The sequence below is a fragment of the Fringilla coelebs genome, assembly GCF_963513975.1.
Source record: "Fringilla coelebs genome assembly, chromosome: Z".
Classification (NCBI taxonomy): Eukaryota; Metazoa; Chordata; class Aves; order Passeriformes; family Fringillidae; genus Fringilla; species Fringilla coelebs.
The window spans coordinates 59,462,931-59,607,109 of NC_140031.1; the positions used below are offsets into that span (position 1 = coordinate 59,462,931).

At 40.5% G+C, this 144,179-nt stretch overlaps 5 protein-coding genes across 8 annotated transcripts in view; 2 read left to right on the forward strand and 3 right to left on the reverse strand.

Annotated features, from left to right (window-relative positions):
• Positions 1-904, reverse strand: part of CAAP1 (caspase activity and apoptosis inhibitor 1) — a gene marked incomplete at its 5' end in the record, with an annotated part of 15,174 nt that extends 14,270 nt beyond the window's left edge. Inside the window, one exon of the mRNA XM_084224730.1 lies at positions 773-904. Coding sequence (XP_084080856.1) covers positions 773-904 — 132 coding nt within the window. The remainder of the gene's footprint in view (positions 1-772) is intronic.
• A 3,341-nt stretch (positions 905-4,245) lies between these two features.
• Positions 4,246-22,341, reverse strand: PLAA (phospholipase A2 activating protein). The gene is made up of 14 exons (XM_084225526.1): positions 22,149-22,341; positions 19,882-20,075; positions 18,857-18,957; positions 18,654-18,774; positions 18,108-18,275; positions 16,944-17,079; positions 16,271-16,440; positions 14,754-14,911; positions 13,454-13,673; positions 11,417-11,485; positions 9,770-9,841; positions 8,846-8,947; positions 8,097-8,261; positions 4,246-6,667 (listed from the first exon to the last, which is right to left on the reverse strand). The coding sequence occupies exons 1-14, from the start codon at positions 22,295-22,297 to the stop codon at positions 6,102-6,104; spliced, it is 2,391 nt and encodes a 796-aa protein (XP_084081652.1). The 5' UTR covers positions 22,298-22,341; the 3' UTR covers positions 4,246-6,101.
• Positions 22,342-22,479: 138 nt separating this feature from the next.
• Positions 22,480-58,132, forward strand: IFT74 (intraflagellar transport 74). The gene is made up of 20 exons (XM_084225753.1): positions 22,480-22,588; positions 23,091-23,237; positions 23,694-23,829; positions 24,349-24,397; positions 25,191-25,289; positions 25,455-25,515; positions 25,946-26,005; positions 26,899-26,960; positions 37,545-37,683; positions 38,698-38,760; positions 39,394-39,537; positions 40,651-40,691; positions 41,876-41,955; positions 45,048-45,101; positions 47,550-47,647; positions 48,585-48,711; positions 52,535-52,698; positions 53,288-53,413; positions 55,768-55,828; positions 57,428-58,132. Exons 2-20 carry the CDS (start codon positions 23,109-23,111, stop codon positions 57,541-57,543), a joined length of 1,809 nt encoding a protein of 602 aa, XP_084081879.1. The 5' UTR covers positions 22,480-22,588; positions 23,091-23,108; the 3' UTR covers positions 57,544-58,132.
• LRRC19 (leucine rich repeat containing 19) lies at positions 28,236-34,056 on the reverse strand (the record flags this gene model as incomplete). Its single annotated transcript, XM_084225638.1, has 5 exons — positions 28,236-28,561; positions 29,771-29,974; positions 30,173-30,683; positions 31,608-31,700; positions 34,030-34,056. 5 exons carry the CDS (start codon positions 34,054-34,056, stop codon positions 28,236-28,238), a joined length of 1,161 nt encoding a protein of 386 aa, XP_084081764.1.
• An 8,874-nt stretch (positions 58,133-67,006) lies between the features above and the next one.
• On the forward strand, positions 67,007-105,998 carry TEK (TEK receptor tyrosine kinase). 4 transcript variants are annotated; one of them, XM_084225749.1, is made up of 23 exons: positions 67,007-67,162; positions 78,833-79,144; positions 84,338-84,448; positions 87,616-87,768; positions 88,647-88,778; positions 89,925-90,065; positions 90,262-90,390; positions 91,344-91,498; positions 91,755-91,896; positions 92,266-92,427; positions 93,210-93,344; positions 94,136-94,429; positions 95,665-95,964; positions 96,464-96,621; positions 97,859-98,069; positions 99,044-99,154; positions 99,491-99,681; positions 100,111-100,224; positions 101,100-101,170; positions 101,749-101,789; positions 102,904-103,000; positions 103,496-103,595; positions 103,735-105,998. In XM_084225749.1, the coding sequence occupies exons 1-23, from the start codon at positions 67,111-67,113 to the stop codon at positions 103,807-103,809; spliced, it is 3,387 nt and encodes a 1,128-aa protein (XP_084081875.1). In that variant the 5' UTR covers positions 67,007-67,110; the 3' UTR covers positions 103,810-105,998. The 4 variants fall into 4 exon arrangements, with proteins under 4 accessions (XP_084081875.1, XP_084081876.1, XP_084081878.1 ...); XM_084225750.1 differs by lacking the exon at positions 94,136-94,429; XM_084225752.1 differs by lacking the exons at positions 94,136-94,429; positions 95,665-95,964.
• The last annotated feature ends 38,181 nt before the right edge of the window (positions 105,999-144,179 follow it).

The window sequence follows — 144,179 nt, forward strand, 5'->3', positions numbered from 1 at the left end:
AAGCTTCAGGAAGTGAAAAGTACTACTAAATATTAACTGGGAAATATTATCTGCAAATACTTAGCTAGTGCTTACATATGAAAGCATGCTTTAACACAGAAGAAATCCATCTGATTAGCTGGGCAGTTAAATCATAAAGCTCAACATTTACAGCTGCCCTAAGAGAGAAATTGGCAAACAATCCCATGTGGCAGTCTTCACAGAATTAAAATGGGCTACGTATTAGAAAATACATCCTCCATACATCAGCGGAGGACCTCTAGAATAGAAAAAACTAATTAAACAAACAAACAAACCCAAACAAAAACAAACCCCAAACAAACAAAAAACCCAAAACCAAACCACCAGCCAGAAATATATTTTGTCAGCCTCAGAATTCACTTACGCGTGCATGTCACAACCATTTTTCGCACACCAACACAGCCTTGAGAAGACCCACAAGGCCACAAGTATGAGAACCACGACTGCTCGGGTGATGCCCGAGATTTTACGCCACACCCCGGGAAAACACAGGCCGGTGTTCCCGGGATGCGCGCCATGTCTCGGCCGCCCCCGCCGCTGCCTCTGCCTTTGCTGCCCACCTTCGCGCCGCCCTCCCGGCCGCTCCCTGCAGCCGCGCACCGACCAGCGCGACTGAGCCCGGCCCTTCCCGCAGCCGGCCCACGGCAGGGACCGCAGCCAGGCTCTGCCGCCAGGACGCGGGATCGGGACGCGCCCGGGAAGTCAGAGGCGGCACGGCACCGGCCAGACCCCGCGACTCCGCCCGCGCTACCTCCAGGGCACCGTGGCTGGACTCGGTGCTCCGCCGCTTCCTGTCGCTGCCGTCCGGCCCCGGGGCACCCTCCGGGCAGCAGGAACGCGAGCGGCGCCGCTTCTTCTCCTTGGAAGACTTCCTGCCCGGCATGGCCGCGCCGCGCGCACACCGCGCGCCGCCACCCCTGCGCCGCTTCCGGCGGGAGTCGCGGGCAGCGCCCCCTGCCGGCCCCGCGCTGCGGCCTCCGGCGGGGCCGCGCCCGAGGCTGGAGATGGAGGCGCTGAGAATGTGCGGGGGGATGGCTTGGGGATGGCGAGGCCTGAGTAAAACTGCAGGCACACGCGGGCACGCCACCTGTTTGCACAAGTATCGGTGGTCTAGGGCGTAGAAAACACATCTTACGAGGAGCTGAGGTTGTTTGGTCTCCAGAAGAGGAGGCTCAGGGCTGACCCCATTGCTCTCTAAAACTCCCTGAAAGGAGGGTGTAGTGAGGGGGGGTCAGTCTCTCCTGCCGTGCCTGCCGTGAGAGGACAAGAGGAAATGGCCTCAATCTGAGACATGGGAGATTCAGATTAGATATTAGAAAAAAAATTATCACTGTCACGGTGGTAAAGGCATTGAAACAGGTGTCCCTGGTGGTAGAGTCACCATCCCTTGAAGTGTTCAAGACATACCAGGATCTGGTGCTGGTGGTGTGGTTTAATGGTTCAATGATTAGAGTGATAATGCTGGGCGGATGGTGGACTTGATGATTACTTAAAGTTCTCTTCCAGCATTGATGATTCTATGATAATTTCACAGTTCTATCCTCTGAAACTACTGTTTAATTCTGACCTTTTTCCTTTCGACCTGTTTCAGTGCTGCAAGGACCTGCGAACTCCTCCCTTGGCAGCTGTTTGGCATTGCCAATAACTTTGGAACAACAATAATTTTTTCCATGAGACTTAATAAGTACTGGAGAACTTATTTCATGGGATGCAAACAATTAGGAATTGCAGCAGAGAAGCTTGTTTAAGGCAGGTGGCTGCTTTGTGCAATTCACTAAGACACTGATCTGCTTTCTGCCACCAAGATTAGTTACAGAGGGAACTCAGTCTATTATCCTAAAGACGTTAGTCAAAATTAAAGACTATACAAATGTCCATAATTATGCCAAGAGCATTTGTATTAAAAATCTCCTTTACTGTGCAAAGATATGCAATAATTTTCTTCTTTATTTAACACAATGGAATGATTGCTCTTTTTTGTCTGCTTTCTTTCCCATATTCAAACACGTTGCTATCCAGTTTGTCCATATTGGGTTGGATCTTCAAATGGGAGGTACTGGCCCTTTAGGCAGAGGTCTGCTGAATGCAAGTTGTACAAAACTAGTGGTATCAAAACTGCTGTGGGCAGATAATACACATTTGCATGGGCTGACACTGTTTCCAAAAGGGTTAAAATTTACTAAGTACCATCAGCTCTTTTTTCAGCAAGTCTGAGTCCCTGCAGAGGCAGATTGCTATCAGAGTTAATCCTAATTAGTCTATATTGTTATGATTACCTGGACTGTGGCAATAAATGTTCATATTTATCATCGGCGAGTAACAGCCTCAGCATACTCTGAAAGTGGCAGAGGTACTGTAATTAGGAAACACCGAGGAGGGGTTTAAGTTTGGGATGAAAATGGGATCCCTTGAGCAACTATAAGGAAAATAAAAAGTATAGCAGTGTATGCTTAGGCGTGCAAACTGTTTTAAATGAATACAGAATATGGAAGCTAACTGGGCAGCTGATTAGAAGATTTGTAACAATTTTCAAATTTATGTGCTCACAGGCTTCAAATTCTGCTGTCAAAAAGGGGTAGTTCATACTTTAAACAATTTTTTAAATATGTTTTGTATGGACCAACAGGTGTGATGAACATTGCAAATTTATCTTTGCAACTGGAAAGTCTAGAAAAAAAAATTCCCACCAAATTTGAAACCTTAATCTCTACACTGAATAAGCATCAAAAATCCAGTGTAAGAACAGGACATCTGAAAACACCCAGATACTCTTCAGGCTCTCAACAGCTGCACAGGGAATCTTGTTGCCAAACATTTAATTTCAGTCTATTTAGTTCACATTTTGAAAAGATGGGAAACATCTACTGTTCCTAGACTTTGGATTTTTTGATGGTTTAAGGAGAAAAAGACAAAAAGAGGCAAGTGATCACAGTATATAGTAATGGAACACACTCAGCTAAGCTTAGCTAAGTATTTTTAAGCAAAGTACTTTACACAATTGAAACCAGCAGGCTATAACATTTCCTAGAGTATTTGGAGTTGTCTCTGTAGTACTGATCTATGGTAAGACTCCTCATGTAGATTATTATAGCATATTACATTATAAAAAAGTCACTGCATCCAATTATTTATGAATGTACAGCTCAGTGTACAGTGCTTTTAATGAAATAGGTTTGCAGACTGAAGTTAGTCTATTTCTGGCTGTAGCCTGAACATGACTGAGCATTTGACACTGCTTAATTAGGTCCTGATATGAGCAAGGTGCATCATAATAATAAACCTTAAAGAAACCTTGTGATAATTAGACTGATTTGTGTTACTGTAGTCTTCTTCTGTCTTGGAAAGTACAGCAGTTGGTGCTGATAGAAGTCCGTTTTGACTCCTTATTTAGTTCCTTAAGAAGGCATTTTTTACTTGTCCTGAGTTTTGGCCTAAGTAGATCCCAAGTTTTTCCACTTCATAAAACCTGAGCCATGCCTAACAGCAATGCTTTAACGTGAGATGCTACTGTGTTGGCTATTCTTTCTAAAAATCTTCCTATCTCAGAAAAAGATTTGAAAAGAATTGTCTCATCTACTGAGAGATTTTGAACTCTTAGCAGAAGACACAGCTTCTCTTCAAGGGGCTCTTGAAATATCTCAAACATACTTCAACTATTCCCCTGATAAATGAAATCAAGAGGCCTTAGCACACAGATAAACTTATTCAAAATGTACTACTGTAGATAGTAAACCAGCTCCCAGTTATGTGCCAGGCACATACTTATTTTCAATGGCCTCTGGTCTCAAAATTTTTTCTCACAATTTTTTGATTGTACCCTGTGGACCTCATGTCTGACATGTTTCCCACTACACATATGACATTCTTTCACTGCAACAGGAATTTCATCCTGCTGACATTCCTAAGGCATTCTTCCTATTGGTGATCCCAGCAGCAGATTGTGCAGTACCCTTACATGCATTTTTGTGTTTATGCATGTGGATGCTGACACAAACCACAATGGAGTTCTAAACAGTGCCATTTAAAAGCAAAAGCAATTCCCCGCTCCCTGTTTCCTCAGATGATGCTAGATCATGGAAGGTATGGTATCACAGTACCCTGTGACAGCATATATCTTTCTCTCCAAACAATCCTGGCTTGCTTTGTCTAGCTTGCCTAAGACCTAGTGCTGCAGTCCCCAGAAGGATTTTTTGCTGTGCCTCATCAATTGTCTGCAAGTTTAAGTGAATTTTGTAATATCTTTTAATATACCATTTCTTGGGAGTTGCCAGAGTATGTTTATTAATATAAACATTAATTTTTGGTCTGGGAAATTCATAACAATTTTCACATAAAGAGATAATCTGTAACACAGCAATCCCACAATAATAAACTAAAAATATTAAGACAAGTATAATTTCTTAAAATAGCACAGGTACAAACACATTTGAAGAGCACAACATTAGAAAGCTGAAGCTTCAAGAACAATTGTATAGTAGGCAACCAAAATTCAACAGACAGGCACATTATTTCACAGACATGTTTCCTAAAGGTAGATTCTTAGACGCTTTCCCAGGGAGGGGTTCATCTATCGAGCACTGTAAATCACAAATAATTTGTTGGACTGCCTCCTATATGAACCTCCAATAGATCAAATCAGAAAGTGTGTGACTCAGACCATGATCAGGACTATGAGGGTATTTATCTGGAAATTCATCCAAAGTGTAACTGTACAAGTGTGCAACTACAGATCTGAGAGACAAAGTTTGCTGGAAGCAGTGTAGTAACTCAGTTCAGGCAGCTGGAGCAAAACAAAAGTTAAGAGCTCTTGGTCACGAAATTCTTCACATAACATAGGCAGGTATCATGGGGTGTGGAGCTCATGTGCCAGAAGCTTGTCCTTTTTTTCCTGTTTTCCATTCTCTTAGTTTAATGAAAATGCAACTGAAACATTGACCCTCTTTAGTTCCTAATTCTGAAACCAATTGTAACACTTGCAGTAGTAGAAAATAACATTTCCCTTTTCAGCTGAATATCTTAGATCTGCTGGAATAAGCTGCAAAGTATTATTCTCCCTTTCAACAGTTATGAAGTTAAAGCTGCTTCATAAAACTTTACTTTAAATTTGTGCAGTTTACAAGACAGTATTTCAGTTGTAAAGGGACCTGACCATTTCTGGACAAAAGTTAAAGCCTCTTGTCAAGGACATTGTCCAAATGCCTCAAACACTGACAGGCAGGGTACACCAACCACCCTTAGGAAGCTTCTTCAAGCTTCTGCTGCTCATTCTCTTCTCTGGATGTAGACTGCTCTCCCACTCTTCAAGATGACCTATTTTAATCACCTAGATTTTATAACATGGAGTAAGACACCTGCTATTAACTAGTGGGGTATTCCTGTCTTTAAAAATTAAAAAGTCAAGTTAAAGGCTTCTCTAGAAGTTCATGCCATTTTACAAGCTGCAAGATACAAATTTATGAGTGAAGCACAACATCCATATGGCAGGAAGAGGTTCTACCCCTCAAAAAGTCATCTAGCCCTAGGGTTAAAAGACCTAAAAGCCATAGAAGTTAAGTTTCAAAAGGAAGTGGAGAAAGCTGCTGAAAAATTTCCTTACCAGGCTATTTGACAAGGGTTAATATTAACTAAGGTTAACTAATAATCTTGTGAAATGCACTGCTGAACTTAAGGAGATCTCAGGGCCCCTCATCCACTGCAAAAAACCCCACAGTCAAGAAACAGACGAATCATGCTGGAACACACAATGTGTTTGGGGTGGATGCCAGAGTTGACAGTCACTAAATAACAGCCATTTCCTACCTTCCTGTCTGGATGACCTGTAAGTACTGATATGGTTTGACTTCTTGGTGACCTATTATTATTTGAGCAATGTCCGGACTCCTTGCAAAGTTTCTGTGCACTGATCACTTCAGAAAAGCAGTCCAATGACAAACAGTAAAAAAGTTTTATTTGCTCTGTGTCTTGCAACAAGTCAAGTGTAATTAATCCACAGTATATTCCCAAGTATAGTCTGTCATAAAATATGAACAAAAGCATCCTTTTTCTGCATACACTGTCTTCCAAGTGCTAAGAAAAAATTATTATAACAGATTAAGAACAAACCTACAGCATTCTTTTACTTTAGCTGGTTCTGATACAGAGGCATACTTTTTTATTTGAGAATCAACTCCCAGAGACCTAGCTAATTGCACAGCATTTGTATCATCACTGATTAGCGTCCCAAGAGCCACAAGCAGTCTAAAAATGGCTTCAAGATCTTGAACAACTTCCATAACTGTGCTGATTACTGATAAACATTGAGCTTTGCCCTCAACGTTGTTGACTTTATGTAAACATACAGCGTAGTTCAATGTCAGTGTGGCCAGTGCAATGTGGATGTTCTTATTATTGCCTGATTTCGTTTCTATTGCTTGTGTCATTATTTCATCCCTCTGTTCCATCATGAGCTTCTGGCCTGCATGGCTGACAAAACAATTGCAAAGAGCTCTAAGTGCCAACAACTGGTTTGCTTGTTTGCCTTTAGGATTCAGAAATTTAAGAAGAAGGATGATAAACTGTACATGCTCCTTTTCACTGCAGAAGTTTTCGTTCACAGTGGGATGCCTGACAGACAATCTAAGAATGTCTAGAGCTGGAAAGACAATATCTAAGGAACAAAACAAAACAAAATTTTAGTATTAATACTCCATTATGTGTAAATTTATCAGTGAGTTTCTTTCAGATGCAAACTTTCTTAGCCCTGCAGGTTTGGGAACAGACAGTAACAGTTTCATGCATAAGTAAAGCATAAATTGTTTCACATTCATAAAGACAAATATTGACAAATCCATTCTAGTAACACTTCAATTATCATTAAAAAAATCCATAATCCTTAATTTAGGCTTAACATAGGGCGTTTCAGAAAATCTTAAAATCTTTTCTAAAATCTCTAATTGGTAACAAGCATGAGATATGGTAACTAATCCAAAAAAGTCTCTGAAAGCTGAAAGTTCAGTGACTGAACACCCCTACATAGACAGCATCTCCCTTTGTCCTCATTCCATAACTTACAGTATAGTATATCTACAAAACTGCTTACAGGAAAAGAAAATAAAAAAATTTGTTCTTGACTGAAGAGCTAGAAATCATTGTAAGGAAACTGAACTGAAAGCTTGTAATGTCCCTCCTTTTCCAAATTCTGAATACGTCTCCTTGTATCTACTACTGGTATCCAATGCTTACGACCAAATCAAAGCTGAACCTGTCCAACTACTTATGTTATTAGGGGTTTTTCCTGCAGATATGCAGACTCTTCAGAATTAATGCTTTGCACAATACAAAGAGTCTGGAAGATATGACACTGGCCATCACCAGCTCCTTAACATGCAAAACACAGTTTGATTAAGTGATATTAAAAACTGAGCATGAATTTTTAATATTGAAATGTTTTTGCTGTTAGTAAATCTTTAACTGCAATTTTAAAAAAGCAGTTAATTTTAACCATTCTTAGATATCTGTATATGCAATCATTTCTTCCAGAATGTGCTGTAACAACCAAAAGAGCTTTTCCAATCCATCAGTGCTGACAATATTATTAAATGTAATTATATCACCTCCACTTCCATTCTTCCAGCATGTCATTTCACTAATGCAGTTTTGATCATATAGCAGAGCATCAGTAACTTCTTCGCTACCGTATTAAACAGGAGCTACTTTTGATTTTTTCCCCATAATTTATCTCCATAATTTCATCTCTCATTTGGTAACAGCTTAGGATACCAAGTTCGCACTTTCTTTCTCTATTTCCTGACAAGTCTCACACCTTTTTGAGGATTGCCTTGCTAATGCAATAATCATAACTGATTTTTGTATCAAGATTCCTCTTCATGTTTATTGATGTGCCAACAAAACTTGACAACCAATTACCAAATTTGCCCCTGAAGCTGATCACTGCTGTCAGCACCTTTTATTCATCTTCTCTTTTCTACTTGGGCTATCAAGTCTTTGGGACAGACTCAGTGTAACATACTGATGAGACTTTTCATTCATGGTGAAGTACTGATGAGATGATGCAAAAAACAATTGTAAGAGTTTACCTTCTGGCCAGTTAACTGCTCTCCATAAAGTCTGAAGTTGCTGTGCCGTAGGTGTTTCCGTCGAGGTATTGCATGTTGCAGACAGTAACTTTTCTAGGATTATCAAGTCATCTTCAGTAAGCTTATGTTCTTCAGCTGCACTGCCATTAAGTTCCTTTAATTTGCCTGTAATACCAAAAGAAGAGACACAACTTCCCCAAAACAGAACTTCAGAAATCAAGATTTCAACTGAAATGCTACAAAAGCACTTTATAAACAAGTAACAACTATTGCAATTGAGTGATTTTTGGGGGGTCAGATTTTTAAACATGTTTTCCAATTTCTCATTTCAAAATTTTAATTATCACAATGATTGCTACTATTAATTCCACTTTAAAAATGCAACACAAAGATTCAGAATTTGTAGAAAAATTTTAGAAATTGCTGACATAAAGATAAAAATGCAGAAAAAAGTCATAAGAACAATCCTTTCATAACTGAAATACAATTTCTTTTTGCTCTTATTAATTAGTAAAAATAATAAAGGTACTGTATGTTCTTAGTGTGATCACAATTTTTTTTATTTTTATTTCAATCATGTGATCATGTTTTGTTTAAGACGTGCTATATTCAATCTTCAGTGTGATTTAAAACTCCAATATTACATTAATATAATGGATCTAGCATTAAGGAAATGTTTTTTTAAAAAGCCTGGTTAGTCAAGTTACTTCAAAAACATTAAAAAAAATCCCTGCTATTAAAACACTGACCCAGTATCTGTGTAGGATTGGCTTGGTCAAAGGTGACAGCATCCTTCTTTGGAAAATAAATATTTTCAACTTTAGCTGCAGCTGACTGGTAGGCATCCATTCCTACAGAAAGGCAATACAGAGCGTTCAACAGTGTACAAGGTGTCTGATACAGAATGATGTCCTAGCTGTAACTCTCTACTGCTGGACATTACTCAGAAAAATAGCTCTTGAAAAAAATCCTGAATGTCTGTGCAAATAGGTGTCATTCCTTACATTATTTTTATATTCAGGGGTTAAAACTGAAAGCAATACCTTCACAAACTGTTCCCCCCTAATGTAAAAGTTTACAGGTTGAAATTATTAACAGTCACTTCTTGATTATGTGAACTAAATGCACAGTCACTTATAGCAACAGCTATTGCAGTTAACACAAAAATGCCAAGGATCTTTCTAGGAAAAATATCCCTCTTGCCGCTGATATCTTGTATTTTTATTATTTTCATAATCAAAGTGTTTACACAGTAGAAGATTTGCAGACTTGATGAAGTTACGGCACATGGAACAGCAGCCTGAAATGTCTTTTTTGAAGGAGCCATATAAAGCTTTTATCATCACCCATAATGATTTCTTAAACTCACAGGTCATTTAGTGGCTGATATTTTAATGCCTATGTATCAGTTTCTCTGATCAACAACATAACTACTAGGAGATCAATAATTGTCTCAGATTATTATTATTATACATTTTAAAGCTTGTGTACTTGATTCCCGTATGCAAAGGAAGGCTCTGTTATCCCTATTTTATGATTAATTTCAGAGTATAAGCAGCTTTGATATGCTATTTTTAATAAAGTATGAATTTTCATCAATGCAGAACTCATGTTAGAGAAAAAAAACAAACCTAACAATCAGGAATGTTTTTCACGCGCAGACATTGTCTTACCTGTAAATGGATCAACCCCGCCCACTGGAGGTACTGTGTTTGATGCTGAACCAGGAACATAGCGACCAGCACCTAACAGAGATGTCAAGTTTTTAAACACCACCACCAATAAAGAGGTAATGTATACCTGTATTTAGTTACTACTTTTCAAATAAAAGCATTAAAAAGGACTTTTCTGCGCTAAAGGAATTACAAAGTAGTGTTCAAAACTTCTTTAAGGATTAAATCTATGCCTGTGCGATGACAGCATTCACAAGCTAAGTGAGCCCACAGCTAGCAGACACTGTGTCATCACTGTGGGACACGGTGGGATCTCTGGCACTCATAGGTGAAGAGAACTTCAGCAGAGCAGATACCCTATCCATGACAAGTTACAGCAGGAGGGCACACAGCCTTGACTCTCTTTGTGCCTGAGCCATGAGTGGCCTCTCCTGTGGGAGTTGGACTTGTCTTGCACTGAGGCCTCAGTGAGGCCTCCATCTGCAGAGACCACAGCACCACAAAAGCCACAAAGGAGAAACAGCTGGACACAGAAAGACTGTCAAGATTGGGAAGACTGAAGGCTGTGAGTTTTTGTAACAGCACAAAGGCTTCTGCTCTACCTGTGGATATGCAACTTCAGAGCAGTCAGTGAGCACCCTGGCACTGGTGTGGACAAACACCCACCAGTGATGTGTTAAAAGCCAGTTGAGACTGCACCTCATGTTCTGCAAAGACAGGAAAGGCAAGCAGCAGTGATGGGAAGCAAAGTAACCTCCTGCAGGATCAGGAGGTACCTGCCTATGCATATGGCCTGGTAACTTGGGAGGTATTTGCCTACTGGGGCAAGGATTCAGGATGCCACAGAGACACTGCCAAGCCTTGCCTGGCCTTCAGACTGTTACCCTGATACTCTTCCACATGGCAATAAATGGTTTTTCCAAGGAGGTCTTGGAGGATTTCAAGAGGGATTAGAGAGCTCTGAGAACAAGGCAGAAGAGTTTAGGGCATTTCTTTGTTACCCTGAACAAAGCAGAAATGCTTGAATACAAATGGACTCATCAAGTGGGTCCGCAACTAACTGCATGGCTGGTTTCGCAGACAAGATTTTGGCATCAAGTGATTACAGGAACCTCTTTGAGGAGCAAGAGCTCCAATCAGGGATGGGAGAAGTCTGCCAATGCAGGGCTGGAAATGGCAATGTTTTTGCAAACAAGATTACTAAATTAGTGAGGAGGACTTTACAATAGGTATAGCAGCAAGGATCAGAATCTAAAATATGGGATGGATGGTACCAATAACGATCATGTAAAAAAAAAAAACAAGTAAAAATTAAAATAGAAAACTACCTCTATGAATATACCTTATCTTGTGTGGTTCATGCATAAAAGTCTGGCAAAACAAAAGGTTTAGGTCCTTACTCTTCTGCTGTAGTGGACAGAGAGACATGAGGCAGACCCAACAGCAGAGGGCTTACCTCAACTGAACAGATCTCGGTATGCTTTGCAGTGGCAGAGCCCACCTTACCAAGCTATTCCACACTACTGCCCCAAACAGAGAACTGCAAGAAACAGCTGTCTGTTTCTGAGGCTAAACAGGGATTGCAACAGAAAACTACTGAAATGTGTATCTTAAGTGCTAGCCAGACAGATATGAATTTTACATTACCTGTAAATGGGTCTGCTCCAGGTATTGTACTTGATCCAGATGAAGAGCCTGGAACGTAACGTCCAGCACCTAGTCAAATAGTGAGAAAAGCAATGACTATTAAACCCATCTTGATGTTATTAAAATCCAGAGAGGGGTAACAAAGCTAGTGAGAGGTGTGGAGTGCCTATCCTATGAAGAGCGGCTGACAGAGATGGGGTTGTTTAGCCTGGAGAAGGCTCAGCAGAACACCTTACCACACTCCACAATTCCCTGAAAGGAGGCTGTAGACAGCTGGGGATTGGCCTCTTCTCCCAGGCAACCAGTGACAGGAGGAAAGGGCACAGCCTTAAACTGAACTGGTGGAGGTATAGGTCAGACATGAAGAAAAATTTCTTCACAGAAAGCGTGATTAGCTACTGGAATGAGCTGACCAGGGAGGTGGTGAAGGTGTTAAAAGGGAAGACTGAATGTGTGGCACTTAGTACCATGGTCTAGTTGATGTGGGGGTGTTCAGTCATAGGTTAGACTTGATCTCAAAGGTCTTTTCCAACCTAATTACTTCTGTGCCAACTGCAGCTCTCAGAGTTACATATAAACCAAAAAGCCTGTATTCCCATTTTCAGTCCCTTGCAAGAAAAAGATTAAGCTCAATTATTTTAATGCTATTTCCTTCTTAAATTCATCTTTGTGAAATTAATTGAATTAGTTTGTTTTGTAAATGTGATAAGCAGCATGCAATTGATTAACATGGTTTAACTCATGAGTAATCAACTTGCTCCAGTTCCATTTCCTGCCTGAAAAAGGTCATTTATGTATTTCACATTTGTGTGTTTTCATTAATTCTCTGGCTAAATTCTTGCATTTTACCAATCGCCTTAACAGCATCTAGCACTTCTTGTACGAAAACTGGACCTTTCTTTCACTGGAAAAAAAAGAGGAGACTGAAAAATACAACTGGCTTGATTAGAATTTTGCTGATTTTTTTTTTTTCCCCAGAACTATCTGTGCCCTTGCCCTCAATCATTTAAGGATATGAAAGTATCTGTAGAATAAGTTCAACACCTACAACACTGAAGTCTGCCTGGGCAGACAATTCTATGAAGTTCAACAAGGCCAAGTGCTGCGTCCTCCCCCATGCAGAGATACAGGCTGGGGGCAGAGTGGCTGGAAAGCTGCCCAGCAGAAAAGGACCTGGCAGTGCTGATCATCATCTGCCTGACCATGATCCAGGAGTGTGCCTGTGTGGCCAAGAAGGACAATAGTATCTTGGCTTTTATCCCAGCAGGACCAGGGCTGTGACTGTTCCGCTGTACTTGGCCCTGGAGAAGCCACACCTCAAATCCTGTGATCAGTTCTGGGCCCATCATGACAACAAACACACTGAGGTGCTGCAGGCAAGTCCAGAAAAGGGCAATGGAGCTGGTGCAGGGTCTGGAGCACAGGTCTTATGAGAAGCAGCTGAAGGAACTGGGGGTGTTTAAATGGTGCAGGTGGACCTTACTGCTCTCTACAAGTATTTGAAAGGTATCAAGGTGGGGGTCAATCTCTTCTTCCAGTAACAGGATGCAAAGAAGTGGTCTCAAGCTGCACCAGGAGAGGTTCAGATTGGATATTAGGAAAAAGTTCTATACTTGAAGGGTGGTCAGGCATTGGAATAGCATGCCCAGGGAACGGTCTGAATCATCATCCCTGAAGTATCCAAGGAACTATATGAATATGGGGATATGATTTAGGGGTGAACATGGAAGTGGTCAGCTAATGGCTGAACTCAATATTCTTAGAGGTCTTTTCCAATCTTAATGATTCTATGATTCTATGAAAGTGAAATGGATTGAAACCTAATGGAACAACCATGGCCAGAAGATGGTGGCCAGTGCAACAGCTTTACTGGAAGCCAGCCACTGGTGGTGTACCACAGGAGTCAGTACTGCATCCAGTCCCACTCCACATCTTCACTAATAATGGTGTGGAAGATCAGTCAGAGTGCATCCTCAGCAAGTGTGCTGAAGACTCAGAGGAATATCTAATGTTATCACTTAAGTTTAAAATAATTACCTGTAAATGGATCTGAAAATTGATTACTTGTACTCAACAGTGTTTGCCCCTTAGTGTTGTCCATAATAAACTTGGCCACCTGATCCAGAAACATAGGATTTAGATCATTCTTTTGCAGGAAGTTGTATGCAGTCAGCCAAGGATCATCAGTGATGTTATATGGCAGTTTGTAGGAAGGCCCATTTTCGTTTACATCAATGGTGAAAACATAGTCATATTCCTTTAAGTGGAATAAAAATAAAAACACATTAGAAGTCTTCCAGCACTTTTTACATAATGATGTATTAAATGCAGTCTAACAGAGGCCCAGACTTAAGCCTAAAAACTTAAAACACTGCTATTCACAGAACATCTCGGCAATATTCTCCTGAGAGACTGCAAGTAAACATTTGCTGATTTAGGCTAAACATTAAACATTACTTAGCAACAGCCAACATATCAGTGTGTTGTAATACTGTTGCTATACTATATCCAAAACACACAACGTTGTACCAGCTGCTAAGAATACAAACTCCTTTTCAGACAAAACCATGTCAGACTTAAACCTGTGTTCTCCAGAATTCTCTGCTCAAGAAGAGCAGAGTAAAACAACATATCATTATAATGTGTGTACAGATATATTACAAAATGAAGATGCATCAGGTCACTCTCAGAGACAACTCTGGCTCCTTCCAAAGCTATATAGCAATCAGATACCTCAAGAAATTTGAGTCTTAAAAGCAGACTTCTAATGCTAACAAACGATTTCCTAATGTTTCTTTAAAATCTGTGAGAGTGAAAAATCAGTATTTTGGAGGCATTTCTTCTGTGGTGGACCCTGACAAGCTTTCCTCTGTATATTTCAGTAAAGGAAACATTTCTCAGCTTGTATGTCTTTAGGTCAGCTTACCTGTCTTTAGGTTCAACAGTTACTATAAAGAAGCGGTACAGAAAGTCTGGTATCTAACATTTTAGGTAAACTTTGCATTATAAAGTTAATTTCCTTTGGGAAGGATATTAAAACTAACTTCTCAAGGTATTAATGTTACATACAATAGAAATTGACAATTTCTCTATTAATGGTTTGCCTTTCTCAAAAATAATTTCTGTCCATTAGCTTGTTCATTTTACAAAATACGTTTTGTAAGTAATAAAGTAAACTGTACTTACTTACACTTCTACCTCTGAGATCGAAGGTAACAAAAAAGTTCCTGTTTTCCAATGCAGGTATTTTTCAAATACCTGTTTTCTAAATTATATTTTATCTGAATAAAGACAAGTTACTTAGGAAAGAATGAAACAAATTAAAGTTTGCATATACCTTTCCTTCAAATAAAACTTTTCCAGATGTTTGTTGTGTGGCTCCGGAAGAACCAACAACATCACCAATCTTTATCCATCTTCCTTCACTAACACTCCATTGATATGCTTCTACTTTCCCATTATCTTTAATAAGCCGTGTCTGTCCATCTCTTGTTCCTGTAGGCAGGAGTTCAAACAATTTCAAGGATATGATTTACATCAGAAGAGAAAAAATATTCAAATGGTGCTCAGCATTAAAATTAAAAATAGTTCAACAACACTTGAAACAACAGCGCAAGAATTAAGCAGATATATGGTTTAACCCCAGATGGCAACTAAGCACCACAAAGACACAATCCCTGGCTTCATGGTTGGAGAGAAGGTAAGAATGAGTGAATAGAATAGAAGTGAAAAATTTGGTGATTGAGATATAATTTAAAAGGTAAATCAAAAACCACATGCACAAGCAAAGCAAAACAAGGAATTCATACAACACTTCCCATGGGCAGGCAGGTGTTCAGCTGTCTCCAGAGGAGCAAGGCTCCAACAAGCTCAACAATTCCTTGGAAAGACAAACGCCAACACTCCAAACATCCCCCCTCTCGCTTCCTTCTTCTTCCCCCTAGCCTATATGCTGAATGGTATGGGGATATCCCTTGGGTCAGTTGCGGTCAGCTGTCCCTGCTGTGTCCCCTCCCTGTTCTCAAGCACAAATCCAAAACACAGCCTTGTAATAGCTACTATGGAGAAAATCAACTCTATCCCACCAAAAACCAGACAAAATACTTCATCTCAAAACAAGAATATCAGCAATCTTAATGAGCATCTTACTATTATGGTAATGATATCTGCCAGCAGACTAAGTGGCCAAACCCATACTTAGCTCAAGTACTTCAGAAGTTAATCAGCTTTTCAGTGAAATGCCATTTAAGAAAAGTGATCTTCTCCCATAGTCTAACAAGAGGCAAAGTTTCATATGGATCTAAGATCTATGCCACTTCCTGATCATAGCCAAGGGGCTGAACTTGCCAGTTACTTCACCTTGAGAAAAAGTATTTGTCCGTTTAAGAATAATGTTTACTACTGCTTCTACGGCATTCTCAAGTACCTACGAAGTGTGAACCAAGCCCATCAAGACCATCTTTCCAGACAAAAGCTATAGCAGAAGACCTGCATTTCTACTTTTATTAAGAAAAAACCCTGCACATTCAGTAGTCCTTCTACAAATTACCTGTTTCACACACTCTTGGTACAGCTAGCAGAACAGATAGAAAATATCTCAAACATACTGTAAAATCAATTGCATCTTTTTCTAAATTATCTCATAGAAGAATAAGAAAACCCCCAAAACCAGAAAACCTTGAGTCCTGTTTCCAAAAGAATCTGTGAAAGGCTACCAGAGCAAAATTAAACTATTTCCTTCAGTAACCCTATAGAAAGGGATTAAAGCTTTAAGTTTGGAAACCACCAGAAGCTTCACCACCTCCAACCAAGATCTGGAGGCACCTCTAACATGACGGAAGTACAGTAACTTACCAGGATCCTTAAGGTGTTCTCTTCCAGGAAGGTCATCAGCATTGATATCTCCTAAATCACCAGTTTTAGGGTCAATGGATGCTTGAGCAAGCTCATTTTCAAAAGCCTGAATCTCCTCAGCACTGGCTGTACGTTCCAAGGACTCTGTAAACACCCTTATAATTCCATCACTGAAGGGAGAGAAAACATTCAAATAGAAATACTATTTTAAATAACACAATGACTGCATAAATTCTAATGGTAACTTCTATGTCACAATAAACCATCACTATTTCCAACTACCCCTCCCAATTATTGTTATGAAAGGAATTCACTCTCATACGAAAACCATACAGAGCAGGAAACAAGCAAGTAACCCTGTCTTCAGAATAATTTTAAAATCAACATCCAATATGCTTATCAAAAGGTTTTTTTATACCATGTTTACTAAATTTATTCTGAAGTCTATTCATGATTTATCACATTTCCAAAGAACTCACTCTACCTCTATGAATGACATAAAGAAATTACTTCTTGGATGTAGTGTAATGCATGCTTAAATTTAACACACGTACACTGTGAAGGCGTTATTTTTAAATATAAATGAAACTGACATTCAAAGTGATGCTGGCAATTTCTTCAAGGATTGTCAGATTTGGATCTACAAATATACTGAAAGTAAAACTTGGGATACCTTGCACCAACTACGATGTCACCATTGTCTAAGACACAGCAGCACCATACAGACTGAGCTGGGAGTCTGATTGTTTGAGCACATTCCCCTTGTTTCCAGATCCTAAGCGATCTATCCTCTCCAGTTGTTACAAAACCTGAAAATAAAGATATAAAAAACTTTTAAAGTATCTTTTTAGCATACTGTGATAATAGATGCTCTTCTGAAACTGGACATTGAAAAATCACAACAGTAAAAGAATCTTTCTGCAATTTAGTACTTCTCTCAATTAAAGTAGAGAGCAAAAAGAAAACCACTGTTCACTTGCCTTCTCAAAAAATCCAAAGTGCATAAATTGCAGATTAAGCAGCCAGACAGTGAAAAAAACTGCGCCCAAGAGAAAAAAGATCCCATCATCCTTTAAAGGGCTTGAATAATTCTATAATCATCATAGTTTCATCTTGCACTATAGCTGCATAAGTTCACATTTGTTTCAAACTGAGTTTTGGAAGGTAAGCCTGCTTTATCAGGAAACACATATAGAGCATTTTCAAAAGTCTACAAACTTCTCAATGAGGAATTTTAAGGCATAGGAGATCTACAATATATGCACTAACCCATATACATGCACTTGACCTGTTGAACAGATGTGCAAGTGTCCAATACACTCCACAAAGGTCACTGACTTGGAATTTCTTCTACAATTGGCTCAACAGTTAGTTCTGAACCTCTAAATCTATAACTCTGAAAACAAATGTAATTAAGCCTCATAACATGAAATTCTTAACCTAAATTACATATAAGGCACATTGTGGAAGTATCTAAATTTATATTATCTCAAACTGGCATGCCATAAATTACTATTTTACTACTCTGCAACAGAACTGAAATACAGGTGGCAGCTAAGACAATAGTTTTGCCTACCGTTTCATCTAAGTTTTACTTAAGCCTTCACTTAGCCCAAACCCAGGACGTTTTATCCCATATACTGCCAGAGCTATTTTGACAGCAGTGCAACTTGGAGTCAATCTCAATGTATTTTTTTTATCTATTTACACTAGGTGTAAGAAAAAAAATAAATGCTACTGGTGCTCTTCAGTTGTGGCAGTGGCACAGAACATCAAAATACACACCCCGCCATTTCATTTTGAAGAATGTTGTGTAACAGTCAGGAAAGAATCCTACCTTTACATTGAGGGAAGACAGAAATGCTGTATATGTAATTTGTATGTCCATAATACACCTGCAGACATTCGCCAGAGATCTGCCATCTTCGAACACTAGCATCATTAGCACAGGAAAGGAACTCCATTTCACTGAGAATAGCTAAACCTCTCACACAATCTTCATGCCCTTTACAAAAAGAAGAGAAAATTTTAATGCAGTAATTGTCTCCATTAGCAGCAGTATACCACTTTTGCATAGCCCACATCTAAATCCAGGCAATAAATCTTTGTGGGAACAGTTAGAAGAAAAAAAAATTAATTGCTCACAATTCTGTGAAAAATATCTTATTTTTTTAGAAGTCATGTGGCCTCTGGACACACAACTACTTCAAAAAGTAGTTTACTTTAAAAATCCTGCCTAAATATTGTTCAGTTTATCCAGTTTATTGCTGTTCAGTTTATCCAGTTATTTATCAGTTTATTGCTTTTTTAAGATTTTAGTGTTTGTTCTCTTTTAACAAGAGCAGTCCACACCAATGAAATTATCAACTGCAGCAACATTTACCGGTGAACGTTCTTTCACATCTGCCTGCCTTCCACAGTTTTATAGTTTTGTCAGCTGAACCAGTCAACATCAATCCCTGTTCAGGAAGAATCTTCACGGCCCATATTGCAGCTGTGTGACCCTGCAAAAAACATGACACTGTAAGACATGTCAGAATCAAATTCAGAGTACTTACTTCATATTCACGTAGAGGAACTTCATACCTGTAATGTCATCATACATCTGTCATTCAACCAGACTTTTGCGGTTGTATCCCATGATCCACTTAATAATGTGCCAAATTTCCCAGATGAGAGGCTGCAAACTGGAACGAACATTTAAGTCAGAACTGACAAGTACCCTGCACTGCCACAAATCTTAAGCAATTTCAAGAGATTCATTTAAGAGGATTTATTTGGTATTAGTAGCATATTTAGTGTTGAGGCGTCTAGAGAAGAATTAAGTGAACTGTAGTTGCATTGCAACCCAGAAAGAAGCTGCTTAAAATTCTCTTAATTTTAGGTTTAAAAAACTGAAATATTTTTGCCACTCATTTTTAAATTTCTCTCAGTCACAGATCTCTTCTCTTGGACTAGAATATGATGACAAACGGGTGAGATAACTAGTCAAGACACACAATTAATGCAAATGTGTAGTTTTGAAGAGAAAGAAAAGTTTTGTCTATAAATATTAATTTATGTCTTCAAGAAGTTATTTCATATGAAAAATACTTAGCTCACCTTCTTGGAGGGCAAAATACTACCACCAAGAAACTGTGGTGAGATTCAAAGATTTACTAGAAAGGTAATCTGCAAATCCTCCAGTAACACAGTGTAAAGCTCTGTATTTAAAGCACCAATTAATATTAAATACCCATCTAAGAAACAAAATGGGCAGAGGAAGTTTATTTTTTCCACTTGTATCAGCTTTGACAAAAAAATTAATACATGAAGAACTAACTGCTTCTTAAAAGTGAAATTCTTGACAAAAATTCTGTGAATTGTCAGGAATTTACAGAGAGAGTGAAAGTTCAAACATTCATCAGGACAAACTTGGAAGTCCTTGCAATGAATGGTCACTGAATGAATTAAGATTACAAAATCCTATTTGCAGAGGACATAATTAAACAGTTTACTACATAATATACCAAATAAATCAAAATTGAGTTTCATAAATTTTATTTAATTTTCTCTCTAATAAATCATGTTAACTTTTAGGTAAAAAACTCCAAAGTACAATTACTACATACCTGTGTTTTTATGACCCTTAAGGACGTAAAGAGGAGCTGGGTTGTCAACTGTGAAAATGCAAATATTATGATCATTGCCACCAGTTGCAATGAGCCCACGAGGATAGAGGTCACTTGGAGGTATGATGCACACACAAGACACAAAATTTGAGTGGCCACTCATACAGTGCATCTCAGTAAATCCCCTGTTAAGACTTAAAAATAGATGATAATCGATTTAGAATCATGACAGAAACAGTACTTTATTTTAGCAAATTACAGTTCTTTAATTAATAACTATGCTTGCCTTGTGCTGAATAAGTACTATGGATGGCCTAGAAAGGATGAAATTTAAGACAAAAATTCCATCCCAGAATTTCTCCCCATACACAATACTAAAGCTTTCCACTTATTTTTCAATGCACTGGTAGGCCTGGAAGGACTTTTGTTCTTTCTTGCTCATTGGCAAACACTATGCAAAATTTGATCAGAAATAGCTACAGTTTGTCTTTATGGCACCTTTTTTTGTCTGAAAACTCAAATGTATATCCAAGTACATGCTAAAGTAAGAGCACACAAATGTAGTTTACTGCCAGCCAAGTGTATTCACTGGTACTTCATTAGGAGCACTACAGAGGAATAAAAGTTAAACAGATCATAGCTGACTCAACCAGCACCCTCATTTCTTCATCCTCAGCCAACCTCAGTAGTTACAGCACTAACTGAAAGAAGCTACTTATTCCCATAGAATAAACATGCAGCTTGTGGTGTTGTCTGCTTGTTTTGTTTGCCTGTCTTTGTTCCCCCACCCTCAAAAATATGAGCTATCATATGATACCATCCTGCTATCCTCCAAACCCTAAAGCTTGGCAAGATTGAAATACTTAAGGGAATTGCAATACTCTTCTAAATTCTAAAAGACCTCCTCTTAAGGCACATAGAACAAATCAGCTTTTCTCTTCTTACAGAAGCTGAACCAAAACAGCACACAGCCATGTGCTCACCCACTGAACCCTGACTACTCTAGTCTCTGAGCCTTCGAAGCAGAGGATAATCAATATCAACACTGCAAGTTGATACAAGTTGTCTTCTTCCTCACAAAGTTCTCAAAAACTGTGGGTTACAACTAGAATTCCTTTCCTCCTGCAAATTTCTGTGCAATTTAGCAAGTTCTTTCTCTTGTGATGAGAGACTTAGTAAGACCCACTTAATAAGATCAGTTTTTCTTCACCTCAGTTACAGAGCTCCAGAGATCAATACGAAGACACATATAAGCACTCAACAAATTATTTCTATTTCACATGAAGGCAATGGGAAATATCCATGCCTAGTAACTTCAGAATACAGACCAGAGTACAAAACTACAGTCTGGGGAGGAGGTACATCCTGTAGCTTCCAGCAATACCCCACATCTCTCTCCACATTGCTTAGCAGTGTATCTGGTCTGTTTCTGGTCAAGGTAATATGCTGAAAAATTCACTTTGTGAATTCAACAACAAAAATTAGTAGGAGACAACCCTGTGCAACATGAATAGCAGAAAAATTAATCTTGGCATATTTTTTTCTTTTTCTATGTCTTTGTGTATTTAATTTTCTGTACAGTTTTTTGTTCATATTCCATTTTACTTTTAAAGAAGCTTGCTTAGCAAGGGTGAGAAAGGATGGGGGCTTTTTGTGTGCTTTTTTTCAAAACACACTGCCTTACTGTCAAAACAGCAGCACTGCTACTTAGCAAGATTACTTGGGCACTGAATACCATGACGTAGAAACAGCATTATTAATACCACCTAGAAAAAAGATGCCTAGAACTATTGACATTGTTACTATTTCCACAGCACACTACAACATCGATGTACAGCAAACTGCTTAAAAACATACAGTTTTCCCCAAAGGCATGCAGAAGTTAGGCCTGCTCAGCCTGGAATAGAGAAAATTGCATGGAGACCTCACAGCAACCTTCCAGTATCTGAAGGGGCCAACAGGGCCCGGATGGACAGAGTTCTGAGCAAACTGTTCTGGTGAAAGCTGTCCCTGCCCGTGGTTGAGGGACTGGGACTACCTGATCTTGAAGGTCCCTTCTAAACCCCTAATGTGATTCTCTGCAAGTGACAATGCCAACCACGAGCACCTCCTGCGAACAGGCTCCCGCTGCCCGCCACCTCCCCCGGCCCCACCGATTCTGCCGGCAGCCCCTGAGGAGAACTCAGCTGCATAGACGAACTCGGCGGGGCACGGGCGGAGCCCCTGTAGCGCCACCTCCACGCTCTCCGCCGCGGCCCAGCACCCACCCGTCAGGGGCCCAGAGCCGCGCGGTTCTGTCCCGCGAGACGGACACGAAGCTCCCTTCCGGAAAGAGGCCACGGGTGAGGCCCCGCACGTCCTGCCCGTGCCCCAGCAGGGAGCAGCGCAGCCGGAACGTGCTGCCCTCACCCGCCATGGCGGCACCGCCGGCCTGACACAGCACGGGCCGCGCCGCCGCCGGAAGTCGTGCCGGAAATGCCGTCACAGGGCGCGCCGCCGGACCAAGGTGAAGCTTCTTATCCCGGCAAGCACTGCGCTCACGCAGGTGGTTGTGCCGCCGGTCTTCCCTCGCCAGGCCCTCTGGGAGTCGTAGTCTTCGGGAGACATCGGAGGCCGGAGCGAGATTTGTGGCCATCGCGATATCCGCGCGAGTGGTTGCTGCGATACGGCGGCGCTGCCCGTGGGCTGATGGCGGCTGAGGGGCGCGGTGAGGGGACAGGGCCCTCCTGGGCGGTCGCGGCGCTGGCTCTGCGCTGCTGTGCGGCTGGGATGGGCTCCTTCGGGGTGGCGAAAGTTGCCGGGGTTTGTCAGGGATAGCGCAGTCTGGGATTGCTGTAGTGATGGGTGATGGCTTACGGACCCTCTGTGGATAACCGGAATGAGTCATTTCACCAGTTGCTCGCTTCCAGTTTGTTTCATTAAAGATTTGCATTTATATACGGAAACAATAATGCCACAAGAATAAGCTGAGAGCTCACTAAACACTGAAAAGAGACTGCTGCCTCAGCTTACGTTAAGTGATCCTTCCTGAGCCCTGCCGCTCTCTCGTGCCATCCAGTAAGGATGTACTTTGCAGATTGCTAAAATAACCAAACCAACCCCCCCTCCCCGCCCCATAACATTCTAGTAAGAGTTATGTTTTAAAGGGTCGGTTTCTCATAGTTTTAAGGACCTTGTGCAAATCCAAGGATGATTTCTTTTCTTACCAGAGAGAAGTTAAAAAGGAAATGAATATGGCCAGCAGTAACAGGCCTCCCACAGCTCGTTCTGCTTCAAGAGCAGGAATAGGACTGACCTCTTCATCAAGGCCTGCCTCTTCATCAAGGACTCCATCAGCAAGCAGAATAGGAACAGCGGTATGTTAGAAAATATTAAAATATGTCATTAATTTTTATGTATTTAGATTGTTTGTTTGTTTGTTTGTTTGTGCTAACCTTATTTTTTTAGTACCAAGACCAGAGTGAGAAGAAGTTCTTTTTTAAGAAGAATTTAAGATTTCAGTTTTGTATGAAGTTTTGCTAACCTTGTCTGGAGGGGATCGGGGACATCCAGCACCCAGAGTTCACCTGGGAGACCTAAATAGCATTAATGTTGCAGACAGATGGAACAATGGACAGCTGCTCAAAAGTAATCCCTTACCTTCTACAGCAGATATTAATCTGAAGCTTTGCTTCCCTGAAGAGATGTAAATGATAAAAGATTCCTACAGAAAGAGTGTAGAGACTAACTGAACTTTTTAACTGCTTTGGCAATTGCTTAAGAATAATAAAGTAATAATTCAGACTTGGTAGATTTTTCATTCCTTTTTATAGATGCCTCCTAGTACAGCAAGACCTAGTTCTCGTGGTGGTTCTTTGAATCCTGGAGGAGTCTTATCATCTCAGATTAAAGTTGCAGACCGTCCAGTGACTCAACAGGGATTAAGTGGAATAAAAACTGCAATGAAAGGTACTTTATATTGAAAATAGCCCTCAAGGTGTCTGCAAACATTTTGAAAGTATATTTTGGTATTTAAAGGAAAGCTTTTCATCACTGTGTAAATTGCAGAGTGAAGAGCTGTGATTAAAAAGAGAAGCAAAAAGAAAGAAAAAATTAAAGCATCCCTTTTTCTGTCATTAGTTTTGGTAGCCAAAGAAGATAAGCATTTTTCTATAACTGAGCTGTCTTTAAAAATAATTCAAAATAATAGAACAAGGTTATTGTGTCTTCTTCCATCACTACAGAATACTTAAAGTATTTTATTATGTAGTAATTATTTCTATTTGTATTAGTAATGTTTATATTCACAGCCGTCCAAAAATGTCTTATCTTTAAAAATTACATAATAACTATATAGGGACACTAAAAGATATTAGTTGGACATTTTTTAATGTCAATTTTGCAGATTGTTTTCCTAATTTTTCCCTAATTTAGTTAATCTAAATTAGGGATTTTTTAAAAAAATATTATACTGCTTTTTTTTATCAGGTCCTCAGAGACAGATCATGGATAAAACATACTACCTTGGCGTGCTGAGGTATGTCTTAACAACATACATTTAATGGTCTGTTCCCTTTTGGACACAGAATTGGAGCTTGAAAATAGCATGCAGTAAGTGGTGTTCACTTATAATGAACTTTTATAGCAGTGCTGCTGTAAAAGTGAAGGTTATTTTGCATATAAATATTCTGTAGGAAGAAAGGATGTAGATTCCCTTGAGCTTTTGTTGTTAGGCCTGCTAAGTTAAATGCTCTCTTACGGTGTCGGTAAGGGGAGGGTCAGTGATTCTGAGCTTCCACCTCCAATGTTTATGAGGTATGATAGCTCCATTTGTAACAAGTAGCATTGCAAAACAAAAACTTTTTATTGTACATTTCAGATGGTTTGCTTGAATTATACATTCAACTAGCAATGACAAAGGCAAGACCTCGTGAAAACTATTGCATTCAGGATTTTATCAGTTGGTCATATTACACTTTTGAATAATTAGTCCTAAAAGATGTTATTTTAAATATGGATGGTACCCACATTCTGTAAAATTACACTGTGGTTTTTTTATTTCCACATCTGTTTTACCAGCAGAGACAAAAAGCTAATTAAAAGATTTTATTTCATACCCAGATTTTCTAGCAGCTACTTAGGACTTTATGGGATGCAACCATTTTGCTTTTTTCTACACTTACCTCTTCTTAGAAATGCTATGTTGAAATAAAATGCTCTGTGAGAGATACTAATTGCAAATCTCCTATTGTAAAATATGTTTACTGTCTTTGCTGTGCTTTAGTTGGATATCCAAATGTTAATGATTCTTTTTGCTTTATTTTTTTCAGAAGTAAAATAAATGAACTTACAACAGAAATTAACAAGCTGCAGGAAGAAGTAGAAATGTACAAGCAAGAGAAATCTGTCTATTTGTCTTATGAAAAACGGTGAGATAAATTGCAGCTAATGCAGTGCTAACTTTCTAAGTCACAAGACTGTTTTCAGTTATTGGGCAGGCTTCAAGGAATCAGTGAATATTTTTTTTTCATTATTTTATTTTTACATGTACAAATCTTACCATCTGAAATTTAACTTTTTTATTTCACATTTAGGGCAGAGGCTTTAGCTGGTGAAATCAAAGATTTTCAAGGTCAACTAGCAGACTACAACATGGTATGCTGCTGTCAGATTTTGATGCTGAATGCTCCTATTTATTCTCTTGCTGCTTTTGCTTTATTCTGAATCATTTTTTGATATTTCTATGTGAAAATTTACTGGTCAATACTGCCTTTATTCAGTTATTGGAAAGGCAAGAGATGGAAACAAGAAAACAAAAAGTGTACTATACAGTAGGAGAAGCATCTGCATATGCATTTAAGAAACTGATGCTGTGTAATATTTCACTACTTAGAACAGCTACATGTAATGATGATTATTTCTAAAAATTACATGTAATCTATTCAGATTGCCAAATCATGTTTTTTTCCAATTGCAATAACCAAAATTTGCTGTTTTCATGAACCTTTTATCTGACTTTTTTCTTTTTTTTTTTTTTTTTAAGAAAAGGAGAGCAGTAACAAGTTGGAATTCTTTCTTGTTTCAGGTTGTGGATATACTTAACACCAGTACAGATATGGCAGAAGTGATCCGTGATTACAATATGGTAAGAATTAGGATATTTGCTATGCTTTAACAGTGAAATGATGTGTTACTTTCTTGGTGCTTTGAATGAGTGACGTATGTTAAAAGCATAGCACTGACTTAAAACTTAGCCATTTTTTTCCAGTTAAATTATTCATAATGTTGGCAACGTGTTAGCAGTTAGACAATTGCCTGAAGTCTTGTGTTAACTGTCCCATGATAGTTTTCTGTGATTTACATTTGCAAAGGGTGTTATCACCCCAAATTATGAGTATCAAATTATCTTTTTTAATTTTTGGGAGCACACAACACTAGTCTTAGGGAGGCAAATTTAAGCAGACTGCACTGCCTTGTAAAGCTGTCTGGTCTTCTGGACATTAAGTTCTCTTTCAGTCTTCAGCCTTTTAAATGTCTCCAGTGTAAAAACTATTAAATAGGTCTCTGACATAGCAAAATCAAAGAGTTTTGTTTTCTTTGCTTTCCTCATTTATTTTCTAATGCAGCCTCTAAGTGTTAAGGCATGAATGGCATTATGCGGATTTTATTTCTTATGATCAATTTGTTCATAAACAAAAGAGACCAGTTTCAGTAAAGTTGTTGTTTTTTTGCTTGCATTTGGTTGAATAAAAAAGATACAAAGTCTGTGTCATAAAGAGAACAATGCTTTTTATCCCATCTGTGCAGTTTTAAATGTATATTAGGAAGTGTTTCAGGAATAGATCCCACAGAAGGAGTACGTGAATCAATTTCTCTGGAAGTATTTAAAAGATGTGTACATGTTGTTGTGGTTTAATGTGGACTTGTCAGTGCTGAGTTAAGGGCTAAACTTGACGATCTTAAGAGGCGTTTTCAACCTATATGATTACATGATTTATTACAAACTTGATTGTATTTAATTTTTTTTTTTTTTTTAAGTTAAAGGTTCAAAATGACCGAGACGCTCAGAATATAGATAAAATTTTCACAGAAAGACAAGCGTAAGTACATTAAGTGTATGTTTTTAATTTTTTAATAACTCAGCTTCTCATAGCTCAGCTTGGGAAAATTGAGGTGTTACATGTTACCATACCAGTGCAATGCATATTACAAGTGATACCTGAACAATTTCAAGATGATACATTAGTGCTAGGTTGTAGTTGGCGTTCCTCGCATTAAACTCTAGTTACTCTTCTGAAAATAATTACCTGCCATCCAGGAAGAGTTAGGTGACAGTAGAGACTCCTGTCTTTTCACAGTCTGCTGTCATGTTTTGGGAGTTTTGTTGTGAGGAAAGCAAGCCAGGAGTGGGAACTAGACCTTTGCTTGGCTAGTAACATAGGTTTGTGCAGAGGGAAAGATGAGGATGGTAAGATGCTTGAAATAAGAATTTGTAAGCCATGAGAATGGCTTGTGTAGTGATAGGCTTAGGGTGAGTTTTTGAGGTAGTTAATATAGGCACAAGAGAGGTGCAGGAGAAGGTAGGATCCTGCCTGTTGCCAGTGAAAGCAATCTCAACAATGAGATTTTATGTATCAACAACTACTCCAAAGAAACAAATTTACCAGTTAATAATGTCACATTATATTAATACTGTAGATTTCAACACCTCACAAGTGTGTCTGTTCCACCCTGAATGAATTTTTAAGTGTTAAGAAAATATGAAGAGAAAATACTTGATTCAGTAGCAATGCCGTAAGAGTAATTTGTCATTGCACTGTACATACACATTTTTGGGAGTACAACAGTTGGTCTTTCTTGCTCTGCTACTTTGGGTAAAAGAATACCCAAATGCTCCATTCTCTGATTGTGTTGGTTTTGCCTAATAGACTTCAGAGCTGTTACAGCATTGATTTGCAGCCAGCCCCCAGTCTGTCTGTGGTCTGCTTCAGCATTTTAGAGAAATTATTTTTCTCTTCTAGACCTCTTCACAGGGAAAGAATTAATGATTATGCCAGCTTCACCTGCTACTTTGTTCATATTAAAGAATATATAGTAAGCCCCCCAATATAAGTAGCCAAATACATTTTTATAAAAAGCGGATTATGAGTATTTTTTTGCAAGTTTTAAAGTATTTGTTGTGCCAATAATGCATGCATATGACCCCACTTTTTTAACATTGTGATTGATGCAGCAAAATCTTGTTAAGGATTTGGCAAGATGAAAGGAGATAGACTGCATAACTTCATTCTGTATTGTATGTAATAAAGCATAAAATTGAAGTACAAGTGTACTACATTTTTTAAAAGTCAGTTCAACATCCATTGTTTAAGACATTAACGCTCCTCGTTTACATAAATATCTATGTATTTATCCTCAATAAATCCATCTTCTTCATCTCCACATGCATGAACTTTCTCAAATACTACAATGGGTTCTTCACTGCTTGTGCCCGATATTGAAGGAGAAGGACTCATGTCAGCTGAGAACTCCTGTTCAAACATCTCTGAGTCATTTTCTTCCAGACGACGGTGACGGTAGCTGATCAAGTAGTGATACCATGCTGGGCATTTTACAGCAGTAAAAATCAGGAGTGTAGTGCCTAGGACAAACCCTACGACACCTGCTAGGAAGGTCCAACTTTTGCCAACAAGCGGTAACTCTTTAAAAAAACAAGAATAAAGAAAGAGTAATCTTCATGAGGAATACTAGCAAGAACTCAATTCAACTATGATTTTTTTCATAGTTACATGGAAAGTAAACATTGCCAAGTAAACATTGATAGGGGAATGACTGAGTGTCTCCAGAGCTTTGTTGTTGCTGTGTTGTTAGGGAGTCAGTAACATCACAGACACTAATAACGTATGCATATTTCCTAGCAGTATATATACCTTGCATATTTATAAAAAATAATTGTTTAAAAGTCTATTTCAAACACAAAACTCTGGGGGCATATAAAAGATTAAAATAATAAATACATATAAATAGTTTTTTTCCAAAAGTTAAATACCAAGATTAGCCTTTGGAAAAAAATAATCGGTAAATGGCTTCAAATTCTATTTCCTAGGCTTTACTTTTTATATGATGATAATGTCTGAACCCTAAATATCATTCCTTTTGTTTGGCGTATCCTTTCAATTGTGCTTCTTTAATAATAAAAATTTCAGTAAACTGTAGTTGCCAGTAGTTTTTATCTAGAAGCTGCTTTTGTGTGCTGGCCACTACAACCCTAAAGTAAATAATAAGGCAGTACAGCTAAAGAAATGTGCCACAGTGGTAGCTTATAATTTGTGTGTATATCTGTAGATAATTTTCTTGCTTTAGCCAGAGGAAAGAAGTAAAACTATTCAGGATGGAATAGTTAACTGACATGTAAGATTAACATTGAAAGGTGAGAAGACTATCACTGAAATTTCCAGAGAATGTGTAACAGGCGCATTCACATCCTTTATACTGAACAGAGTTAGGACAGGAGTAAAATCTGTAAGTTCATGCTATCACATTTTAGGAAGACAACTACATCTAGAAAGCAATTAGTTGGAAAAAGCAAATTTTTTTGGAAGTTGCTTCCGTAGTTCTGTTAGGCAGAGATCTAGACAATTATCTGAATTTTAGGGCTTTGAAATTTCATCATCATTTTTTAGTATCATTTGAGAGTTGTGGGTTTTATCTGTTTTGACCATTTACTCAGTAGACCTTACATTCACTGCAATGTATGTGACTGCCTACCAGGACATGGAAGCATGTCTGCTCTGTAACCCTGGCTTTTATGGAAGAGTCAAGAGTGTACTAGGGATGTAAAACAGTATAAAGTCATTGAACAGCAAATCAAACAGCTCATAAGCAGTAAAGTGAAATATCTGCATATTACCTGCACGAGTTCCATTGTTTCCAGTGATGTTGTTTGGAGTCAGAGCTGTTAAGGCACTACTTCTAAGATTAACAGCAGGAGTGGAAGTTACAGTGTTTTCTAAAGGAGTATTTTCAGTTTTGCAGTCAGCTGGTTGGATAGCTGCCATCTTGATGGAGATTTTTTCCATGTTTGGTAATGTACATGTAGTGTTGCTTTCATTTTCTGTGAATGTGAGCAGTGAAAAGGCTATGAGATGCTGGTAATTTTTTGGCACTCTAAAAAAAATCTCATGGATATCTATTGTATTACTGCATACTATGGGTAGATTGATGGTTGTTTTTATCCACATCAGAAAAAAAATGCACAGTAAAGTTATTTGATGTAAAAAAAATATTAAATGCTGCTCTTACCAGAACTTACCCAGTGTCACATTGGAGGCAGTTAGCCATATCTGTAAGTCAAGGAGGTCACAGGAGCAGATCCATGGGTTTCCAGCTAAAACAATTTTAATCAGTTTAAAAGATGATTTTATATGAAAATATTTCAGAAAGTTATACTGTAGATTTAAAACTGTCAGACTTTCTAGAGAAGTAAATGTATCTGAATCCAGTTGAGCAATCATGTTATAGGATAGATTCAGCACTGAGAGTTGATTTAATCCTGCAAATGCTGCTTTATGAACTGTGCTGATACAATTGTTGCTAATATCCAGAATTATGAGATTTTTCAGATTGCAGAAGCTGTTATTGTTCAGTACGGTAATGTTGTTTTCATTCAGATGAAGTTCAGTGAGGTTAATAAAACGTCCAAGAATCTCTTTGTCATGATCTTCTAAAGTGATTTCATTGTTTTTGAGGCTTAATTTAGTAACATTGTGAAAAAGGTTGAAGGAGATATTAAAGAGGTTCTTTGCAGATTCCACACAAGTAACCTGTTTAAAAAAAAGAATGACAACAATTAAATACCATGGAAAAATCTACTAAAGATGGTGTCTCAGTGAGGACTCTTAAAGGCAAGAGAAAACTATCTTCTATTTTTTAATGCTATCACTTTAAAAGAAAAGTTATATTGCTCTTCATTAAGTTTTATTTGCATCTTTCTTAAGTCATGGTCTTGTGAGAGAGTGGAATGGATCCTCCTAGTGTCTAGAGACCTGATGTTCCAGAGGACTTAGTGCTGAGCTCTGTGGTTAGATGTATGGTTCTTTATGTGATGGTCATCCAAAATGCAACCAGTTTGTCATACCATTTTGGAATTAATATTTGGAATGTATTATTTATTGGGTAAAAAAAGAACTCCTTTCCTACAGAATCTGGAAAGAAGGTGTCATAGAGGAAATTTATTCAAGACTGTAAATGAATTAAAATATACTTTCTAAAATGTATTTTTAAAAAAAATCTATGCTTACTCTTAATTTAAAATGATGTCTTTAGAGCAGACCTTCAGCTAAACATTTGTTATATATATGTTGCTATAGCACTTAACTTCATTTTGGTTTTCTGTGTTAAAGTTTAGCATAGCTAGAGTCTTTTCTGATTTGAGTCTTTGCTCTCAATACCTTGAAATATTTTTGTTTTCCGAAAAGCGTATATTTATTTAGATATGTAAAGAGGCATTCCTGTTGTTAGGAAGAATTTGAGATAGAAAATAATCTCAAATATGTTTCAGTGTTATTCACCCACTTAAAATGACTACCATCAGCTAATGGTCCATTACACAGAAAACCACTTTTTACCTGCATTTTTTGTATTTCTTTCTTCAGGACTTTTATGTTTATGAAACAATTTTTAAAGTGCCTTCTGCTTCAAGTGTATCTTTCAGAAGTAAGGGTAGTTCAGATCAATGTATAACTTACAGTTTGGGATGTAATGTTGCAGTCAGCAGTGACTGGATTCAAAAACAGTGTTTCAGCCCAGATCACAAGCCAGAAGAGTTTCATGTTTGGAGCCTAGTAAAAGACAACACTTTTGCATATCAAGAATTAATGGTGTCTTCTGTAGTGGTAGACTACTAAATACATACAATAATACAACTTAATAGATACAATTATTTCAATGACTGTTTAATAAATTTTGTTCTACATAAATGCTTTGTAATGTAAAATTAATTGAAAAAACAGGGGTTACCGGAATTAATGAATTCAGCTTTCATTTAATTGAGCCAAACCTAAAATCCAATGTGCAGACTTATCAGCAAATAGAAAAGGGATTGATTAGACAAGTTAAGCAAAAAAAGTATCATAAATGTATAAAACAAATAGGTAGGCCTGTACTCATTATTATCCCTGTTAAAGCAATTATGGGTACTGGAAGACTATGATTGAAGTAAAGTGCAGAAAGTATTGATGCTTGCACACTCTCCCCATACAATTTCTCATGTGGCTCTGACAGAGACAGAATGCTCTCCTAGACAATTGTTGGTTTCTCCAGTCAGATTTCTTTACATTCTTATGTAAGTTACTAAGCATTTTTGTGAATATTTACTTAGAAGATAAATCTTTTCATCTCTATCTTGTCCATAATATAACCTATATCATGACATAAACCGGCACTTTTCTGTTATGAGGGTATATTTGTTGCTCTGATCTTTGGAACTAAGTAAACATGGTTCACTCTCTAATGATGGAATTCTTGTACAGATTCAAGGCTAATTTTTTGAAAGTTAAGAAAGGTCCTACAAATGGTATTTACTGTGACATTAACATCTCTCAAAGAAAGGTCTCTCAGTCATTGGCTTTGAATCAAACCCTATTTGTAGTATCTATTAATTTTGAGCAGAAATGTTGCACCATATCTGTGAGATGTTAAGTTAGTCCCTGTTTATGCCATTCATTATACTTGAATGAAAATATTCTGTAAAAGGTAATGAACCTTTATTTTTTCCAGTTTTTCTTAAGCATCTGATAAGATAGGGTGTCAAGTTAATCTTAGTATCTCCTTGCCAGATTTCTGTCTTGCAAAGTAATAGAAACCCAAAAGGTAGAGTGTAAGATACTTGTTTAAAGTGAGCTGTACAGAATATTCACTGAATTTAACAGAAAAGAGTGGAGGAAATTATATGAGGAAGTTAAATTACAAACAGTGCTAAATATAGGCAGCCTATCGGATTTACAAAACCTCCACCAGTCCTTAAAATGAGTGCTGGAGTGCTTTTCTCATCATAATAAAACAAATGACCTCATAGAACAAACTGATTAAGTCTATTTGATAACTTCTATATATTTGCATGCCAGAGGATTGACCTCATTCACCTAAATTCAATCAGCCTGGAAATTTCATAACTTCTTGGAAAGAAGAGGAAAATAAATGCCACTTAAAATGCTCTGATCCATTGTGTACTTCTACTTCTGTTAGAAACTGATACTAAATACAGAGGGAGTTCATAAACCTTTTGCCGTTTAGCCATTATCCATGGCAGGGACAAGGGCTGCTAGCAGCAGCAGCCCCTGTGGAATTATGTTTCATATTAAGTTTTGCACTTTTCAGTGGTGGTACTGGTGGCCTGCATGTTTTTTTTAGCCGGTTTGTGTATTGTTAGTGGAAGACATGATGCACTTTGAGAACTTCCAAAATGACCATTTTAACATCTGGATCTTGCAGCATATATGTACTTTAAAGACACTGCTTCCTAGAAGTTCAGAAACAGAGCAGGTCTTAACACGGTAATTTATAAATACAGATTAATAGTATTATTGCAGTTTTCAGATTACAAGACAAGAGGTGTCTTAAATAGAACAGGAAAATATATTAAGTATTGTTTTTAATGTTAATGTGTAAGTTAATAACAACCAAGTTGAAAAATCTAAGTTGTACATATGTCTAAGTCCAAAACATAACTCCTAACTCTTACTTAAGTTTCTGCTGAAAAGGTAGGGATTTCTTACAAATGTGACTGCCTGCATTTTGTGTGTGTCAACCTGTATAATCAGTAAAAGAACAGGAAAGAATCTGTAATTTTAGTTCTTTGATATTTCCTTGTAATTAGAAGAGCTTTCTTAAAAATTTCCATCTGAGAACTTTGAAAACTACATTATTTTAAAATAATGTAATTATTTTTCTGAGGAGGTAATTGTGTTTATAAAAATGGTCTGGTTTTCAGAGTCTGTTCCGCAGTTTTTTATAGGAGTAGAATTTACTTAACAGCTCAGCATGTCCAAGGTTCATACTAATTCCTGAAATTTCAATGTACCTTGAGATGTGTTTGCTTCCAGTCTAGCAACAAAGTTACAGTAATAAATCTTTGCCTGCATTTTGAATTAGGCTTGCCAAGTGTCTTACCTTTTGGTTGCTTCTGAGAGGTATCATATGTACACATGTGTAGATTTTTCAGTGCACTGACAACGTAGTATGGTGAAACAGCACTTTGTTTTTCTTCAACCTTTGTACCTGATGAATAACCAGGCAGTGTAAAAAAAAAATAATAAACCTAGAAAATCCTTAGCAAAAGATTGACTAAGTTGAGCAACTTCTTATAATCATCTTGGATTTAATTGGATCAGCAGCCAATAGGAAAGTCTAACTGTAATATGCTGAAGTGTCAAGTTCCAGATCATAGAGGAAGCAGTGAGTTTAAATGCCACAGGTGAATTACAAGCAAGTTGAGTTATAATCAATTAAAGAAATGCTGGAGATGGAAAACTTGCATTTTTAATTTGATCATTCATCAAATGAAGAAAATGTCAGGATATTTGCATACTGACATAAAGCTTCCTAGTAGCTAGTTAACTCTGTCTTAATGCTTGTGTTTTGGAAATATCATTGTCAGAGGGTCAGAGATAAAGCTTGTTATTTACAGAGAATTATGTGCACTATAAGGATGTCTGTAATTAGGACTGTATTTCAGGAAGTTATAAAAACAAATCATACTTGCTCTGGAGTGAATTTCTATGTACAGGCTGAAAAAAAAAGGGATTGTATTGATATACAAGCACAAGCACTGTGTCCTATAAATTTTTACTTGCAATAGTGCTCATTCTGTCCAATACATATCACCAAACTACAGAACAGTTCATCTCCTTTCCATCTCCATTCCTCTCCAATATGTGGCATTATTAATTATTTTACTTCACTATGTCTTTATTGTTATTGGCACTTTTGTTTTGCATGATATCTCAAAGCATTCTACAATTTTTCCAAGCCTCATCCCTGATTCAGCTTCATGCATAGTGTTCAATTTACTTCTGGTAATGAATTGTGTTTCTGTGACAGCCATTGCTGATTTTTTTCTTGCCTCTTGAAAAATCACTAAGTTGCAGCCTCCCCTCACAAGGTTTCTGCCAGAGGAGATGCATCACTGTAAGTCAGACGTTTCTAGTCTCAAGGACATGCTGGATCATCTTGAAGTATTTAGCCAGGAGTATAGATCATGTAAGAAAAGGATAATTGCCTCATGTAAAGGGGCTGCTCTTTAATGTGTCCACACACTTTAAATAGAGGGGGCAGGAAAAGTAGGTTTCTTTCCTTGTCCTGCCTTGCACACTTTAAATCTCAGGCAAAGATGGGAGAAATCCCATAGAGCTTGGAGACACTACTGCCCTCAAGAGTGGTAGTGCTACACATGTAGCAAACTGTATTCTCTCTCTTTTGAAGGTTACAGTGATCTCCAGGGAAGGCGCTGTGTTTGTATTTAAATACTCCCTCTAAGCCATTACTATGTCTCCAGTAGAATTACATCTAGAGTGGCAATTTCTTCTGAAAATCAGCACCCTTAGTGTTTTGTTGAATTTTTTACTGCACTTTCTCAATTTTCTTTCTTCTGTGTCCAGAGTTGGGCTTGATTTGAGAGAAACTATCACTGCTGAGGCCTTGCAACAGCTTTCTTAGGTCCACACTGAGGCATGAGGTGCACTCAATAAACAAGTAACATGAAAGCTCCCTGACATCTCCTAGCTCCCTGCCCTCCAAAAGGTCTTGGATCAAAGTACTCATGTAGCTTTAAAAAAAGCTCTTTTTCATTACAACATGTAACATAATTAACGATCTATAAACTGTTGTTCATGCAGTGAGGGCCTCATATTTGGACTGGGTCTGTGTAAATTAGTTTTAGTCTCAAGAGTGTATTAAATTTAATTAAATTAAATTAAATTCAATGTTACAACTATCCAATATTTTTTTATGCAGTCCCAGTGCACTCCAAATTTGCCATAATTTTGATTTGTTTCATCATCATCAGGTCCAAAGCATTTTTGATGCATGGGCTGCTAACCTGACAGAATTGCTACATAATATCCTCAGTTTCTTGGAGATTATGGATCTTTCTTGGAAGCTAGTTGGAAGTGGTTACATTTTTTAAACTCTTGAGAATTCCCTGTAAGTGATGAATACTGTGGGGTAAAGCTGAGAAAACTGGCATTGTTTAATTTCCATAAGAGAAGTCTTAGTGGATATTTTATTGAAGTAAATACCTGATAGAAAGGGATTGAGAAAATGGAGCTGATCTCAGTGATGCCTAAGGGCAGGAGAATGACCAAAAATGGAGAACAGCAAAGTCCCTTTAAATATCAGGAAAAACTCTTCTGTTTGTAAGAGTGAACAAACATCAAAGCATTGCCCAAACATGTGGTGTATCCATCCTTCACTATACTGAAAATCTAAAAAAGACACTGACATCCTGCTCTAGGTGACAGTGCTTCGAGTAGTGCACAGGTTGGACTGGACAACCTTCAGAAGTCCATTCCAATATCAACTCTACTCTGCTTCTACAATATTTTCATTATTTCCTTGCTCTGAAATTACCATTATGCAGTTCCACTAGTTTGCGTCATCTCTTAAACTTGAGGACATTCTTGCCTGCAGTCTTTGATCCAATAGTGTCATTAACACAATTTACAACTTGTCATCTTGCAACTCAGGAAAAGTTAATGAAAAACAGAAGGAAAAAAGTCCTGAAGGAAGGTATTTAGCTGATTTTGTCATTTTTAGCAGGAGAAATCACTCTGGAAACAAGCAAACCATTTTAGCAATATTTCATGAACAATGAAGAGAATTAAGGTATACTCTTCAGGGTCTCAGTTTTAATTTCCTTTAAGTATGTTCTCAAGTTGACTCTCTAGCATTCAGGAATTTCATAGAAATTACTAGACTTATCATAAAACAGTGAGAACAGTTCTTTATCTGTTCTTTAAATCTGCCGTGACAGTTGCTTGTAGCTCACTAGAGCTGGAATGGTAAAGTTTTTGTATTTGCAAACTATCGATTTTCTAACAAGAATAAAGTTCGGAATCAAGAGTGTAAAAAATACCTAATTTCTTAGTTATTGCATAGTTAAAAAACTGCCCTGCTCAGACCTCTGAAAAAAAAAAAACTGCTCTGCTCAGACCCACTCTCCATTATAAAGTAATTCTTTGCAAAGAGTAATCTGTTCATCATTGTCATCTGGTGCTGTCAGGTCCTGATATCTGTATTAGATTTTCTTTATGTGCATTCACAAATTGCATATCTGCTTCCTTACTTCAAACTGCTTGTTGTTACTCCAGAAATTCACTGATTGAGAGGTAGTGCCATACTTTTGCCGGTGTTGAGACCAATGCAGATAGTGCGTGAGTGTTGGAAAATACCATGTGGGTATTATAAAGGCAGAGAATTCTTCATCTTCTCTACATTTTGTGAATGTTTGTATTGCTAATTCAGCTCCAAGAAGATTAGATACAAGTTGGTAACACCCTTTTATAGCATCTAGGCTTTTTGTGTTACACTGAGCACTTCAGTGAGGCTGAAGGAATACTGGAGTTTGAAATGAGTGCTTACAATATATATTTACCAGTAAAAGTTACAAAAACATTATATTTTTGCAGCACAGAAAAGTTAATTCAAGCTGTAGAAGAAGATATCGAGCATGAAAAGGTTGTGGCAGATGACATAATGAAAGACATGTCGCAGGAAAATCAGGCTAAATATCTGGAAATAAAAGCTGCTAATGAGAAACTCTCCCAGGTTGGCTTGTTCCATTATGCTTACTTAAAATATTCTTAAACTGGAGTCTTGGGGTTTAGATAAAATTTAAATACTGAAGAACTTGACAACAGAGTAATAAAGTAAAAATGTTTGTTAGTATCTTAATCAATTGTAGAAGTACCTGAAAATAAAGCAATTGGCTAAGACCAAGTACTTTGCCTTCTTATATTTCATACTTTAAGAAGAAATAATGTTTACAATTTTCTGTTTGAATTTAGGGTTTGACATGCAATTTTTAAAAGCCACTGCAATACTTAGATGGTTCATCATGTGTAAATAGCAAATAAAAAGAAAAAATAACCCCAGCAATTTTTGTAGTTCAGTTGAGTAGAAAGTTTTCTTCTTGTGTACAAAAGTGAATCTGACTAGCTTTTTCTATTATTATTATTATTATTATTATTATTATTATTATTATTATGTCTGAATGTATCAGAAAAAAATAACTGGGCTGTATAAAATGTTTCTTACTTCACTAATCCTTATGTTCTAGGCTCTCTGGGGTGATGTAGTTCAAGCATACTGTCTTAAAAGTTCCTCTGTATGGTCTGTACAGAGATGAGTTCTGTGTTTTCTATCTGTCTTAGAATGAGCTGAATCAATAGTCAGGGCTTACCTGTCTCTTTCTGGACTCTGAAGAAATTGTCGTGGTTCAGATTTTAAAATTTGACCCTTAACTCCTGAAGTACAGTTAATAAATTCTACCGGTGCTACTGATTTAAAAAAAAAAAAAAAAAAGTAGAAAAAGTGCAAACAATTTTTTGGTAGTAGCCCAACTGCAAATAATAATGATAGGAGTAATGGAAAAGTTGTATGCTGAAAGCAAGTGTTTACTACATCTGAGTTATATGAAGGAGCTGGACAGAGTCTTGTCTTTCAAATTTTTAAGAGCAGCAATGGGACAGTTTACAGCATTTAATACATACTAAGGTTTAGAGCAAAAAAGTAGTTAAGTACTAATTTTTATCTGAATTTTGCCTTTTGCTTCCTCTTTAGGAATTGGTTGTTCAACAGCAGGAATTGGATGCATTAAATGTGAAGGAAGAGAGTCTAAGAGCTGTATGTATGATAACAAGTGGTCTCTATACTAACCTTCGCTGAATGCTAGTGTAAAGAATAAAGTAAAAAAAAAATCTATAATTTCTTTTCTTTAAATTTTCAAATACTGTAGGATCATGCTCTAGTATGGGAAGGCAAATCTGCCTCTCTGGTTTCCACTAATAATTTCTAATCAGTTTTGGGTAGAAATATCTTACTGAGGGAATTTTTTTTCCTATAGGGTCTTTCATGAATAAAAGGATCTATTGACCTGAAGCATACAGTCAGAAAGTATAATTTTCAAATACCACTAGATATTTTTCAGTCCTTTTGAATGTTGTACATAGTTTGAAATCCCCTAGAAAATCTGAAGTAATAAATCTCCTCAGAAAATAGGCCCAAGGAAGAATTTTCAAATCAAGAAGTAACTGATTGGGATATTTTATTCCAGAAAATGCAATATTGACAATATGGATTATAAATTGTACTTTTTATAAAGTACTTTATAAAGTGCTTTTTACAGTCTCTATGCTTTTTGTAAGAAATAAGCTTCACTTGTAATGTATACATAAGGGTTGCTTAACTAAAACATGACTGCCGCAATGCTCTCTTCCCATCCGAAAATAGCTAGTAGGTGTTTGCTTTTCCCAACAGGAAATAGCACACTCTGCAGTGAAACAGGAAGCTGTGCAGTTGTATGAAAAGCTCCATGAGCTCAAGGAACATCGAGATCGAATGATTGCTGAGGATAAGAACATGGAGTCTCCACAGGAGGAAAGAGAGAGATTACTAAAGCAGGCAAGAATAGGAAATGTTGTTATGTAAAAGATTCTCCAAGTCAGTATTATTAGGGGTGATAATACTTGAAAATACCTAGGTTTGAACTTTGCCTTTATTTGTGCTTTAGGCAGTGCAAATAATCTGACATTAAAAATAGTTAATGAATTGGAAAGTTGGGATATTTCAGGTCCAGCCAAAACCTAGAGACCTATTGTAGAGGGTTCAGAGGACAGCTGTGAAGATAATCCCAGGTGTGAAGCACCTCTTCTGTAAAGGCAAGATGAGAAAGTTGGAGCTGTTCATCCTGGAGAAGAGAAAGCTCTGAAGATACCCTATAGCAAAGTCCAGTACCTAAAGAGGGCTTGTAAAAAAGTGGGCAAGTGACTTTAACACAGACAGAAAATTATAGGATGGAGGAAACTGTTCTAAACTAAAAGACAGATTTAGACTGGGTGTTACGATGAAATTCTTTATCGTGAGGATGGTGAGGCACTGGAACATGTGGATGCCCCATCCCTCAAAGTGTTCAAGGCCAGGTTGGATGGGGGCCCTGAGCAACCTGATTGAGTGGATGGCATCCCTGCCCATGGCAGGGCTGGGGAGTAAGGGGAAGGGTGAGTTGAAAACAGGTGATCTTTAAAGTCCCTCCTAACCCAAACCATTCTATTGTTTTAAGAAAACAAAATTGGTATGGCGAGGTTTTCAGGTGGTTTGCTTTCTCCTATTCATGAGACATTTTAGTTGGGAAAAACTGATCCAGTTGAACAGCTCTTCTAACCTTACTTCAGAGAGTATCCTTGTGAGGTACTGAACAGGTATACTAGTCCAGGAGTAATTGTTTACAATGGATCAGTTTACAATGGCCTATACTGTAACTGCCCATTTATACTTTATAGATTATTGGTCTGAATGACCAATGGTAAGTGTATTTCATTTTTTAAAGTATGATTTTTAAACATTTGGAAGACATAATGTTTAAATCATCACTTTTTGTTGGACTATGTCACAAATTTGTGATTTCAGATGCTAATTTTTTATTCCTGTATTTTTAATTCAGATTTCTTTTATAATTTTCCTTTTTTCATTTGTAGATTTAATTTCATATGTTAAAGTTGTTGAACTTTTTTATAGGTTAAAGATGATAGTCAAAAAATTGCAAGCATGGAAAGACAGTGAGTAACCCCATTATATTGTTGCTATTAATTACATGTGCACCCTAAAGACTCATGGTTGTGTTCCTTCACAAAGTCTATTTTTATAGAACATCACCACATCTTCAAAACTGTACTAGTCTTAACCTTCCATAGAGAATAGAATATGTTCTTCTGTTTCAGGTAAACAAGTTTTATAGTGATAAGACATTTAGATCTCCATAGTAAGATACTTCCCTCCCTTAGGAACACACCTTGAGAATATAAATTTGTAATAGCACTGACTTAAACTTGTTTAAGGCTGAAGAAGACATTCATTTGTAAGAGATGCTCCTCTGAGACAGCTATGAAATTGAACTGTTATTACACTGCAGTCACATTTTTAAGTTTGTTTACGTGTTCTTAAAACCTAAGAGTTACAAAAGTTCCATTCTAAAGAGTGGAAGGGCCTTGCTTCTTGATTCTTAGGTACTGGGCCTTTCCAAAGACTGGCCAGAAAGTCAAGTCAATTTTATAATAAATAGTAATGTACTGAGGGGGAGATAAAACAGTACAATATTTTCTGGTTTTGAGCCTTTTGATTTTTCTTTCTTGAAAGAAAAAACTGAGATAATTAATAAAATCTCTTAGAAACAATATTAAATTATTTTAAGTAATATTCCCAACTATAATTATTGGTTAATTTTAATGCATTTTAATTGGATAATAAGTTGCTTAACATAATTTTTAATGAATAACAGTAAGAAAGAATTATATTTGAGATTTTATGTAGAAATATTTTAAAGGTAGTTTCATTTCCACTTTGATTGATTATGTAGCAGAATGATTTATTTGGAAATTTCTTAGTGGATTTTACCAAATACAGTTTAAGGAATAAAATATTGCATTTTAACAATTATGTTTCACCTCTTTGAAGCTGAATAGCAACCAGCAGAGGGACTAGTTGAGTAAGTTGAGAATTACTGATGACTCAACAAAAATTGTTTTTTAATAAAAAGGAGCAATAGAACTTCTATTTGATAAACAGAGGACTAAGTGACAGATGACTTACATATAATTTTTATAGTAACAAGAATCATCCTTATATTCTTTTGGGTTTGATTAAATCTGTGTTTTCTATTTTTATTCTTGACTTTTCAGTTTTGTCTCAAATAAAGTCTTTTACAACACAGTTTTAATGCTGACTTTCATTATCTACTTGTTAGGTTGGCAGAGGTAAAAGAAAAAATAGATTATTTTAAAAAGGTCATTCAGCGACTTGATACGGATCTGGAGAACCATCGAGGTAATATGATTTGAGTTGTAGCAGACTATGCAGAGCTGCATCTGTTTGTTCTATAACAAATTGTTAGACTTAGGAGTTGCTTAAAATTTTGAGGCTTATGCAGTAAGTCAAGTACTCATCAGCATGAGAAGTTCTGTGCCTACAGGTACAGACTTTTCTTTTCAGACATAACAAATGGGGAGTACCCACCTTTAGTGATACATTCAACAAGTTCATGTTGAAAATTACCATATAAAATAATAGGATAGCTGTCTTTTGTGTCCAATTTTATTTTTAATAGTGTTTGGTAAATAGAAGCTTACCTTACTGGAAGCACTGCAGAACAAACTCATATTTAGAAATGCTTTCATTAATTTTACCTTTTTGCATTATCTGTTACACTGTCAGCAAATGTGGAATTAAGGATATTGAATAGCAGTGTGTAAAGTAGACTGAATTCAGTACTATTTTCATCTGTCTTTGGAACTTCTTGGGTTAATCTTGGCAAGAAGAGTTTGTAAGGTGCCTGGTAATGGTCTTAGCTTATATTGACCTCCAGCAAACATATGCTGCTGGTGCTTAGGCTACGTTAGTTTGGAATTTGTCCTAGCACTGGAAGTTATGGTTCTGTGGTTTCTTTCTCTTCTGGAGGAAGTAACTTCAGTTTGAGACAAGCCCTTAAAAGCTGTAAAAGGTTCTAGATAAAAGGAAGATCCATGCAATGGAAAACCTTCTTTTGATTATAAGAAATCTTGTTCAGATAGGAATTAGATAAATGCATGCTTGCATTCTGTAAGTCTTCAATAAATTATTTAACTTCTGTAGGATTAAGGAATTGATGTTCTTCTTACTTTATACCTTTTCTTGTGCAATCAATGTAAAATCTAGCTGTAAGTTTATTCCAGGTGAATAAATATCTAAAAATCTGCCTCTAAACAAATGTTTCAGACATCTGTTTATTATCTTTTGCATGGCAAAATATTTCATATTTCTACAGATACTTCTTTTTTTTTTTTTTTTGCAAATGATTTATTAAGACTGCTTTATTAGCTTTGTGTTTCCAGATAATATCATTGCAAACTTTATTGTTCTTTAATTTTTCCTTTTTGTTTGGCTTGCAACCATATTTTATTTTAACTTTGGAGAAATACAGAAGGTAAGAAGCGAGTTGCTTTTCCCATTTTATAGGGGGGATCGTGTGTGTGCACACACATGATCATTCATTGCTGGACTCTGTCTTTCACTGTTTTAGAAAAATAAATCTGTTAAAGAAGAGTTTGAAGCATATGTAGGAGAAAGCACATGTTCTTTGTCAGCATATCAGACCAGTCAGAATATTCAGATCAAGTTACTTAGTGGTATAATACAGAGGGAATTACCTCTTTGTGTAACACAGAGGGAATAAAGATAATCATAAAGAGTAGCTTTAAGACACAGAAATGTAAACTCCCAACGCTGCCTTCCATAGTGAATGGAGAGAAAATCTCAGAGGGCCATTCGTACTTCTGCTTTAAATAAATATCTTGGTGTGTCCTTGAAATTCCTGTGCTCTCTCCCTTCCCAGTGACTTTACTTCTGGATCAGTAATTAAAAATTATTACATAGCATTCCCAAAATTCAGCTCTAAAGTTTTTTATGTAAATCTCAGGTGAAATAGCCAGTAAAAAAAAAATAGACATTTTAACAAAGGATTATTTAATATTTCAGGATAAATATTTCAGTGTAGAAATATTTCTGAGCAGGAAAAACACTAAACATACAATGTTGAAATAACTATTTTTAGGTTTTACCTGAAAAAAATCTGAATAAGTAAATAATTCACCCACTTATTACTTGGCATATATACTAGCAGTAAACTTTAATGATTAGTCAAAGTCGTCATTAACTCATAATGCAACAGACTTTACCCTTCATACATTGAAGATGAGGTTAAGATAGTTGTGTATTACTGGTGTATTTGAAAGAAAACTTACTGAAAAGACATCTCAAAATTGTGGACTTCAAATATTTTTTCCTATGAGCACTTGAGGAGATCATGTAACTCTGTTTCATGGCTCACCATTACTGGAATTTTTAAGAGTAGCGTAGGCTAAGTCATTAACTATAGGAGCCTTGCCTTGCGAAATGAGAGTGTCCAGCAAGGAGCAAAGCCACAGCTGCAGGGAAGCTGAAGCAGAATCAAAGTCCCTTATGGCCCCTCAGTTGTTCTTACTGTTTGTAATACCAGATAAAAAGGAAAGCATGGGGGTGCACAAATAAAAAGTCCCAGAGAAATTTGTTTGCTCAGTTTTATCTGTACCTATTTGATTCTTTTACTTTGTATCCTTTAAAATTAAAAAATCATGTTAAAAATAAAACAGACTCAATTAAAAATGTAGGTGTTTGAAACTTAAAATTATTTCTCAGAAATGAATTGTCTCATCTTCTTGTGACAGATATATCAGTGTCCCAGTTTACTAATACATATAAATTATGAGTTAATTATAATCAGTAGTTGAATTTAAAAATAGGGAGTCTATGAATGTTAATCCTTACTTTTGATACCAGTATATTGAAGGTGTATGGAAATGTTTCCAACTTAATTGTAGAAAGCTTTCTGTGCATTTTATTTTCCTAGACCACTGCTTGTTCAGTTCTCGTGTTTATTTCCTTGAGATTATCACTTGCAAGCTGCATAGCCTTATGAAAGTCCATTGTAATAGGTGAAAGTGCAGTTGAAGTGGCTCATATATTAAACAGGGCTGCTGAAAGTTTTAACTAATCATGGTGCCCAAATACACAGAAGTATTTGTTCTCTATTATTGAAATTCACCTGACTTCAGAAAAGCCCTGTGAATTTCCTTTGTCCAAACCAAGTATTTATCTCCCTCCTATCAGAAGTTCTAACGCTGAAAGGTTGTCAGAATTGCATTGATGCTGATTTATTACACTATCTTCTTTTTTAATATAAAGATATATATAGTTAGTTGAACTGACTACATTAAATGAAATAGGATGAATCCTGTAGTTCCTAGGCATGTAGAAATGTTATTTTTGAAAAAGACATTTTGCCTTCCTGAAGGAATTTAGGCCTGAGACAATATAAAATTAAATCAATGTTACATGTCTTGTAGGGGAAGAAAATTGGAAATACAAGGAGTTGAAGAAAAGGGAAGAGAGCATGGACAGTAAGTTGTCTAATATTATTTAGCCTAATATTGCATGTATATATATATATATATATATATATATATATTATTAAGCCTAATTTCACTAAATTACAGGTTTTCTTTTACTGTTAAAAAAGTTAATTTATAGCTGCAAACAACTGATGTGCTGATCTTTCATAAAGTTCTGCAGTCTTTTTCTGCGGACAAGATAATTGATATCTTACATGACAGTCACAAATATTCAGAGCATCTTTCAAGGCTTTTCATCAACCATTAAACGTCTTAGGAACACAACTTAATTTTATGAAAGCAGAGTTGTAATTAATGGATTGAGTGATTAAAGCAGAACTTCAACATGGAAGACTGTAGATTAAATGTAATTCTATAAAATTGGAACTTCTTGTATCTATTTACTCAAGATGAAAATTTCTAAAGCTTTGTTACATGTCAAAAACTTTTGATGTTGTACTTTAGTAGCAGCTAACAGAGAATGAGAACAATTGACTTTAAGTATACCTTATTCCTTGTATTCTGTAGGAGACAGCTTACAAAAAATGTTGGTTTGTTACTCAGCATAAGGGATAATGGTCAGTAAACATGCCATGTAGGTTCAAGAGATATAATACCTTTTTTTAAGTGTTCTCTAAAAGTGTTCTATATAACTTATGGCTATCATGATACTGAGAGAAAGGTCTTAGCTGATATTAAAAGAAGATTAATTAAAAAACACAGTGAGTTTCTGTGTTTTCAAATTGCTAGGTTTCCTGAGAAGCAGAGACAAAAGCTCACTTGATCTGGATTTTCCATATTAATACAGATGGGGTCTGCAGGGCTTGACATTTTGGGTTTTGGTTCTGCTTCTACCCTTCATTAAAGGTTATTGCTAAGTTCCAGACCAGCTAGTGATTTGGGGGACCTGAGACCTAAGAGACTTGGGGGAACATGCCAGGAGTCTTAAGGATGGGGAAAGAGGAAATATGGTGCCTATGTAGAGGAAGAGGGGACAGGGAAATACAGGCCAGTCAGACTAGTGTTAGTTTCCAGAAATAATTTGGGAAAACCATGCAAGCTAGAAATATGTAAATGTTACAGGAATGGGAATATGAATAACACTATATTGATTTGTTGAGTACAAACAACTTTTTTTTCCTTTTTTTTTTTTTTTGTGTCAGAAAGATACTGCAGAAAAAGGAAGGTGTAGCAGATTATGTTTCCTTTAATTTCAATACAACTTCTGCTGCCTTGCGGTCTTATTCGAAGCAAGCTAGGCAAATATTATCCATTATTAATCTATATTGTGCATTAAGTTAAAAAATCAATTATTTTGAAAGATTCAGTGCAAAATGAAAGGATGTACTGCATGGGGTTTTGCAGTGTGTTGAATTGTCAGTGTGTTCAGGTTAGTCAGTATTTTCTTAATCATTTGGATGATGTGAGAGAGCGTCTGTCAGAACAGTTACAAAAAATGGTCCATCAGAACAGCTGAAATCATGTTGGAGGACATGGTTAGAATTTAGTGTACATCTGCTATGTTAGAAATCAATTACAAAAAAGTTTGGAAAGGACTAAGTGTAAATTTCTACACCTGGGTGGAGTAATCAACAGTGAAAATGCAGAGCAGGGCGCGGGTTCATTAGGTACAGCTCTGTGGTATGGCTCAGAGAGTGAAAGACAAAGTGAACATGGCTGAGCAGTATCAAACTAACAATGAAAATACCACAACAGTATTTGTACATTGGAGTGTAATTGTGAAATTTTTTTTGACATCTGAAGTAATCTTTTTCCTGGTGCAGCAAATTCTTCAGATGGGAGTTCTGCTCATAAAGAAGGGGGCTGTCAGTCCTTGAGAAACCTGATGGGGGTATGCAGAAAGCATGCCCTGCAAGGAGATATAAAAATAATTTGTCTTTTATTTTAGAAAATTTATGACAGTTGTTGAATGTGTAAAAAGGCTGTTTCAAATGATAATGGAATAATTTATTTCTACATATATGTGGAGGATAGAAAAGGAGTAACATACCAGCAGGTGTAGAAAGATTTCAGGTTGGATATTATTAAAAACTTCCTAACAATAAAACCTACCAAGCATTAAAACAGATTGTGCAGGAGAACTGTAGATGTCTACCAGGAGCTCTGTGTGTGAAGAATACAGACAAAACATCTGAATTACAGACATAGAGCTGGCTTTGTCCTGAAGCAAGTGAATTGATTTTATGAGCTCTTGCACTCCCTTGCATTCAAGAGTTTTTATGAATCTGTGAAATACACAGCATTCAAATGAAACAAGGTCAATAACCTGATACGTTTCAAGGTCCCTACCACCTGGCTTTTAAATAAACAATTAAAGTAACCTATCTGCTTCCAATCTGCTTTGTACTGCTTCCAATTTAATACAAAGTTTTGACTGGAAACAACATTGCAACCATAAAAGTAAGAGCCTTCTTTTTCATGTTTGTTAATCTCTAGATTTTCTAGCGACTTTTGAAGATGTGAAGAATCAGGAATTGGAACGAAAGGCCCAAATAGAAGCCAGCATTGTTGCACTCCTGGAGCACTCAAGCAGGGTAAGCATGTAGCTATTCTATCCTCCTTTGGCAAGCTAGGAGTTTAGAGGCACAGAACAGGAGAGTGGCGGGATAAAGAAGGATGGTAGATTTATATATTTATATTTATCTACATAATTATCTCTTAAAAGGATTAAACATTAAACCGTGTACTGCCATAGTTAAAAAAAGGATACCTTTAATTTCTGTCATTTTCTAGGGAAAGAGTTTTGAACAGTATGTGATATTGTAACCAGAACAAAGAAATATTTTCATAATTTCTATAACTCTTCATCTCTGCTATAACTAACATTAATAATGATAAATATTTCCAAATCCTGCAAATAAAGCTACTGCAATATTTTGTTTATCCAGAGTTTGCAAATCTCAGTTCATGGGTATTCTGTCACTAGTTTTACTGAACTAAAAATATTTCAGTTGTCCCTCTAATCTACTAAAAGTGTGTCTGAACTACCCTGATGCATAATATTTAATGTGAATATTATAAATTAATAATGTAGCAGTTCAGAAAGTGTTCTCATTTCCAGTCTGCCATTTTTCTCACTTTTAAGACTTGCATTCTTTTTAATGTTTTTGGCTCCCATGGATTTTTTATGTTATAGAAAACTTTCACCTGAGTAATATTTTGATTCCATGATTATTTTAATTGTCTCTTACCTCTTTCAATATAGTATACCATAAGATATATTTTAGGCACAGTCACTTAGTTTACAATAGACCTGTATGGCAGCACAGTTTACATTTGCTGCATATTTATTTCATCTGTACTGGCCTGTCAATACATCTTTTATCAGAAGTTGGCAGAATGCAAGTAGTTCACATTTAAATCACTCAAATAACAGTAAATGTCATAAGACAGGAGAGTTTCTTACTTGTCCAGTTACCAGTTGTTTCAAAAATACAGCATGTTCTTATCATTGTTGTTGGTAACACACAGAATCTGAATCATATGAAACAAATTTCATCTGTTACCAATCAAGAGCTGAAGATTATGCAGGAAGACCTCACTTTCAAATCAAATGAAATGCAGAAATCACAGAGCACTGCTAAGAATCTGATTACAGGTGAGATCAGCAGCAAATTTTCTAATTAATTCCTTAAAATAATAAAGACTACCTGCATTGTTACACTGATATCATGTAGAAGATTTCAAAATACTAGATACCAAGTGATCTCCAAATATTAAAATAGTGATAAGTTCACAAATTGAAATGCTTCTGGGTAGCAAGTTATTTATTTTCATCAACTTATTTCTATTTGTTTTATTTATTTATATTTATTATCTATTAGATATTGTATACTATATATTTATACTAGGTATGTATACTTATTTATATTTACCTTACTATTATTACTATATTATCATCTTCCTTGCACTGATATGTGTTTTACAAGTGTATTTCAATACAGGGGTTGAATTGAGCTAGAATTTGGTTTTACTAATACTTACCTCAAAATAATATCTTTCATGATCTTGATACAGTGTTTAATAAACTAAAGCAGAGTCTTGTGCAGTTATTCATGTGTTATTTGTAAATGTAGTTCTTAGTATCACTTACTTATGGTTTATGCTTTTCCAAAAGGATAAGTACCACAGGCAATTAACTGACAACAGTGAATAGCTCTCAAATCCCAAGGCTTCGGTTCTGCAGAGTGAATACTAATTTTGGCTTTATTATCTAAACTCTTAAACGCTTATTAGCATCTTGAGGATGTTCTCTGTAGTTTCAAAAAGCAGACAGTAGTTTTCTTTCATTCCCATCAGAAGTCTCTCTTTAGTTCATTATTTGCACTGTGTATGGTAAAATTATCCTCACAATTCTGTATCTTAGCCAATATCAGTATTGGTTCAGCCAACCTTTCCTTGTTTATTTGGCTGAATGAAGGGGCAGGAATTGAGAATGATAAATCATTTTTCTTAGAAGGCTGTTTCATGTTGTACTTCACAGTAATTTTCAAAATAGGAGCCAGTATTGTGACTTCAAAGTAGTTACGAGAAAATAAGAAGTTGTTTGGCACAAAATTTTAGAGAAATTGATTTTCTGTTGTGTGATTTAACACTAGTGTCTGCTCATCTGCAAATACTCATTTTGCAGTTGTAGTGTAGTTTGAATTTCTGAACCTTATATTTAAAGGCCCTTATATTTTTGTTCTTCCATATAAGCATCATTTTTGACTGTTTTCCAGGATGATTTGGAAGCATGTAGTGCTATAGAGGCATTATTGAAAGAAAAATTTCTGTCTGTGCAAGAGAAGAGGAGGAAGTTAGAGTACATAATTTTCAGCAGACAATTTAAGTTACTCCTAAGTAAATGCCTGACAGCTGGGATTCACAGATAGTATAACAAACAAGATTCTTTCAGAAATACAGTGAATTCTCAGTTTGCATAGTTGAAGTTCCTTCTAATCTTTGAATTATAGCACAGCCATCTTCAGGATTCTTTTGTTATGATTAAAATCTGGATTTCCATATTTTCTTGTTGTTACAAAGATATAAAAAGTCCACCAGCAGAACCCTTAAAAAAATAAAAAAAGAAAAGGAAATCATGAAGGGTAAACAAAAGTGCTGATGGCATAGTTTCCCAAAAACATTTCCCTGGGTCACTGTAGTTTGTTCTGAGAATTTGCCACTGTGTACACACTGCATGCTAGATGCTGCAACTTCATGGCCTATCAGAAGGAACTGGTCTGCATCCTCTTCCTGTCTCTTCCCCTAGAGGAATTTTGAGGTTTTTTCAGTTTTGAGTTTTTTTCATTGAGCCTACTGCTGGATAAGGATAAAATTTTCCCCTTCCAGTTTCTTTCCTTTTCTCCAGAAAGTGTGAATGGATAGGAATATCCATTGCAGTCTCATCATACTTGTATTAGACAGAACAGTCCAAGAAATTTTTTTGCCTTTTTGGCATTTAGGTTGGTACTATTCTTTTCATGTAAAATAAATTCCAACTGGTCAACGATGTATAATTTTAAAATAACAAAATACAGATATTAGAACAACTATATAAAAAGTGAAAATGCTATGATGAGATCTAGGTAAATCCCCATAAATTTCATTAGTTCTTTTCTGTTATTTCTCTCCAATCTGAGGGTTTTTTTTAAATTTTATTTTTTATTGTTTCTGATCTTAAACTCTCATTTACCGATGTCCTTAAGCATTTGTGTTTAAACCACAGTGCTCTAGGACTAAGTGAAGAGGTGGTCTGTTCAGTTGTGGTTTACAATCTGTCATTGACTAATGCCAGAAACTTCATTGTGAAAGACTGAGCAGTTATAAAATATTGTAGACACACTGAATGTGTTTTATTAAATCCTTTGCAGTGGAAGGCAGACTGTGAATTACTTACATGTGAAGCAATCAAAAATATTATAATTTTAAATCCTTCTTTAAATTTGCATGGGAATTTTTCATATTTATATAAATGCTCCTTGCACATAAAGGACGCTTTCAATCTTACCTTATGGATAAACTTTCCTCAGGATAATTGCAAATGGTGCAAAAATCTTGGTTTGCCTTTATTTTTTTTTATTTTGAGGTTCCTAAAGAAATCATGAAAGTGTTCTGTAATATGCCAGAAATGTTGGTAAAAGTGTTTCACTCGAAAATATATCGCATAAATACACAAGCAGAGAGATGAGTAGCAAAATCTTGCTCAGAGAGTGTTTTGATCAGGTGAGATTTTCCCATATATGTCCACTGACAGAAACTATACCCACAGGTTTTGGAAAGTTGAACTCTCCTTCTATCTCATGGACGGACACATCTATTTTCTTCTGCCTTAAAGATTTATACTGTCTTGGTTAAGTTGGGGAGGAAATTTTCTCTCCTTTTTTCAGCAGATCAGCAAATCTCAAGATGCAAACCTATGCCAAGATAAGGTTTTCTGTGCAGTCTCATCCCTCTCAATAGCCCATGTTGCCTGATACTTTGGAATGTAGGAAGAAAACTGCATTATCTCTGTTGTTCTTCTGGGTTAGACGCAGATCTGAAACATAAAATGATATAGCCATGTGTTCAATGTTCAGGAATGTAAATGAAATACAATGACAGGTCAGATCACAAAACCATCCAAACTAAGTCTAGCCAACATCTAGTCCTTCGTGACTCCAGGTGAGTAACTTACCCCAAGACTGAGTCAAAGTATTTTTATTACTTTGTGTATTTGTATTGTTTCTTCTCTCCCACGTGTCTGGACAGTTTAAGTCTCTACATTCCTCTTTATGTCATAATCCACCCACAGTTCTAATTCCTTTAATTACATAACTGTTATACTGGCATCTCAGAAGTAAGTGCTGTATATTGTAGACTACGTAGATGTTATAAGCTGTGACACTGCTTTTTTGAAGAATATATGAAGGACATATGAAAGTTTTTTCCTGTACAAAGCAAATGTTTACAGTAAGTTTCACTATTCGTTGCCCTAAAACTAAGCCTTATCCATATTTAAGCAGCACAAATAAAAATAACATGATGCTAAAAAACTCATAAAAACACTTCTTTGATTTGTCTGCACTTCTATTGCATTGCAATAAACTTTTTGTAAGTTATCACCATTGCTTTAAGATTGTGGTGCTATAATTAATTGTGTGGTGCTATAAACATTACAAATAGAAACTGAAATAGAAAATGCAGATCATCACATTTTCACTACTCTTCACTTACAGATTATAATACAGTAATTGTAGTGTATGAGTTTGACTTGTGGCATGGTTGTGAAGATGAAATTTTTTGTTTCCTTCACATTAATAGCTCCCCTAAATATAAAAAAATCAGAAGTATATTTAGGAGCTGTTTATGTTGGTTAAATATAGCATAAATCTTTATGTAATGGGCTTTGTATTTGAAACAAAAAGTACTGTTAATTAGAGATTATGTTTCTGGTAATCTAGAGAGTCAAAAACTGCAGCTGGACCTACAGAAGATGGAACTGTTGGAGGGTAAGATGGTTGGTGAACTGGCTTCTCTTAAAGACAAAATTGAACAGACCAAAGCAGAGTTGGACATCTACAATAATTTGTCAGCTCTGAAAGCATCAGGAGAAGAAAAGAAAAAGGTAATGAAAAGGATGAAACAAAGTGTGTGCTTTAGAACAGCTAGCGGAGGGGAATCCAGTTTTGTGACTGGCAGTCCTTCTGACAGCTGAAAAACAGGGTTGTACATCAGTGCAGATTAATCCAAATACTATTTTGCTTGCATGTGTGACTTGTTAATTGGGTACATGTAGCAGGTATTCAGCTGGGTATCTTTTGATAACCTCCTTGCACAAAATCTCCCCATTCTATTTTAGTGATTCAGCTAGACTTTTATGCCATTTATGACTACCCATAGCTTTGAATTTAGCAATCTAACATGGAACACAAGCAAAAGAGAATTTCCTACAAATTCTTAATAACAGTATTGCCACTAGTGCTCATACAGTATTTCCTAATCATACAACTTGGTCATAGTCATTGATTATTATTTTTGGGATAGAGCATGCAGTGCTAGAGAAAAGCATATGAGTTCTTTATGCGTATGCATGTGGTCTTGCTCTAAAAGGAAAAAAAGTAGCATCTTGAAAAGTAAATTAAAGTAATGTGCCTGAAGCCTACAGCAAATGAATTCATCCATTAATCAGTTGTGTTGGATTTTTTCCTAACTAGAAACTCGAGGATGACAAAGAAAAATTAACAAAACGCAGTCGTGCTTTTAAGAAAATAATGGAGCATTTGAATACAGAGTATGAGACACTAAAGAAGGAGCTGCAAGAAAATGAGACCCATTCTCAGGTATAGGTCAAGTTACATATTATTCTTTCAGTTGTTTGTTTCTTGGTTTTGGTTTTCTCATACACATGAAGCATTGCACAAACAGAATCTGTTTGTTCCTTCTCACTTAGTTTCCTAAGTCATGTGTTGGAAGTGTATAACTGTATTTGCTGTTTTCAAACAAAAGGTAATATTGTGCCAACAAATGGCTTGTAAGCTTTGGATTATTAGTAGAGATCTTTCTGAGTGAAAAATTATGTGAATTCTTTGTTTAAGTATTTGTGTTTATCTTGCTCAGAACTCTACCTTCTGCTCTTCCTTTGCTTAAGTAGTTTGAGGACGAACTTAGAAAGAAACTGCAGGAGAAAAAAAAGGTCACTACTAATTAGCTAAGATCACTTTTGCTTTTAAAGTCGTGATGATATTTTTTTTCCTTTAAATCTGTGCTATTAATTCCCTTTTCCTTTTTCCAGCTCCTTGCAGGCCACTGAAATTTTAGGGTCTGTTCACATTTAAACAACTTTGGTATATATGTATGTTTACATTTCAAAAGTGAATCAGGAAAAAAGATGTTTATAACTTCTTGATTGGCTTCTATTCTTTCATTATAAACGCACATAAATTGCTGTCATTTTGACAGCAGAACTTTACTGGTATATATGTTTGAATGCACAGAAGAAAAATAGATAATCTTAAAATAAGGTGGAAAGGGAAACTGATTTTTTTTTTAAATGCATTTCACTGTTTTTCATTGATTGAGGTTGTCAAGATATTTGTGCTTTAGAACTGTTATTTTTTCTAATACAGTTAAAAGCTGAAGGTCATATTGTACATGTTTAAGTTGTAATGAATGTTGTGGAACAGATGAGAAGACATAGCTCTGACTGAGGCATATGTGTCCATTTGTAGCATAGGATTATTATAATCATTCTAGGGTGATGATACAAATCCTCAAAGCTATGTGCTGAAGTGTGGAAGACTTCGGATACTGTGAATCTTTTTTGCCAAGATCAAATTCTAGAGTTTAGGTAACTTAGAAATGCGTACCGAAACAGTGTTAAGATACTTGCATAATGAGGCTAAACATTTTATATAAAATAGTAGTTTTATGGAATTTCTTCAGTTCATTAAGCTATGAGAGTTCTGTTTTTATGTGTGTGAAAAGGCTTTTTATGTCCTAAGTGTAAAAAAATGAGGGTGAATTAAGGTATGTCTTATAATAACTGATTATTTGACATTCATCAAGCATTTTGAAGTACAGATAGTGTTCATAAATGTGGAGGACTTGGGCAATTTTGCAAGAGGTCAACTGGTCTTCAAGCAGTTACTATAAAAATAAACTGAATCTTTCCTTTTCTGTGTGCAAAATAGTAAGTATTTCAGTTGCTTTACTGGCTGTGTTGTGTGCAGCAATGTCTACCAAAAGGACAATAATCCTTCTAATTAGCCAGAAATACCTAGTCTTGGAAACAAATTATTGCCTTGTTTACTGCAGACTAGTACACTAGGTAACTGATTCTTTACTGTTAAGGTTTGAATTATAGGGAAACTATTTTCATCTCTTTCAGCTTAAGGAAAGCTTCAAAGTAAAATACTGCAATATTTTCCATATTTATTACCTTAGTTTCCACTTAAAGTTTAGTCTCAGAATGATTTTTAGTTTTACTTTTAAAAATAACATCTTCATATCTTGAAATACAGAACCTTGAACAGTAGCATCAGAAAAACAAATATAAAATTGTATTGTAAGGAAGCAGCCATCAATATAATGTCCACATTAGTTTCCTGTTGATGCTGAAAGTATTGAAGAAGTGCCAGCACTGAACCCACACTCATACAATCTTCTCACTGCAGCTCTGTTCTTATCACAACTTCTGGCATCAGACAGGAAACTTAACTATGGAAGTAAGGAAGTTTCTTCTGTGTAGTGCAAAGTCCAAGACAGTGTCAGGAAATATTGTATCTTTGGTGATTTTAGATCTTACTGATTCTAAGAGATCCATCTGAATGATATGGAGCATAATTAGAATTAGTATCTCCCTGAATTGTTCACCTTTTACTTCTGACTTGCCTGTTTACTTTCTTAGATGACAAATCTTGAATTCTCATCTGATTTTTTCATCTGTCACTGCAGTTGCATACAGTGCTTTTATACAGATGGATTATGAAGTGCTAAATTATATATGCAGGTTAATCATCAGCAGCTTTAAAAGCATTTTGCCATTGTTTTTCATTTCTGTATTTTTTATGTGAAATAACTTTGATCTTATCAGCTGATAGAGTACAAGGTACTCATACAAAATTATTTGTGTAAAATATGTCTGTAATTATTACTGTTTTCATTTTTGGCTCTTTTTGTGGTTTTGTGTTTTCAGCTTACAAATTTGGAGAGGAAGTGGCAGCACCATGAGCAAAATAACTTTATGATGAAGGAGTGTATCCTTTTCTTTAAGAAGTAAGACTCAAATTCACACACTGTATTAATTGAGGAAGAAGTCTGTTTCCTCCCACAGAATAAGACAGGACGGAATGGGCTGCAAAAGACAGGGGAGGAGGGGAAAGGCAATCCTTTGCAAATATCTGCTTAGCTGATAGATATTATATATAGCAAAACCTGCACGTGTTGTCTGAGTTTTACAGAGTTTAAAACATAAGCTTTGCCTTGCAGTCTGGAATTTTCCCTTCTTTCTCAGGTTTTCCACTAGGTTACATATAAAGTTTATCGTCACATCTCTCCAGTGTTATCTGATATTAATCTGCCAGCGTACCATTGTTTGAAAACATGCTGGGGTGGGAGAACTGTCTTGTAGCTTTCTCTTTATGGGATTCAGATTAACAAATTGCATTCCAGTAATCATGTCAGCAAAATCATTACTTGCTAATTTGCAAATGGCTTTCATAAGATAGTTTCTGAAATTAGGAAAAGCACTGAAATTTGTTTTAATTAAAATTGATGGTTTTTCTCATCTGGTACAATTTTTCTATTTTTCTCCTTAGTTATGATAGAGATCTGAATAGGACCAGGCTGTGCTTATACTTATATTCTAGGGACAGTGATTTCACTGCAATAAAATTACTTCTTTAAAATTATTTAAGAAATAAATTGTTATTTAAAAAAATATGAAATCTCTAAGATGCACAAAATCACTGTTACGTGATTACAGTACAAATGTAATTGGTAAAGGTAACATCAAAAGACCACACCATCTAGTGTAGTGTGTTGAACAATGAACATTCCTTCATGTCTCAGAAAATGGCATGGGGATATATTTCAGGCAATTCTGTGTTAGCCTAGACATCACAGAAATAATACTGATGATGATGATAATTATTTAGTAATTAATGCATGTACATATAGCTACATGTATATATGTACATATAATGTTGTTTTCTGCAAATACCAAATATCCCATTTTGCAAATCTGCTAAGTGCTCTAATTCCTAGAAGGATATCTGAAAAAAGTCTTGGACAGTGTAATATAGTTGGAGCCACCTCCTCTTTGAAGGAGGCTCTACAGGAATATTTTATTAAGACACTACTCTTAAATACAATTTTTTTTCAACAGAAAAGACTTTAAGACAAACCAAGATAAAAAGTTGATCAGGATATTAAAGTATCTCCTAACTTGGTACAAAATATTGCCTATCCAAGTGCAGACCCTTACACAGAGTACTTATATCTTCTTGGGCTACTGGAGTGGGGCTGCTTTCTTGTACTGGGACTTCTGTAGCCATTCAGTTATGTACAGCTGTACATAACTGAATGCCTTGAAATGGTTTGGTTTGTGTGTGTACATGTATATATGAACAAAAGTGACTTAGGTTTGTAATCACTTCCTTTTTCTAAAGTGCTTGTTGTGAAATGGCAGCTAGTAAGTAAGTGTAAGTCCTTTAGCCCCAGTCTGAGTTTTTTCCACTATTTTCATCCCTTGACAGTTTTCACAGAAGGAAGTGTATGGTATTGTGGTTCCCTTGTGATCTGTGATTGTGCTCATATTTCTACTGGCAGTTTGTTTCCTTAATTCTTTTAATCAGTCATAGCAATAAAAAGTCAGGAGAGTGACTACCAGCCAATAATGAAGAATTCGAGAAAGCTGGTCAAAGAATACAACAAAGCTCTCATAGAAGCTTTACAGAACACCAAGAACTGAACCCAGGCATTTCCTTCCTGCCCGAATGGACCAACAATGAGAGATGTGCAAAGGCCGTGTGGAAAGCTGGACTACTGAGATAATTTATTCACCACTGGTGTGATAGATAGTCTTAAAATAATTTTTCCAGGTTTTTAGAAGTTATACATTTTAATACTATCCCTCCTTTTGCACTGTTTAAAATTTTTGGAAATAATCATCTGAATTTTAGAAAAAAAAAAGGAAATATTGTCCAATGAGTTACTGAGGCCCATTGCTGAATTGCATCTCAAATGTGAAATTTTAGTCTGCTTTACACTCTGAATTTCTAATTGCCTTGTAGTCCTACCCCTTCCAAACAGAACGTGACTGCTTGACAGGCTGTCATATGCATTATCTTAAATTAAGTGCATAATAAGATAAATGGTAATATAAACATACCTTACCTATATATATAGCAATTTATACTAAGTAGGGAATGCATCTAAGGATGGCAAACATCTTTTAAAGTCAAAATTGCTTCATGGTGTAAAATCTTACAATAAAAGCAAATGCCAGGAAATTTTCATTTCCTAATAGAGAATTAACTTTGTTATTATTTAAGATGTAATTATAAAAAGCAAACTCTGATAAAAAGTAGTGAAACATAGCTAACACTGATTTTGGGTGAAGCATTTTACTGCTGTAGTATTCACCAGTAAAGGAAATAGCAGAGAAACTTATTTGTATTTTCTGCAGTGTTTTTTTCCCTCCAGTTTCAAGCAGCTGTGTCATATGAAACCTCTGACAAAAATCCACGAGGAAGAGTTTCAACATAGAACAAAACCAGGGCTTTTATAGAAAATAACAGTATGCTTTATGATACCAAAATGTCAGAAAACATTTAGATTAAAAAAAAAAAATCCATTTTTATATTTGTCTCACATTCTACATGTAATGTATTTTATAAACTGCTTATTGATCATTTCTTTCATCTGGTATATTGTAAGTTAGTCCTGATCAAATAGAAAAAGCACAGTTGACTATAGATAGAAATTTTAGCTGAACAGTAAACTAGTCTTATAGAAAGAAACTATGAAAAAGCAGTGGGATCTGGATTTATAGTTTTTCCGCTCTCTTAGAAAAGTTTTCCAGAAAATAGGTAGACTATGCACCTCACTTCATGAAACTGGAGTAGAGAAATTATAAGGAAATGTTCTGAGTCCATTAAAATAGTTCTGCATTTTTGTCACTAAATTTCCTCAAATCTTTGATTGTTTTTTGGAGTATAAAAGAAATCTCTAAGCTAAAAATGTTGAAGATTTGTGCAGAAAGCTCTGTGTTTGCTAATTCAGCACACTGAATGGTGTTGCTCTATATGTTTAGAATATTTAGAGATAATGGAACGGGATTTCTATAAACTAAGGACTGTTATCTAGGGGAAATTCCCACTAAAGTCTCTTCCTTCCTGTTAGAGTTTCAGCTATTCCAGAGAAAGCCTATTATTTGCAGAGATAAAGTTGAGGTCTAATATTCTCACCAATTGAACCATCAGCCAGAAAGATCACCTCCTGAATGTCGCTTGTGCTGGAATAACATATTGCAATGAACAATGGAAAAAAGCTGCAGACTGAATAAGCAGACTGCTTTGACTTTACTTTCTCTCAGGGCAGGGGAAGGTTTTATTCTTTGGTAGGAATTCTGCAAGATAGCATGGTAAAGCTTACAGGTTTTTGCTGTGTTCCCAGGAGATGCCTGTCATGAAATCCCTTTCTCCAGCATGTGGTTCTGTTCCGTGTTCTATTGAAGGATCTTCTGTGTAAGAATCTCATCACTCATTCTTTCTCTTAACAATTCACCCTTATGGTCCTTGATGGCAGTCATAGTACCCATGGCTGAAAAGAGCTGTATGGATTCGGAGTGGTAAGCTGTGTGGCAAGTGTTTCATCTCCCTCTGGAAGATTATTAACTCACTCCTAGTAGCGAGCTGTGTAAATTGTACCCTTATGTACCTCCTCAAGTGTCAGTGAAAATCACCTTTTCTTTAGTTCTTTTTATATATATATTTTTTTTTTTTTTTTAAATACAGTTTAAGTTTAAGGCAATGTTTTTTTCACTGAAGCTCCTCTCTGTACATCAGGACATGAATTCAGTAACACAGCTCTTCTCTACCCAGACAATCTTTTATCCTTTTTGTGCTACGACTTCAGGCTGAGAGGACATGAATTAACTGTCAGTATCTGCAGAGTGGAGATATTTAAAATCTCTTCTGCTCACCTTTCTCAGCAGGGCTGAGTAAGTATCACCTCCCTCAGCTTGCCTGGAAATGCTCTTCCTAATTTGTCCCAGAATACTGCTGGCCTGTTTTGCTGTGCTTTGTTGCTGTTGGTCAGCTTGGTGTACACCAGGAAAGGCCCCAAGGTGCTTCTCAGTAAAGCGGGTTTCCAGCCACTCAGCCCTTTGTGTGCGTGGATGCCTGGATTGTTCCTCCACAGGGGCAGGACTCTGCATGTATCTGTGTGGAATTCCAGTGTGTGGAACTTCATGACATTCTTGGCTGCCCACTTCACCTGTTTAGATCCCCCTGAGCAGCACTACACCTATATGGTGTATCAGCCACTCCTTCCAGCTTTGTGTCATCTGCAAGCTTCCTGAGAGTGATGTCTGACCCATCATCCAGGTCATCAGTGAAAAGGTTAAACTATATTGCCCTCATATCCATGGCTGTGGTATTCCACTACTGTCTGGCCTCCAACTGGACTTCAGGCCACTGATCATGCAGTGAGCCCCAAGCCTGCTTATCTAACCATACTTTGCCAGCTTATCTGTGAGGATTTAATGGAAAATGCTGGCAAACACCTGGCTTATGCAGAGGTAAACAACATCCACACCTCTCTCCTTGCATGTTATTAGTTGCCTCATTGTGGATGGCCATCAGGTTGGTTAAACATAATTTCTGCTTCATAAGTATGTGTTCTCTGCTCATGATCAGGTTCCCACCTTTCATGTGTCTGGAGATCGTATCCAGCCTTAGTTGCTACACAACTTTCTCAAGGATTGAGATGAGGCTGACCAGTCTGTCATTGGACAGATCACTCTTCTTGCTCTCCTGAAGGCAGAAGTGACACATTCTAGCTTTCAGTACTCAGAAGCCTCTCCCTTACCACCATAAAATAAAAAAGGTACTCAAGAATGACCTTGCAATGCCTTAAGTCAGCTATCTCTCTACACAAGTGGGTGCATCTCAACAAGCTCCATGTAATTACATGTATGCAGTTTATTAAAAGTTGCCTTACCTAGTGCCTGTTCAGTAAAACACCACTGTGGGATTAGGATACCAGGCTTGACAATTACTGTCACTTCCACATCCCATTTCAACGGCACACTGTGTGAAAAGAAGCATTTCAGTTTCAAAGCCTTCAATCAAACCATCTGTTGCTGCCATGTTATTTGTGCTTGAGGACGAGCACAGGAATTACTGCTGTTGTTCCCAGCTCATGATGGCATGACAGTACACCAACCTCGTTCCCATATATACAGGGATATCATCATATCTACAAGCAAACATTTTTGCTGCAAGCAAAGGTAATCCTCTTGTTGGTCTTCCTGCTTCATCTTGCTCTCATTACTTTTCATTGTGATTTTAAAAAGCTTGGTTTTCTTTCAAAATAAGTTTATTTTTTTATTTCTCCTAGTGAACTTAGAAGACAACAATCCAATATTCCTGTGAACAATTCCAGATAGGCAGAACACTGAGAGTTCTTTCTGCCTGACAACTTTAGTTAATGGCTCTTAGTGCTAGCATGTGCTGTTTCACAATTGCAGGGACATGTTTCCAAGGTGAAGTGTTTGTAAATTCTTTCTTTACGCTTCTATTTTCCTGCTGCAAGCATAAAACAAAAATACAAGGCATAATGCAGGCTTTATGAAGAGGTGCAAGACATTAGAATGCCTTAGTTTGAGGAGAAAGAGATTAAAGGCTTCCTTTGTAACTCTTCTTAAAGTATCTGCTTTGAGTAAGCTCCTTGGAAATGTCTCTCATGGTGATAATGGTTGTGGTGGGTGTAGCAATTGGAGTGAAAACCCTTCAGATTCTGAAAGTGGTCCTAAAATTGGAGCTCGCTTGAACACCTGCATGGTGTGAATAGCAGCTGAGCACCAAATGAAACATATTCTTGTACGTGCAGATCAAGGCTCTGAAATGCAGGTCAAGCATTCAGAAGGGAGCTGGATTCCTCCCAAACAAAATAGTTGTCATCTTTTTTCTTTTTGAATAAAGAGGAAGGAAGCCTTTAAGCATTCACTGCTATAGAGATTATCTGAATTCAAATCCCAGCTTTGATCAATCATTCCTTGTGATTGACAGAATCTTGGAGCAGAGGAAGAAACGTTTTTACCCTGACTTGTGCTCAACACTTAGAGGTCCTCCTTTAAGGAAGGAAGACGAACTCGACAATATGCTAAATGTGTGAAATGGGACAAAATGCTCCACATTAAAAAAAAAAAAAGGGGGGGGGGGGGAGAGAGAAAAGGAGCCAGAAATATAAATTATCCACTCTTGTTTCCTTTTGTAGAGCTAATTCCTTAAAAGCTACATTCATTCATCTAAAGTGACTGAACTTGATTCACTGAACACTGGTATCTTTGTATCAGCCCCAAGATTTCCACTGTGCAGCAAAGGATGAGTAAGGTACAAGACCTCTGTCTCCAACATACAGCTCAAGTTTGCCCACAAATACTTGTGATGTAAGAGGGGCTCAACATTTCTTACAATTAAGAAGAAAAAGAAAATAGTGACTATAGTAGAAATTATCAGTTGCATGATAACAGTTATGCATGAGAGACAAAATTCCAAATGAAGCCTTCAAATTTCCAAGATTTCCAATCCCAAATTTTGAAGAAGAGGCAGGTGGACAGCAAATTTATCACTAAGTTGTACTTGCTTAAAATCCCTATTAAAAAGCACCATTGAATCATACTAACAGTGTGATAATAAGTCAGTGGAAGATAGTGGGTCCTGCAACCAGGATATTAACAGTGAATTTTTGTAACCCTGATGGCTGAGAACACTACCCCTGTGATCCAGTTGACATGACCCATTTCCTGGTCCTTGAAAACAATAGTCTGATCTTCAAAGATCACATGTCTTAAGAGGCTTATGAAATTAATCTTTATTTCTCCAGATAGAAAAAAATAAGAAATTTGCCTTGTTCATGCCCTTTTACTTTAAGGGGTAATAGTATTATTGCTGTGCATTATTTGGGGCGATTTAATAGCAATATCTTAAAGATATTTGGATATACTATTGTTGCCATTAAACATAGATACACAGACTCATTTGTACTTCAAAATATGTTGTAAAAAATTACAATGAAAGTAGTAGAGCAGAGAAGCAAAATTTTTTTGTCCTTCTGCTGACAACAGCCATGCCATTCTAAAACACACATGAAGCATTTTTCAGAGGAATACAAGGGACTTGCAAAGTCGAAGTTTTCACAGCACAGATGTTAGACAAATGGCCTAATGTCAATGGCGTTCACAATGATTTTACAGATACAGACGTTCTAAAGTACTCCTGTGTTTTTTCATCATCTGAGCTTTCCCTTTGAAAGAAACCTGAAATTCCCATCAGGTCCTGTGTTTAATTCCATTCAGTAGATTTCTTTTCATTTCAGCCTCACGAAGACAGGAAAGAAAAACAGCTCCTTTTGGATGAGGCTATTCTGTATGCTCAGTACTTAGCCATTTTCCAGGCTATGTTCTCCAAGAGAAACTCTCTTTAGAAAAGAAAACAAGAATATAGAGCAAAAAAAGTGGATCGTAGCTATGTTTACAACTCTGAATTGCCTTGTAAGTATGCATATGCAAGAGAAGCAGTAGAAAAAGCGTAAAGAAACTGCACCTCCTCAGAATGAGGTGCAGCAAAAAACACTGTTACCTTTTCTACCTCACCTTAAAGTTTCTCAGAACCACCCATTTCAATAGAAGTGCCATTCCTCCATACTGTCCTATCCGTGTTTGCTTGACTTGCAGCCCAGAAACCTTTACCTCCCTCCATTTACCTCTGCAATTTAAGTGGTAGGGGAATGCTCATGCTGAGTGCTTGCACCGGCAGCTGCACATATCCTCTCCCTGGCCTCCTGGCTGCTACCTCTCACTTCCAGGTGGTCCCAGATGGATGGCTTAGGGCCTACAGATGGCCTCAGTGGCATAGGCCATGCTGCAGAGGAGAATATGATCTGTTTGAGAAATTAAACTTAAACCCCATCATTTGTGAACCTTTGTTTCATATTAGCTGACTGTGATGAGTAATAATTCCTGAAGCTCCTTTAGTGCCTCCTACTAACGCATATTAACATCACGTCAAGGCCAAAGTAATGGCTTGGTTCCAAAGAATAGAATACAACCAGACACTGCAAGAGGATATGTGATTTCTGCTAATACATCTACCTGACTAAAAAAGTATAGTGGCATTGGTTTTTTTTCTTCTTCACGTATTTCCATGTGGTACAGCATGTATGAATGGGTTGTCCTTGAGACAACTATGCTGCTTATCTAAGGAGGAAAGCCTGGTGTCAGGAGTTCAGGGCACTTGACATATCATAAAATTAGCCTTCAGCAAAGAGTTATGAAAAGCATGTTTAATGCTAGGGTTCTATTTACATGTTGGAAGACAATTTGTTTCCCTGCTGCAACTAATTTGAATTCGTGCATGCCATTGTGTCAGGGGTTAAGATGTGAATATGTTTGAATCAGCAGTTAAAAACCAAACAAACTGATGTTTTAGAGGGGAACACTTTTGAAAATTTTGGAGTCTTTCCGAGTGCCTTTAGAAAAGATGAGAGTGTGGCCTAAGGGGCCAAAGTACAGCTACATATCTGTCTGAGGATGTGGCAAGGATGTTCATTGGACAGCCTGGTAGTCAACACCCTCACATGGAATAAAAGTTAGAGTAATTCAGTTAACCATATTTTATTCCTTGTGCCATCCTTCCTTTTAGCCCAGTTTGTTTTACTGGCCATCTGGTTTTGCCAAAGGCTATTTGGAATTCTTCAGGTCATTATTAGTGAGTGCAGGCTGAGACCCAGTATCCCCATTAGCTAAGCACTGTCTCTTTGGTGGTGGGGACAAACCATCACCAATCAGAGGGTGACGAGATCATACAGTTTTTAGTTCATGGGACACAAAACTGATATCACCTACCTTAAAAAATACTTATGTTCTAGTCTCATGAAATACAAAGATGAAAATATGAAAGGTAGACCTAGCAGACACTTAATGTTGATTGAGAGTATGTCAGAATATTGAAATCCTTTGAATTCTGCAGTAGAAAAAGTTTATCGTGATTCATTTTGACTTTAGTGGGAGGAGTATTTAAACTGTGGACTGAAAAGCTTTCCAAATAGAAACAGACCTAAATAGAGTGTATTATTGTTGGCTGAATTATAGATGCTATTCTTTATTTCTTCTAAAATGAAATTTTGTAATGAAACACAAATCAAATACACAGTCCTGCTGATGCTGGTACTCTAAACAAATTCTGACTTGGGTTAGTATGTATCTCCTCTCTTTTGGCTTCAGCAGTCCTTTGCAACCTTCTTGAATTAGTGGAATGCTGCATATTCAGCCTGTCCACTCTGTCCTGGAGATTATTAATTATCTTGTCATCATGGCAGATGAAATGATCAGTAATAGAAGTTGGTTCTTCAAAAAAGAATGAGCAGCTCACCTGGCCCATTTTTCACACTGCAAAATCAATATCAGGAGCATTGCTTTGTACTTAGGTGTATTTCAAATGGAGACATGACACATTTCTCCTCAGTGACATCTTTACAGCAGGAAAATGAGATTTAAGTGAAAACTTTAAAAACCCCTCTAAACTTAGAATAGCAATCTGAAGAACCACAGCCTTGACTGCAGTTTCTTAACTCCCCTCTCCTTCCTCCCTGCTCCCCATCCCTCAACAAACAAAAAGACAAAAAATAATTGAGGATTGGCCAACTTATAAACAGGTTAAGTGAACGACAAAACAGTTATCTACTAGATAGGAAGTATGATAATACTTAGTATCTGCTAATACACTACGTTTTCTGATATTGGAGGGATTGCTGCTTGCAGACTTAGAAAAGATAAGATGCAATTGAAAAGGGGTAATCACTGCTGCTTCACATCTAGGAGTAAAAAAAGAGTAGATGTTCTCCAAAATCTAAAATGGACAAAATATATATGTTTGGGGTTTTTTTTTAATCTGAAATGAAACTACATAAATATCTTCTATTCTGCTTCCTTTAAGTGTCAAAAAGGAATTTTAGTAGTGTTTGTACCTCATACTGTGTTTTTGCACCCAAAGGGTATTTTCAGTATAAATTTCTACTTGCTTTGGCATTCAGTTACATGGAGGGCCAGGAGGCATACAGGTAAGGAACTCTGGGCTGCTGCCTTCCCATTTGCTCTGGTTGTAAATCTTCTCTCTACATGGCAATAGATCTTGGGTATGAGGGACTTCCTTTGTGAAATCTACACTACAACCAAAAGCTAAAAGGAAATTAAATCAAAGTAGGATAAACCCATTCCCCCTTTCCAAATCTATGCTGAACATTCCTTTTTCTGTATTTCCATAAAAATATTTCTGGCTGTTGGCATCTTGGCGGGACTACAGAACTTCCAAATATTGTATTGCCATGAATCATGTTTAGTCAAGTGGTAAACAAGATTGTTCTTTATTTTCAATTTGGTTTATATATTTGAGTGCTGCCTTTCCATTTTTTAAATTTTTTTTCCTGCTTTTCTTTGTATTTTTTCTTTGGGTTTTGTTTTAGCTTCCAAGACCTCCCTGAGTGATATGGGCATTTTAATCCCACTGAAGTCATAATAACTCTGTGTGAGATTTATTATTGCAACAAGTTTTCAGTCTGTTTCCAATTGTCAAATGTAAAGAAAAATTGTTTCCAATAAAACATATGAACTAAGGGAGTAGTTAGCTGGATTGGGGATGGCTTTGGTCTATACTGGATTCAGCTGGCTGTTTTGTTACCGTTTACTGCATATTTTCATTATTGTGTGCAGAAATGCATTGCAGCCAGCAGCTTACATGTGGATTAAATAAATAAGGGAAAACACAATAGCACCCTGAGAAGTTAGCAGACCTGGTCTTCAAGAAGGAGATAATAACACTTTCCACCTACTGTACCTAGGTGGAGGATGTTTTACTTGCACTCTCCCGCCTACTGGAGGATGCCATCATTGTTCCTATTCTGCTGACTATGAACAACAGCAGTCCCCTGCTTCTCCAACAGCTCCAGATAATTGTTTTGATGTATTGCTGGATGGACGGGATTTGTGCTACCCTGCAGTCCTGCTGATACAGAAATGCCTTTAAGATCCTGCCTTTCCCATCCTAATCTACAAAGGAAACAGGAAAAAGGAACTTAAACTCCCTGTACTCAGACAGCAATGAGGCTGTTCCAGCCTGCGCCAGTGCTCTGATTTCTTGCCTGTGACTTGTAAACAGCAGACCATGCAGGACAAGAGTAACTGCTAAAGGTCTACGCTGGGGAAAGGATACTCCATGAGCAACTGTAAGAACTGGATGGATACACTTTGGAAAGCATGGACCCTCTAGCACACCTAGTTCTCTATGGATTCAGCCTGTTGATTTCAGGTAAACTTTGTCTTTAATAGCTGTAGTGGACCTGTCATGCCTTTCTTTGTTTTTCACACAGTGTGCACCTACCCTTTTACTTTCTACCCTTCACTCCAGCGTTTACCTTTACTGATTTAAGTACTCATGTTTCTTTCAGTGAGTCCAATTCTCTGTGCAGAGCTCTTACAGCCAGTGAGGGCAGGACTGGGGCCAAGCAAATGGGGGTGATTTAACTACACGTAGGATCCACTGCTGCAGCTTTTAACTGTTGAATTTGTTGACACATGTTGCAACAGGGGTTTTTTTCTGTCTAATGGTACAATTTTTTTTCATACAGCTGATAACTTTAAAACCATTGGTGTGATTCCCTAAGAAATCTGTTCTAAATACAGATTAAATGTCAATTTCTTCTATGACTGAGTTTATGAACTAGCTGTACACTTGATGTGTGTAGCTATTCCAGTATCTGATTTTAGACAAGATTCCACAAGTGGGATTTAGATAAAAGTCAGTGAACAAATAGGGGAAAAATACAAGATCAATTAAAAACCCTTCAAATATGGTTATATAGTATTACCAGCAAATGTCATTAGTTCAGCAAGTCAGAAGTTATCATATGAGCTATCTGTAGAAAGGTATATGGAAATAATATACTGATTCAAATTTAGTTTACAGTAATTTCAGCATTAATGTTTGAGATACCTTGATGAACCTATCACATGCAGAGCCCTGAGGAAGAATGTCCTTCTGCCATTAGATTCAGAGTTACTCCACATTTGAGTATCATTTTTGCAATCCTCAATTTGATTTTGTAGTCAGTTTCTTCTGTAAAAATAAGTAAAAGAAAAATACAAGGCACATGATAACCTTAGACTCTTAACTCACCCTTGACCGTTGTATTAAGATATATACATAGGTTGTTCCAGTCCATCTCACAGTGAAAATGTAATGTGCTGTAGAACTGCAAATTGTCTTGCAATGAAAACCAGAAAGTAGGAAGAAAAGGCAGAAATCCTCATTTCCGTCCGACTATCTTCACAATTGCTTTGCACAGATCTTCCTGATTAGCAGCATGCTAACAGCTGTTAACAATAAAATTGTGGCTTTGAGATGTTACTTTTGGCATCAATAAAAGGCTAGAGGTTAATGCAGACCAAAAAAGAAAAAGTTTTTAATCTGTTGAAATCATGTTTGGAAATATTCATATCTAGCAATTGCTGTAATAGGCTGCATATTGTTATTACCAACTCCTCTTCTGTGGCTTCAGTTTCTTGGTTGTTTAGCAGCACATGGATTCAACCTATTTAGTCCTTAGATCACTTCCAGCTTTACACTTTTTGAAAATATCTGGTGCTGTAAGCATTATGGATGGATTAGAAAAGAAAGTCCAGTTATTCCAGCTTTTTTCCTTGTCCCTCCTGTTTCTCTGCATGGTGTCATATACATATTTGACACAGACAGCAATGACATTCATTAAGTCACAAGTACAGGAGAAACAAGTCATTTGCAGCGATTAGCTATAAAAATGTGGAGACCACAGACAGCCCATCGCCGATGAGCTGCCAGTCACTGAATTTTCCACAGGGGCTGACCAGCGAGGTGTGTGCTGTAGTCACACCCATCTCAATAGATCTGTCAGCTTTCCCGCTTTTGTTTGAGAATGATATCATGTTTCCTGGGGCTAACAGTGGAAGACAATGCGAGCCTGCTTTCCTCTAGATACTGCAGGCGGAGTTCAGGAAAGCAGGAATGACATTCCCTGAGCAGGGGAGGGTCTATACTGAGCACAGACGCTGAACTGGCTTAACCTTGTCCCTGATGATTGTGGGCTTCTCTGGGTGTGTTACTGGGTAGATACAAAATCCACTCCACCCTTTTCCAAGGTGAAAACCACTGACTTGGTTCCCATTAGGAGAAATGACCTTTGATTTATAGTCTTTTTATTTTTAATATCAGTACTTCATTAGCAGCTAGAGCAAATGGTCCAGCTTGGAAGGTGGCATTCAAAGTATACACAAATGTTCACTTTTGCACTCTCTACATTCCACAGCAAATGTTCAATTAAACTGATAAGGAGTGGAATTTAATCCTGCTGGGATTCTTCAGACTAGACTGAGTATCACCACATGTTTTTTTCTTTTGGTTGTTTATGTCCCTGACATTTTAGACTAGCAAAATTATGCTGGCATCTATCCTGCAGTATGGACTTGAATGCCGAGCTTGCGGCTAGGTTCAGTCTGTTGAGTTCTGACCAAAGAAGAGCTGCAGATTTATTTATTCCTCTAAAGGCAAGGAATGAGTGTCACAACTCGTAATTTGCCTCAGAAACGTCTCTGGCATCCTCAGGTGTCCTCAGATGGTCTAGAAATATGCTTGCAGTTTCTCACAGTGAGCTAACCCTCAGAAATGTTCAAGTGTGAGCTTTAGTTTATTTATCTTTTATCAGTAAAGGACTGGTGAAAATCAGCAATAATTGCAATTAGCTTCAGGAACATTTCTTTGACTATTTGTATCAGGAAACAAATATATCGTCAAATGTCTTCATTCCCAAGACAGAATTTTCTGTGCTACAATTTTGCTCTGCCAATAATCTTAGATCCAGTGGCTTTCTAAAAATACAGGATTTTTTTTTCTGATTTAGCTGTTGGACCCAAATATGGTAAAAGACTCAAAAGATTATAATAGCCTTTTTAGAAAAAGGTAATAGAGGAGCAAACCCTTGCAGTAGCATTCATCGGCTCTCTATCATCTATGCTGATGGCTTCTATGCATTTTCTTTGGGATCAGTAGGTGTTATGAAAAAAATCTAAATTATCTGTATTATGTGACTCATTTTCATATTTGGAAAGTTGAACAGCTTAGACACATAGACACAAGCATTTGTGATGCTGTAGGCTTTTCAAAATGACGTCAAAATTTTTAGTTGGATTGTAAAGTTCTAACAATTCTGCTTCAAGACTTTTATTTCTCTTTGCAAGCTTAATTTAACCAAAAGAAATCCTGTATTAACCAGTGGCTAATCCATGCCTGTGACAGTGAACAAGAATGTCATTCTTCCCACAATTAAAGGGACTAGGCTTCTGTGAGCATCTTCAAATTGCCTGTTGTCAGATCAAAATGGCAGCTGAACTTCAGGGTGTTGTGTAGCTGAGTGCTGGGGTTTTGAACCTTCCACAAAGAAATGGAGAAAAACCACTTCTGACCTTTTAATCTCAGGTATTTCATAACTGTAATTGTGAGGTTTTCATATCAGGTATTTGCCACATAACGAGACATTACTCTGATGCACAACCTTTTTGACATCTAAATTATCCAACTAGTCCTGTGAATTAGAGGAGTTTTAAACAAATTCATATTTTGTTCCTGAAGTGTATTTGATTTGTGAGACACAGAAATTGCATCTGCCTGCCATACTGTGCCTGGTTCACACCTACAGAGATGCAGAATAGCTCTCAGGAGGCTTGTGTTCCCAAAAGTCATTTCAACAGCTGAGAGTGGTCAGGAGTGAAAAGGCATTACTTCATGACCAAAGGAATCAGCTCTGAAAGGGTGAAATGAAACCACACAACATTTGTAAATGTTAACATATGCTATTGTTTTAGATACAATTTTGATATATAGATACATGAATACACATGTACTCTATGGTTTTTATATTTCGTCATAATTAAGATGGGTAGATTACTTTTTTCTGAATTTTCATTTAAGGGAAAACTGAAGCTGTAATATTTTGCACAGATTGTCTGATACCCACAAGATTTTTGTCTGGAAGGCTTTACTGTACAAGAGGGAGAATAAAAGTGATAGATACTCACTGCCCAGCTGTCTCTAGGGCAGGGGGATACAGTTGGTCCTTCATGTGCTCAATGAGAATTACTTGGGCTGGAAACTGACTCTGTATCAGTCATATACACAAGCATGCTTGGCCTAGACCCATCTCTTAAAGAAACAAAAAACTCTGTTCAGCTCTCTTGTAAGACTAAGAAGTCATGGAGGTATGGAGGGTGTTGCATAGGCACAGCAGCAATGAACCAAAAATGGATGTGCCTACTACTTGTGTGAAACAGATTTAGTTCCATGACCAGGTCCCTCTGTAAGATCTATCTGGGAGTGGAGGGATGAAAATCTTAGAGAATTTGCAGCAAAGAACTGCCCTCCAAAGACAGTCTCTATCCTGTACTGGGTAGGTTGTATTTAGGATGCTGTTCCACTGGGGTTTCAGCGGAGGCACACAGCAAAGAATAACCCATGTCTAAAATAGAGAATTTCCTATAAGGAGTTTAAAATGGTGAATGTTTATATTACAAATTTGATAACTGTTCTCCAACTGTTAAACAAGGGTCATATCTTAAAAAAGTTAAAAAGCTATCAAAATACATTTTGTAATTTATCACTTGGAACCATTAACCCCTTTACAATGTAAAGATATTAGACATTTGCTATGTTCTGAAAGGATTTTTGAAAGATACATTAACAAATTACATTTCTCTTTTCGGAAATGCAAATTTTTTACTTGAAGGCTGATTTTTTTTTCTTGCTGCTATTTATTTATTTTTTTGTGCTGTCAGCATGACTAATGAAGAGATTAGTTAATTTCTCCTTTGGAGAAGCCTTCCTTGACAATGCAATTCCAACTGCACTTCTGATTGTGCTGATGATTTTCCCTTGTGTTATTTCCTGGCTGTTCATCACAGACAAGCCACTGGTCAGGGGCCTTGGCCTCCTTAGTCTCAAAATGTGCTTAGCACCAGAAAAATCTCCCAGCTACTTTAGCCAGAAAAATCAGTAAAGTGGGGGTGCCCTTCTGTACAGACAAGAGCGTATTAGAATGTGTTCTCCCAGCGTTCAGTGCTCACAGACAGCCAACCTTATGCTTATTGTATGCACTGACTAATTGTTTACCTGTGTTATTTTACCTACTTTGGCTTGGCACATTTGCAGTACAAATACGAGCTTCATAATGCAACTGACAAGGGCCAGCCTTGTTATGGATGTATTTATTTTGATGTGCACAAACACTTTTGATGATATGATACCCATATTTCGCTGTCTGCAAATCCAACCATATGAACCTGAACTACAAGCCTGTCCTACTGGAGCTTTCCCACATTCTTCAGCCTCTTTCAACATTTTCAGCATTACCTGGCACACTGTCAGCTAGTTATTCAAATAGCCATTGGTGCTGCTATGTTGTTTCCCATTTTACTCACTTGTGGTCAACCAGGCCTAAAGAGAAATCACGACAAACCATGTTTTGGTTTCTTTTTTGTGTTTTGGTTACTCACACACGCACACGCACACATACACACACAAAAAACCCCATATTTCAGCACGGCTTCTCCTCTGGAAACCTCAAAAAAGCTGCAGCGCAGGTTTCTTCTGGCTTTTTCATCTTAAAATATTGGTTTTGACAGGTTGTGAAACAGCAGACATACAGAGAAAACAAGAAGGCAGTGGTATTTCCTTCAACTGCACCAGAGGTACCAAAGGCAGATGAGCAGATACCAAGATAGGCAGCCCTCCTAGCTTTGAAACTATTTTGTTTTTCACACATGTGCTCTGGTCTTCCCACTACTGCTAAGTAGCATAGTGATAGCCTGTCGGTAATTTTTCATCTCTTATTAGTTTCACAATACCTTCCCCCCACAAATAGTGCCCTATTTCTAAGGACTAGTGGTCTTGGTATTAGAACAATGAAGCATCCCACAGCTGCACAGTAGCATCATGTAAAATACAACAACAAGATTCTTTACATTAACAACAAAAAAGGTTTTATTGGGAAACCTGGTTGTTAGCTCATTTATCAGATGTTTTCCAGGAGCATTTGTGACTTTTTTTCCACCCCTATTGTTCCAGCTCTACGGTAGAGACTCTTACTCTCTTTGGACAATAATTTCAACCTTGTTTTCCTGTGGAGGAATGAGCTGTCAGAAGAGAATCTGACTCACTGGGAGAAATTACCTGAGCTGCTGCTATCTTTGCATTCCAGATAACATTTCCAGGACACTTAAAGATCACTGAGCCCGTAAAATGAATACATAGTTTCAAAGCCCACCAGATTTTTTTCTTTTTTGAGAATGAACCAAAAATATCATAAATGTTGAGACCCCGGGAAAAAACATCCAAAATTGCCAGATTCTGATTTGGTGTCTGTTCTACTCTTCCTATGAAAGATATGCCCAAACAGTTAATGTTTTGGGTTAGTTTCTGACTGGCTTTAATATTAAGTAAGGAGTACTTACTTTTTTTCTTTTTGGAAGAGGAGACATGTTGATTTAGTCTCTATTTTATTTATTTCTTCATATTTAATTTGCATTATTTCCAGCCTGATTATCGTCCACATTGTCTAGTTAATTAATTTTTAATAAATCATTTTTTATTCAGTACTTCCCCAAGAATTAATCAAATGTTATACTTCCTCAGTAAAATTGCTTGTATGATTGCCATTCGTATTTCTAAATAGGTTAATTTAGTTATTTTAATCTGATACATTGTTTTATACCAAAGAAAAAAGACTGGAGAGGGTACAGCTGAAGTTATAACTACAAAACAGGACACAATGAGAAATACTGAGGTTTAGGCTATTTGGCAAGTTTGGTTTGTTCTAAATCAAAACCTTATTATTTCAAGCAGATGGATTGCTCATTGTTATATTTTAAGAAACCTGCAGGAAGAAGGATTGATGACTTAAAAGTTTTCACCAGTCTCTAAATTATTTTTAAATCCTGCAGTGTCATATGCAACTGACTGTTTCACTTTCAGCATAACACCCAAACTAAGCACCGATTCTACTTTTTCCCTGCCGATATAGTATCTATATGTTTTATATTCCTGTTCCCAAATGCCTAATAGCAGGAATAATTTGTGTTCCTAGCAATAACAGTAAAAGAAAAAAAAAAAAAAGAACTACATAAGCATTACATATTATATCTATTCACTGCTTCACCTGGTGAAAAATGGACTGGAATTTACTGGAATTTTCTGCCCCTTCATCTTCTCTTAAATAATTAGTACTTTAAAAGTATTAATCTTTCTGCAACTGATCTTCACTTTGATCTGTTACATTCCAAATACCAGGAGGAAGACTTCTTCCTTATAGTAATTTCAAGCAATCAGTAATAAAGCTCCACAAATATAAGGAAATATCTTTAAGTGTGTAATGTCTAAACAATTTCTTTACTTCTGCTACCAATCATTATTAACAACTAAAGCCTTCCTCAGAACCTTGAATTCTCAATACCCCTTGGAAATATGACCTGTATCCATATTATATGAGCTTTGAAGGACAGTGAGGTGTGGTGACCCTGCGATGGAGCTGACAGCTCTGGCTGCTTGCTGTGGAAGAGGAGCACAAGCCATTGTGTTGAACATTTTTCCAAATCACAGATAACTTTGCAAAGGCCTTACACTAGATAGAAGGTTCTTAGAATTTTCCCATGTTTTTCTAGAGACAAGACAAGGGTCAACAGTGGAAGTATATGGGCAGGGACTGTAAGAGGAAAGGAAAAATCAAGACTTTTGTTGATTTGTTGACTTTGTTGAACTAAGAGTTGCTGTATGTATTCATCTATAGCATCAAACTATCTCAGCTCAAGATTGCCACATTTACTCATCAACCCTAGTATCTAGCACTCTAATGATCTAGAGCAGTGATATTTTAATCTTTATCGGACACTTGCTTGCTCTTTGAGTATGTCTGGGATATGTTCTAGGGAATTTCTGAGAACTATTTATTTCTGCTGATCCTAGCTGAGTTTTGCTGGTGCAATGCAGCACAGAAAATATGATGACTGTGCCTGTATGAATGGCATTTTGGTAGGGAATAAGAATACACAGGGACTACAGACACAGCATGACAAATTTATTCTCTGTTTAGCACAGTTTCCCCAGGTCAATATCATAGAGTCATAAAATAATTTGAGTTGAAGGGACGTTTTTAAGGTCATCTAGTTCCAATCTCACCCCTATGGACAGGGGCGCCTTCATTTAGACCAGGCTGCTCCATCCAGCCTGGCTTTGAACACTTCAGGGATGAAGCATCCACAACTTCTCTGGGTAACCTGTTCTAACAGTTCACCTCCCTCACTGTGAAAAATTCCTTCCTTATATCTAATCCAAATTGACCTTCCCATTGTTTCAAGCCATTGCCCCTTATTCTATCACTACATGCCCTTGACAAAAGTCCCTCTCCAACTTTCTTGTAGCCCCTTAAGGAACTGGAATGTGCTATAAGGTCTCCCTGGAGTCATCTCTTCCCCACGCTGAACGATCCCAGTTCTCACAGCCTTTCCTCATTGGAGAGGTGCTCCAGCACTCTGTCATCTGTGTAACCTCTTATGGACCTGTTTCAACAGGTCTATGTCCTTCCTGTGTTGGGACCCCGGAGCTGGATGCAGGCTTCCTCTCTCACCAGACCAGAGGGGCAGAATCCCCTCCCTTGCCCTGCAGGCTGCGCTGCTTTGTATGCAGCACAGGATACAATTAGCTCTCTGGGCAGCAGAAATCTTTACTAGAAAAGCTGTGAAAGATACAGCTGAGTATCACCCAGCAAGAGAGAGGACAATCCTGTAATTTGGAGTGGGCCAAGAGGAACTGTAAGTGTTTCCCTCAGTTTATTTTGCTGTCTGGGCTATAGTAAGTGAGCTGTTATTTAAACTTCTATAGAGGATGCCATTTTCACTGTGCTGGAAAGACTCAAAGCACTGCATCACAGTGAGTGATGTGTCATAAATAGTTGGCAACAGGTCTTCCTTGCATGGTATTTCCCATTTACAGCATTAGCCTTCTGCAAGCTCTTTCTCTTCTCAAAATCTATTTGCACACACAGCAAATTGCCTTCCTGATAAGGTCTGTTCTTCGAGAGCCAGGGCAGGAGTGAAAGGACTTTTTCAAGGCAGCACAGAGGATTGTCTTTGCTGTTGAGATAGGCTGCTTCCTCTCTCTATTTTTTGTCCTTTTCTCAGAGCTAAATTCTGTTGCCTTATTTGGTTCTTACATGCTCAAAACCTTCATTAATATCTAGGATATGGTTGACATAAATTTTGCCAGACTAGATAAGTTGCTTTCTAGCAAGAGCAGTTGTTTTATTTGAAATTGCATTATCATAAAGAGAAGCTTTATGAATCCCCACCCAGTGGAGTCAAAGAAAACATTGCTATCATCTCCAAGGCCTTTTATTGCTAAAATGCCTTTTTTTTTCTTTTTCAAATTATATCTCAAGCATAGCTTTTCTTAGTGCAAAACTTTCACTATTTTAATTTCTGCTTGCACTATATTCCAGCTATGAAACCTTAGCTGCAAAGTCATGTTTGACATATAATTCCATACTTACGCATAGACATAAATTCCTTTCAGAGGGAGAAAATACTTATGTTTCTCTGGAAAGAAACTGTATCTGTGTTCCATCTGCCTCATTGAAGTGTCTGGGCTACCCTGCAGTATTTAACATGACAAAAAGCCACCTATCTTTAGACAGTGAATCAGAACACTATCCATTCACTGGTGGCTAGATTCTGATTCACCCACAATATTCTCAAGTTTAAAAAAGCAATATGTCTCCTTGTTCTACACCGTTATTGCATGAATTTACTACAAGGAAAAAATTATCCAGCAAATACCCTGAATTTGGTAGAATGTTGCTTTGCATGTGGATCAAAGGCAGGATGAAAGCTGGTCCTCAAAATTCAGGCTTCTCCTACTGCTTTTTTCTCAGGGTATTAAAAGGTTCAGATTCAAGGGAGGAAAGAGATGTTATTTTCACCTTTCAGTCTTTGGTGGAAGTCAGAGGAATGGAGAAATGCTAGGGACAATGGAACTGGAGCCCTGGGTGACCAGCTGTCCTCTGAAGGACACCAGCCCTTGGGCTCACACCTTTGTATTGGAAAGGCAGCTGTAGCTCTGTGCCCTGTGGATGCCAGGCAGAAAAAATATTTCACTTCTCTTCTCTAACGCTGTGCCTGACCCCAGTGCAGAAAGTTGAGTCACAGAATTTGAATCCAGATTTGATTCTGAGTTTCACAAAAGTTTGCAGAAACCAGGATCTTGCAGTTTGTGGTTTTAAGACTATCTCTACCCGTCACGTGATCCTTGCTATCTAAACTGAAGCTTCTCTCAGTGCTGGTGATTGTTGAGCTATATTGGCCTTTGGCTGATGCATCAGATCCATAGTAAAAGCACAAATGGTCCTCGTATGAAAGAGCTTTGAGACAAATTTCCCATAAAATGAGTGTGTGAATTGGCCTCATTTCTATCACATACCTCTTTAACTTTGTTCAAAGGATTAATGTTTGCAATGTGCAGCAGGATGAACTGACTTTACTGACCTGCACGTTTATGCAATATTTACTTTACTGTTCATTGCAACGTTTCCAGAAGGTTTCATTTCTCCATTATGTAACTGCAAATTATCTGGGCTGGCACATGAAAGGGTGGCGGCTGTGGAAGACTGGTTGGGTGTGGTGAGTGTCAATGTGCTGTCAAGATACTTCAGTCCCCAGAGTGGTTGCTTGCATTGAAAGCAGAGGAGGACCTCCTCCCTTGGCCCGGAGCACTGCCCAGACGCACGCAAAGACTGCAGTCAGCACTGTGACCTTTTGACCTTCCTTATCTAAGACTATACCCCTTCCTTCCCATCAGAGAACATTTGGAAGCTGACCGGTACTAAATATTAGGTCTCTCTATGTAAATACAAAATATACTTGCATCCAAATTAGGAAAATAGATGTGATGAATAAAAGAAATCAATTATTCTTCCTGTTTCAGCTGGAAAAAATGTTAGTGTTTCCCTTCTCCTTACCCCGAACTTAAAAAATAAAGGGAAACGCCTATTATTTGCCAATTGTTCATTATAGGAGAGCTGAATTTCCCTCCAACTATGCTCAGTTGAACAGCTAAAACTGTGACACTCTGCTGGAGAATATTTTAATTAGGCTTGTATCTCTAATTTTCAAAAAAACTTTCACCTCTATGTGTTTCTGGCAGTCCTATTGATCAAAGGAAGCAATTTTGAGTGATTGAAACCTGACCTCACTTAACCACTTAAAAGCGGTGCCAACTTGCTCTTTGTTTTTGCACAAGTTGCTTTGTGCCATGGGTCTTGTCAGTGTCTGTTAGGTCTTCAAAAATTTAATGTGATTGACTAAGAAATCATTAGTCCAAATTCATAAAACAGCTGCAAAAAAATACCCCAAGTGTTCAAAGTACTACCATCTCCTACAACTGAAGTCATAACTGCTTTACATTGGTTCATATGTACTAAATCCATGTAAAGGAGATTGAGGAAACACTCTTAAACTAACAACCTTATCATTCACCAATTCTGTTACCAGAAAAGCACTATACTTGAGGCATTCATGTGCATGTCTAACTATACACAGATCTATCTGCTTTGGCAACCTATGGTTTACCTTGGGCTTCTACAACAGCTCTTGAAAGAAATTCAACATGTTTGCAAGACAGACTGCTTTTTCTAAGAAGAGAAAATTCCATCTGTTTGTGTCATAAAGCATAAATCCTCAAGTCATTGTAGCAGAATAATTAATCTCTGTTCATCCCGTTTTGCATGAACGCTGTGCACAGCACCAGCCAGAGAAACCCTGAGCACTGGGTGACACAGCTTACCCGGGGATTTGATTTGCCACATCAAATTCTGCAGGAAATTTTTTTTCATTTGATGGTTTGTTTTTTTAGGTAAAGTAGAAGCGACACTGGACCTCATACTGATCAATTCGTTCCCCCTGGTGGGCAACTCGGAGACATCACTTATATGTGTCACTTCCAAATGGCGTTCCCGTGAGTCTATCACAATAGGCCGGGACCAGGAGGATGTGGCAAACCAGCACCGAGAACCACTGGAAGTTAATGAAGATTCCAAGAGGGCAGCAGCCAAAACAGTGGTGTGGAAGAGGGAACAGGCCAGTGAAACTATTGGAGCATATTACTGTGAAGGGAAACTCAAGGATGAGGTGACAAGGATACATACCATGAAGATGCCACTGGGAGGTACAGTATAGTGGTCAGATCTGAATTTGCCATGGAACTGCTTGCAGACTGGCAGCTACCCCAGGCTGACACAAGTGGGCACAAACATGGTCCCAGACCAGGCAAGGCAGTCCTGAATCAATAAAAATGGACTTAGTTCATGGCTTTTTTTTTTTTTTCTGCAGTGGAGAGAAACTGGTTGGTACTAGGTGCTAGTCATTTCCTTGTGGAAGTTAGTCAGACACCTCTAAGTATTCTGCCTGCATCTGGCTACTGCCAGGAACACAAAGTCAGCAATTAAAGTGGCCTCACTGACCCCGTGGAATAACATACGTGGCAACTCCTGCACTGGGCTTCTTGCATGTCAGACACTTGATTTCAAACAGGCTCCCATTTTTGAAGTTTGACAGGTCTGAGATGTAGATAGCTAAGCATCACTTTTCTATCTATCTTAAGTAAATAGGCAACCTGAGCCCAGAAAATAATTGCCTTGCCTAAGATCAGCAGCACTGGATTTGCATAGTCTGTGTCAATGTGGGAAAAAAAAAAAAAAAGGCATCCCTCTCAGCATTGGAAAGGAAGTCCAGAGAAGTTTTCCAAAATCTGAGAAGGTTATTCACAAAAATCCACAACAGATTTCACTATTCATTTGATTTTGGTTCTAGGTCATGCACAATAGTAAAAGCAAACGTGCAGGGAAATAGTGGGACAAGAAGGTGAGATTTCTAAGGTCCATTACATTGCATTTCCCTGTGTTCAAAATTTCTCTTGTTTCTGGACATCATTAGACTTCTGGGACAATTTCCAAAGCAGAGATCACCATCAACTACAGAAAGGCACAAGCAATTTTGAATAATTTTCTGCAGCAAATCACATTTTCAGAACCTAAGATAATTTAAAATAGATTTTACTGTTCTGCTAATGTTTTGTGCCATGGCAACTGGTCTGTAAGGACGCTTGACAATTTTAATCTTTCTTTATAAGATTTTAGTAAGAGCAATTTTTGTTGTAGGTATCTCCTGAAATTACATAACAAATTTATAGAAGGAGATTTTTTCATTTGTAAGAACTGTAGCTAGTGCCCATTATTATTTCCTTGAACATGGGTAGGTTGGAAGCAAGCTAAGTAGGACATGTACATTTTTCTTTGGCTTATGTTTTCTCTGACCAAATATGGTCTTTGAAGGGTTGGATTGGTCACCAAGAAAGATCTGCAGATGCAGACTGACAACTCCATTGATTCAAAGGAGGGTGCAGTGAGGAGGAGATAAGATAATAGTCCATGGAATGTCAATGTTACCCTGCCTGTGGCAGTCTGCCAGCAAGCTGGGCACATTTCTAGCTGTTGTAGAGCAACATGCATGGGAGGAAGAATGTCTTCTGAATTGATCAGTTCTTTCCATTTGGTATCTGTGGGCCTAGGAGCAGAGAATTTTAAGTAATTAAATTCTGAAGTCTTCTTTTGTGACACATGTTGCTCTAAACCGAAGTAGCATTCACACCAGTAGTTGGTAAGTGTCTTGGATTAATTTCCAGGTTTGAATACCTTTCTCAGATTTTATCTGCAAAAGTTTTCACTAATAACATTCAAGCTAGCAAATCCTCAGTGAAAGCATACAATCTAATCAGATTAGATGGGGGAGAGAGAGGTACATCAGAAATTCTCAGAGCTATAAAAGTGCACAGAAAGTGAAGAAAGAGGTTAAAGAAAGATTGTGGGGTTTGGCAAAGCATACGTATCTGGAAAACAGACCTTCCACTTAACTGTTGTCTTCATAATTTTTAAAGGCAGCATATGTTTTTCAACACCAAAAATTGAGGTGAAATGTGCAGCTTCCCATTGGAGACACCAAAGTGAAAGGAAAAACAGCACTTTTTTTTTTCTGGAAACCCAGACACTGTTTTGCATCCTCCTGGCATGGACTGGTGAAACAGTCACTAAGCATTAATCATTTTGGTAGCCCTACTGACTCATTTGGAGCTGCCATCTCCCTGATTATATACCTATTATCAAATATGAACATATAGTGAAGAATTTTGCAGTGTAATATGGAAACAGGTTCATTTTCCTGATTTATTTTACTATCTGCTATTCTGAAAGCAACAAGTCCATTCTCCTGAATTCTTTATATTGAAACATTATAGTTACACATGTAGTATTCATACAGGCAATGAGAGAGAACAGTTTATGCTTTATCTTATGGGGAATGATCCTTTTTCTGTGTAAGTACACATCTCTAGAATAAAACACCACAGAGCGTTCTCCTTCTAGTCAAATACAATTTATTCAATTTCCCTACACAATAAGTGTTTGTTTTCATACATGGGATTGAGTTTTCCCCACAGAAACTCAACCATAGAGCTGTCAAAGGGACAATAATGGAAAATGCAAGCAGTAGAGCATCATGGCATTTGTCCTGCAGCTCAGTTTGTTATGTCTCTATAAGGAATTGGCACACTTGAGATGTGAAATCATGTAATACAAGTCACAATCTAAAAATACGTTGGAGCTTAGCCCAACAGGGAGTGTGCATTCCTTTCCATTGCAACAATACTCTGTGGTTTAGCCTAACATGCAAAGAAAAGTAGAGGGAAATAAAAAAGTTCAATATCTTGTTAAAACAATTAGCATTGTCTCACTAAATATGGTCCAAAAAGGACTGCAACAAAACCCCTTAGGATCATTTGTAGTTAACAATTTTTTGCAAAAGCTGTTGAATTATTTTTTTTCTTAAATAGATAATGATTTTTCACTATGCATTTGTTACTAATAAATAATTTCTAACTTGAGAGCCAACAGTAAATTGGAATTGTTTTCAGTTTTTGTTGCCTGTTTCTAATGAAAACTTAGTTCATTATTCTATATTAGAATTTTCTGTTTCTCTAAGATGTAGGTGTAGATACCAATGTTTAGGTAAAATGACAAAAGCATGTACTTAATTTGAAGCAGGAAGAACTCCTGCTGAAATCAATTGTATATAACTAAGAAAGCAAAGAAAACGTGTGGCAGAGTCTCAGAGCATAACCACTAGAACTGTGCAGGGGATGGAAATTCCATCCTGCAAAGAATTGTGTATTTTCAATAGTTGTCTTGTTTCCAACTATAAATAAAACATTAAAATGTCAAAATTTTCAAGGAAATAATATCCTAGGAGATAAATTGGCTTGGATCAATAAAAATGTCTTCATCCTTGCTCAGATTTTCTTTCTTTAATTTTACATCGTGTGATACAAACATTTTTGTTTTTAACTTAAAATTCTATTTTGTAATGAAAATATCAAAGTGTTCTTTCTTTTATTGCAAGAATATCATCTTTTTTACTCCCTCTGATTTTGCAAAATAATGTTGTGGAGGTACTAGCAGAATATCTGCCTCATACAAACTTTGATATAGCATCTATCTGCTCATTTTTTACAGCTCTGTTGCATATAAAATATGACAGAAAGTTACTTCATCATTTTTTCTCTGCTTTCTGATTCTATCTCTGTGTATTTCTTTCCCACCAAATTTTAGCCAGCCACAAGCTCAAAATTATTTTTCTACAAATTGGAGAAATTCATTTTCTCCATTTTTATACCAATCCTTTGATATGAACCAAGGGATATTTTATTGACAGTTTTGTGAAAATGAACCAAGAAAGAAGGCATTATTCTAGATAAAGGGCAATTTTTTATTAATAAGTTGTCTAACAGTTTATATTAACTTGTATATATGTTCCTTAAAAAAATATTTGCTGTGAAATAAATACTTGGTGTGAAAATATTTGCTGTGAAATGGAACCTCTGAAAATGCAGAGCTGTATAGGAGCATGAATGGGTCTTCAAGGATTCCTTTCAGCTGAAACTCAGGTGGGTCTTATGTCAGAAAAGTCTCACTCACCTGGCTGGGGAGGCAGGTGGCAGCAGAAGGAAAAACAAAGATGGATGGACTTACATGAAGGAACTTGCATAGGAGGAACCCTTAAGGCTAAAAAACTTCAAATCTAGAAAGAGCAAAGGGATTGGTTTAAATCAATACATCATTCCCCTGAGTGCTCTAAAAGGGAAAGTACAGAGGTACCAAATTTTCCATCAGGTAAGGAGCTTGATAGTTAGAAAGTCAATTTGGCTAATTCTAGAATAGGTTTTTTTCCATAGGACATATAAATGACAGTTATGGCATAAACCCTCATAGCAAAAAATTGCCTGAAAACCTGTATTTGTCCTCAAAACACTTCACAACATTCCCTTTGAATTTTCCAAGTAAATGAAAGGAAGCATCCTTAACTTCTAGCTTGTTTCAATGTAATGTGGTAATTAAAATTACCATTTCACTAGTTTCATCAAAGCTGCCATTTCAAGAAAGAACTATTTCTTGAGTTTTTTCTGTCCCCCAGTCATCTTCTGATGTACTGATAAGAAATAGACAGAAATGTTGGGAAAATAATTTTATCTACTGCTTTCTTTTTGTTTAAATCAAGATCTACAAACAAAGGTATAAAAGTGCCTTTCTGTTTAAGCAGGAAAATGATTTTTAATTTCCCTGCTGGAAAACTGGCTCATCTACACCAGTCTCTCACACAGAATTTTTATTTTCACTAAGCCATATTTTCAGGTGAGACTATCTTGGTAAAAGTACCACAGCCTGTGAATGTGATTTTTTTGCTTTTATTTTCTGGAAATACATGCTCTGTATTTCCAGAATTTGGTGAACTAACAAAAATACAGACCTACTACATATACCTCACCTCCCAGCCCTACATGATTGTGGTCTCCTGAGCTATCTCACAGTTCTGCATTATAAAGCTTAAGTAGAAGAGAACTTAAGTCACTTTAGGTATTTATTTGCCAGTGACAGCTTGTTCCCTACAATACAATTCCCAGTACTTTTTCCAGTCTGCTTTAAAAATGTCTTAAGAGATGAAGAAACTTTGGAAAGGGTTTTACAGCCAGTTGGAGTTCCTAGTTAGAAACTCTTTTCAGTTAGCCAGAAGCCAATTATTTTTTTCATGCCTCAGGTTCTAGGGGCAGTCTGTTGTTCCACGGTGTAGGCAAGTCCTCTGTATTTGCCAAAGCATAGATCGAGGCTGCTGATGGTAAAGAATCACTTTATGCTCTAAAGAAATTGAGGTGTCAAAATCTGAGTGAGGCTCATGCTGCAGACCATTCTCAGCTATCAGGCCAGAGACCAGATAGAGACAGTAACTGCTATTTATCACATACTTCTGTTTTCAGCTTCGTTCCACCCAGTGGCATTAACTGTTACAGCAAATAAGGGAGAGCATGTGAACATCTCCTTCATCAGAATGGCATCAAAAGAGGAAGATGCAGTGATCTACAAGAATGGTATTCAATTTTTCTTGTCTTTTCTCTTTCTGCTATAATTGTTTTAGTTGAGGCCCAATTTTAAAGTTATGCCTGCTGATGCCCAGCTGTAGCAGGCATCATTCCTCATACATTTAATGTTTCCTAAAGGGGTGAATTTCCATATCCAATATATTGATCTGACCTGTTTCTCTTCCACCAAAATGCTCAATCCTCTGTTTATATCTCTGCTTTGTTTTTTGTTTTAATTTTTGATTTCCTTCTACATCTCTTAATATATTTGCCTGGTTGTTTGTAGATTGTTTGTTTGTTTTTATTTCTGGGCCACTGTGAAAGTCCAGTTAGAGTATCTTTCACTGCATTTCTACAGTTTTTCAAGTGATACTTTGCATTCTTCAGGAGGCTTTTTGAGGCCATTTACCTTCTACAATGCCCTTCAAGTTAAGAAATTAATCACCAGTACTCTGCTATTAGAAAGAAAAAACTGTAAACAAAATCTAGTGCTTATTTCATTCAACTACAAGAGTTAGGTTGTAAATTTTGTCATTTTGTAACACCAACTCTTCTGTCTAGCATGGCACCTAAATCACATGTATTCACTGGTCACTTGCGAACTGCTCCTGCTTGACGCTTAGAGATATGTGCAGGTTGCTATCTACCTTCTGTAGAAAAATACAAAAATAGAGGTCACTATAATTCACAGTGCCTTCACAATCAAATTGTTAAACCACAACAAATTATGATTGTGGGAAGCACCTTTAATGTTCTGCTTCATCTTTGACAGTCTAGCTTACAGTGAGCCACCAGGAAACAGGGATGAAATAGAGCTGGATGAGGCAAGGAGGTGTCATCGCGCTGCAAAAGAACTCATGTAGTGAGTCAGCCTCAACCCCAGTTACTGATTATCTGGAGCACTTCAATAGGCTGGAAGAGTTAAATAGACAAAAGGTGTCTGTTAAAAGGCAATAGGCAAAGTAGCCTTTCACAAATACCTGTTTCTTTGGACTTCAGAGACTTAGCACAGCAGACAAGTTTGCCGCCACTTGTCCTTAAAGAGTCCCTAGGAAAATTTTGTGATCTCTTATCACCAGTTTCTCAGAAAAGAGCCAGATGAGATATTGGAGCAGGACTGCTTACATCATGCTACTTCCTTAGCTGCAATTCCATCTGGAAATTCAGCGAAAAATCTCAGATTGCCTCTGGACAGTAGGTCAAGTTTTTCAGCTGATGTTGATGTTGAATCAACATTTCTGAGAAGTCCTGATGCAGCAGCTGGAAAAGAAGAGAGAAGGGCTTCTACTATATTTAGCTGTTGCAGTCTTTCTCATCAGTTGTTTCAAGTACTGCTTCCCCCTTACAGAATCTCACAATGGCTGTCTAGACAAAGAAATGGTTCTGCTAAACAGGGCTGCTTTAAGACATTGGCATAACATCTTGGAAAACAAGTCATTAGAATTGAGCCTTGCTTAGCAGACTGTAAGCATAAGGCTTTCTTAATGCTTTGTTGTCAAATTTTTATGCAGCTTGTAACTCAAAGGAGTTGAGTTACTAGAAAATGCCCCACAGTTTCAAAACAAATCCCTTTAATTATTTGTTCTTTTAATTTAGCTCTGTTTTTATGGAGAATTGTTGTCATGTTCTGTCATGGACAAAAGTGACCCACAATCTTTCTGCTGTTTTGGTTATCATCCTCAGCAAAGTTCTACATTTCTAGGCTGCCTGAAATTTGACAACAGTCAAATTCACAGTATGTATGGTCACAGACAGCAGAGGTCCTACCTGATGCTGTTTACCTTCTAAATAATTTAAGAAAAGTGAAAAAAGGGGAAAAAGGGAAAAAAGTTGTTGCATTTTCAGTGTGACTGTAAGGGAATGTAAAAGATGAGGACACTTTGATTCATGAGACTACCATTTGTAATGGTCATTCAGCCATGCAAGCTTGCGAATCAGAATAGGATCAGACTGTCTGGGTTGTTAATGTGAGCAAGCTGGGATTTGCAGCAAGGAGAAGTCCAGAGGGAGACCTCTATAGCAGCCTTCCAGTACTAATGAGAGCTGAAGGAAACCCAGAGAGGGACTTTTGACAGTGACAGGACAATGGGGAGTGGCTTTAATCTGAAAAAGGGTGTGTTTAGATCAGGTACAAGAAAGAAATTTTTGTATGTGAATGTAATAAATTGTTAGAACAGGCTCTCCATATAAATGTTGGTTACTCCATCCCTGGAAGTGTTCAACGCCAGACTGGATGGGGCCCTGAGCAACCTGATCTAGAGGAAGGTGTCCCTGCCCATGGCAGGGGGTTTGAAACTGGATGATCTTTCAGGCTCCTTCCAACGTAAGCTATTTTAGTGAGTGTCATATGGACATGCAGTAGTCATAAAATCACAGTTGTGCTGTGTGGGTATATTGGTAGATGACTTTGTTTGTACAGTGGGGATGAGCATGTGCACAAATATTTTAGTGAGATCTAGTTGGACCTGGCATCAACCTACTGCAGCAGCCTTGCTCGAACAGACTGGAGTGGAAAGACTCCTGAGGGTCCTGAAGTTCAATGGATGCAGCTTCTCTTTGACAGAAACCAGTGTTCAAATATTGTTACTTGTGACCCAGAGGGATGGAAGAAGACCAAATACTATTGCCTTATTTAACAAACATGTATGACCAAGCACAACAATCTTAGAATAAAATAAAAATGGTCTTTGGTGAAAAAAACTGGAAGAAACAGAAAAGTGTTAAATCTGGGAAGAAAAGATAAAGATATGCTGAGCTCTTCCTGCTTTTGTCTCCTAAGTAAATCTTTGTGCTAGTCAGACTGAATTAGACCTGGTTGGCATTTGCTCTTCAACTCCAGCCACTCTAGAATCCTTGTGGATTGTTATGCCTTACTTCATAAAAGACCCAGAAACAAAATGAACACTTTTAAGCACCAAGCTCTTATCAAAGCTGAGTGTGAAGTTGTTTGTCTTGTTTATCTACTAAATCTCCTCAAGATCTCTCTTCCTTTTTACTTGCACTTTTCCAGTTATGGAAAACCAGTATAGCTAGAGTTGTCGGAAAATTCATAATTAATTAAAAAAAAAGATTCTGCTGCTTAGCTTGCCCCAGCTGTCCTTCAGTTACCAATACAAGCTCACATCTTTATTTAGAAGGTGAATGACATCTGTGGTATATATGTGCTCCTTCCTCAGGCTCCTTCATCCACTCTGTGCCTAGGCATGAAGTGCCAGGAGAGCTGGAAGTCTCCTATCCTCAAGTTCAGCCACAGGATGCAGGGGTTTACTCTGCCAGATATATAGGAGGAAACCTTTTTACTTCTGCTTACACGAGGCTTATTGTAAGACGTAAGTTCTATTAATGTGTGGGGATGATTAATAATTTAAAGTCAAAATTAATCTGAAAAGAAACACATTGCCCAGATAAGGACCAAAATCTTTCTTGACATTTGCTGCTATTAGATTATGTCAGAAGAAAGTTTTGTACCAAGGGCCTTTGGTAAAAGCTGATATTGATGTCAACAGCTGAGAGGAAAAAAAAAAAACACCCCATCAGATTTCAGTTGAGCTCATCTTAGCTATTGCCAGGACAGCTAGCTCTTTTGTCAGCATCTCAGCTTTTCAAACGCTACAAATGAATAAAAGAGGTAATTCTTCACTGGGTCTTCCTGTTCTCTGTGGTGGGTTATATCCAAACCTCACTTATCCTGAGGTTCATCATCTTTAGCATACATTATTATAACTTCACAAATTACCTTAGTTTTAATTGGCTCTTAGGGTTCACTTCCTACTGGATGAAAAGAGTTGGGATATTTTCCAAGAAATATTTTACATACTTTGCTGCTCATGCTGCTGTGTCCATCAGATATAAAGAAAATTATATTCTGTTAACTTGGACAGAAATATAAAACTGATGTGAAAAAATAGATGGCTGTTCAAGTATCTCACATTGTAGAGAAAATATTTAGGATGATAATACACATACCATTCATGAATATCCACACGATAGTTCCAGGAGTTGTGAATAAATAAATGTAATGCCCCAAATTTGGATTTTGAAGTTACTGCTACCTTATTAACGACAATGGTCCAGTTGGCTGCCATGTGGGATTCCATATAGCTTGTACTTTTATGTACTTTGCTGTTTGCTCTAAAAAGAATTTTACAGCTTGAAGGTTTACTGAATGAGAAGACAACAAATATGTCATTATATTCTTCCATAAAAGGATGTGAAGCTGAGAAATGGGGCCCTTCCTGTAGCTTCCACTGCCCTTCCTGCACAAACAATGGCATTTGTCATGAAGATAGTGGGGAATGCATCTGTCCTCCAGGTTTTATGGGAAAAACATGTGAGAAAGGTAAGTAAATAATATTTTCTGCAATTGCTTATTAATTTGTTCTCAGTAAAAGAAACTGGCACATTATTGAGGGAAGCATCATATGGAGTACCTGGTTTTACACTTGAAAGCTGCAGCATTTACAGCTGGTGCTAGAGACATGACAGAGACGGGTGAGATGAATCCTGAAGGTTCTGGCTGTTCTTGCAGCTGTGATTTAATTTCTCTCTCTCTTCTTCTAGTAGAGTAGTAGAGATTATTTTGCTAGGGATGATGAATGTTTCCAACACTTCTTGATCAATATGCACTTGGACAGTATGCTACCTCATATCTCCTAGGCCCCTTTTCTCACAAAAGGCTGGACCGGGTATCTTTTGAAGTCACTTCCAATCTGGGCTGTGCTATGACTCCCTTGAAATGAGTATGCTCAGTGCTGCTGATCAACTTAAATGCATAGTGGACATCTTAAAAATACATTGGCACCAGGAAATATGCTATAGATTCCCTGGCTGCTTCTGAAGAAGCCTAATGTGCTCACAGGGTGCTTTGTCTCTGTAGGGACATCAACAGTGTATATCTGCTTGTGCAAATCTGTGTGTGAGGCAAGTAGTTTGGATTCTGGAAAAATTAGAGTTGGCATCACACTGTTTTGACTCCTCCAAGCATCTTTTGGGTTCATTGCTAAATATGTATCCTTTTATTTGACTGAATTGCAGCACTGAAGATACTAGAGCTAAGCTGCTGGAATAGTTGGCACTCGAAGCACTCCAGCATAGCACTGCTCTTATCATAGAAGCAAAACCTTTACATCAGCAGTTTCATGTACATTCACCACTAAGAATACTTGGGTTTCATTGCACTGATTGTCCATTTTACATTAGAAAGGCCCATAAACAATTTATTGCTGAATCTGTGTCCCCATAAATCTAAAGCAAGGGTGCTTGGCTAACAGATCCTCACAGTGAGAAAATTGTTTCTGCTGCCTGTACTTGACTATTAGAACAAGTGTGGCTTAAGTTGCTGTGGTTGTTAATATATTTGAATGATCAAAGTACTATTTTTAATTTAAATTCATGTTTTCTCTTGACTAATGCAGTATCATTAGAAGCACTAGCTCTTTCATGGACAATGCCATTGGGTTATTCTTTCCCTCTCTCCCTTCAACAGCTTGTGGAGCCAACACGTTCGGCAAAACATGTGAAGAGACCTGTAAAGAAAATTATGGTTGCAGAAACTTTATGTTCTGTCTACCAGATCCTTATGGTTGTTCTTGTGCCACAGGATGGATGGGACTGGAATGTGATAAAGGTATAGTGGAAAAAAAAAAGAATGGGAGGATCCTTAATGTTCTGCCCACAGGAAATACAAAAGAGAACCAACAGAGAAGAGTAATAGATGATATATTTTACAGTCATGTGAAAAGTCTTTTTCTGTAATGAGACTGAAAAATACTGGAAGACATTTTCTCGCACCTTTGCACTAACTGCAACATATGTACTTGCAGAATGCAAACCTGGGTTTTATGGGTCAGATTGCAAACTCAAATGTAATTGCCACAATCGAGGAACATGCGACAGATTTAAGGGCTGCATCTGCTCCTTCGGATGGCATGGTCCACAATGTGAAAAAAAAGGTAAAGTAAGGTACTAAATGGTTGTTCCCAGTGTAACTAAAACAGATCTTAACGCTGGTACAGCATTACCATTCCAGGCTGGTATTCTTGCTCCACCCACTACTTTCCAGCAGCATGGACACTTCTGTACAGCCTCATTTCAATACAGTATTTTTAAGCTTCTGATTTATATGTTGCATTTATTAGGATGATACCATTAGATTTTCAAGCTTTACTCCATAGGACTTGATTGATCTTAACATTAATCCCTGACAGAAGCTGCACATCCAGCTTTTTGTATTAACTCATGGTATTTTACTGTTGCCTACCTCTTATTTGGGTGCATACATGCCTATACCAAGAACTTCATGACCTGAAAGTGATGACTGAGACACTAAGACAACACCAGAGTTTAAAACTGCTCTGTCTCTCTGGGAGAAAGCAAAGTTTTACAAAGCTGAACACACTTGTCTCATTGGATTCAGGGAAGGTATTCTATAAGATGCACTCAGCATTTATTATTTTAGCTAGATAAATAAAGTGACAAATCCACTACCGATTTGTGAAACTTTTCAAGAACAAAACCAAATAGAGAAATAAGGCTCTGATCCAACCAGCCAAAATATACTGTTGCAATCTGTCTGGTCTTACAAAGAGTCAAAATAGAGAGCAAGTAGGTACTGTACATTCAGAACAAAATGTGTGCATGATTTTGCCATGGCTAGACTGTTTGTGCTTAAAATATCAACAACAAAGAGAGGAGAAGGATTAGAAAAAGAAATGAGTGAACACAGGACTTGTTCCTTCTCACATTATATATAAAATGATGTAAAAATGTTGACCTTGCAAAGCATGATTCCTGCATATGCCCATGTGAGGGAAAGCAGAACAGACACCTACACTGCCTGCACACCTAAGCCTGTCTTTTAAAATGTCTGTTGGAAAGGTAACATTCTACTATATCTCTTCTGTAGGTTCAGCAGATCTTTCACCTCAGATAGTAAACTTACTAGATCCTGTGGAACTCAATTCTGGCGTTGAGTTCAAGCCAATTTGTATAGCAACAGGGATGCCGCTTCCTAAATCCGAAGAATTCAAACTCTTGAAGCAAGATGGAACTGTCCTGAGGGTAGGCTCCTGATCAATAGCTTTCTGCTGTTTCTAATGTTTATATTGACTTTATCTGTAGTTAATGCATACTATGGTTTTCAAGCATAATATGAAATTTTGATAATCTGGGCTACCCCATTATCTTCTCAGCACATATGAAAATAAGAAGTTGACCCTTATAGATCCTTTTTATAGATATCACTAAACTCAAAGCATCATTGGAATACTCCAAAATGCCCAATTTTTCAGGTCCTGTACATCTTTTGTCATTTCAGCCTGATGAAATTTCTACCAGTAATCGCTCTGAAGCCATGTTTAGAATAAATCGAGTCCTGCCCGGTGATACAGGAACTTGGGTTTGCAGTGTGCAGACAGTAGCAGGAATGGCAGAGAAACCATTTCAAGTTACAGTCAAAGGTAAAAGCTTTCTTCAAATGTCCTTGTCTCTCTAAACACAGCTTTATACTCTAGCATATCTGAGCTTTCTGTTCTCTGCACTGCTGGAAATGCCTGAATAAATATTTACAGTTGGAATATGAACAGAAACCCATTATAAGTAACATACGAATTATGTATATTGAAAGAATAAGTATGATAATAAGGTTTAGAAGAACACCCAAGGTTTTTTTTAAAGTGTCTTAACTGTCAGCTTGAGCACATTAAGCCCCATCAATTTTATGAGAGGTTTGAAGAGCACCTTTCATTTTCCTACAGATCTAGGAATAAACATAGTCTTACTGATATAGGAAGGTAAAAGGTTAGTTTAATACATGCATTCTTGTTCAGTTCCTCCTGTGCCACAGTATGCCCCCAGGCTGACAGACAGAGGACATAATTTTCTCATCATTGATATCAATGCTGAGTTACACAATGGAGATGGACCTGTTGTGTCAACAAAACTTCTGTACAAGCCAGCAAGACGTTATCAGTCCTGGATGTCTGTGGAAGGTAAGAGGATGTTCTTCAATTCCCTTAAAGACATGTGTTTCTGTTCTTGATTAGCCTCAAAAGACTCTACAATGCATAGGAATTAAATCTTTTGTGACTGGATGTGTGACTGCTTATCACTACACATAATGCTCATGTGGGTGTGTTACACCAATGGTTGTTGAAAGTGTATATTCACTTCAGGAACAAAAGGTTTTCCCCTCCTTCCTTAGGATTAAGTGTACTCAGTATTGGGCCCAGCTGTTTTAAACTTCCATGTAAATGGAAGATATTCAAAAGCAGTGGGCAGTATGGAGACATGCTGGGGCATCTACCATCTGGCTTGTGTTCATTGTGGCCCTAGTGAGACAAATAACTTACCAAAATATTTATCAGTAATGGTATAGGCAAAATGAAACCTGCTTATGAGTTAGATGACCTCCTCTAGTTATGCTTTCAAATTTTATGCATAGCCTAAAATACTACAGGAAACATTCCAGGACCTTTAACAACAGTTGTTACTAAATCAGTACAACCCAAGATCTGGGTACAGAATGGACATTGGCTAAGCAACCAGTATTGTTTTGTCCTGAAAGAATGGCAGATGAAGCAACCTTTGGACAAGGTTGGAGCTCAACTTAAGAATAATTATTTTATACTTCTAGTTAGTTTATCCTACTGAATCAAGAACAACAACAAAAAAAGGAGCCTGTGTATCTTACCTTGTATTTTCCAAACATTTTCTTCCATAACATATTTCAACATGGGCCATGGCTTTACTTACTTTTGACTTTTATTGTCAGTAAAAGGCACAACTAAAAGACTGGACCATCTAGAACCCAAAACTGAGTATCAGTTCTGTGTTCAGCTGAGTCGGCAAGGGGAAGGTGGGGAAGGCCATCCTGGACCACAGGCCAGCTTCACAACAGCTGCACTTGGTAAGGGATCACCATGGTTTCTCACAAATGGGGTATTTCAGCTCTTTTTCTCTGCTGTCTGTTCCCTGATCTCTGTCATAACACTTTCACTTGAGCAAAGAAAGTTGCACTTGAAAATTTTGTACACTCTTTCAAAAGAATCTCAGGCAAAAGGATATTTAAAACAAAAAACAAAAAACAAAACAAAAAAAAAAAAAAAAAGAGAGAAGGGAAGGAAAAGAAAAAAATCAAAAAACAGAGGTGAAGAAAACCAGAAAAAGGCAGAGCTATTATTTTCCCTGATTTAGAGATGAGGGATCTAGAAAAGGAAAAATTATATATTTTTTCTGGCAATGCAACAGAGTTGGAGATAAGAATCACTTTTTTGCAGTCCTTCCTCTTAGTGTTAGATCAATTTACTTTAAAACTGAAGATGTTTTAACAAGCCAGAAAGTTTTTAGTTCATTTAGGATAGATCCCAAACTAAATAAACTGAATACAGACATACAGAATAAATGAGGATTGCACCAGGACCTATCTAGCAAGACAACTGTTGGCTTCTGACATCTAAAACGTGCATCTGCAACACCAGCTCATTGAAGATGCCATCTTATTGGCACATCATCTGTTGCTAAGATACTGTGGGACTATCAACATCTCTTAGATGTAACTTCAGCCAAATTATGATGGCTGAGAGAATTACCCTATGTCACCCCAAACTGGGGCAAGTGGTTGGGAATAACTGTACCCCTATTTTAGCTTAGATACCAGACATGAAATGTTGTTCCCTCTTTCACTGTGGCTTTTCCAAGGTCTTCCTCCACCAGAAGGTATCACTCTCTTTCCAAAAAGTATGACATCACTGAATTTGTCATGGCATCCCTTAACACTGAGGACAGAGGATGATATTCGTGTTGAAGTGGAAAGGAAGAGCGTGAATGACAACGGTGACGAGAGCAGTGTTATTACTCAAGTGCCAGGAAATATGTCCACCTTGATCATTAAAGATCTTGAGCCTAGACAGCAATACATGTGCAGGGTACGGGTGAACACCAGGTCCCAAGGAGAATGGAGCAACTATCTGTATGCATGGACTTTCAGTGACAGTAAGTGCTGATTCACATCCTTCTGTTTAATTCTTCATGTTACCCCCAGTGATCAGACTAATTGTCACTTGATGACTACATTAAATGTAATCCTTTATTTTGGTAAGGCTTAGATCCTGATGATTGTTTATGGTTGTTATTGCTATAATTTGGAAAGCTCAGCATCCAAAGGAATTCTTCTGCTGGAAATTTTCAGGAACTATTAATGTGGGTTTCTTTTAAATGGAGAAAAACAAGCTCGAGAACCCACATCTTCATTTCAGTGCAACTCATGCTTCTGACACAAGCAGCATTTTTTCCTCCTCAGAATGATGAGCCATCAGAGTTCACTACTCCAAGCTCTTTTGTTACTCAATTTGGCTATACAATACAGAAATAGCCAGCACTTAAAGAAGATACAATGCAAGGTAAAACACCTGTGAGCAAAGAGTAGTTAAGTGTGCTACACTGAAGACCGCCCTTGAAATCCTGAGTGTGAGCATTGTGCTTTCACAACACCACAACAAATGCCCTATCTGAATGAAGTACCATCTGAACAGCTGTCCATCTGAATGGCTGAGGGGTGACACTGCCCTTTCCACACATTGGAAAGGTGGGCTTCTTCCACCTTATAGGTCACTGAAATCCTACATGTGTTAGTGGAAGTATCAATGGCTGTCTTGGGACTCTCCATTTTCCTGAGCTCTGACACCAAACTGCACTGAGAAACACATAAGGTACTGTTTTCCAGGAGAAGGTACTTAGCTTAATATTCATGGCTGTGTCCGCAAGTGTAGCACTCAACCTTGCTGGTAGTTTTCTGATTAGATTTTTGGAAGTGTTGGTATCAATTTCCTTTCTTTCTAACAGTCTGACAGGTAATTGTTCTCTGAAGTAGTGAAAGTACAGGACATGGGAATTACAAGGGAATGATGATACAGTATAGAAGGAAATTAATCCTTTTTGCATTTATCTGAAAGGAAATATGGTGTGCTTGCATTCAGCTCAGAGGATATGTACCTTCATCCAAGACAGTATGGTGACTCCACTCCAACCTCTGCTGAAAATATGGAATATACTGCTACAAGGATGACAGCACATCGAGATCATAAAATTATTGCATTCCGTTACCATAGCTCATCAACAAATTCTGTTTAGCACAGCAAAAGCACCGAGGAAAATGTTTTGTTCTCTGTGGAAAGGAGAAAGAGGTGGATGTACACGCCAATGCCTTGTGTGTTTGTGTTTGTTCTCAGGAATCCCTCCTGCACCGAACAACATCAGGTTTTCTAACACCACAGACACATCCTCAGTCATCTCTTGGACAGCTGCTGAGGGTCATTCCATCTCCTCCATCATCATCAGCTACAAAATTTATGGCAAGGCTGAGTACAACCACATTGATATTGTCATAAAGAACACCAGCATTACTCAATATCACCTCAAGGGCCTCGAGCCAGACACTGTGTACCAGGTTCAGATTAATGCTCAGAATAACATTGGCTTGAGCAACCCAAACACATCGTTTGAACTGAAGACCCTTCCAGAAACAAAAGGTTAGTTAATCTACCACACTGGATTTGCACAAACCAGGACTGGTTGTATAAACTAGCTAGCTAAGACACTGTCATAATACTAATGCTTTATTCTGAGTTTTCTTTTGCTATTAATTCTGACTCACAACACAGCACCATCAAAATTTAATTCTTATTTCACTGCATGGTATTGATGAAGTGACGACATGCACCATTTGTGTATATCCACTAAAAAGGGCCCAGTGACTCAAAAATTGAAGAGCTGCATACAGCAAGACCATTAGATCACTGAAGGTGGCCTCATCTCTGCTCTGACTGAATTCAATAGGATATGTAGGTGCTTATATATCTGAAATTCAGAGCATCCAATGTTTCTGACATTTTTGGAAAACAAAAGGATGTATCCTTAGCTCTTTAAACAGTTTACAAGAGAGAAGTATTCAGTTATACATCGCTAATGTATTGCTAAATTCTGAATAAGCTGTAAATGATGATGAATTTTTATGTCCTTCTTCAACAGCTCTATATGAATCAAAAGGAGGCAAAATGCTGCTTATTGCTATCCTTGGATCTGCAGGGATGACCTGTGTAACAATTCTCCTGGCCTTTCTCATCATGCTGCAGTTAAAGCGAGCCAACTTCCAGCGTCGAATGGCTCAGGCTTTCCAAAATGTGGTGGTGGGTTTCTAGCTTTCCTGTGTCAGTTTGGTTATTAACTTAAGCTCATCTTTTCCTGTGTTTTCTTCCAATTTCTTTTTCCTGGCTTTCCCAAACACTGTCTTCTCTTTATGTGTGCAATTAGTACTGTTGTAAAGTACTAATTTTCTTTACTTGTGACCCCAAATCTAAAGCTGTCACAGTTACAGGCTAGGAGGTAGAAAACTTGACTTGAAAAAAAGTTTGCAGACCATTTGCTGTGTTCCCTCTTCTGCCTTGTCACACTTGTGTTCAACAAGTACCAAGCCAGACAGAAGAGCCTGTTCTGCCTCTATGAAATCATGCTGATTTTGAAAACTACCAAATATTTAATGTTGCTTTTGAGCATCAACAGCTGCTGATAGATGCTCTTCCATTTTCAGCCTGGGGACAGTACATCAGGGATCTATCAACATCATAGTTTTGGCTGTGAGGATATTGCTGAAGATTTTAACATCACATGGAGATATCTCTCTATACACACATATTTATTTGTATCCTGCTGCAGTCTCGAAATCACTCTGCTTTCTGCTGCTTTTCTCTGCCTTCAGAGGGGAACCTGTGGGGCAGAATGAAGCTGGTCCAAAGAGTTCCTTCATATCGAAATAGATTGTTTCAGAAACAGGGGTAGGGGGCTCACCCAATGATATGATCAATCTGCAGGCCACACTGAATAGCTTTGTCTCCTAGTCCTAAAACTTTTCCCATAGCAGTATATATGAGAATGTGTAACTGAAGAGGAGATGTCTCCTTAAGCATGGAGGAAGATAATTTCCTCTCTCTTTTTATTTTCTTGCTTCTTCTTGTATCACCTTTCCTGCTGAGCCTGACCAACACAAGATTTAATTAAGCCTAATATGATATAAAGCTTAAACCTGAGACTTACAACTATTTTTGAGACCTGTTTTATCACATTATTTTTGCCCATGTCCTTCATCTTCAAAATTATTATAAACTGTTCAGGATGCCCAGATCGAAAAGGTACTTACACACAGATTAGAAGCCTGATTAATTTTGTGGATCTGGGCAGAACTGCTTGTTGCAGGTAAAGTAGGTGCAACTGTCTAATGTACTCAGTTTGGTGTATGTAAGAGATGGTTTGAACTCTGTGTGTGTGTTCGTATAGATGAGTGAGCATAGGTATTTGGGAAATATAATCAGGGCATTGCTCAGTGAAGTAGAAATCACAGTTAATGTCATTTTCTTAATTCTGTTGCAGAGGGAAGAGCCAGCTCTGCAGTTTAACTCAGGTACTCTCACTCTGAGCAGGAAAGCCAAAAACAGTCCAGATCCTACTATTTATCCAGTTCTTGAATGGAATGACATAAAATTTCAAGATGTGATTGGGGAAGGTAACTTTGGGCAAGTCCTGAAAGCACGCATTAAGAAAGATGGCTTACGCATGGATGCTGCAATAAAAAGGATGAAAGGTAGTAAAGACCAGGGATTCTGTGACTAAAGAGTTGTTTTGATTGTGTATTTCAAATGTTTCTCTCTTGCACAAAATGCTTAGTAGCCCTCTTTTAAAGCTAAAATAAATATTAAAAATTGCTAATTAAATTTTATCATGTGTCACTAGGCCAATATTTGTCAGTGACTGTATTTCTGCTGGGTAAAGATGTTTTCCATTTCTCCTCAGTGCTTGATATGATTAACTATCATGTATTTTTCAATTCATAGATCAGTATGAGCTTCACATGAGTTCATCTGCAAGGCAAGATGCATTGGATAGATAGGAGCAGAGAGTTAGTCTTGGGGCACAGCATTAGTTCATCTTGTTTGCTATAGCTGTTCAGAGACAACTGCATCTAAGCATCTATATATGCACCTACCATGGTGATCATTGCTTTTCTTTTTCTTCACTGGGCATGACAGCTACATTCCAGACAGAGCTACAAAATATGCAATACTGCAAGAATGTACATGTTTTATTGTAATTCACCAGGTCATTATCTAGGCAAATTGAAAAACACTTTTAAATATGATGATTAATTTTAAAATAGCCAAGATCCGCACACAGGCAGAAATAATCAACAGCACACATATGGAAGGATTTTTAAACAGCTGCTTTTCATAAGATCTGCTACAACATTTTACACTCTCAGGTAAGAAGGAGAGTGACAGGGTGTGTTAAGATATTTCCTTTCTCTGCAGATAGCTTCTACAGACACTAGTTTCTCACATTTTTTTCCTCTGATTGAAAAATCCTACTTTTTTCTGTAAATAATAATGTATGTTACAGTTTTTCTGTTTTCACCGGAGCTGAAACAGTAATAACCCAAGCAATGTGGAGTTTATAATTATAAATTTATAAGTTTTTAATTATATTTTTTATAATTAAAAAATATATTGTTATAAATTCAGTTCAAACTAAAGCATAAATGTCTGCTTTTTTGATTTTCAGAGTATGCTTCAAAAGATGATCACAGAGATTTTGCTGGAGAACTTGAAGTTCTTTGTAAACTTGGTCATCATCCCAATATCATAAATCTTTTGGGAGCATGTGAACATAGGGGTAAGATGCTATTCAATGCATGTACTTTAAAAACTAGCTTTAAAAAACCCTCTCACAATATAGCCCACACATTCCAGAGAAACACTGGCAGATCTCTGTGCAACATTTGTTAAAAGGTCAGATAAACTTGTGTGTAGACCTACAAGCCCACACTAATACTCCAGATATGATGCTCAACACTAGCTCTAAATTCTCCTCTACTCCTAGAAATGAGCCTGTTTGACATTTCCCTCCAGTGTTCATTTCCTTTTTTCACTCAAGGTAGTGTAAATTTCCCAAGACTATTACCAATCATCTCTTACTTGGTGATATGCTCACTATCTGATGTTTTGTTAGGATATCTTTACCTTGCTATTGAATATGCTCCCCATGGAAATTTACTGGACTTCCTTCGGAAAAGCAGAGTACTAGAGACAGACCCAGCATTTGCTATTGCCAACAGTACTGCATCTACACTTTCCTCTCAGCAACTTCTGCATTTTGCAGCAGATGTTGCCAGAGGGATGGACTACTTGAGCCAGAAACAGGTCAGTCTTAACTCTCTACCCACTCAAAGCATGGAAAATACTTTTCCAGGGAATATGCCCTTTAATTACATTAATTTTTAATTTTAGCTTCTATAGCACATACTGAATGAGACTTATTTTGTTGTCCCTATTTAAACTTATTAAATACTATGTCATGGGGCATCATGGAAGAGGCATTAAAACTTAAAACAACATGGTAGTTAACTGGTTTCATTTTCAGATAAAGTTTAAATGTTTGTGATAGTGACATACCAAGCCAATTTCTTTGTTTTATGTTCTTATTCCAAAGGGTTGCAATTTTCAATATAGCAGTAAAGTAATACATATAAAACTCAATTATACTGATTATTTTATTACATTATTACATTATAGTTGTTGTTATTATTATTATTACTACTATTATTATCATAATAATCATCATCATTTTAGTTTATTCATCGAGATTTGGCAGCAAGAAACATCTTGGTTGGAGAAAATTATGTTGCAAAAATAGCTGACTTTGGCTTATCAAGAGGTCAGGAAGTTTACGTTAAGAAGACCATGGTAAGGACCAAAACAAACAGATGCAGTCTGTTTCCTTAATTTTGTTTTCTTATTTCTTAATCTCTGTTTTCATATGAACAAAAATGCAAACTTATGGGTATTACAGAATTGATTATTCAAATTTATTAATTACCATGTAAAATATGCATGCTTATTAATATATACATAAATACATCTGCTTGTAAAAAATCCTATACCATGTCTATAATATAAAATGTAATTTAAAATTATTTATATGAATATCAATGACAGTAAAATAGATGAGTCAAGCTGGTCTAATTCTATTGAACAAGGCCAAAACTAGCAAGAAGGTAACCAGACGTACATCAGGTTGTGTCCAGAACTAATGCTTTGGAAGATCTGAAAGAAGATATGTAATTAGCATCATATAGCTAAAGACCAGAAATAGCACTGTGTTGTCAAGGCAACACGATGGTCAGAGCATCATCTGAGGTAATATTTACATTTCACCTTGATGCTGATTGGATAATTTTTTTATTAACTTTCATGTGAACTGTTCCTTTGGGAAGCAAATCATATAATCATAGGATCATGTAATGATTTGTTTGGAAAGGTACCTTCAACACCATCTAGTTCCAACCCCACCTTTCACTACACTAGGTTACCCAGAGCCCCATCCAACTGGGCCTTGAACACTCCCACATCCGCAACTTCTCTGGGCAACCTGTTCCAGTGTCTCACCACTCTCATAATAAAGAATTTCTTCTATAAAACTGCTCAAGTTCATTTACTTGATAAAGTTACTTGCATAAAGTCAGTTTTCACTAAGGTTACACAGAATGAATCTTGGCATACAAACTGCAATATTGCTATACCAGCAAGTGAAAAATAAACTTTCATTAAATAATTTCTAGGGACGGCTTCCAGTGCGATGGATGGCAATTGAATCTTTGAATTACAGTGTTTACACCACAAATAGTGATGTGTAAGTATGTGTTCAAGTGGCATTAAAAAAAATATATATTTTTCCATATGAAGGAATGTTTGACAACTAGCATGAGACATCCCCTCAACTCAAAATAATCAGTAGTAATGTCAGCATAAGTTAGCAATGGAAGCAAAAAATAAAACCCATAACAAAAAAGTTACTTTTATTTCTTCCTCAAGGTCTGATCAAGTTCTGTGTTCACAACCTACTTGGATGTGCCCTGCTACTTTAGCTATACTTCTTATTCAAAATTGGAGACCTGATGAATATTTGGGAAACTCAGAAGAAATTTGTATTTTATTTAGGAAACTAGAAATTGTATTTGGAAAAGCAATTCTGTAATTTCAGTGTTTGCTGAAAGCTCACAATCTGATAAAGGACTTTGGTTGACTCAGAGTGAATTAATTTTGCTAATTTTCCTACCTTCTGATTCTACAAGCCCCATCATTATACAAAACTTTATAAAAAATACAGAAAAACATCACACTTCCTTGTGTTCCCTAAATACTAGCAAAATTACCTGCCATTTAAAAATATTAAGTCTTGTTCCACTTCATAATATCCCTGTGTTGCAGATGGTCCTACGGTGTCCTCTTATGGGAAATTGTTAGTTTAGGTAAGTATCTGCATTATGTACTGCACAAATAAACAATCTGCACCAAGGCAGCTCTATTCACTCAGTCTTTTAAAAAATATTGCTTCACAATAGATTTCAATTTTCTTTCTGTTTTATTCTGCTACATTTTATTTAGGTTCAGTATGCTTGGAAATGCAATTATCAAATTTTCAATCCAGGTACCATTTGAAGTGAGAAAGAACCATAATGACCAGGTTTTCATTACACTGTAAAACCCAGGCCATACCTAAATATCATATGATACATGGCCTTAGTACATACAGGATATCATATGATATATGGCCTTAGTACAACATGTTTTGAGTTTGTTGGGTGGCTTTTCTCAGCTTTCCTGCATTTCAAATCAAGACTTATATTTTAATGATATTGCAGAGTAGGGAAGCAATCACCTTCTACTCCAAAATTAATGAAGAAAATTTTTGAACATTAACCTTCAAATAAAATTTAGAGTTCATTTCTGCAGATACCTCTACCCATCATGATTGTGATACAGCCTTGCAGCACTCAAAATCATTGTGTTACACCTCTCTTGTGATTTGCCCTGGAGATGTGCACATGGTCTGCTGACCAGGAGATGCTACTGACTGAGGTGCACATTGCCGACTGGACTCTGGATTTCTGATTTGTTCCTGGCTTTCCTTACTAAATGGGTTTGCTGTAGATATGGATGTAGTGTGGAAAATCAAGAGTCTAAGCAACCAAATACCTACAGAAAGGGGCAAAACCAGCTGACAGTAAGAGCTCCATGAGTCCATACCAGATCTTATCATTATGATGCTAATGAAGGAATGACTTGCCCAGTGACATCAATGCTATCGAAAAAATATTTTGAATACTATCAGATCCTGGCCCTCAGACTTGAAGAGAAAATTAGGCCAGCCACACAGATGAGAAAATTGACAATTTTACTTTTCTCCTCCATATTGTACATCAAGCAGTAAGGAAGCATTAACAATAAAAATGTAGCTGCAAAATACCCCCTAATTTTGGATTAATTTAGCTGTTACTATGTTAGTAATTTCAATTTCTACTATGATATTAAACTTTTTTTAATTAAAACCTGCTTCTATCCATGACAATGGTTAAACTTTAGGTGGAACACCATATTGTGGAATGACATGTGCAGAACTATATGAAAAACTCCCTCAGGGGTACCGACTGGAAAAGCCTCTCAACTGTGACGATGAAGTGTGAGTATTGCCTCAGAAAAAAAAACAAAAAAGAAATAGAATAACAGCAACTTTAGCTATAGAAAATAGATGATTTCTACAAGAAGCTAGCAAACAAATTTTTTTTACTGGAAAATATAAAAACTACATTAAAAATTTTAAAGGTACAAAAACCATAAAAACTACATTAAAAAATGAAAAATACGTAAGTCCTTTTGTATGCAACATACACATGTTAATTTGCCATGAATACTATCTCAGGCTCTCTGTTCCAGCCAGTTATCCTGTTCTTTACACAAAACACCAGGGTTTTAGCTCAAAGAGAGCTTTTTGATTATTCCAGAGTAAAAGAAAGTTCTTTTGTGACAGCAATCAACTATGGAAAATGTAACTTCAGCTATGTAGAAATCCATTTCCCTCTGAAAAGTGGAATGTACACAATCTTTAAATTATCAAAAATTTGTAACTTTAATGTATGTATCTAAACTATCAAACGCTGGTGTTGGATTTTTAAAGGTATGACCTAATGAGACAGTGCTGGAAAGAGAAACCATATGAAAGACCATCATTTGCTCAGATACTGGTGTCACTGAACAGGATGTTAGAAGACAGGAAGGTAAGAATAAAACTCTATTTTATGTAAATATATATACTTACAATGATATAATTAGGCTAATTGCATAATTTCAATATTATTTGGGGTTCTTGAGGTAATGCACCTTGCATCACATCTTCTCTGCTTATTTCCTTTCCAGACCTATGTGAATACCACACTGTATGAGAAATTTACTTATGCAGGCATTGATTGCTCCGCTGAAGAAGCTGCTTAAGACAGAAAAAAATCTTCATTCATCAATGATGTATTGCAGAAAACCAAAATTCAATCTGCTGGAGCCCAAAATGTGATGTGATGTGATGTGTAGAACTGTGTATAGCTCTAACTACATATAATACAGCAATACTGTTTTACCACAGTTATGCGTGTGTATATCACACAGTGATATACACCTCTGCCTTCACAGGCTGTAGAAGTGTATAAACTTTCTAAAGCAGGTATAGACTAAAGTAATGAAATCTGTTGTTTCATTCACAGGGTTTTTTTTTTTTTCCTAGATATATGTAGATATAATGTCTACATACATATTGTAATGCATTAAGTATTGACATCTTAGAGGTTTTTTTATATTTCCAAAGAGCTACTCATAGCAAAGTGGTAACTTATTGCAGTATTCCATATACATTTCATTGTGTTTGAAACAAAAATGCTGGGCAGTTGCAGTGCAACAATGGAAGTTGTAATCCAGTGTCCTCAACAAGGATAATTAAGACAGACTCCTGTTTGAATGCAAAAGTCAGCTAGTAGAAGTAACCCAGTCAAAAGCCCTGTTGACACTTGTAAGATAAAAGACATGCTATTGTTTACTGCCTATCATGACTGTCAGTTTTTGCCCATATACAAAATATACATATATTTTGAAGTGTTTAATGTTATCAGTGGTAGCCATACAGCAATATTCATGAAGCGCAGTGTTGAGGAGCATACTACATATTGTAAACCACATTTTTACAACTTGCCTAGATACACATGAGACTTACTCAATTTGTACTTCATTTAATAATTTCATTGCATAATTATAAATTACTACCTATTATATACAAGCAGGGTTTACTTACTTTTGTTTATTTTACCCTTTCATTCTGTCTGTAGTGTGGTATGGCTTCTTACAAAATATCATACTCAAACGCTTCAAAACAGTGATATTTGTCCTGCCAGAAAGGTCCCAATCCTTAGGTAAGACAAATACCTGCAGGATTGGTTTGAACTTCTGGTGTCAAGCCAAGTACAAGGGTTTTGGTGGATTTACCCTATACAAGTTTCACACAGTAGCCAACTTCATGTTTTGCACATATGTTCCCCTCTTGCCCTTGACTCACCAGCTCACAACTGTCCATCAGACCACAATGACGTTCCAGTTGGGTGCAACAGGTCATCCCCTCAGACTTGGAGAAAGATGCTTGAGAGAGTGCAAGATTTCTCCTGATTCTTTGTGTATGGGTATGTGATTGGTTACAAGGTGGGGGTATCACAGCAGAGTATAGAGTAACATTAATGACATACACCAGACTGACTCAAATAGAATATTCCATATTAAAAGGGAATAAGCCAACAAACAAGGGTGCTGAGATGACTTGTGCAGCCTTGAGATAGGCAGAACTTGCACTGTAAACCAGGTGCTAGATGTAAACTAGGAGTTTATTGTTGGGGATTAAAACAAGTTTACTTGTAGAATATTAGAAATTATCTGTGTAGTTTTAAGTTTAATTGTAACTTGCTTTCACCTTAGCATGAGAGGGCCCTGCTCAAAACTTAACATAGGTGAACTTTAAATGAACTCTTATCATAATGGCTAAGCAGGGGAGAAAACAGAGAAAGACTGGTTATCTTCACATAAGGGCTGAAACCCTGGAGGGTCCCAAGACTGCCCCAAGAGCAGTTAATGGCACATGAACATGGAGATTCCAATGAGGTGTTAGAAGACCCCTGACCATAAAACCCCATAGGACAAAGAGGCTCATGCAGGGCACGTGACAAGTGCGTGAAGGTCGAGTGCACAGACTGTAAGGGTATATAAAGGCCCAGGGATTTCTTTGGTCCGGGTCCCTCTCTGGTGGCACCCAGCTCAAACTGAAATAAACCAACTCTGCCTTAGAACCCAGGGTCCGGTCTCTTCTTTGAAGTTTACACAGAGCAAACAGATTCACTGGACCAAAGTACAGGCTGAAAATAAAAACTAAAAAAAAAAAAAAAAAAGAAGAAACAAATTCCACTGCATTTTTCAAAACAGACTACTTGGCCAGTGGTTTTTGAAGTGTGGGCATTGCAATTTGCAGTTGAAGTACATTCTTACCAATCAATGAGGTGACTAAGAATGTACCTCCAAGGGTGTTTTCTAGACTTCAGGCAAATGTGGCTAAAACCATCTGCTGGAACTGCTCCAATTTCTGTATAGAATTTTTCAGAGGTACAAAGAGGTTCTTGTCTCATACTTTTATACATTTCTAACAAGCAGACACAAATGACTGTTTTGCACTTGATGTGAATGTGGCAAATTTTTGGCATCTGTGGCAAATTTTTACCTGGAACATTATGTCACATAATTAAAGCATCAGAGTGTCATTCATCAACTCAATAGCTCTTAATACTGCCTGCATTTTAAGTACTTAAGTGTCACTATAAACTGTCCTGAAAAACAATTAGGTCTCCTTACAAATATTCTCCTTATATTCTTTCACAGTGTAGCACGTAACAATTTTCTACATTTCTTCCCTGGACATATCTGTAGGGAACTGGCTGTAATCAATGTAAAGAAAGCCAGACAAAACAGTTTAAACAGAATGTGGAACTTAGTAAATGATGGTGCTAAGAAACCACTCATTCAAAATGGACAAACCCCATCAGAAATGGGAGATGTGAGGCAGAGACTAGTTAGACAGGCTACAGGAAGAAGGGCTTAGAGAAACAGAGAAACCACAACTGTTGAAATATTTGGAACCATTATTCCCTGTTATCTTACTTTTTAACTAGTTTTTCTGTCCTTTATAAAAAGAAATTCCTCAGGATAAATGACAGCTTATTGCACCTGCTGAGCTGAGAGGCTTTTTCCCCTGCTGCTGTGCTGCAGGCCGATTTAGCAGCATTACCTAACATGGAGATACAGAGAGGGACCTGAAGCAATTTGACTTTGTGCCACTTGATCTCAAAGGTCACCACTCTCAGCAGACACAGATGGAGGAGACTTGTGTATATACTTGTGTATTCCCTATTTGCTGAGTTGATACACACTTGGCTGGCACAGCTTTCCCTGGTAGGCAATAACAACAAGGGACAGTTCCCTCACAGCCGTGCAGCCCAGAGATCTGCAGAGCACACGGCTTCATAGGTGACCAGTTCTGCTGGGATGGCATCCAACCACCAAATCCTCGCTGACTTCAGCGGCAGCAGCAGCAGTGCCTGCATCTGATCCCCAGGTCTGGGGCTGGGCTGGACAAAAGACACACATGGCACATTGCCCCTGAAGAATGTGACTTTGGAAACAAGCAGCTGCCACTGTCTCCTGTTGTTTGTGCTGGGGTCACACCAGCCTGAGGCACCGGGCGGCCTTCAGTGCCACCTGGGACTGCAGAAGACAGGCCCTGGTGTCTGCCACCAAACAGAGGGGAGAATTCACTCTCCAGACCGAGCTTCCAAATGGAAAAGGTTGACATATGAGGCTCTCCTGGGGAGCAGCCACTGAGCACTGGGACAAGAGAAGACACAGAAAGAGGGACAAACCCAGTCAAGGATGGAGGCTGTTCATGATGCAGAGCCCCAGATGGCCCCCAAGCGTGGTGCCACCCACCAGTCCTTCTCTGTTGACAGTGAGCCGGTCCAGCGGGTGCTGTCCCTCCTTGGCCAGGCACCACCCAGGCTCTTTGCTCTCTCTTCTCCTGTACTGGCAGCAGACATGCCAACCTTCTTTGGTTCCACTTGCAGAGCCTTGTATCTATTAGCCATGGCCAGCTGGGAAGTGGGAGCAGTCACAGAGGACACATGCCATCTACACCAGGCAGGAACCAAGGCCTCTGTGTGCACAGATGAAAACCTGTGTCCCCACAGGATGTTTTGGCTGTCCTGCTCTTCATTGCCTTTTGGCTGGAAATGCAATTGAACTTTCTTCCTCACCCAGAAGTCCTCGCCAGAGCAAAGCTGGGGCAGTGGGCTGTATTCCAAAGTGTAGGCTGGAACAGATAAAGGGAGGAGACCGTTCCCAATTCCAAGCCACACCAGAACAGCCACAGAAGGGACTATATATCTTTAAGAAAGAATGGGCAATTTAGAAGTGAACATCAGGCACTATTCCCTGGGTGACAAGGAGGGGAATCTTTCTACCTTTTGAGGGTTTCTAGAATTTTTATTCTGTGTCTGGCTCTGAGCTGGCATTGGAGAAAGTAATCCTGAAGTGCTCCTGGTCATGCACTCCACTTCTGCAATTGATTCACTGCAAGTTTCCTTTGTTTTCAATTGAAAAGCACCTTGAGTGGAGATTTACATGGTGGGTGCCCATGGTGGGATCTGTAGAAGGAATAGTTAAGTGATAGCAGTCATGAAAACACCACCAGTCTGAAACCAGCCCCAAAGCCAATCAATTTCTCTGAAGTATTTGGTCTCCAATGACTGCTGACAAATCAGGATTCTAAAGGCAATCTAGGAAGCCAAGTATTCTGATCAGTTTAACCAGACTAGCACACACACCTTCCCTGGATCATTTGCAAGGTTGCAGCCTTCTGCTGCTCAGGAAACAATGCCCACTTTTGCCTTTACTGCACAGGGAAGTTCAGGCAAAGACTAACCAGTCCAGCTGCCCTTAAAGGCAAAAGGAATGCCTCAAGGTGCTCCCTGTCTGCCTCCAAGCACAACAATGGCTTCTGTAGGGAGTCCAAAATGTCCCTCTGACAACAAAGTCAGGAGAAACCCGCCCTACAGCTCAAGCTGAGGAAAACACGTAGTACACTTCTCCATGGGACAAATGCAGAGGATGTTCCCAGCAGCTTCAGGCACCTCTTCAGCAGCCTGACATCCAGGCCTCTGCAGGTGGCTTCCTGTGGGAGCTCCCTCCTCTTGAGACACAGCTCTGGCCTTTCCATTCTCTTCAGGCCTGCAATGCCACTCCTGCCTTCCTCAAATCTGCACATCAGCAGTGACTTTGTGCCCTCCAGCAATGCTGTCCAAAGCAGAAATTTAGAGGGAGGATCAGCAGATGGGAGAAAAGGAGATGGCACCTTCTTTTCCCACTCTTGCCTCAGGCTGCCTGTTTCCTGGGCCCTCTCTCTTCAGGATTTCTGCCTGTTCTCAGAGGCTCCGTTCTCTACGTGCTGAAGTGGTCCCTGTCATCTCCTCTGCTTCCTGCATTACTTTGCTGCAGGGATGACAGCAATCAGGCTCTCAGAAGAGGCTGAAGAGAGGCTCCGCTAGCTTGAGAAATGGATGCTGCCCAAAGGGAAAAAGAAACCAAAACAACCAAATTAAACAAGATAAAGGGAAAAGGAACCATGATTTTCCAAACTGTGCTTTGAGCAGGGTCAAGGTGGGTTCCTCTAGCGCCCACAAGCTCACAGACACAAGCGGCAGAGCGCAGATGGACTCAGCTCTGGCTTGCAAGGAGAGCAGTGTCTGCCTTGGCATGCCCCCCTCCTCCTGGGCTGGCTGGCATCTTCCTTCCCAGCAGGGAGAGCTGAGGAAGTGGCACGGTCCCCAGCTGCCTGGCTGCCACAAAACGTGGCAGCAAAACCGCAGCGGTTCTCATCTACTTGAGCGGGCCAGGCCGCACGTGGGGCTGGCACAAATCCTGCTCAGCTGTCCCCATTTGGCTGGCAGAATCCTCTAAGAGTGGGGCAGGAAGGACAAGCCGGGTGGCCTCGGTTGTTCACAGTCAGTCCCCACAAAGCCCCCACCTTCCCACAGACCAATCTAGAACTGATTGGCAGAGACTGCTTTTGTTGTGTGCCTCAAGCCCCCCACTGCAGGCCTCCTTCCCAAGCACTGCAATACTTTGGTTCCTTTGCTACCAGGTAAACCTGAATACACCAGCCGAGAGCAAAAGAGGGCCTCAGCAATGACCAGAAGGTGGAAGCTCTCCTCTGAGGAACCGCGGTGAGATTTTGGCTTGTTTAGCCTGCAGAATGGTAAGGTGTCCCAAGGAGAGCCGTCAATATTTGAAGGGGCTTAGAAGAAAGATGGGGACACATCTATTAGCAGGGCCAATTGCAAGAGAACAAGGGAGAGTGCTTTTAAACTAAAAGACAATTCAGATAGGCTCTAAGGAAGAACCTTGTTATGAGGAGAGTGTTGAAACCCTGGCACTGGCTGCCCAGAGAGCTGGGAGATGCCCCGCCACTGGCAATATTCAAGGTCAGGTGCGCTGGGGCTCTGAGCAGCCTGATCTATTTGAAGATGTCTTTGCCAGTGGCAGGGGGTTTGGACTAAACGACCTTCACTGGTCCCTTCTAAACTCAGCTAGTCTTGGATCCTACTTGGTTCTCTTTTAAAAAGCAGCCACAGGGGAGATTACTCTGTGGGGGACCCATCTGATGGCCTAGGGTTTGGAGGAGGAGCAAGCCCTGACAGGGAACAGCTGGTTGGCCTGCAGCCCCTTTGCCTCGTACCTGCAGAAGTTCCTTGGCAGAGGCTCGCCTGTCCGCATCCATCTGCAGGCAGCAGCCCAGAAATTCACACAAGCCAGAGGGTAGCTTGAGCTCGTGCAGATCTGGTACGCCCTGCTTGCCTATCAGATCTTTAGCCTGAGGTGAAAGGAAACACGAGACCCTGCGTGATTCTTCCGTATCCTTCAGTGCTCACCTAGATGCCATCTTTTATTAGGCTCCAGTCTGCAGTGGCAATTTCTTGCCGAGCAGATGGTCAGAGATGAGCCTTCTCTCCCAAAAGTAAAAAGGCCCCAGTGCAGCCCCAGCTTTTCCAAGGGGCAACAGGTCTTGCCTTGACAGCTGATGTGAGCGCCAGGGACATTTTTAGAAGTGGGCCTTCTTGGAACTCCTCCAAGCTCTGGGGATGGGATTTAGTCTACTGGAGACTGACTAGAAGGGCAGCGGTATCTGAGCATATTTGCACCTTACCCTGTCACTGCTCTCCCAAACATAAGGAGCCTCTCCCTTGGCCATTTCTATTCCCACGATGCCAAGGGACCAGGTGTCCACTTTGGGGCCGTATGGCTCTCCTCTCGCCACCTCGGGTGCCATCCAGCAAGTTGTCCCCACCATCGACCTCCGCTTACTCTGCTCAGGGCTGAGCAGAGCGCAGAGGCCAAAATCAGCTGAGGAGAAAACCAAATACTGCTTCAAGTAGGAAACCAAGGAAAAGATTTCCTCAACCTAAGTCTCAGAATGTCGAGCTGAATCTAGCTGGAGAAGCAGCTGTGCTCTCTTTCTTCAGGGATGCAGCCGAGGAAACTTGGAATTGTCCATTTAACAAACCCACCACCATTCTCAGGGCGGTGGCTTTTCCTCATTTCCACAAAAGTTTTCCATTGTAACCTCCCTCCCACTGGAATGGACAGACACAAACCAAAGTTACTCTTGCTACTTGTTGCTTTTTAGACTCCCAGCAGCCTACAGCTGTGCCCTGAGCAAGAATACCCACCCAACTTGACAGAGCCATCCCGGCCCAGAAGGATGTTGTCGCTTTTGATGTCTCTGTGGATCACCCGGTTGGCATGAAGGAAAGCCAGGCCTTTCAGGCACTGAGAGAGAAAAAAAGAAACAGGAGGCCAAAAGTTAGCCTGATCTGATTGCATCACGTGCAAAAGGAAAGTGCTCCTGAAGATTCACAGACCTCAAAGGAGCAGTGAGTGCTGGCAAGAGGAAGAGCTTGCTGCTGCAACCCTGGGAGAACAGGATCTTTCTAAGGGAAGGCCTATTATCTTTGAGGGGGAAACAGACTGTTCCCTGCAAAGCCACTCAGAATGACTGCTGCTGCAGCAGATGCGCGCTCGCCATTCAGGGGACAAACAACGGTGTGCCAAAAGAGGAAAAGTCCCTGCCTCGGCTACCAAGGGCATCGCTGCTGGGTAGGAGACTGGAGGAAAAGGGCTGTAAGGCTGCCTGGACAGCCAATTTGAAAGTCATTTCAAGTCATTTGTCAGTTTTCAGCAGCAAGCACTGTGGTAGGTGCCATGCCCTCCTTTGAAGCTGAGACCCAAAAGAGAGATTAGTCTCTCTTTGCCCTTGCTGTTGATTTATAACTCAGACAGCAGCATCTTTGAGCTTACAGGCAAAGAAGGCGATGCAGAAATGTTCTGGGCAAAGGCTTGGAGGGGCAAAGGACAGAACAGAAAATAAAAGTTTAAAAGAGACAGAGAGTTTACCAAAAGTAGGTAAGTGTAAAGAGCAGACTATAGTAAGGGCAGGGACACTGGCAGGCAGTTCAGACCAGATGCTCTTTCTTTAGAGCACAAGAGCTGCACAGCAAGAAAGCTCTGAACTTGGAATCACTCACTTAGCAGCACTTGCAAAGGATGAGGCTGTCCAAGGCACCCCAAGCACAAGCATGATCCCTTACCTCCTGACAGACCGTTGCCATGTGTCCTACAGCCAGCCTTTGCTTGCTGACCACTTTTGCTAAAGAGCCTCCATCCATGTACTCCAGCACCAGCCAGACAGCCTCACTGACAAGGTAGCTGGAAGATGAAAACAACAGCGTGGAGCTGAATGTGCACAGCTAAAGGGCTCTATGGAAGAAAAGACTACAGCTGAGTTTTGCTTCCAGGTCACTGGTAAATGCAGACGGAATAAAATGAAGACACTCTCCACCAAGGCTATGCAGGGCTGGCAACCTGTGCCACGTAAACGCACAGCCGTGGGAAAGGAGACGGCTTATGTGGCAAGCAGGGGAAAAGGGCAGTTTTGTGATAGCAAAGACAAATCTGGAAGCAGACACATCCCAGCAGCTGCTTCACCATCTTCATCCACAAATTGCACCATTAACTCCAGCAGCAAGGAGACACAGTTTTCACAGCTTTTGCACAGGGCAGGCAGAGGTGCAGCACTGCCGACACCCTTTGGAAAACCTTGCAGAAAGGACAGTCACAAACAGGAAAAACAATTTCAAACCCGGCAAATGATGTGTCTCCTAGCCTAGTCTTTTGGCATGCAAGACAATAGAAAACTGTGGGACCAGCACAAGTGACATCATTTCCGTGATGCTGTCTCAGCACTTCTCCTCTGACACTGGGAAAAAGAAATCAGGCCCCAAAAGAGGAAAAGAACATGCAGCAAGTGAAGATACAAGCTGCTGGATTAGTAAGAGAGGCAGGTTTCTGAGAACAATCTCTAAGCTATTTATGCCAGGAACCATTCTTGGGAACAAAGTACTATCTCCTCCCATGCCTCCTACAGGAGTGGATTGATGTTAAGAGCAATATCAATTTCTGCCACTCAGCAAAGAGCTTTGAAACCTTTGCCTTGCATGCATGGAAACTGACATTCCCCTAAAAATACCAGAACTACTTACCTTTCTAGGTAGGTGACAATATTGGGGTTGATCATTTCCCTCATGACCAGGATTTCTTTCAAGACTTCCTCGCAGCCCTGGTACTGGAGATCAATTTCCTTTAAGGCCACCTAGGATGATGTTGAAAGCCGTTAGCAACAGACATTACAAGGGCCTCTTTCTCCGTGCACTCACAGGCCAGGAAGCCTTGTCTCCTGGGTAAAAAGAGGCTCTAAACCATCAGCTACAACGTGCTAATTGCACTCTCGGCCCTTGCAGACTCCTCAACTAGACCTTGTTGATCACTACTGTTATCATTTACAGGTGTTTTGCAAGCCAAAGTGATTTTGCTTCTGTGAAAAGAAACTCAACCTGCTGAAAAGAAGTTAGCATTTCTAGGGGTTTTGATCAGTGCTTCAGAAACTGCTGCCATTCTTGATTGTGCTCCAAAGTCAATACACAAATACATCACAGAGAAAAAAATGTCAGAAAAAGAATTCCAAAGCCACTCAAAGGAAAGTTACCATCCTAGCACATCCTAACTTCTTCAGATTGGATTTTGCATCTCTGAAGAACATTCTTGAACAGGGTTTAGACATGTAATTATTGAGTGGGTTAAAAAATGAATAATCCTTTCTGTGGACCACTATGGATGCACTGCAGGTGATAAGCAGGGCTTGGGGCTTTCAGATTCCTTGTAGACACCCCTCCAAGTGCAGCTGCTCAGCACAGCACTGCTGGTGGATAAGGAGCTAGCAGGAAGATGGAGTTGTTTTCTCTGAGAGCCAGAAATGAGAATTCCGGACTCTGAACTTTTAGCCCCAAAGAGCTGTGGGACTCTCCAAGACACCAGCATGTCAGTTCAGTACAAATAACATCTCTGTAATGGAATGTCAGCCACAAAGGACCAACACACGGTTGTATGATTTAAGGCTCTTCATCAACTCCTTCTCACTGATCTGTGCGCGCATATGTGTGTGTGTGGGACCAAGGTTCCCTAGGACTGAAACACAAAACTGCCCTCCAGACAAGATCTCTCCTCTTTTAGGTCTTTTCCAAGTGTTCCTGTATGAGAAACAGTGGGAAATCCTATCTGTGTCTGAACAGAGGCTCAAGAGGAATTGGGCCAGAATCACAGCTGCTGCCATCAGCTAACCTCTGCACACTTATCCAGTAAGTCCAAGATGGCATGGCCTTCTTGGAAAGACACCACTGCCTTCCTGGCATTCATTCAGAATGCAAGTCAAAGTCTGTCCAAAATGCATTTTGCAGCCTGCCTCTAGACAGCCTTTGCAGCAAAGACAGGTAACACAAAGCTCTGGCCACAGATCACATCACAAGGGAAAGTGCTCAGGAGCTGCAAAACCAGCATGGGCTATTGGCACTTACCGCTCGTCCTGTGGCAGCGTCCAAGGCCTTATAAACGGTTCCAAAACCCCTAGGAAGAGAACAGTGGCAAGAAAAGAGAAGCTGTTCATTGCTGAGAAGCAAAAGGCAGCCCAGGCAGGAGCTCTCTGCTGCCTGCACTGTCCCAAAAACACCAGCCTTTGCCTACTCTTCAGGCAATACTACGGCAGCCCAGCAGCCCTCTGCCATGCAGCTTGTCCAAGAGCAAAGCTGGGTCCAACAGGAAGAAAAAGGGCTGCTACAAACCTTTAATTGTACACACAAGATTATGGATGTGAGGGTTTTCTTTGCCTCTTCCTTTTTATGCTTGTGCCTGTGGTGCGCCTTTCCAGGCAATGAAGCACACAGTCCTGTTGGACTCAGAGCTCTCTTTTGATTCTGCCTACCAAACTCAGGCAGCACCACACAAGCCTTTCTTATTGTTCTGACCACTGAAAATTGTGTTCAGCAAGATATTGGAAAGAAATGCTACTCTCTGACAGCTCTCAGGTGGCAAGATGCTGCTCTCTCCGTTTTTTCTTCCTTCAGTAGTGTGGCCGTATTACTTTGAATCATGCAAAAACATGTCTCCTGGGAAAAGAAGCAAACTGGTGCCTCTCACTTGAGGGACAGGCAAGACATTGAGTGCCAGCATCCAGTTATCTTTGATGATGCCTTGTGATCAGTACTGAGACAGGGACAATCTAAAGCCAGGGTCTGAAGATGCTCGCAGCTTGCCTGACTTCCTTCTTGATATTACACCAGCCATACACGTAACCCGTGGTTCTGGAGGAGTAAGCGTGGCTGCACTCACCCTCTTGCAATTACTTTCCATCCAGTGTATTTCTTTTCTGGGTCTTCCACGCTCACCACACTCCCTGAAAGAAAGAAAATGCAAGAAGCAAACTTCAAAACAGAGATCCTGACTTCCAGGAGACCTGAATCTCAGCTCCACTTTCTGGGCCTCAGAGCAATTTATGGTCAGTTAGCAAACAATAATGGCAACAAGAACAACAACAAGAGCAGCCCCAGTAAGACAGACAGCTGTGTAACACACATGGCCTGCACCGAGTCTGATTCTGCACACTCCTTTGAACTGGAGACTAGGCCAACGGAGAAACCATCAGAGCAGACCGAGAGCAGAAAGGAACTGGCACCATGGCAAGTGGTTGTCATCTGCAAAGGGGAGGGAGGGCTGAAAAATCAGGAGCCTTCATCTTCTTGGCCGTTAACGCTCCCTTGTGAGATTCAACAAGAGTTTTCTTACTTCTGAAATTTCAATGCACCCTGGAATCTGTGATGGATTTTTATCGATGGCTGCTTTTTGCAGAGCAGAAAGAACATTGCAAAGTGAAACCCAGGAGAGGAGGGGACCTTCTCTACCTCCCTGCCGTTTGCCTAAAGAATGCCTTGACATTTTTCGAGAACAGCAGCTCATGCTATGAGCAAGAACAATGGCTGTAAGAATTAGGACCCTGTTCATTTATGACCAGGCAAAGTTCTGCAGATGACTTTGCCCATTCCCCATTTAGTGAAGAACTACAACTCCTTGTCTTCAGCCTGGGCTGCAGCAGTCCCTAGCACTGCACTCGGGCCCTTGAACAGCACCCACGTGCCCCATCTTCCCAAAGGGCACGGCCCAGATGGCGAACAAGGACCGCGCCGCTCCTCCGGGGCTGCCGTGACACCGACAGCTGCACAAATGAGATGCTGATCCTGTCACGAGTGCAGGCAAAGCTGCAGCAACGGGGTGGCTGCTGAAACCTCACAGCTAAGGAAGGCCCCAGCCCCTGCAGTCACAGCAGCTGTCAGTGGCAGGGCAGGTGTGACAAAAAGCTTGGCAAAGCCCACGAATGGCCACTGACAGGCACTGTGAAAAAGCCAGAGCCAGGCTGAGCACCGTTACAAGCTGTTGACTCCACTCAAGACAGAACATGGGTTTCATTGAGTTCAGAGCCAAGGAGGAGTAGATCTATTCTCCTTTCGTCCCAACAGCTGATGGCAGACACTGAGCAAACTGGGCTCTGTTCTATACCTGACCTCTTATTCTCTGACAGCACTGCATTGGCAGCTACCAGGAGTTGCAAGGAGCAACTCGGTTGCTCTGCAGAGTCACCAAGGCCTTGCTGTGCTTTCTTAGAGTGCAGGGATTGAGGCCAATGCTTAGTATTCCAAGAGTATTTACCAGCTGGGCTTTAGCTGTGACAAAGTGCCTGGTACCGGAGGAACATGCAGCGAAGGGGCTGCAGGCTTCCTCCTAAGAATTGCCTGCAGGGCCCTGCCACATAGATGTGTCTCTTTGATGCAAATCCCTAAGCATACAGCTAAAATATCCAAGTAGGATTGGAAAAAAGAAAAAAATGTGTTTTCCTTCATTTGGTGCACTTTGAAAACACCTCTTCCTCTCTGATTTCTAGGGATTCTTGTAAGAATACAATTTTTTAACATTTGTGGTGTACTTTAAAAGACCCTGTTCCTCTGTTATTTTTGCTATCACCTGATGCTCCTCCTAGGGAACTAACGAAAATGTAGAATTTTTATCCAAGCAAACTGTAGAAGGAGTAGTAGAAGTGATAGCAGTCATGCAAACATCACCATTATGAAACCAGCATCACAACCAAACAATTGCTCTGAACTATTTTGTCTCCAAATGCAGTCTAAAGGCAATCTGGGAAGCCAACTATTCTGATCAATATGGCCAGACTAGCACACACATGTTGACTCTGGCATTGGCTAGGTTGCAGCCTTCTGCCCTGCTTTTGCCTTTACTGCACAGGGAAGCTCAGACAAAGCCCACTCACAGCCAGCTGCCCTCCAAGGCAAAAGGAACGCCCCAAGGTGCTCCCTGGCTGCCCCCAAGCACAACAATGGCTTCGGTAGGGAGTCCAAAATGTCTCCCCGACACCAAAATCAGGAGGAACATGTGCTACAGCTCCTGCTGAGGCACACACACTACAATGCACTGCTCCATGGCACAAGAAATCCACAGGACGTACTCAGCATCGTCAGGCACGGCTCCTCGCTCTGCTGGCTCTGCTGGCTCTGCTGGCTGGAGGGGGGCGATCTGTTCCCGCTCCAGAGAGGGAGCAGAGAGGAGGCGCTCTCGGAGGATGCTGCTGCAGCGGCGGCTTCAATGGCAGAGTCCTGGTCCATCTGGGACAAGAAATTTGTTTGTGTCAGAAATGTGACTGGCAGAGGTGCCCCAGGCAGCACATTTCAAAGGCATGCCTTTAGGAACAACACTGGTGTTAGGCTGCAAGCTGAGCTCTCAACTCTTCCACCTCAAGTCAAACCCAAACAAGCAGTCAGAGACCACAGCTTGTCACAGCCGTAGTAGAGATGGTGAAAGGGAAAGAACAATTTAAAATTTCATCCCGTTCTGTGGCCTGCATTCACCATGGAAAGGAACTACTTGTTCAGAATGCACGTGGGTCAGCATGTTCACCAGAACCAACCCCTCAATAAACAGAGTGGGCACTAAGAAGCCAGCAGAAATACACTCACAGGATTGCTGGCCCACCAGCCCAAGCACTGGCTTTGCTGCCCAGAGCAGCAAAGCTGAGATTCAGAGGCCCAGTAAGGGTGGTGCTGGCCAGCTGCAATGCAGCCCACCGAGCATGGCAGTCAGAGGCCTTGCCCCCATTCCCCTGCTGCTCTGCAGGGGAAAGGTGAGAAGAGCAGAGGCCTTGCCCTTGTTGCATGACTGCAGTGCTTCCTGCCCTTTCACTCACCTGCCTTTGTCCTGCCAGCCTGTACTGCAGCTGGATCTTGCACATCCTTTCCATTTCTTCTTTGTGCCTCTCCTCCGCTGCCTTCATCATCCTCCAAGCTTCTTGCAGCTCTGCCTGCATCTTATCCTGCATATTCTGTCAAGAAAAGTCTTCCTAGCACCTGCCATCACACTCAGGCTTCTCCTTTCCAAGTCTCATAGGCACTTCCATTCGGCTTCTCCACCCAGCTCTCCCCCTTCCATCCCAACTTCCTGGTGCTCAGTGCTGGAAGCTGCCAGGCTCTGTGCTCCCAGTGCCTGCAGTAAGGAAAGGGGAGACCTTGCCTCCCTTTTCTTGAGACCTCTTGTTCATGCCCCCATCACTGCCCTTCCCTCGGCACCTGCCTAGTCAGCCTCACCTGCCCATTCGCCCGCTCCTCATTCAGCTGCTGCCTCAACTGCTCCAGCTGCTGCCGGCTTTGGTTTAGCTCCTTTTGCAGCCGGCACACCTTGGCAAAGACAGCAGCCTTCTGACCCTGGAGCTGCACAGAAACCAAGACAAGAGGCCTTTCAACGTCCCACACACCACTTGTGTGACAACCAAGATTGATGTGCGCACGCTTTGTGAAAGAATTTTGTTCTCCTTCTCATGTTTACCAAGGGTCACCTAAGAGGCCGTCCCACCCAGACAGACAGTGTCCAGAGAAGCAGTGCCCATAAGGAGCCAAGAGGAGTCCAAAGCAACACACAAACTCTCTTTTCACACTCTCTGCTGCCTCTTGACCGGCTCTGGTTCGTATCTTTTCTTATTCAGGTTGCCTGATGGCAACATCCTGCGTCATCTCAAGCAGCCTTTCCTCCTGCCCCCTCTGTACCTCTGCCAGGAAGCTTTCCCATTCCTCCAGCATCGCCTGTGCCTCCAAGCGCTGTCCTTCCAGACGTCTCTTCTGATGAGAGGAAGAGTCACTTCCAGATGAAGTCCCAGCCGTGCTCCCCAAAGAAACAAAGGACAGCTTCATCCATCCCAAAAGTTCCCCACCTGAAGAGTGCCCAGTAGTGGCTTTGTGCCCTCCAGCACTTCTAACCAGAAACTTTGGAGGAGGGTCGGCAGGTGGAAGCAAAGGAGATTCCACCTTCCTTCCCCACTCTGACAGCTGCCTGTTTCCTAGCCCCTCTTCTTCCTTCTCTCAGAAGCTCTGCTCTCCAAGTCCCCCGGCCCTTTGATCAAGGAAAAACTGCAGGTGGACTGCAGGATGGGGAGGAGGCCAGCACCCCGATTCCCTAGTCACAAGACAGGCCAGCAGCTGAAATACCAGCAACACAGGGCCTCTTGTGTATGCTTGGAGCCCAAAGGGGAGACTCTCTGTCCACTGTGGAAGGACAGAAAGCAGGGAACCCACTTGCTGGAACTGCAGAGTGCAGCAAGCTCAGCAGCCATCTGCTGCATGGCACGAGGCTGTGGGGAAGATCCTTCGCTGACATGCTTTGGGTGCTGACACCCAGCTCTCTGGGGAACTTGGCTTAGGCCCGACCTGAAACCGTGGCTGCATGTACTGTCCCTACACCATCCACTTGGTCTACACAGGCTTTCTCGTAGGAGCCCTTGAAGCCCTCTGCTGCCTGGCCCAGCCATGTGTAGCCTACAGCAGATGCTTGCAGCCATGTGGCTCAGGCTGCTCTTCTGCTAAGCCAGCCCAAAAAGCTTGCCTGAAAACTTCAGGGGCGTATTGTTGCTTACCATTTCTTGCTGGAGCTTCCTTTTTTCCTCTTCATGTGCACATTGCCAGTGTCTGAGAGCCTTGCTGCACTGCTCTTCTGCCCAGCGGAGCTGTTGAGCCATTTCTTCACAGTGCTGCTTGCTCAAAGATCTTACAGCTTGCAGCTCCTGACGAAGGCCCTTCACATCCTCTGCAAACATGACGAACGGCAACAGTCAGACATGACACAAGCAGAGGACTCTAGTGACCTCAATGCCTTTCAGTTTCAGGCAAGGAGGGACCTGCCCTCAGTTCCTTCCCTCCTCAGAAACCCTGTGGACAGAGCTGGCTTGGGAGCAACTGCACTAGGCAGGGCCATCAGCAGCAACAAAGTGCGCGAGGCTCTCACCGAGTATGGCCTCCTGGGCCCGTGTGGCTGTGCGCACTTGGGCTTCCAGACGGCTCCTGGTGATCTCCAGCTCCGACACGTGCCGCTGAGCCTCCAGCAGGCTGCTTTGCAGGCTCTCCTTCTCTGACCTACAAGATGAAGATGAAGAGAAATTGTTCCTGCCACACAGGGGCAGTTCTGGAAAAGAGCCTGCATGGAAACTCAGCTACAGCAAGATTGTTTCTGCCGCTTAAAATAGCAAAGCCGGCCCCTGCAGGTGGTTGGCCAGCTTTTCCTCCTGACCTAGCCCAGCACAGAAAGGCCAGCTGAGTTGGATCTCGGCAGTCAAAGCTCAAATTGCTCTTGCCAGACATATCCCTTCATGGGTGGCTGTGCCCACAGTGTCTCTGCCAACAAGCAAAAGCCCAGCCTCTGCTCACAGCCCTGAGCTGCTCAGCACTTCCAAGTCACTCTGCAGGGGGACAGAAGCCAGTGTTCTCCTGGCTGACTCCTCAATACTATCTACTATCAATAGTGTATCTACTATCAATAGTAAATACACTATTCCTAGTGTATCTAGAGATACTTTATTTACCAGATGCTCCCAAAGTTAAAGGGACTATAGGAATGCAGGGAAGGATATATGAAAGCTCCAGCTCCTAGCAGCATGAGTCAGAACGCAGAACTAGGTTTTTAACTGAATCAGAACTATCTTGGAGGAGGGATGGCAGCTACCCTGCCATTTAAATTACTTGATCTTCAAGAAGAAGAATGCTTGCTCCCTTGATTTTTGGCAAACCAAACCAGCAGGGCCCAAATGTCTTGACACTCCTTATTAAGGGACCAGCCAAAGGATCTTGACAGGTTACAGAGTTTGGTGGACAAGTGAGCAAGAATCAGTGCTCAGCAAGAATCCCCAGACACTGTTGAGAAGCCACAAGACCTTTCCCTTCTTCTACTGCTGCTTCTGCAGGACCTCTAGGTCCTGCACTATAATTCACAAGAATGAGCTCAGAAGGGTCTCCAGATTTTCAGCAGAACCCTCCAGCTTTCACCTGAAGCATTAGCACCCTACTGAAGCCATTCACATGTAAGAGCCTTCAGTTCTGAAAATGGCATGTCCAACTACTTGGCCAAGAAAGACTGGTGTTCAGATGCACCAAAAGAGAAATCAAAACCAGAGGGAAATTCCCGGTTTCAGCAAACATCTACACAGTTTCCTTAGCACTCATGTACGTGCCAAGATGGCTTGATTTGCACTTGGCGCAGGAATGTGCAAGGGGTCCCAGGCGGGCACCCAAAAGAGCTTTGCTGGCTTGAGCTGTCAGAAAAGTGACATTCAGGTCATAGTATCCTTTCTTCTCATGTCTCTTCACTTCTCTGTCTGAGAAACATTTGCAGCGCACACAGGAGGCAGTAAACCCTGACTTAAGGCTCACCACCTTTGTCATTCCAGACCTTCAGTAATGTCCCACCCAGGCGCTCCTCCCTGCCTTTACCTGGCCTCTACCAGCTGCTCTGAAAGGCCTCGCAGGTCCCGCTCCATGGCTGTCAGTCGGGCTTGCAGGGCAGCCTTCTCTTGTGCCTGCGCTGCTTTCTCTCTGCACACCTGGGGCAGTGTGTGCCCTTGGCGAGAGAACTCCTGGAGCAGCTTCTCCCGACCCCTGCGGGCTGGACGCTGCCGGCGGCAAACCTGCAAGCAGAGGTGGCACCGTTTTTCAAGAGGAACAACAACAAGACAGTCTCGCTCTTGGCTTGCTGCCAGAAGCAGCATTCAAAGGTGCCTTGCTAGGGGCAGCTCCCTGTCCCTCAAGTGCTGCCTAGGAATAAGGTGAGCATACTTTTGGCACTGCCAGAGGAACCTCTTCCTTCAGCAGGTCCCTCGGAAGCTGCGGCTCTTCTGCTCTCTCTGCTGCCACTTCCAACGCCCTCTCTCGTGAGGAGTGACGCCCGCTCTCAAATGCAGCCAGCTCCTTCCATCTACGATAAGGGCACAGACAAACAAGCCTTTCATTGCAACACAGTCTCCCTGCAAGACCAGGACTACATAGCATGGCCCACACAGGGCAGTCTCCGAGGCTTCCAACAGCCCTCTAAATCCACCTCAAGAGGATGCTGGAGATCCCTCTCTTGACCAACATCTCTCTTTGTCATTTCTGCAGGTGAAAGAGTCACCAGTGAGGAAGTCAAAAAAGCTTCCAGAAGGCACAAAACATTTCCAGAAAGCTCAGGCACTCTCAGCTGAACAGCTTCCTTCCTGCTAGGTCTTATGCTCCTCTCTGACAGAGTGGATACGGGACGTGCAAAAGTCCTGCTTTGGCTACCAGAGGCTTGGTAAGTCCAGATGGGCACTCCCACAATGACTCTTGCTTTCACTAGTGCAACAAGGGAAGAGCCTGCAAGCTATAGCCTGGAAAGGAGCTATGTACAGATTTCCAATCCAATCATCAAAGGATCCCAAGATGAATTAGTGTGGCAGGGATTCCAGGAAGCCTCTAGGCCCATCTTCAGCTCCAAGCACTTGGGGGCAGCTATGGCATCTGGACAAGACTGCTCAAGATTCTATCCAGCTGGGGCTTTCAAATTTCCAAGGGCGGAATCTGCACAAGCTCCTTGAGGGGCTTGTTCTGCTGCCTCTGCAGTTCAAAGCTTTTCTGTCCATAAACCCAGCCTGAACCTCCCTTGCTTTTACTCTGGTCCACTTCAGCAGACTTTTTGTCAAGGTTTGAGAAGCGAGTCCCAGGAGGCAGCTGTGCTGGAGGTGTGTTGGCAGCCAGACCTGCCCACGGGTTGCCTTCCCCCGTCTATGCTGAGCAAGTCAAACAATGAGAAAGCCAACTTTCCTCTTTGACTCTGGGCCTCCTAAACCCAGCAATGCCTACCCCTGCTCAGAGGAAGCGAGAAAGCTTAACACACACCTGAACTCCTGGGCACTGCACACTCGATCTGTGCTCTGCTCCCGCTCCGCCTTCCCAGCCTGGGCCGAGGAGTCCTGAGAGGCAAGAACCTCTCCTAGCGGGGCCTGCACGGAATGGGCAGGGAAAAAACACAAACAAGCAATAAGGAGCAGGGCAGCTGGCTCCTGAGAGCTGCAAGAAGCTGTGAGCGCACACACAGCTCACCTGAAGACAAAAGCTGTTGTGTGGGGAATTTTATGGTGGTAACCAACTAACTCTGTGTTGGCAAGTCCCCGCAGCATTGGTGGCTCCTCTGTTCCCCACAGGCTGTGAACTGTGCCTTGGGACTTCTCTCTCTGCTGGCAGCAGGGAGCCTGCACAGACACTGTGCAAAACAGGGCTCACTTTCTGACCAGTAGCACTAAAGAACATCATGCTACCGCTTTTTTGACACCAAGGCAAGGTCACAGTCCCTGTCAGAATGGCAGGAAAATGATGCCTGCATGTGAGAGTTCTGACCCCATTTCCCACGTGTCAGTGGCTGGGCTGAAGTGCTAGGTCATGGCAGGACTCCAGCCCTGACTACCTTCAGCCACAAAGGGCAAGTGCTGCCTGCTCAGAAACTTGCAGCTCTGCACTGCACCAAAGCTTTGCACTGAAGCAACCAAAGCTGCCACTGATTGCTGCGGGATGCTCAGGTCCTGGACTGACAACATGTGGAGGTTTGTTGTCCTTGGCCTCCCCTTTAGCCTCTGGAGGAAGAGAGCGAGCCAGAGCAGGTTCTGCTGCTGCTGCTGTGGTGCTCTGCAGACAAACAGCAGCGCGAGGGACAGGGAATAAGCTGTCATAGGGAACCTTATTTCTCATGAGCTCCATCACCAGTGCTCCTAGTGAGAAGCCATGATATTCAATACAAGTGGGATCCTCAGTCACTAAAACTCATTTCAAGTGGGCTGATGAGACTAATGTTTCAACAGGACTGCATATGCTTCTAAAGGAGATATTTCAGGCAGGCCACAATCAGCATGCAGCCTTCTGTCTCCAGAACTTGACTTTCATTAGTTTAAACCTCTTTGATGGAAAAGGAGGCAACTGATGGAATCCTTTTGGTAGTGCTCATGCAGACGTGGACTGATGTGGACTTTCTTTCGGCCTGCCAGCCTGGCACTCAACTACAACAGGCCAAGCCCACAGCTTGCTCCACCATCCTCAGGCGCCAGGAATGTCAAGGGTGCCCGTCCCACTCACCGAACCGTAGACTTGACTCCTTCCACCTCTGAGGCGACCTGCCGGGGGCAAGGGAAAACAAACCAGGTGCTGTTAGAAAACTGCTGGTGCCGATGATCCCACAGAACCAGGCTTCCCAAGCAGAGAGCATTTTCCTTTCACAACCTCCCTGCCAGGAGTACCAGTTCTGTAGCACAGCAAGCAAGACTGCAGGCCAGTACCCCAGGCTTTGTCTACCTTTTGCTCTGCTTTGCCACTAAGAAACTAGAAACTCTGGGCCGGGAAGATGCAAATTGCTCCTCAGCAGTCAGCGCCTACATTGGAGCTCATTGTCCACCCTACATCTAAAGCAGCTTACTTCTCCTCTCTTTCCTGGACTTGCTTTTTCTTTTTGGAAATTGCATGCAGCATGTCCCACGTGGTTGCTGTAGACAATTCCCCACAAAAGCTTCTGCCAAAGCCCTCTTGGCACTTGCAGCTTTGTTTAAACACAGCACAGGCCCAGCTCTGGACTTCAGGAGCCCACACAATTTGCTCAGCAGTTTGCCCTACAGTGCAAAGGCAAGGCCTCTTGTAGCACACAGAGGGCATCCAGTTAGACAAGCACATTCTTTAAGGAGGGAATGCAGAAAAACGATGCCTTCCTTAAGTTCCTTAGAGAACCGCACAGTTTTTAGAAGGATGCCTGCAAAACTCTCTGCTTTGTGGAAGTTTTCCACACCCTGGTTGGCAATGGCCAAACCACCCCCACCCTGTTGGTATTTTTGAGCTTTTGTGAAGGGGGTTTCAAGTTTATCTTGGACCCTCCATTGTTCTGATTTGGTTTTAAATAAACGAGAGCCTTTTTCATTTCTTTCTGGAATCTGGCCTTGTTCATTCATAACATCTTTTGGGAGCTCATCCGGGACAGGCCACGTCCTGAAGCGGTCCGGGGTACCCTGAGACCTGGGGGACGCGTCCAGCCATTTTTTTTCGGCTGCCAGAGCTTGGACTATGTCAGACCGCGAAAGGAAACGCGCCTATTCTCGAGGCCAGAGGGAACACAACAGCTCAAAAAGGTAAGCCCTCCGAGAGGGAGCGGGGCTCGCCTTACCCCTGAGTAACGTGAGTGGGGTTTTAGGCATAGGGGGTGCAAAGTGCATGATTGTGAATGAGATGGGGGCTGTAAATACAGATCTCCAAAGCGAATGAAGCGCATGTTGTGGTCGAGTGAGTGTACCTCTATGGAGCCCCAGGAGTAGGGGAGACGAGGAGTACCCTACCTATAGCCACCCTTACCCGTGCAGGCTCCCGTTCCTCCGGTGATTGGAGGCTCCAAGGGGTGGTTTGAGCCCGTGGCCCGAGTTGTTCCCCCTTGATCTAGGACCCCAGTTGAAGGGGGTCATAGAGGGGGGCACACCCGATACCCTGAACTAGGATCCCAGTTGAAGGGGGTCATAGGGGTATTCAGGGGCGGTTAGAGGTGGGCCGCCGTCTGCGGAAGGGCCCTTCCAGTCACCAGGACTGCAGGGGAGGTTAGAACCAGCCCAGGTTAGGGTGGATTTTTCTTTTTGTGGTTAAAATCGGAATATCTAGGCAGTGAGATTTAGGGGTGAGGGAGGACCAAAAGTCCCCTGACCGCTCCTTAGAGATTTTGTGTGAAAGGCCGAGTGACGGGCATTTTGAGTTTTCGTGTTGAGTGACAGGTCAAGTGACGGGCATTTTGAATTTTTGCGTTGATAGGCCGAGGGGCGGCCATTTTGAGTTTCCGTGTTGAGTGACAGGCCGAGGGGCGGCCATTTTGAGTTTCCGTGTTGAGTGACAGGCCGAGGGGCGGCCATTTTGAGTTTCTGTGTTGAGTGACAGGCCGAGGGGCGGCCATTTTGAGTTTCCGTGTTGAGTGATAGACCGAGTGATGGCCTTTTTGAGTTTTTGTGAGGTAATATTTTATATAGTGAAACGAGGAGAGAAATACTGATATTAGTTATTATTAAAAGTACTGTAGTTTTTGGAATCACCATCTTTAATTAAAACTCCTAATTGTTAATTCCCCTACCCTCAATACCCCTTAATATTTAACTTCATTTCTAAAAGACTATTTTATTTCTTTATTTAGTTATTTCTATTTCGTTTCAACATTATGGTACATACTGCCATTTTAAATTTATTACTTTATTCCCGCCATCTTTAATTTGTTTCCCACAATCCGCCATATTTTGTTTCTGCCATCTTTATTCCGATTCCCATGATTTCATTTCCCACGCTCCGTTGTACTTAATATCTTTATAGTATATATTATTTTGTTAAAAATTCAATCTCTATCTTGTTTTGTAATTTAACCTCATACCTATTTTATTGATTAATATTATTTAGGCGATTCTACTCCTACAACAGTATTAGTTGGATCGAAGAAAGTAAATTAGTTTACAAATACCTGAAAGTATGGGACAGTGTGCTGGAAAGAATACTAGTAAGAAAGGGAAAGAAAAGGAGACTTTCAAAAGGATAACACCTGACAGTCCATTAGGAAAAATGTTAGATAGTTGGGATGCTAAAGAGGAAATAAGGAAATTGGATAGAATAAAGACGATAAGATAGTGTACTGAGATATGGCCCAAAGAGAAAACAGCAGAGGGACCTGTCAATTGTCCTTGGTACAGGACGGAAGAAAGATGGTTATGTGTAGCCTTAAATAGATAATGTTAACACCAGGGTAGAACCTTGCCAACAAGAAATCAAATATGCTAGATGTTGGATGGAGAAAGAAAAACAAGAAGAGGAAATAAAAGTATATAAAGTTTCTAAAGAAAAAGAGAAAGAGATAAACGAGTTACCAGAAAGAAAGTGGGATCCATTAGAACACCTTCCTCCTCCTCCTCCCCCTCTGATCCTATAGACTATCTTCTGTTGCCTCCTCCTCTGATTCCTCCCACAAACTATTTACCTCCTCCTCCAGAATTGTACCCTACAATACCCCCATTAGAGGAGACTATAAAACAAACTGTAACATCAGCTCCTACAAGGGTGACAAAATCGCCTCAACCCTTAGATTCGAGTCAACATATTATTGATACCCCTTCCCCTGTGTCATCTCCCCTCCCAATAATGTCGGAACCTATGCAATTGCATTCAAGTTCTCCTTCAGTTTTACAAAGTGCCTCTAGTTCTACAGCGTCAGCTACCAATAATACTCCAAGTACCCCTATCCTAATTATAGCTGCTACAACTTTTCAAAATCCCCCTTTTTATTTTCCCCCCATATTTCAACCCTTATCTCAAAATACCTCTTCCCCTGTTTTAGGCCCCGGAACAATAAATACTCCTTTTTATGTATCCCCTATACATCAATATCCTAATAGTCAAATACAGGAGGAACATCTAATACCAAAGGGCCAAGGAAAAAAGACAGTTTTCTGCTGCAAAAGTAGAGAGGAAAATAAATTAAAGGAAAAAAATGAACAAGTACAGGGTCACCCATATAACACGAGATACCAGGCAAAGAAAATACAAGAAGGCCTTGAAAAGACTGAAAGGTTGTTCTCTCTAAGAGAGGTACCTATGGGGGGAGCCAGAGGAGGCACTGGATTTGTAAATGCACCATTAACAGCATCCGAAGTTAGGAATTTTATAAAGGAGATTAAACCCCTATTTGAAGATCCAATAGGTATCTCACAACAGCTAGATCAATTCTTAGGACCCAATATATATATGTGGGAAGAATTAAACTCAATCTTAGAAATACTATTTTCCTCAGGGGAGATACAAATGATTAGAGCAGCAGGAATGAAGATTTGGGAAAGAGAAAATCGAGGGGGGGCTGGGGGAGAAGACAAAATGCCGCTTACTACGCCTAACTGGGATCCAAATCAGGAGGAAGGAAGGGCAAGTATGAGACAGTATAGAACATTAATAATAAGAGGGATACGAGAGGCACTACCTACGACCAACAATGCCAAATTAGCTTTTGACAGCCAGCAAGAAGGGGAAGAGTCACCTCGTGCTTGGCTAGAAAGATTGAAAAGGAACTTTCAGTTGTATTCAAGTGTGGACCCGGACAGTCTGGAAGGACAAGTACTAGTTAAAATACAGTTTGTAACAAAAGCATGAGTAGACATCAGGAGGAAGTTAGAAAACTTGGATGATTGGCAAGAGAAAGGAATGAATGAATTATTAAGAGAGGCACAGAAAGTATATTTGAGAAGGGATGAAGAAAAGACAAGGACCAAGGCAAAGATCATGGTTGCAGCAGCAAGGGAAAGTGTAGGACTTGGAGGTAATGAACCAACTGGAGAAGGAAAAGACAGGTATATTGGGCCTAGAGGAAGTGAATTTAGAAAACCAGTAATCAGAAAAGGTGAGCATAATAAAGAAGGGAGACTACCTTGGGCGGAGGTTATATGTTTTTACTGCGGAGAGAAGGGACACACAAGAAATTTCTGTAAGAGAAGAATAGATGAAGCTATATCGCGAGAACAAGACACCCCACAGGAAGACACATGAGTTACACACTATAAAATTATTGTAAGTTAAAAATACAGAATTGTTATGTAAAATGTTCAAGTGAAAGTTATTAATGTTTTATTAATGGAATTAATATTTAAAAGGGGAAAGTGTAAATTGTAAAAATATATGGTAATCTTTAGTATCTCTTGCTGCAGATCCAACGATCCAAGAAAAGATAGAGCATTCTCTCATGCCTCTAGCAATTTGGCCCTAGAAGACAGAAGAAACAAGTTGATACAAAAGGGAAGTAAACTCCTGCAATAGTAACAGGGTAAGGATATCAAGTTAGTAAGAAAGGAGTCGGGGGCAAGACCTGATCAAGTTACACTCTTGCCACAAAGAGTCGCTGATCCTCGGAGGAGGGGAGACGTGACTGGGAGAGTGGCTTGTACCAGACCCCCATTCATATGTTTCCTCCTGCTTATGATCATCAATAAAGGAAAAGTGTTATTACCCTTTATATACAGGAGAATCTCGGACTGCCCCCCTCAGAACCCACACTAACCCGAGTATTACTTGTACCAACTTTTTGTCAAAACCAGCCTGCATAGAGGACAGCAAAAGAGATTGGCTATTCAAAAATATAGGGAATTTCAAACAAAAATTGTTGAGGGAATGCCCTATGAAGGAGAAAGGGATCTGTTCTGAAAGAAAACCTACTAAAGAAAAAGTGAAACATGGGACTTATGAACCTTATGAGATTTAATAAAAGAAAAGGAAAAAAAGGGAGTGATTAAAAAGGGACCAGAAATACAGACCCTGGGAGGGAAAAACCTGTTCCTTGAACTAGCAGAGAAAATAAGCCATGAATTTAACATTTCTAATTGTTGGATTTGTGGAGACACCCGTATGGCTGAAATCTGGCCATGGGAAGGGATTCCCATGAGTCCACAGAATATACTCAAGATTTTAGATAAAGAAGGATCCGAAAGAGACAACAGACCTGAGGAGGAAGTATGGAACCTGAGATCTGAGATGATTGAGGAAGACTGTCTTTAGAGAAAAAGTTTGGAGTACACCATATATTTGGTCGTTAAGAGAACTGTTATCAACTCCCTCGAATTCAGCCTTAAAACTGGAAGAAAAGATGAAAATACTAAAGACATGTTACTGCTACAGGAACGAGGAGATGAAACTAATCCAGAGAAAGAAACTACTGAATCAGCCATATAAATATACAAGAGCTACCAAAGACTCAGACAACTATATACAATTGAAGAAGAAACTGTTTAAAAACTGCCAAAAGGACTATTTTGAATGTTTTGACGCGAGCTAAAGCTCAATCAAAGTTTTCGAGGGGGGTCTGCTCATTTGCCCCCACCAAATCCTAGACCTCTTCCCCACCCACAACAAATGCTCTCCTTTTCAGAACCCAACAAAACCAAGTCCATAACACTTTGGCTGCTGGGAAACATGCAAGGTCAGATTCCCCCATGGAAATGGCTTTTAAATCTCCATCCTGCCCACAGTGCATACTGCACTGTACTCCATTATTCAGTCATTTGCTGCACTCTCCTTTCTGGCCTGCAGGAACTTAGTAGATTGATCCTGCTTTTCCTGAGCTAACTTGGTCTTTTCCTTTCTGCATGGCACAGCTTTCAGAACTGCAAACTCCATGTCTGCTGGGGACGGCTGCAAGCACCAAACGGGGCAAAGGGTACAAAGTGCAGGTTCCGTGCAATTCTCCTCTGTCATTTTGTTCTAGAAGTGCCCACAACATGCCACAGGAAGGAGCAAACAGGTGCCAATGCCACGGGTAAAAGCAGAAGGCCGCAGGTCAAGAACAGCAGTTCAGCTCCATTTGCAAGGCAGGTGAGAGCTGCAGATGCTGGAGGCCTGCCAAGCTGCCTGCTCTTGTCTTGCTGCTGAAACCCTGAACTGCAGTGCTCTTGAGGACAACACTTGGACCTAAATCCCACTGGAATCAGCATTTAATGGAGGGATATTCCCAGCGGGAAAATTCCAGCAAGCTGAAGATTCTGGATGAAGGGGTGAATGTGATTTTGAGCTCAGCTGGCCTGCAATGGCAAGGTGCTGGACAGGAAGGTAAGCGGCACAAAGCGCCCTCATGTCCTATTCCTGCATCTCTCTGGGAACCAGAGGAATCCTGCCTCCGCCACTGAGGAGCTCAGCCTGGGAACTAATGCTTCCTTTCTGGTTTGGCTTTTGTAGTGTTTTCTTTTGGACAGCAGCTATTTGCAACATCAGCTGAGCCTGCCCGCAGCCTGGCTGACTGGATCCTGTCAGCAAAGGCATTGCAGCAAGTCTGGAGAGGAGGCCGCGCTGCTTGAGGAGCCTCTGTGCCCTGCCAGCTCAGCGCAGGAGTGGCAATCAGAAGGCCTAAATGCTGCACTGCCTGGGAACATTCCCTTGCTGCTCAGCCTGCTCTTAAGCTGTCCCCAGCCCTGGCACTGTCAAGTGCCCTGGCGCCGTGCCTTGAGGCCGGACAGTGCCGTCGGTGCCTTCGCAGCTGCCCGAGGCTCTCCCCCATCACGGAGGGGCCCCGCCCCGCCCCGGGCGCCCCCTGGCGGCTGCCCCGCCCCGCCCGGCCCGCGCAGGGCCGCTCCCCTCCTATGGCGCCCCCGAGCGGCCGCCGCCCCTCACTGCAGGCTCGGAGGTGGCGTCGGGCTCTGCTGCGCGGCCCGTCCCTGGTCTCCCTCCTTTCCGAGAGAGAGGAAGACTTCAGAGGAGGCGTTTCCCAACTGTGTCCCTCTGCTTTACTTTTTGGGGGCAGCAACTCTGCCCTGAAGGGTGCCCTAGTATGTCCATAAGTGCTGGAGCAGGAAAAGTCCCCTTCCTTCTCTCACCAGCTGTCATTACTGCCTCCAAAGCACCGCCCAGCTCTGGAAGGAGAAACAGCCCCTGGCACAGTGGTGCCATCCCTGCCCAGCTGGGGCTCCCTGGCAGCAGCAGCAGCAGCAGCAGCAGCAGCATCTCTTGCCTTGGCTTCAGCTGCCGAAAACTCTGTAAAACTTCAGTGTCCACATCAGTAGGAATAAAGGGATCATGGTCAGTTTTCAAATTTTCCATTTCAGAGGCTTTAATCAGATAAAAGTTGAGATCTTCAGACAGAAGATTGCTTGCCTATTGCAGCCAGGGTGAAATATCCCATTCAGAAGCACTCCTGGAACTGTCTAATGGGTCTCCTGAGCCTGTCTGAAGTTTGTTTTAAAGACACAGAATTCAAAGTCTTTCAAAATTTTTTATTTCCCCTTAGGAGAGCTGGTGATAGAGTTCCGGAGAAAGAAGGTGCCCCATTCAGACAGAGATGCATGTCCCAGAGCACTTGAAGGGCGGTCGGGGGCCGTTCCTGGAGCCGGGCCGAGCGCCGCCAGCCGCGTTTGGGCTGCAGGGAAGGCGCAGGTGGCCCTGCAGGGGTGAAACCGGCTGGGTTCTCTGCTGGGGCGCGGCAGCTTCAGCAGCGCCTACAAGGGGGCGTGCCTGGCACACCGCGCCCTGGTGAGAGGGGGCCTGGCGGGGGGCAGTTGAGGGTGAGGGGGGAAGAGGATGGGTCTCGGCGGAGCAGGCAGCAAGCTCAGCCCGCTGCTCTCCTTGGCTAGCAGGTGGCCATCAAATTGTGCCATGGGACTGCACTCATCACTGGGGTGAACTGGTGCGGGAGTGGGGTCAGCAGCAGAAAACGGGATGTGCTGTGTGGAGAGATAAAATGTAAGAAAATAAAGGTAGTGCAGAAGGTAGTTTCACACCTGGGGGGTTGAAGCTGTACTAATCACCAAAAGCGTGCCCTTAATAAGCCACCGCTCTATCCAATAGGAAGAATGCTACAAAAGAGTTTGTTAGCTGTGCTGTGAAGAGAGTTGTGGGCTGTGAAGAAGAAAGAGTCAGTGCTGTGAAGAGCTGCCCATGAGAAATCACTGAGAAAGTATGAGAGCTTTCCATTAAGATGACAACAGTGCTGGGTGGGGTAAGGCGAGGACGGGCAGAGTGGAAGCCACCAGGACGCCTCGAGGGAGAGCAGAGTCAGATTAGTGGAGGGCACAGAGCATCCCAGGCTGGCTGAGGGCTTCCAGACCCTTGATACAGCATCGGCCCCACTGATGGCATCGTGGTCTTCCTGCAGCCCAACAGCACCTGCATGCCTTTAGAGATCGAGCTGCTGCACAAGGGGTCCACTGGGTTGCATGGTGCTGTCATGCTCCTGGATTGTTTTGAGCTCTGCCAAAAACTTCTTGTTGGTGATGGAGGAAGGAAATCTTCCACCTAGCTTGCAGGATTCTGGGAATTTTCTTCTGAGTCTGGCTCTGAGATGGCATTGGAGAAAGTAATCCTGAAGTTCTCCTGGTCATCTGCTCCGCTTCTGCGATGGATTCACTGCAAGTTTCCGTTCCTTTTCATTTGAAAAGCACCTCGAGTGGAGGCTTGCATGGTGTGGGCCCATGTGATCTGTAGAAGGAATAGTAGAAGTCATGAAACAGTCATGAAACAAGAGCAGTATGAAACCAGCCCCAAAGCCAATCAATTTCTCTGAAGTATTTGGACTCCAATGACTGCTGACAAGGCAGGAGTCTAAAGGCAATCTAGGAAGTCAAGTATTCTGATCAGTTTAACCAGACTAGCACACACGCAGTACACTGCTCCATGGGACAAAGAATCTACAGGATGTTCCCAGCAGCTTCAGGCACCTCCTCGGCAGCCTGACATCCAGCCCTCTCCCCAGCTCTAGACTGGCTCTGCAGGTGGCTTCCTGTGGGAGCTCCCTCCTCCTGAGACACAGTTCTGGCCTTTCCATTCTCTTCAGGCCTGCAATGCCTCTCCTGCCTTCCTCAAATCTGCACATCAGCAGTGACTTTGTGCCCTCCAGCAATGCTGTCCTAAGCTGAAATTTAGAAGGAGGATCAGCAGATGGCAGAAAAGGAGATGGCACCTTCTTTTCCCACTCTTGCCTCAGGCTGCCTGTTTCCTGGGCCCTCTCTCTTCAGGATTTCTGCCTGTTCTCAGAGGCTCCGTTCTCTACGTGCTGAAGTGGTCCCTGTCATCTCCTCTGCTTCCTGCATTACTTTGCTGCAGGGATGACAGCAATCAGGCTCTCAGAAGAGGCTGAAGAGAGGCTCCGCTAGCTTGAGAAATGGATGCTGCCCAAAGGGAAAAAGAAACCAAAGCAACCAAATTAAACGAGATAAAGGAAAAGGAACCATTATTTTCCAAACTGTGCTTTGAGCTGGGTCAAGGTGGGTTCCTCTAGCGCCCACAAGCTCACAGACACAAGCGGCAGAGCGCAGATGGACTCAGCTCTGGCTTGCAAGGAGAGCAGTGTCTGCCTTGGCATGCCCCCCTCCTCCTGGGCTGGCTGGCATCTTCCTTCCCAGCAGGGAGAGCTGAGGAAGTGGCACGGTCCCCAGCTGCCTGGCTGCCACAAAACGTGGCAGCAAAACCGCAGCGGTTCTCATCTACTTGAGCGGGCCAGGCCGCACGTGGGGCTGGCACAAATCCTGCTCAGCTGTCCCCATTTGGCTGGCAGAATCCTCTAAGAGTGGGGCAGGAAGGACAAGCCGGGTGGCCTCTGTTGTTCACAGTCAGTCCCCACAAAGCCCCCACCTTCCCACAGACCAATCTAAAAGTGCTTGGCAGGGACTGCTTTTGTTGTGTGCCTCAAGCCCCCCACTGCAGGCCTCCTTCCCCAGCACTGCAATACTTTGGTTCCTTTGCTACCAGGTAAACCTGAATACACCAGCCGAGAGCAAGAGAGGGCCTCAGCAATGACCAGAAGGTGGGAGCTCTCCTCTGAGGAACCGCAGTGAGAATTGGGCTTGTTTAGCCTGCAGAAGGGTAAGGTGTCCCAAGGAGAGCCGTCAATATTTGAAGGGGCTTAGAAGAAAGATGGGGACACATCTATTAGCAGGGCCAATTGCAAGAGAACAAGGGAGAGTGCTTTTAAACTAAAAGAGAGTCAATTCAGATAGGCTCTAAGGAAGAACCTTGTTATGAGGAGAGTGTTGAAACCCTGGCACTGGCTGTCCAGAGAACTGGGAGATGCCCTGCCACTGGCAACATTCAGGGTCAGGTGCGCTGGGGCTCTGAGCAGCCTGATCTGTTTGAAGATGTCTTTGCCAGTGGCAGGGGGTTTGTACTAAATGACCTTCACCGGTCCCTTCTAACCTCAACTAGTCTTGGATCCTACTTGGTTCTCTTTTGAAAAGCAGCCAGAGGGACATTACTCTGTGGGGGACCCATCTGATGGCCTAGGGTTTGGAGGAGGAGCAAGCCCTGACAGGGAACAGCTGGTTGGCCTGCAGCCCCTTTGCCTCGTACCTGCAGAAGTTCCTTGGCAGAGGCTCGCCTGTCCGCATCCATCTGCAGGCAGCAGCCCAGAAATTCACACAAGCCAGAGGGTAGCTTGAGCTCATGCAGATCTGGTACTCCCTGCTTGCCTATCAGATCTTTAGCCTGAGGTGAAAGGAAACACGAGACCCTGCGTGATTCTTCCGTATCCTTCAGTGCTCACCTAGACGCCATCTTTTATTAGGCTCCAGTCTGCAGTGGCAATTTCTTGCCGAGCAGATGGTCAGAGATGAGCCTTCTCTCCCAAAAGTAAAAAGGCCCCAGTGCAGCCCCAGCTTTTCCAAGGGGCAACAGGTCTTGCCTTGACAGCTGATGTGAGCGCCAGGGACATTTTTAGAAGTGGGCCTTCTTGGAACTCCTCCAAGCTCTGGGGATGGGATTTAGTCTACGGGAGACAGACTAGAAGGGCAGTGGTATCTGAGCATATTTGCACCTTACCCTGTCACTGCTCTCCCAAACATAAGGAGCCTCTCCTTTGGCCATTTCTATTCCCACGATGCCAAGGGACCAGGTGTCCACTTTGGGGCCGTATGGCTCTCCTCTCGCCACCTCGGGTGCCATCCAGCAAGTTGTCCCCACCGTCGACCTCCGCTTACTCTGCTCAGGGCTGAGCAGAGCGCAGAGGCCAAAATCAGCTGAGGAGAAAAACAAACACTGCTTCAAGTAGGAAACCAAGGAAAAGAGTTCCTCACTCTAAGTCTCAGAATGTCGAGCTGAATCTAGCTGGAGAAGCAGCGGTGCTTTCTTTCTTCAGGGATGCAGCCAAGGAAACTTGGAATTGTCCATTTAACAAACCCACCACCATTCTCAGGGTGGTGGCTTTTCCTCATTTCCACAAAAGTTTTCCATTGTAACCTCCCTCCCACTGGAATGGACAGACACAAACCAAAGTTACTCTTGCTACTTGTTGCTTTTTAGACTCCCAGCAGCCTACAGCTGTGCCCTGAGCAAGAATACCCACCCAACTTGACGGAGCCATCCCGGCCCAGAAGGATGTTGTCGCTTTTGATGTCTCTGTGGATCACCCGGTTGGCATGAAGGAAAGCCAGGCCTTTCAGGCACTGAGAGAGAAAAAAAGAAACAGGAGGCCAAAAGTTAGCCTGATCTGATTGCATCACGTGCAAAAGGAAAGTGCTCCTGAAGATTCACAGACCTCAAAGGAGCAGTGAGTGCTGGCAAGAGGAAGAGCTTGCTGCTGCAACCCTGGGAGAGCAGGATCTTTCTAAGGGAAGGCCTATTATCTTTGAGGGGGGAACAGACTGTCCCCTGCAAAGCCACTCAGAATGACCGCTGCTGCAGCAGATGCGCGCTCGCCATTCAGGGGACAAACAACGGTGTGCCAAAAGAGGAAAAGTCCCTGCCTCGGCTACCAAGGGCATCGCTGTTGAGCGGGAGACTGGAGGAAAAGGGCTGTAAGGCTGCCTGGACAGCCAATTTGAAAGTCATTTCAAGTCATTTATCAGTTTTCAGCAGCAAGCACTGTGGTGGGTGCCATGCCCTCCTTTGAAGCTGTAACCCAAAGAGAGATAAGTCTCTGCCCTTGCTGTTGATTTATAACTCAGACAGCAGCATCTTTGAGTTTACAGGCAAAAAAGGCAATACAGAAATGTTCTGGGCAAAGGCTTGGAGGGGCAAAGGACAGAACGGAAAATAAAAGTTTAACAGAGACAGAGAGTTTACCAAAAGTAAGTAAGTGTAAAGAGCCGGCTATAGTAAGGGCAGGGACACTGGCAGGCAGTTCAGACCAGATGCTCTTTCTTTGGGGCACAAGAGCTGCACAGCAAGAAAGCTCTGAACATGGAATCACTCACTTAGCAGCACTGGCAAAGGATGAGGCTGTCCAAGGCACCCCAGGCACAAGCAGGATCCCTTACCTCCTGACAGACCGTTGCCATGTGTCCTACAGCCAGCCTTTGCTTGCTGACCACTTTTGCTAAAGAGCCTCCATCCATGTACTCCAGCACCAGCCAGACAGCCTCACTGACAAGGTAGCTGGAAGATGAAAACAACAGAGTGGAGCTGAATGTGCACAGCTAAAGGGCTCTATGGAAGAAAAGACTACAGCTGAGTTTTGCTTCCAGGTCACTGGTAAATGCAGACGGAATAAAATGAAGACACTCTCCACCAAGGCTATGCAGGGCTGGCAACCTGTGCCACGTAAACGCACAGCCGTGGGAAAGGAGACGGCTTATGTGGCAAGCAGGGGAAAAGGGCAGTTTTGTGATAGCAAAGACAAATCTGGAAGCAGACACATCCCAGCAGCTGCTTCACCATCTTCATCCACAAATTGCACCATTAACTCCAGCAGCAAGGAGACACAGTTTTCACAGCTTTTGCACAGGGCAGGCGGAGGTGCAGCACTGCCGACACCCTTTGGAAAACCTTGCAGAAAGGACAGTCACAAACAGGAAAAACAATTTCAAACCCGGCAAATGATGTGTCTCCTAGCCTAGTCTTTTGGCATGCAAGACAAGAGAAAACTGTGGGACCAGCACAAGTGAAATCATTTCCGTGATGCTGTCTCAGCACTTCTCCTCTGACACTGGGAAAAAGAAATCAGGCCCCAAAAGAGGAAAAGAACATGCAGCAAGTGAACATACAAGCTGCTGGATTAGTAAGAGAGGTAGGTTTCTGAGAACAATCTCAAAGCTGTTTATGCCAGGAACCATTCTTGGGTACTATCTCCTCCCATGCCTCCTCTAGGTGTGGATTGATGTTAAGAGCAATATCAATTTCTGCCACTCAGCAAAGAGCTTTGAAACCTTTGCCTTGCATGTATGGAAACTGACATTCCCCTAAAAATACCAGAACTACTTACCTTTCTAGGTAGGTGACAATATTGGGGTTGATCATTTCCCTCATGACCAGGATTTCTTTCAAGACTTCCTCGCAGCCCTGGTACTGGAGATCAATTTCCTTTAAGGCCACCTAGGATGATGTTGAAAGCCGTTAGCAACAGACATTACAAGGGCCTCTTTCTCCGTGCACTCACAGGCCAGGAAGCCTTGTCTCCTGGGTAAAAAGAGGCTCTAAACCATCAGCTACAACGTGCTAATTGCACTCTCGGCCCTTGCAGACTCCTCAACTAGACCTTGTTGATCACTACTCTTATCATTTACAGGTGTTTTGCAAGCCAAAGTGCTTTTTGCTTCTGTGAAAAGACCTGCTGAAAAGAAGTTAGCATTTCTAGGGGTTTTGATCAGTGCTTCAGAAACTGCTGCCATTCTTGATTGTGCTCCAAAGTCAATACACAAATACATTACAGAGAAAAAAATGTCTGAAAAAGAACTCCAAAGCCTCTCAAAGGAAAGTTACCATCCTAGCACATCCTAACTTCTTCAGATTGGATTTTGCATCTTTGAAGAACATTCTTGAACAGGGTTTAGACATGTAATTATTGAGTGGGTTAAAAAATGAATAATCCTTTCTGTGGACCACTATGGATGCACTCCAGGTGATAAGCAGGGCTTGGGGCTTTCAGATTCCTTGTAGACATCCCTCCAAGTGCAGCTGCTGAGTACAGCACTGCCGGTGGATAAGGAGCTAGCAGGAAGATGGAGTTGTTTTCTCTGAGAGCCAGAAATGAGAATTCCGGACTCTGAACGTTTAGCCCCAAGGAGCAGTGGGACTCTCCAAGACACCAGCATGTCAGTTCAGTACAAATAACATCTCTGTAATGGAATGTCAGCCACAAAGGACCAACACACGGTGGTATGATTTAAGGCTCTTCATCAACTCCTTCTCACTGATCTGTGCGCGCATGTGTGTGTGTGGGACCCAGGTTCCCTAGGACTGAAACACAAAGCTGCACTCCAGACAAGATCTCTCCTCTTTTAGGACTTTTCCAAGTGTTCCTCATGATGGGAAACAGTGGGAAATCCTATCTGTGTCTGAACAGAGGCTCAAGAGGAATTGGGCCAGAATGACAGCTGCTGCCATCAGCTAATCTCTGCACACTTATCCAGTAAGTCCAAGATGGCATGGCCTTCTTGGAAAGACACCACTGCCTTCCTCACATTCATTCAGAATGCAAGTCAAAGTCTGTCCAAAATGCCTTTTGCAGCCCGCCTCTAGACAGCCTTTGCAGCAAAGCCAGGTAACACAAAGCTCTGGCCACAGATCACATCACAAGAGAAAGCGCTCAGGAGCTGCAAAACTGGCATGGGCTATTGGCACTTACCGCTCGTCCTGTGGCAGCGTCCAAGGCCTTATAAACAGTTCCAAAACCCCTAGGAACAGAACAGTGGCAAGAAAAGAGAAGCTGTTCATTGCTGAGAAGCAAAAGGCAGTCCAGGCAGGAGCTCTCTGCTGCCTGCAGTTTCCCAAAAACACCAGCCTTTGTCTACTCTTCAGGCAACACTACGGCAGCCCAGCAGCCCTCTGCCATGCAACTTATCCAAGAGCAAAGCTGGGTCCAACAGGAAGAAAAAGGGCTGCTACAAACCACAAATGTACACACAAGATTATGGATGTGAGGGTTTTCTTTTCCTCTTCTTTTTAATGCTTGTGCCTGTGGTGCGCCTTTCCAGGCAATGAAGCACACAGTCCTGTTGGACTCAGAGCTCTCTTTTGATTCTGCCTACCAAACTCAGGCAGCACTACATAAGCCTTTCTTATTGTTCTGACCACTGAAAATTGTGTTCAGCAAGATATTGGAAAGAAATGCTACTCTCTGACAGCTCTCAGGTGGCAAGATGCTGCTCTCTCCGTTTTTTCTTCCTTCAGTAGTGTGGCCGTATTACTTTGAATCATGCAAAAACATGTCTCCTGGGAAAAGAAGCAAACTGGTGCCTCTCACTTGAGGGACAGGCAAGACATTGAGTGCCAGCATCCAGTTATCTTTGATGATGCCTTGTGATCAGTACTGAGACAGGGACAATCTAAAGCCAGGGTCTGAAGATGCTCGCAGCTTGCCTGACTTCCTTCTTGATATTACACCAGCCATACACGTAACCCGTGGTTCTGGAGGAGTAAGCGTGGCTGCACTCACCCTCTTGCAATTACTTTCCATCCAGTGTATTTCTTTTCTGGGTCTTCCACGCTCACCACACTCCCTGAAAGAAAGAAAATGCAAGAAGCAAACTTCAAAACAGAGATCCTGACTTCCAGGAGACCTGAATCTCAGCTCCACTTTCTGGGCCTCAGAGCAATTTATGGTCAGTTAGCAAACAATAATGGCAACAAGAACAACAACAAGAGCAGCCCCAGTAAGACAGACAGCTGTGTAACACACATGGCCTGCACCGAGTCTGATTCTGCACACTCCTTTGAACTGGAGACTAGGCCAACGGAGAAACCATCAGAGCAGACCGAGAGCAGAAAGGAACTGGCACCATGGCAAGTGGTTGTCATCTGCAAAGGGGAGGGAGGGCCGAAAAATCAGGAGCCTTCATCTTCTTGATGTTAACGCTCCCTTGTGAGATTCAACAAGAGTTTTCTTACTTCTGAAATTTCAATGCACCCTGGGATCTGGGATGGATTTTTATCGACGGCTGCTTTTTGCAGAGCAGAAAGAACATTGCAAAGTGAAACCCAGGAGAGAAGGGGACCTTCTCTACCTCCCTGCCGTTTGCCTAAAGAATGCCTTGACATTTTTCGAGAACAACAGCTCATGCTATGAGCAAGAACAAAGGCTGTAAGAATTAGGACCCTGTTCATTTATGACCAGGCAAAGTTCTGCAGATGACTTTGCCCATTCCCCATTTAGTGAAGAACTACAACTCCTTGTCTTCGGCCTGGGCTGCAGCAGTCCCTAGCACTGCACTCGGGCCCTTGAACAGCACCCACGTGCCCCATCTTCCCAAAGGGCACGGCCCAGATGGCGAACAAGGACCGCGCCGCTCCTCCGGCGCTGCCGTGACACCGACAGCTGCACAAATGAGATGCTGATCCTGTCACGAGTGCAGGCAAAGCTGCAGCAACGGGGTGGCTGCTGAAACCTCACAGCTAAGGAAGGCCCCAGCCCCTGCAGTCACAGCAGCTGTCAGTGGCAGGGCAGGTGTGACAAAAAGCTTGGCAAAGCCCACGAATGGCCACTGACAGGCACTGTGAAGAAGCCAGAGCCAGACTGAGCACTGTTACAAGCTGTTGACTCCACTCAAGACAGAACATGGGTTTCATTGAGTTCAGAGCCAAGGAGGAGTAGATCTATTCTCCTTTCGTCCCAACAGCTGATGGCAGACACTGAGCAAACTGGGTTTTGTTCTATACCCGACCTCTTATTCTCTGACAGCACTGCATTGGCAGCTACCAGGAGTTGCAAGGAGCAACTCAGTTGCTCTGCAGAGTCACCAAGGCCTTGCTGTGCTTTCCTAGAGTGCAGGGATTGAGGCCAATGCTTGGTATTCCAAGAGTATTTACCGGCTGGGCTTTAGCTGTGACAAAGTGCCTGGTACCGGAGGAACATGCAGCAAAGGGGCTGCAGGCTTCCTCCTGAGAATTGCCTGCAGGGCCCTGCCACATAGATGTGTCTCTTTGATGCAAATCCCTAAGCATACAGCTAAAATATCCAAGTAAGATTGGAAAAAAGAAAAAATGGTGTTTTCCTTCCTTTGGTGCACTTTGAAAACACCTCTTCCTCTCTGATTGCTAAGGATTCTTGTAAGAATACAATTTTTTAACATTTGGGATGTGCTAAAAAGACCCTGTTCCTCTCTTATTTTTGCTATCACCTGATGCTCCTCCCAAGGAGCTAACAAAAATGTAGAATTTTTATCCAAGCAAACTGTAGAAGGAGTAGCAGAAGTGATAGCAGTCATGCAAACATCACCATTATGAAACCAGCGTCACAACCAAACAATTGCTCTGAACTATTTTGTCTCCAAATGCAGTCTAAAGGCAATCTGGGAAGCCAACTATTCTGATCAATATGGCCAGACTAGCACACACATGTTGACTCTGGCATTGGCTAGGTTGCAGCTTTCTGCCCTGCTTTTGCCTTTACTGCACAGGGAAGCTCAGGCAAAGCCCACCCAGAGCCAGCTGCCCTCCAAGGCAAAAGGAACGCCCCAAGGTGCTCCTTGGCTGCCCCCAAGCACAACAATGGCTTCGGTAGGGAGTCCAAAATGTCTCCCCGACACCAAAGTCAGGAGGAACATGTGCTACAGCTCCTGCTGAGGCACACACACTACAATGCACTGCTCCATGGCACAAGAAATCCACAGGACGTACTCAGCATCGTCAGGCACGGCTCCTCGCTCTGCTGGCTCTGCTGGCTCTGCTGGCTGGAGGGGGGCGATCTGTTCCCGCTCCAGAGAGGGAGCAGAGAGGAGGCGCTCTTGGAGGATGCTGCTGCAGCGGCGGCTTCAATGGCAGAGCCTTGGTCCATCTGGGACAAGAAATTTGTTTGTGTCAGAAATGTGACTGGCAGAGGTGCCCCAGGCAGCACATTTCAAAGGCATGCCATTAGGAACAACACTGGTGTTAGGCTGCAAGCTGAGCTCTCAACTCTTCCACCTCAAGTCAAACCCAAACAAGCAGTCAGAGACCACAGCTTGTCACAGCCGTAGTAGAGATGGTGAAAGGGAAAGAACAATTTAAAATTTCATCCCGTTCCGTAGCCTGCATTCACCATGGAAAGGAACTACTTGTTCAGAATGCGCGTGGGTGAGCATGTTCACCAGAACAAACCCCTAAATAAACAAAGCGGGCACTAAGAAGCCAGCAGAAATACACTCACAGGATTGCTGGCCCACCAGCCCAAGCACTGGCTTTGCTGCCCAGAGCAGCAAAGCTGAGATTCAGTGGCCCAGTAAGGGTGGTGCTGGCCAGCTGCAATGCAGCCCACCGAGCATGGCAGTCAGAGGCCTTGCCCCCATTCCCCTGCTGCTCTGCAGGGGAAAGGTGAGAAGAGCAGAGATCTTGCCCTTGTTGCATGACTGCAGTGCTTCCTGCTCTTTCACTCACCTGCCTTTGTCCTGCCAGCCTATACTGCAGCTGGATCTTGCACATCCTTTCCATTTCTTCTTTGTGCCTCTCCTCCGCTGCCTTCATCATCCTCCAAGCTTCTTGCAGCTCTGCCTTCATCTTATCCTGCATATTCTGTCAAGAAAAGTCTTCCTAGCACCTGCCATCACACTCAGGCTTCTCCTTTCCAAGTCTCATAGGCACTTCCATTCGGCTTCTCCACCCAGCTCTCCCCCTTCCATCCCAACTCTTCTTCCTGGTGCTCAGTGCTGGAAGCTGCCAGGCTCTGTGCTCCCAGTGCCTGCAGTAAGGAAAGGGGAGACCTTGCCTCCCCTTTCCTAAGACCTCTTGTTCATGCCCCCATCACTGCCCTTCCCTCGGCACCTGCCTAGTCAGCCTCACCTGCCCATTCGCCCGCTCCTCATTCAGCTGCTGCCTCAGCTGCTCCAGCTGCTGCCGGCTTTGGTTTAGCTCCTTTTGCAGCCGGCACACCTTGGCAAAGACAGCAGCCTTCTGACCCTGGAGCTGCACAGAAACCAAGACAAGAGGCCTTTCAACGTCCCACACACCACTTGTGTGACAACCAAGATTGATGTGCACACGCTTTGTGAAAGAATTTTGTTCTCCTTCTCATGTTTACCAAGGGCCACCTAAGAGGCCGTCCCACTCAGACAGACAGTGTCCAGAGAAGCAGTGCCCATAAGGAGCCAAGAGGAGTCCAAAGCAACACACAAACTCTCTTTTCACACTCTCTGCTGCCTCTTGACCGGCTCTGGTTCGTATCTTTTCTTATTCAGGTTGCCTGATGGCAACATCCTGCGTCATCTCAAGCAGCCTTTCCTCCTGCCCCCTCTGTACCTCTGCCAGGAAGCTTTCCCATTCCTCCAGCATCGCCTGTGCCTCCAAGCGCTGTCCTTCCAGACGTCTCTTCTGATGAGAGGATAAGTCACTTCCAGATGAAGTCCCAGCCATGCTCCCCAAAGAAACAAAGCACAGCTTCATCCCTCCCACAAGCTCCCCACCTGAAGAGTGCCCAGTAGTGGCTTTGTGCCCTCCAGCACTTCTAACCAGAAACTTTGGAGGAGGGTCGGCAGGTGGAAGCAAAGGAGATTCCACCTTCCTTCCCCACTCTGACAGCTGCCTGTTCCTAGCCCCTCTTCTTCCTTC

Excerpts from the sequence above, each read along its gene's own strand:
- IFT74 (XM_084225753.1), top strand. The coding sequence starts at position 23,109 with ATGAATATGGCCAGCAGTAACAGGCCTCCCACAGCTCGTTCTGCTTCA. Across the intron at positions 45,102-47,549 it reads AAGGGAAGAGAGCATGGACA|ATTTTCTAGCGACTTTTGAA; the intron begins GTAAGTTGTCTA and ends GTTAATCTCTAG. Across the intron at positions 53,414-55,767 it reads AAAATGAGACCCATTCTCAG|CTTACAAATTTGGAGAGGAA; the intron begins GTATAGGTCAAG and ends TTGTGTTTTCAG.
- PLAA (XM_084225526.1), bottom strand. The coding sequence starts at position 22,297 with ATGGCGGGTGAGGGCAGCACGTTCCGGCTGCGCTGCTCCCTGCTGGGG. Across the intron at positions 20,076-22,148 it reads CGGCTCTGGGCCCCTGACGG|TCTTAACAGGGGATTTACTG; the intron begins GTGGGTGCTGGG and ends TCTATTTTTAAG. Across the intron at positions 18,958-19,881 it reads TAAGGGTCATAAAAACACAG|TTTGCAGCCTCTCATCTGGG; the intron begins GTATGTAGTAAT and ends TGTTCGTTCCAG.
- TEK (XM_084225749.1), top strand. The coding sequence starts at position 67,111 with ATGGACCCTCTAGCACACCTAGTTCTCTATGGATTCAGCCTGTTGATT. Across the intron at positions 101,171-101,748 it reads TACACCACAAATAGTGATGT|ATGGTCCTACGGTGTCCTCT; the intron begins GTAAGTATGTGT and ends CCTGTGTTGCAG. Across the intron at positions 103,596-103,734 it reads GGATGTTAGAAGACAGGAAG|ACCTATGTGAATACCACACT; the intron begins GTAAGAATAAAA and ends TTTCCTTTCCAG.